Below are 144,179 nucleotides of genomic sequence, written 5' to 3'. Positions count from 1 at the left end.
CAGGTTCCGTCCCTGCCCTTGCTCAGTGGGTTGACGATCGGGCGTTGCTGTGAGCTGTGGTGTAGGTCGCAGACGCGGCTCGGATCCCGCGTTGCTGTGGCCCTGGCGTAGACTGGTGGCTATGGCTCCGATTGGACCCCTAGCCTGGGAACCTCCATATGCTGCGGGAGCGGCCCAAGAAATGGCAAAAAGACCAAAAAAAAAAAAAAATACCTTTAGCTTACATTTATGGCTGACGTTATATTTCTATTGATCAGTGTTGCACTAGATATTTACTGCAGTTACCTGAATTCTTATTCTTTCGCCTCATTCCAACCTGCACAGGAATAATGGTAAACTTGTCCTTACTGCTTGCTATGGCTTTAGCAGTATAAGACCAATGCATGTCAATGCTGTCTGTGTTCATCTTCCGTTCTCCAGAAATCTGATTAACAAGAGGAGTCCTGTGCTACCCACACTGAAAAGTGCACACAGACAGAGGGGCACATGATGCGTGAGCCCGGGCAGCAACAAAAGCCCGCGGTAAGTTATCCTGTCCGGGTGTGGTAATAGTCCAGCGTGTCTTTTTGTTGACCGATTCTGTGGAAGCCAACCATCTTGCTGTGCATTCAGCTGAGATCCTGCGGCTGTGTACCACTGTGTACCGCCGCATCACTCGGCTGGGTTGGGTTTATGGTGCAGGAGGACGAATCCAGCGGCAGAAGCGGCATCAGGAGGAACCAGGCACCGGGATCCCGGCGGGGGGAGGGCGGAGGAAGAGGGGGAAGGCGGAGGAAGAGGGGGAGGGGGAGAGGGAGGCCGCGACAAAGGAGGAGGAGATAGCATCTGGGGCGGCGACGCCCGGAAAATGGGCCTCGCCGAGACTTCCCCAAACCCGGAAAAGCCTAATTCCGGCCCTCAGAGTTACCGCCTCTTCTTGGCGGGGCTGAGTCCACCCAGCCGCTCTCGCCTCCCCCTTTCCTCCGATCCGAGTGACCCCCGACCTCGGGCTCTGCGCCCGCCCTACTCTCGCCTGACCCCCAAAGCCGGGTTTATTTTGAAAGAACCAATAAAATTAACTCCCCGGAGTTCCGGAGTTCCGTTGTGGTTCAGCGAGTTAAGAACCCGGCTCTTAGCCATCAGGATGCGGGTTAGATCCCTGGCCTCGCTCGGAAGGTTAAAGGATCCCCGTTTGCTGCAAGATGTTGGGGAGTTGCCTTGAGCTGCAGCGTAGGTCGCAGATGTGGCTGAGGTCCTGCTTGTGGCCCTGGCTGTGGCTTAGGCCGGCTCCAACTGATCCCTAGCCCGGGCGCTTCCATAGGTCGCAGGTGCGGCCCTAAAAAAAAAAAAAAAAAAAAAAGGGAAAAAGAGAAAAAACAAAAAAATCCCTCCTGGCTGGCCAGACTAAGGTATGAAGAAAGAGAGAAAGGAAGGGAGGAAGGGGGTAAAAATTAGTAATGATAAAGTAGACAAAAAATCCACACAGATATATAGGACAGTAAAACACTTTTAAGAGAATATTGAACGTGAATATATGGAGGAAATGGTTGATTTCCTGGCAAACTATAAACTACCAAAATTGACACAAGAAATAGAAACTTCAAAGAGAGCAATAGTTATAGAAGCGAATAGAAAGAAAGCAGGTCCAGTTGGTTTTACAACTAAGTTCTAGCTAACCTTTAAAAAACAAATAATTTAATGTTATTTTGTCTATTCTAGATGAGTGTTTTTCAAAAATCTGAATGAAGAGCCAGTTTTTTAAAATTAAAATTACTGTGGATATATACTTATGTAAAATTCAATAAAAATAATTAGAAAAACAAAATAATAAACAAAGCAAGCCCAATTTTCAAATTTTAAGGTTCATCAAAACTAAATTACATTTTACATTTCAACAAATATAATCAAAACGAACTTAACATAGGGACAAAAAATAATTACAAAAACTGCATGAATTATTCATTGATAGGTCCACTGATCACTGCTTGGATGTCATATCGATATCAAATTTCTATAATGCTTTTTTTTTGTCTTTTTAGGACTACACCCACAGCATATGTTGTGAACCACATGTGAAGTCCTACACCCACAGCATATGGAGGTTTCCAGGCTAGGGGTCGAATTGGAGCTGTAGCTGCCAGCCTACACCAGAGCCACTGCAACACCAGATCTGAGCCACGTCTGTGACCTACACCACAGCTTGCCACAATGCCAAATCCTTAACCCACTCAGCAGGCCAGGGATCGAACCTGCACCCTTATGGATGCTAGTCAGATTCATTTCTGCTGAGCGACGACAAATAGAAATAATGCTTTTTAAACCCTCTTAGTTTCTGTGCTTGTATTGGTAACAAACAGCTCAGGGACTGGCACCGGACCTCAGACCACAGAAAAGATGGAAAAATCTGAAATTCATTTTGTAAAGCTAGCTTAGCCTTACGTATGGTAATGTAATATTAAATATGATAATATTTGCACAAACTATACACGTAGAAAATCCAAAATAATTAATGGAATCTAGCAGTGTGTTAAAAGAATAGCACATCATGACCAAGTAGAGTTTATTTCATAAATGCAAAAGTGGGAGTTCCCACTGTGGCACAGTGGGTTAAGAATCTGACTGCAGCAGCTCCAGTTGCTGTGGAGGTGCGGGTTCAACCCGGTGCAGTAGGTTAAAGGATCCAGTAATGTTGCATCTGGAGCTGGGATTCAATCCCTGGCCCAGGAACTTCTATGTGCCCTGGGCACAGCCATATAAAGAAAAAAAAATGCAAAAATAATTCAACATTAGGAAGTCTATCAACATAATTCATGACATGAAACAATTAAAACACAGTATTGTGTCAATAGAAACTGAAAAGCCATTTAAAAATTCAGCAGCCCTTCTTAATAAATATTCAAAGTAAAATAGAAATAAAAAATAAACTACTGGAGTTCCCGTCGTGGCGCAGCGGTTAACGAATCCGACTAGGAACCATGAGGTTGCGGGTTCGGTCCCTGCCCTTGCTCGGTGGGTTAACGATCCGGCGTTGCCGTGAGCTGTGGTGTAGGTTGCAGACGCGGCTCGGATCCCGCATTGCTGTGGCTCTGGCGTAGGCCGGTGGCTACAGCTCCGATTCAACCCCTAGCCTGGGAACCTCCATATGCCGCGGGAGCGGCCCAAGAAATAGCAACAACAACAACAAAAGACAAAAATAAATAAATAAATAAATAAACTACTTAAATATGATAAAGATTGCTTACCAAAACTTAACAGCAACCATTATACTAAATGACGAAGAAATGCTGAATAAAATCAGTTTTACTTAAATCACGAATGAGAGAAGAATATAGCATCACTATCATTCCACATTGTTTTGAATGTTCTAACTACTCCAATAAAATAAGAAAGTAAAGTAATATGTGTAGCAGACTTGTCAGTTATTTTCAAAAAATCTATTCTTCCTTATAAATTCAGTTTTAGCTAAGGACATGGCTGAGAGAGTACATTTCCCACTGTTTTTTGAAGCTAAGTGCAGTCACATGATTGTTTGCACCAGTGGAACACGCACAGATGTGATGCGGTCAATGTACCCCTCATTTGCTTAAAAAGAACTTGCTTACCCTAAACTTTTCTTCTACCTTGTTCCCCACAGACTGGAATGTAGAAATAACTGTAACTCTGCTTCAACCATGCAGATGAGTACAACACCCCAGAGGCAATAAGATGAAAGGAACATGGGTTGCTAATAACCTGGAGGAGCAAGGGTGTTTACCTAGCCTGGACTGGTCGACGACATGTAAGAAAAAAATTAACCTCAATCTTGTGTATGCCACTCTCTCTCTCTTCCTTTTTCTTCCTCTTACAGGTGTGCTTAGCTTTTACCGCAACTAAAACAATAGAAATTCACATTAGGAAAAACATAGTGGGAGTTCCTGTTGTGGCTCAGTAGTAGCAAACCTGACTAGTATCCATGAGGATGTGGATTTGATCACAGGCCTTGCTCAGTGGGTTAAGGATCTGGTGTTGCCGTGAGCTGCAGTATAGGTTGCAGATGTGGCTTGTATCCTGAATTGTATAGGCTGGCAGCTGCAGCTCCGATTCAACCCCTAGCCTAGGAACTTCCATAGGCTGAGGGTGTGCCCCTAAAAAGAAAACCAAAAGAATAACAACATTGTATGCTACATATGCCATCTAGGACTAGGGAAACAGTAGCTCTCAACTTTCCTAGTGGAGCCTATGTTACTAATACCCTGTTAGAAATCTGGAGGTAGATTTTAGAAGCAAAAATACACATATACCTTTTGGGCTAGCAATGCTTGATTTTGGAGTCTCTTATATGTAAATAGCAGTACTGGTTCATTGGTGTTATATGCCTAAGAATGCTTATGGAAGCATTGTTTGTGGAGGCAAATCTGGAAACTACTTGAATGTTTAGCTATAGGAGAATGGTATATCTATACTGTGGAATATGACACGGCTATTAAAATTAGAGGAAGTTCCCATTGTGGGTCAGCGGAAATGAACTCAACTAGAATCCATGAGGATGCGGGTTCTATCCCTGGCCTTGCTCAGTGGGTTAAGTATCCAGTGTTGCCATGAGCTGTGGTGTAGGTCAGATGCGGCTCGGATCTGGTGTTGCTGTGGCTGTGGTGTAGTCTGGTGGCTACAGCTCTGATTCGACCCCTAGCCTGGGAACTTCCATATGCCGCAGGTGCAGCCCTAAAAAGACAAAAAAAAATTTTAATTAGATATACAATTCATGGGCCTGGAAGAATTCCCATAAAGCACAATAAAACGAAAAAAGATTATTGCAGGATAGTATGCCTGGTACAATCTTTTCTGGGGTAACAATCAGCAACAATGACAACAACAAAACCCCTCTATATGTGTGTTTTTTAGCAAAACCTGAGGCCAGAGAGGTGATGCATTAAGTTGGGTTTTTCCAGAATTAGACCCTGAGGTAATGATTTGAGTTCAAATGGTCTCTTGGGGAGGTGATCCTAGGAAGCCCTGGTAGGGAAGTAGAAAAGTGGGGCAGGGAAGGATGGAAGCCAGTGCAGGGTGTATTAGTGAGCAGGTATAGCTGTGGGCAACTGGGGGTCAGCATGACGGGGAATTTCTAGCTGGCTGTGGTGTACACCTCAAAGTTATCTCACCTGGACAGGAATTGAGGAAGCTGGCACTACACACTACCAGTCTGGCCAGGGTGTGGCATCACTTCTTATTTTGGCTGCGGGGGGGTGGGGGGGTAGTTTCTGAAGCTTCCATTTAGCCATTTCTATCTTGAGGGCTTGTACTTGTTGTGTGAGGTAATAATTTGACGGTTCTTCTAACTGCTGGATATGTCTCTTCCAATAATATACTCAGTGACCAGAAAAATGATCACAGAATAGGTGTGGATACATTGGATTGTCTGTGAGACTTGGGCCAGGATTCCATTTCCTACCGGGCCTCCATACCTCCTGCTCTAACTGGGGGCAGGGGCCATGATGGCACTTTGGGTTCCCCAATATCAGAACCCAAATATGGGATTCCTCCTTCCCTACTATAGAGTGACACTAATAAATGGCCTAGGTCCTATTGAGACAGAATTGCTGGAAGCATAACTGTATATATTTGCAGAGTCCTTCCTCAAGGGGACCTGGCCTTTACTTGATCAGCTCTGGGTCTGAGAACCTGCTTAGGGATGGAAACTAGGCTTATGATTTTTCCATTGTGGTAACTTACATTAGTTTACTGCTCAACAGTTCTTGGTTTATTTTTATTTTTATTTGCAGATTTATAAGCAACACCCTTGTCGAATTCAGTTAAGGGCTGAACTGCATCCCCACAAAATTCATATGTTGAAGTCCTAGCCCCCAGAACTTCAGAGTGTGACATATTTGGAGACAGTGCCTTTTAAGAGGTAAGTGAGATAAGATGAGGTCATGTACCATTTGGGTAGGCTCAAATCCAGTATGACTAGTATCCTTATAAGAAGAAGAAATTAGGACATCAACAATACACAATCTGAGGGGCAACTGTGTGAGGACACAGTGAGAAGGCAGCCATTTGCAAGCCAAGGAGAGAGGCCTCAGAAGAAACTGACCCTGCCAACTTTTTTTTTTTTTTTTTTTTTTTTGCTTTTTTTTTAGGGCCACACATGCGGCAAGTGGAAGTTCCCAGGCTAGGGGTTAAATTGGAGCTACAGCTGCCAGCCTACGCCACGGCCACAGCAACACGGGATCTGAACTGCCTCTGACCTATACCACAGCTCACCGCAATGACAGATCCTCAACCCACTGAGCTAGGCCAGGGATCGAACCCCCATCCTGATGGATCCTAGTCGGATTCGTTAACTGCTGAGCCATGAAGGGCACTTCCTTGCCAACAAGTAGATTTTGGACTCCTAGCCTCTAAAACTGTGAGAAAATATATGACCATTGTTTAAGCTGCTATGGCTGTGGCATTTTGTTATGGTAGCCCTAGTTAATTAGTACAGCTCTCCATCTATGTTCTTTGGGATGCCACAGTTTATTAGCCATCTCTACAGACCCTCTCAGGTCACAGCCCCACCTTTGCCATTCCAGACCTGCTGTCTGTTATGGTTATTACACTCATCTTGACTCTGACAGTTAACTGCTGCCACCTGGTTTCTGCTTGTCTAGACTCCCATCATCCCCATTGACACCAGGGAGCCAAATTACATAGCAGTCTACCCTCTTGTGAACTCTGAGCCACAGAAGACAGCTGCCCACGGAGCTTTCCAACAATGTCAGTAACACATTTCTCATTGCCTTCTCAAAAAATTGTCCTCTGGTCTCTCCCAGGGGACATTTCTTTTCTTTTCTTTTTTTTAGGGCCACACCCGTGGCATATGGAAGTTCCCAGGCTATGGGTCAAATTGGAGCTACAGCTGCAGGCCTACACCACAGCTCATGGCAATGCAGGATCCTTAACCCACTCAGCAAGGCCAGGGATTGAACTCTCATCCTCATGGATCCTAGTAGGGTTTGTTACCACTTAGCCACAATGGGAACTCATCGGGGGACATTTTCAAGTGGTACGTCTTCTGGCCTTACATAATAAAGGCATACTGGTTTGCTCACCTCTATGAGCTTTTGGCCCTCCTCTCAGTTCCCTGTCAAGGCAGTTCCAACAACTCCACTTCATTTACTATATAGGCTTTGTTGCTTCCAAGTTTCAAGAAGCCATTCCAATAGCATACTAGGATTGGCTCCAGTTGTCCTTGCCAGGATGTTAATCCTGAGTCATGGGAGAGTGTACCAATACCAATATACTTTCCCATGTGCAGCTTTATAGTTCTCCTTGGCCCAGTACTTTCAAGACCCATCCCCCTCTTTTTGTTTTTTTAGGGCCAAGGTGTGGCATCTAGAAGTTTCCAAGTTAGGGGTCAAATCAGAGCTGCAGCTGCTGGCCGACGCCACAGCCACAGCAATGTGGGATTTGGGCCACGTCTGCAACCCACAGCACAGCTTGCAGCAAGGCCAGCTCCTTAACCCAGTGAGCGAGGCCAGGGATTAAACCTGCATCCTCGTGGATACTAGTTGGGTTTGTTACTGGTGAGCCACAATGGGAACTCCCTTCCTCGGGTTTATTCTCCTGATTCCTACAAATACATATCTACCAAGTGAATAGTATCTTTTCTCTCATATCAGAAACAGTATTTCCCTGCCTCAGCCATGCTAAGAATTGTCCCTAACTATTTGTAGAAGAAATGTGCAAAAGTGGGAGCCAATCTTGAGGAAGACAAGCATCATTCTCCCGTGTAATCCTACCACCCTCACAATCAAATCTGGGCGTGATTTTTATCTGACACTGCCCTTTTCTGGAAGAGATGGAACAAGATAAAAATTCCCATGAAGGCCTTCTGCTTCTATGCTGTTCCTCGATTTATTAGTTGGCTGATCAAACCTATCATTTGCTTCTTTGAGGGTTTCTATGGCTATTAATAACTGCAAACCAACTCCCTGATTTTTAAAAAGTTTCCGTATTTCAAGTGCTAGAGCTATTGCACAAAGCAGTGGGATTTCCTTCCATCTGTATCCTATCTCAATCCAACATAGGGGAGAGTCTTACCAATTGTGATTCTACATCCTGCTGGAGGTGACCAGCGCGATACTTACCACATCTAACGAGGTCTTTGTGTTCATATGCTCTACAAATGATCCAATTCCAGAATCCTATCCTGAAAGTCTACTTCAAAGGACCATGTCTTACTGTCTTACTTTGGATGAAACAGAGCCCAAGATAAGTATTTGAGAGCAAGCGGCTTCTTTGGAAGATAATTCCAGGAAGCTATGCAAGGAGGTGGGGAAGTGAGATAGGGAAGATGTGAAAAACAGTACAAGGTCTGTTAATGAGCAAGTTAGTGCTGTGGGCAGCTGGGACTGGACTCCACTGGGACCTCAGGAAGACTAAATAGAACATGCCTCAGAATTTTTCCATCCAGGGAATAAGGAAGCTGAGATATTTTCCCTCCACTCCTATCCATCATGGATTGAGAATTGCTCCTATGGGCTTTAACTCCCTGCTACTTCTGGCCCACGATGTCTACCGGTGAAGCACACTCCTGTGGCCAGAAAAGCCTCAGGCAATGAGTCGCAGGTGTTTGCAATAAGAAGTCATTGGCCTACACAGAAACAATGGGTGCCTAGGGGATATTGGGAAGGGCATTAACAGTTTTCTTTATATACACGTGTATCCTTTTTCTGGTTGTGGTAAGCATGTGCCTCTGTGCACTGGCTGCCAAGGGGCAGAAAGATGGAAGATTTCCTCTTTTAGACTTTGAAGTGGGAGGCTTGGTACTACAGTCTACCAAGGCTATACACACTGGGGAGTTCCCCCACAATAGGAAGAGGAATTGGATGTTGAACAGAAAATGAAAAAGAAATCCAGGAGTTCCCATTGTGGCTCATCAGGTTAAGAACCCGACATAGTATTTGTGAGTATTTGGGTTTGATCCCTGGCCTCACTCAGTGGGTTAAGGATCCATCATTGCTGCAAGCTGTGGCGTAGGTCACAGTTGCAGCTCTGATTCGACACCTAGGCCAAGAATTTCCATATGCCACAGGTGCAGTGGTAAAAAGAAAAAAAAAAGAAAAGAAAGAAATCCATTGTATATACACCTTTCATGCTCAGGTGATGTCTCTGTGACATTCTCTCATAGCCTCTTCTATTTTTACCTGCTTGTCACTCAGGGATGCTTTTGTCTACATGTAACATAATATCTAACTTCATTTTTCTCACAGAACTAGAAGGCTAGAGGTCAGGGGCTGTTGGGTTTATTCAGCAGCTCAACAATGTCAGGGCTGATGGCTTTGCAGTTCTCTTGGTCTTTCCCTCAGTGACGCTAGATGACTTTTACAGCTCCACATTCAAGGAAAGTGTAAGGAAGAAGAAGAAGGGACAACATCTGTCTCGGAAAAAAGCCTGCATTCATTTTCTATGACTGCTGTAACAAGTCTCTGAAAATTCAGAGGCTTAATACAACACATGTTTATGATCTTACAGTTCTAGATGTTCGAAGTCTGGAATGGGTCTCACTGGGCTAAACATCAGTATCAGCAAGGTTACATTCCTTCTGGAGGCTCTAGGGGAAGTGTCCATTTTCGTGCCTTTTCCATCTTCTAGAAGATATTCCTTGGTTTGTGGCCTTCTGCCATAGATCACAGGGATCACAGTACTCTAATTTCTGCTTTTGTCTTCACATCTCCTTCTCCGACTTGTGCCCTCAGTCTGCCACGTTTAAGAATTCTTGTGATTACATTGGGCCTGCCTGGATAACCCAGACTAGGCTCTCTATTTTTAGAAATCATTATTATTTTTTCTTTTTATTTCTTTTTTCTATTTTTTTTTTTTTTGCCACCCCCTGGCATATAGAGTTCCCCAGCCAGGGATCAGATCAGAGCTCCAGTTGTGACCTGTGCAACAGCTGTGGTAATGCCAAATCCCTTACCCACCGTGCCAGGCCTGGGTTTGAACCTGTGTCCCAGCACTGCAGAGATGCTGCTGATTCCATTGTGCCACAGTGGGAACTCTGGATATCTATTTTATTTAATTATTTATTTAGTCATGATCATGGCATGTAGAAGTCCCTGGGCCAGGGATCAAACCCACACCAGAGTAGTGACCTGAGCCACAGCAGTGACAATGCTGGATCCTTAACCTGCTGAGCCACAAGGGAACTCCCATAGGCTTCCTATTTTAAGGTCAACTGATTAGCAAGCTTAATTCCGTCTGCAACTTTAATTCCCCTTTGCCATGTAACCTAACATATTCCTGGGTTCTGGGGATCAGGATGTTACACAATGTGCATGGGGGGAGGGCCATCATTTGCTTAATACATTCCACCTTGGCTCATTGGCCAAAATTCTGAGCCCCATTTGCAACCTATACCTCAGCTCCCATTAACGCCCGATCCTTAACCCAATGAGCACGACCAAGGATTAAACCTGCATCCTCATGGATACTAGTCAGGTTTGTTACCACTTTACCACCACGGGAACTCCTACATATTTATCATATAGTATTTTTCCCTAGTGGAGCGTATAGTCCAAGAGAGCAAGAACCCTGTCTGTTTTGTTCATCACTGTGTTTTCAGGATATAACACAATACCTAATACATAGTACGAGCTCTGTAAATTTTTAGTGTATAAAGAAATGTACAAACGAGTACACAGACATGTAGACACACACACATATGAAATAGCATACTCCTGCCTTTTCCGGGTCATAGCCAAGAACTAGACTACAGTAAAAAGTAGTTATACTACAAATCATTGATTTTTAAAAAGTAAATCCCAGGTACATTTCTACACTAAAATATTCAGCTTTTTTAAGCAACGTGGCTGATCTTTAGTGACATGAAAGAATGTTCATGATTTATCATTATGGGAAAATGCAAGTTGAAGAACAGCATGTATCATGTGACCCTATCTGTGTGATAGAGAATAAACTGAAGCTTATTGCCCTGGGAAAGGAAGAACAAAAAGAACCAGAAAGAACAGAGTCAAATTCTTGGCTTTGAATTGCTCCAGGAACACATACCAAGCACATTCCTGTCTCAAGTTCAGAAAGATCACTGACTGTTCTTTCTGCCTGGAATAATCTTCATTCACATATTAATATGAATTAACATTAATATTCACATATTAATAACTTGCTCTATCCTTTCACTAAGTTCTCTGTTGGAATTCCCTGGTGGCTCAGTGGGTTAAGGATCTAGTGTTGTCTACTACTGTGGCTCTGGTCACTGCTGTGATGTATGTTTGATCTCTGGCCCAGGAACTTCCCATGCCATGGGTGCGGCCAAAAAAAAAAAAAAAAAAAATCTCTGTTCCATGTTATGTTCTTAAAGAGGCTGGAGTTAACCACCCTGTCTTAAATAATATGCCGCATCACTCTCCATGTCCTTGCTCTGCTTTATTTTATATGGCATTATTTGTTTATTATATCATTTATCCACTTGAACGTAAGCCCTACGAGGCCAGGGATCTAGGTGATTCTGATGGGGGTTGCGGAAGTACCTCAGCTTAGTAACCACTTCTCACTCTTCAGGTAGTGGTTCTCAAAGTGTGGCCTCCAGACCAGCAACATCACTATCACCTGGGAACTTGCTAGAAATGCAGATTCTCAAGCCTTATCTCAGGCTTACTGAATCAGAAACCCTGGGGTAGGGCGCAGCAGAATGTGGTTTTTTTTTTTTTTTTTTTTTTTTGCCATCCATGGCACATGGAGTTCCCAGGCCAGAGATCAGAGCTGAGCCACAGCTGCAGCAACTTGGGATCCTTTAACCCACTGTGCCAGGCTGGGGATCGAACCTGTGTCCTCGCTGCTGCCAATTCCTTTGCGCCATAGCGGGAACCCCCAGTTGGAATTTTTAACAAGCCCTCCAGGGGATTCTGATGCATACTAAAGTTTGAGAACCACTGACCTTGGTTTTCTTTTTTAGTCAGCACCCCAACCAGCTCTCTTCCTAGATATCTTTCCAGGTAGAAAGATGCCAATTCTTTCCCTATTGTTTCCTGAATGCTGCATCTAAGAATGTTCTAAATGAGAAAGGAATGTTTGAAATTCTGTTTAACTTACCTTAAATTTAACATAAAATTTCCTCTTTCTTTTTTCTTTTCTTTTTTTTTAGGTCCACACCTGCAGGATATGGAAGTTTCCGAGCCTATGCCATAGCCATAGCAACACTGGTTCTGAGCTGCATCTGGGATCTACACTGCAGCTTGCAGCAACACTGGATCCTTAACCCACTGATTGAGGCCAGGGATGGAAACCTCATCCTCATAGGTACCAGTCAGGTTCTTAACCTACTGAGCCACAAGGGGAACTCTAACTTAAAATTTGCTTGAACTTTACTGTCTAGAAAAGGAGCTGGCAGCAAATATTATTAGCTATGTAGGCCATAAATACTGAGGCAGCTACACAACTCTGCCATTGTAGTGTGAAATCAGCCATAGACAATACATAAATGAATGAGCATGGCTGTATCTCAATATGGACAGTGAAATTTGAATTGCTGGTAATCTGGTAGCATAATGTATATATAATATGATGTTATTTTGCATTTCTCTGATTACATTCATCTTGCCTGCTCTGTGAGATGCTTGCCCATTTCTCTTTCCCTTTCTCCTATCTGCTAAAGGGAAATCATTCACTGGGCAATACCCTTGGTTATTGACTTTGGATGGAGAAAGGTGAAGCCTCACACATGGACATACAGTGACCCCTTGGAAGTGGCAAGTATCTTGGTGCACTGGAGGCATACAAAGAACAATCCTGGAATACCAACGGCAAAGGAGTCTGTGAAAGAGATGTGTAGATGGACCCCGGGAGTGGGCCCAAAATGCGCAGGTCTTTGTGTCTCACTTTAATATCTGCCGAAGGGCATTTGCTGCAAAGGATATTAAAAAACAGCCAGGTGGATACATCACCTATACTTCAATTAAAAAAACTAAACAGAATTCCCTGGTGGCCTAGCAGGTTAAAGATCTGGTGTTGTCACTGCTGTGGCACGGGTTTGATCCCTGGCCCAAGAACTTCTGCATACCATGGGTGTGATCCCCCAAAGTACCCCAAAACCCCCAGCCCAGTAGATAAGCCAACCTTTCTCCTTAGTCAGTCAGTACTCGTGCAATTGTCCATGAGTAGTAGGTGGTTCCACCACCAGGAAGGGAGGCTATGCCTGGGCCCAGTGGCATGGGCTTCACCTCTCCAAGGCTTATTTAACTACTCCCACTGCTGAGTGCCCAGAAGCCAATGGCAGAGACCAGCAGTGAGCCGTTTATATAGTACCAGTGTCTGAGGGGGACACTAACCAGCCACCTCATGGCAAGTTAATTACATCGGACCCCTTCCACCTTGTAGGGGACCCTGAGTTGTCCTCAGTGGAATTAATACACACTCTGCACTTGGGTTGGCCTTGCCTGCCTGTACTGCCTCTGCCTATTTCTACCGCCTCCTTATTCCCTTTACAGGTTTCATTCTCCAGTAAACCGTTTGCACACCTAACTCAGCTTAGCTTCTGTCTCCTAAAGAATGCAATCTATGACGATCTCTTTTCTAGAGGGAAATAGGACACTTGTAATGCGTGGCATGCACTGAATGATGATTACTCAAATTATCACCCACGGTGGCCTGAAATGAAATACAAGTGGAGGGCAAAGCTTTCGGAAATCAAGTGGCTGGAGCACTTAGTCCCTATGGTGACAATGATGATTGCGATGGATGTGGCTAGGGCTAACTGCTTCTAATGCTTGCAGAGAGCTTACACAGAAAAAAGGACAAATGGAAAGCCTTGAATGCACAACTCAGATCCTAGTGCAAAGTCAAAGAGCCTCAATGCCACCATTAAAGTAGTCTTTGTGTGTGTGTGTGTTTTTAGGGCTGCACCCATGGCATATGGAGGTTCCCAGGCTAGGGGTCCTATCAGAGCTGAAGCTAATGGCCTACTCCACAACAGTGCAGCTGTGTAGGATCTGAGCCGCATCTGTGACCTACACTACAGCTCACAACAGCGCCAGGTCCTTTACCCACTGAGCAAGGCCAGGGATTGAACCTGTGTCCTCATGGATGCGTTAGGTTCACTAACTGCTGAGCCATGACAGGATCTCCTAAAGCAGTCTTTATTCTCCTGTAGCTGCAGGAAGGCTATGAAGATCACGCTGAGGAACTGATTATAAATGATGCAGAGGTACGACGGTATCGATTAAAGTTACTGTCTTGCCAGGACTCCTAGGCTAAGTTAGGGCACTCCTGGAGAAAGAACAATGGGAAAGACCCTAACATGTTGGATGGAAACATTTGGGGGCATAAACTGATGAAGCTGAGAAAAATGTAGACTCCAGGTCCCTGTGAACCTTCCTTGCCAGTAGAAGAAGTCCTATATCGCTTGTCTGACGGTACCAGCCTTCCTCTGCTTAAAGAACGTTTAGTGACAGCCCCTGGGGTATTTGCCTCCCAAGGAATACTGATTCTTCTTAGGACCAACTTTCACAACACGTCATTGCCTGCACTGCCATAGAATCATTAGATTTCCGTATAGCCTGTATATAAAAGGGAAGGTTGAAGTGGATGTATTATGTGTGACCTGCGCAGTGTCTACCTCCAACTAAACTCACAGGAGGACTGTGCAGTAGAGTCTTATGGGTTGTAGGATTTTCAGTTTTAAAACCTTGACAGTCCTGGGAAAACTGGAACAAGTTGGTTACCTTACTAGGAGGACACTCTACCCTGAGGCATCAAGAAATAGAGGAGCATCAATAGAGAGGAGCACTAGCATTGTTGAAAAGCTCTGCGGAATATCCTCTGTAGGCCAGAGATTATCTTGAGAGATGCTTCAGTGGACCTGGGCTTCCTGATTTCAGTAGGAATAATAGGGTCTAAATGGTAGAGTGCAAGTGATGGCACTTAACCATCAGAACTAAGGTGGGTGCAATTAACATAATAAAGTACAAGGACTGAGTGGTGTCAGAGTGTTTTGACCTCCATCTGTTGGAGTGGATGCTTGTTTATAGAATTCCCTAGGGGTGAAATAGAAGTGACATGTAGAAGCAGAAAAATTATAGGTCTGGTGGGCAGAAACTTTGCAGACTCCTGAACTCTTACTTTGTTCCTGGATCTCCAGTTCAGAGAGCTGGAGCCCCTTGATTAAGGGAGAGGCCAGATCTTTTTGAGAAAGAACTCTGCTGCAGTGCTATCATGGATGTACTTTGCAAATCTTCCAAGTCCTTCCTCCGACTGGGACTTGTCATATACTAGGGGACCATGACCAGGGAAAAGGAAATATCCAGAAACTTCTGAGGATTATCAGATGCTGGCTCCAAATTCATGCTAATTCTTGGAGGCCCAGTGTGCCATATGGTCCATCTCCAGGGTGGGGATATATGGAGTCAGGTAATAAATCTCTTTTTTTCTGACCCACTGATTCAGGGGAGAGGGCTCTTATTATAGGAAGGGTCAAATAGCATCCCCTGGAACTGTACTTCCCCTTTCTTTCCCCCTACTGCCAAAAAGGTAAACCAAAGCCATACTGAATTCCTGTCACAATTGACAAGACTAGAGCCACCACCATCAACTTGAAAATTGGAAGTGTAATGATTCTAATCACATGTCCCTGTATATCTTGCCTGTTTGGCATGTGGGAAAAAGCCATGTAAGTTTTTTATGATGCTTCTGGGTTACTGTTGATTCAATCAGGTAGTGACACCAGTCACAATTGTGGTTCCCACTTTGGTATTTTTACTGGAGCACATCACCACAGCTTCTTGACCTATTGCCTTAGCAAATATTATCAGTAGAGATAATCAGAAATAGTTTGCTTTCGCTCTGGCCTCAGGGCTATCTTAAACTATGCTGTTTTCTGCCAGAATCTACTGCAGTGGAAAGTTGATTGTCCTTTTATCCCATAGACATAATTCTGCTCCATTACATTGATGGTGTTATGCTAAGGAATCTGAAGGGCAGGAAGAATCGAACACCCTAGATGTCTTATGGCCAGAGGCTAGGGGATAAACCCTGTGAAATTTTGGGGTCCTGCTACATGGATGACATTTTTAGGGATCCAGTGATCCAGGCAATGTCAGCATCTCTGGTCTAAAGAGATAAGTTGTTTTTTCTTTGCACAATCTACCACAAGGGAAGAAACCAATACTTGGTAGATCTCTCTGGATTTAGGAGGCAACATACACCATATTTGGGTATGCTGCTCTGACCCATTTACTGAGCAACCTGTAAGACTGCCAGTTTTGAGTGGGATCTGAAGCAAGAAAAGCTTCTGCAGCAAATCTTGGTTGCAGTGCATGCTGTCCTGTTATTTGGGCTTTAGGACTCTGCAGACTCAATGGTTTTGGAAGAGTTTGTGGCAGAGATGTTCTATGAAGCCCCAATAGAAGTAGCACCGCAAGGACCCTTAGGGGTGTTCAATTAGGGCCGTGCTTTCCTTACTTGACAGTTACTCTCCATTTGAAAGGTAATGCCTAGATTGCTCCTGGGCCCTAGTAGGTACTGAATTCCTGACCGTAGGACACCAAGACACTATGTGATTTGACTGCCCATTATGAGCCGTGTGTTTTCTAATTTGCTCAGTCATCAAATAGCCATGTTCAATGGCATTCCATTGTTAGATGGAAATTGTCTATGAAATCAGATCCCAGCAGGGGAAAGTAAAGTGAATGAGGTAGTAGCTCAGACTCTCACGGTGCTTGCTCCTACTGCTTCATTGCCTCTCCATCAGCCCATGTGTATGGCCTCAAGGAGAGTTCTTTAAGGATCACTTAGTAGAGCAAGAAAATGTGGGCCTGTGGGTTAATAGATGGGTCTACACGGTAGGCTGGCATCTGGTAGAGGTGGGATTCAGTTGTTTGATAGCCCTACTCAGAGACGGCCCCTAAAGACAGAGGTAAAGGGGAGTTCCAGTTGTGGCTCAGTAGTAACAAACCTGACTAGTAACCCTGAGGATGTGGGCTTGATCCCTGGCCTCGATCAGTGGATTAAGCATCTAGTGTTGCTGTGAGCTGTGGTGTAGGCTGGCAGCTACAGCTCCGATTAGACGCAGCCTGGGAACTTCCATAATCAGCGGGTGTGACCCTAAAAAGAAAAAAAAAAAAAAAGGCAGAGGTAAAGGAAAATCATCCCATGCATCACTTGTGATTGTGTATTTGGTGGAGGGAGAAATGACCTATTAAACTGACACAGACTAATTCAAAGGCAGAGGCTAACAAGTTGGCTGGATGGTGAAGAGAATGGAAAGAAAAAGCAATTTTCTTGATAAGGAGGCCCAGTAAAGAGGTGGGTGGGAGAAAATGAACTGTTGATGTTAGCCTCTTTCTTCAGTTGCCCTAGTGCTTGGTCAGTAGGCCCAGGTACAAAATGGCCATGGCAGCTGGGATGGGCATATAGAGAGGGTCTTCCTCACCAAAGCTGATGTACCTACTACCACTTTGAACTGGCAACCTGCTTATCAGCAGACCAAACATTGAGGCACCAACATGGCACCATTCCCCGGGAGGATCAGATAGTCATCTGGTGGCAGATTGGTTACACTGAACCCCTTTTATCACTGAGGAAGCACCTACTGTCTTCACAGGGATAGATGTAGATTCTGAATATGGACTCACCACATGGATTCACAGAATGCCTGATTCATCACCAAGGTATCCCACCTAAAGTTCCTTCCAACAAAGGATCTCAGTTTTAGCATAAAGGAAGTGTGACGATAGGCTCATCCCTGTGGAATTCATTGTTCTTATCACGTGTCCCATCACCCAGCAACAACTGGCTTGATAGAATGGTGCAGTTTCCTCTTGAAGTCTCAGTTATGGCACCAAGCCTTGGGGTGCCATAACTGAGTTCGGGATACTGTCCTATAGAACCAAGTATATGCTTCAAACCAGTGGCCAGAATCTTACTTCGTCTTCTTTGTAGCCAGAAGGTGTGAGTCTAGAATTCAAGCGATAGGAGTGGGAATGACCCCTCTCACAGGAGAAATATTTGCCTCCTATCCGTACATCTTGGACTCAGTGGGTTAAGAGTTCTAATGCCCAGGGGAGAAATGCTCCCAAACATGTCAGGATTCTGATGTTTTAGAAGCTGATATAGACCTCTGGCCATTTTGTGCTCTTCATGTTGTTGAACAGGCAGACAAGGGGTCTCTGTGGAGACCAGGGTGGTCTCTTCCGATTACTAAAGGCAAATAGGTGGCTGCTACACAGTGGAGGCAAGGAGGACCCAGGAGATTCACTGCAGTGCCTCTTATCACTCACTTGCTCAATAATTCTGGTCAATGAAAACTCAGTAACTCAGTCAAGGTAAGATTATAAGAATTCAGATCATGCGGGGATAGAGTTTTAGGTCCCTCCACCAGGTAATGTATCCTCTCCTACCCAGATGCTGACAGAGGACAAGGGAAACATGGAGTGGGTTGCAGAAAAAGGAAACTATGATTATCAACTTAGAGCTTGCTTCCAGTGACAGAAGCAGGCACCATAACTGCTATGTTTTCTCTTCAATTCTGTATGAAAAGCACTGGTGGTGGCTAATATTTTAGATTTCATGTAAGAGTATGAGTGAATTGACATCTCTCTACACTGATACAGTAGCTGATGGGACTTCGTACATTCCGTTTGAGGGCATGGTTTTATCTGAACAAAGGGCAAGAGTGGTGTGGGGGGGCAAAAGGAATGGTCACTGCTGGAAATTCTGTTTTTCCTTTCGAGATCTCCTTCTCGTCCTTCTCCACCCTGCTCCATCCCTGACCCATACTAGCTGCATTTTCCAGGCTCCTTTGCATTATGGCTTCCAGTAGCCATCAGCTAATGGGAGGTATCAGCAGGAGATAAAATGGTGGAAGGAGGGAAAGATCAAGGTATTTATTCCCCAGACTCCCTTCCTGCTGGAATGTGAGTTGACAATTGAAAGTCCCTTTCCTTATTATTTAATTTTTCCTTATTTCCTTAGTTTTTGGTAACCATTCCCTCCCCTTGGCCCTTCAGGTTTAGGCGTGCTAATGTTTCTGAGTATTGCTAGTCATGAGGTGCTTCACAATCCATTTTTGGTTTTCCTTAATCCTACCCACACTCTTGTGCATGGTTCTTTTATTTATTTATTTATTTATTTTAGGGACCCCCCCAGAACAAAGGTGGAGCCACTCTTTTTATTTATTTATTTTTAATTGTTGATTATTTATTTCTTTATTTATTGTCTTCTTGCTTTTTCCTTTTTTTTTTTTTTTTTTGTCTTTTTAGCTATTTCTTGGGCCGCTCCCGCGGCATATGGAGGTTCCCAGGCTAGGGGTCCAATCGGAGCTGTAGCCACCTGGCCTATGCCAGAGCCACAGCAACGCGGGATCCGAGCCGCGTCTGCAACCTACACCACAGCTCATGGCAACGCCGGATCATTAACCCACCGAGCAAGGGCAGGGAACGAACCTGCAACCTCATGGTTCCTAGTCAGATTCGTTAACCACTGCGCCACAACGGGAACTCCGACTCTTTTTATTTTTATTATTTTTTTGGGGGGGCCACACCTGCAGCCTATGGAAGTTCCCAGGCTAGGAGTCGAATCAGAGCTGCAGTTGCCAGCCTGTGCCACAGCCACAGCAACGTGGGATCTGAGCTGTGTCTGCGACCTACACTACAGGCCATGGCAATGCTGGATCCCTGATCCCTGACCCAGGGATCAAACCCGCACCCTCAAGGATATAGTCGGATTTGGTACCACTGAGCCACAAGGGAACTCCCACGGTTCCTTTGTTAAACTCTCTTTAATTATCTCAAGTATGCCATTTGTTTCCTGTCATGAACCCAACTGATACAATTCCTAATATTTGTTTATATGTTCCTTCTCTCTTCTTCTTTTTTTTTTCTCTTTTTGCCATTTCTTGGGCTGCTCCTGCAGCATATGGAGGTTCCCAGGCTAGGGGTCCAATCGGAGCTGTAGCCACCGGCCTACGCCAGAGCCACAGCAACGCGGGATCTGAGCTGCGTCTGCAACCTACACCACAGCTCACGGCAACGCCAGATCGTTAACCCACTGAGCAAGGCCAGGGATCGAACCCGAAACCTCATGGTTCCTAGTCGGATTCGTTAACCACTGAGCCACGATGGGAACTCCATTCCCTCTTCTTTTTTAAATCAGTTTTGCCAGAGGTTTGTCAGTTTTATTAGACTTTTCAACCAACCAATATCGGGTTTTATTGATCTTTTTAATTGGATAGTTTCTTGTTATTAATATTTTCTATTTTAAAAATGTCCTTATTTCTGCTTTCTTTCATTTATTCTGCATTATTTTTTGTAACTTAAATTAGATGCTTATCTTTTGAACTTCTAGCCTTGTTTCTTTAATAATACAAAGGTTTAAGAACATAAATTTCTTTCTCAATACCACTTTAGCTGCAGTGCATCAATTTTTTCATTAGTTCTGGTATGCAATATTTTTATTATTGCTCTAAGTATTTTCTAATTTTTAGTATGACTTTTTTCCTTGACCTGCGATTTATTTTTACAGTATGTTTATACATTTTCAAACATAGTTGTTTTCTTTATCTTTTTGTTATTGATTTCCAATTTAACTGCATTGTGTTCATATAGTTCACACTATATGAAACTGATTCTTTGAAATTTGTTACCATTTGCCTTTTTTTTTTTTTTTTTTTTTTTTTGCTTTTTAGGGCCACACCCACTGATTATGGAAGTTCCCAGGCTAAGGAGTCGAATTGGAGCTGTAGCCACAGCCACAGCAATGCCAGATCCAAGTCATGTCTGCAAACTACACCACAGCTCATGGCAACGCTGGATACTTAACCCGCTGAGTGAGGCCAGGGATTGAACCCGAAACTTCATGGTTCTTAGTCGGATTCATTTCCGCTGCGCCACAGTAGGAACTCCATTTGCTTTTTAATGTCTAGTATATGATTAACTTTCATAAATGTTCCATGTGCTGGACCACCCCTAGACGATTCATCACTTTTATGTGAATTAGGAATGTGTGCCCTTTCTTCCAGATGGCTGTAGCAGCACACCTGAGCATGTGGTTTGGAAGTAGAACGTGAGATGGATTTTTGACCCCCATTTGTCCCTTTGGCTAGGTGCTTTTGATCAGTGAACAATTTGTACATGGTGGTCCATTCATGTGTTCTTATAAAGGATGTTTATTTTCTACTTGCTAGGTCCAGCATTCTATGTATATCTACTAGATCAAATCTGTTCATTTGATGTTCAGATTTCCTACATCTATCAATATCTGAGAGATGAGTTAAAGACACTCTAGGGTTGGATTTTTCTATTTCTCTTTGTAGTTATATTATAGGATTCACATACTTCAAAGTGGTTGATTACATTCAAGATTTGGAAGTTTATATTTTCTTGGTGAATTGAAATTTTTATCAACATATAGTAATCTTAAATTTGGTAATTATTTTCCCCTTAAAGTCTATTTTGTCTGATATTAATCCAGCTGTAATAGCTTGTTTTTTGTTGATCTTAGTATTTACCTGGTGTATTTTCCCCATTGTTTTTTCTTTCTGTGTCCCTGTGTTTTAGGGATGTCTGCTAAAAATAGCTAGACTTATTTAAACCCAGACTGATAATCTTACCTTTTAACTGGAGCATTTAGTTCATTTACAGTTGATGAAATTATTGGCATGTTTAAGTTTAAACTGGTAGATTTAAACTTCCTCCTCTCTTCTTTCTGTTTCACTTTTCAAAAGAATTTCCCCTCCCTTCTTGCCTTTTGGGATTGATTGATTTTTTTTCTCTGTCTTTCCTTTTAATTTTTTTCCCTGTCAGGTAGTGTGAAATATATATAATACCCTTATATGTTTGTAGTGGTTATCCTGGAAATTTACTATGTATATTAAACATAGCTAAGTCTTTAGTTAATAAAAATCCATTAACAATACTCAGCATTCATGGGACAGTCCCACAAATGGTATAGCTTTTGCACTCATTCTTTGATTATTTATTTTGTCTTTGCTTTGCTTTTATGTGCTTCCTTCTTGGTCCCCTTATCTGTTGTCACTGAGATAGTAAAAAAGGTTGCTTGATCTTACAATTTCTTAAAATTAACCAGTCACTCCATGCATCAGACTGTCAATATTGAAACTACCCAATCCCTAGCCTTCATCACAGACTGTAGTCCCTGCCTAGTCCATTGGTTCCCACGAGCCACTGAGATCACCAGGGTACAGTACTCTCAGCTGCTGAGACAATACCAGATGCTGATAGTGAAGAACAGGCAAGCAAACAACAAAGATGCGAAAGATATGATAGCTTTGCAATCTTATGGAGCAAAAAGCCAATTAGCTGTGAGCAATTCCTAAAGGAGTCATCATACCATGTAAAAATAGGTCTGAAAGCTCTGGGAGAGGGGAAAACCAAGGCCTCAGAGGGCATCACTGCAGTCAGGTCACACCACACTTGTGGCATACTGAGTAGTATGCATACGGCACACAGTTCAGTGTTGGACAGAGAAGTCATTGTGATACAGTTGCAAGGTAAGCCACAATACAGCAGGATGTTATAGGTCAGTGGCTCTCAACAGAGGGCTATTTTACACTCCAGGAGACATTTAGCAATGTCTAGAGATACTGTTTTAACAACTGGTATGGGAGGTGCTACTGACATCTAGTGGGTCAAGGCTGGGGATGTTGCTAAACATCCTATAATGTACAAGATCTCCCCTGACTTCCTCAAAGAATTATCTGATCCCAAATGTGGATAGTGCCCACTGCTATAGATTATACAGTGAGGTATACACAAGTATCAGGATAGTCCTTGTATCACAGAAACCATCCTGTAAAAATGATTTCAAACTGGAGTTCCCATTGTGGCTCAGTGGTTAACGAATCTGACTAGGAACCATGAGGTTGTGGGTTCGATCCCTGGCCTCGCTCAGTGGGTTAAGGATCCGGCATTGCCTGAGCTGTGGTGTAGGTTGCAGCCGAGGCTCGGATCCCGCGTTGCTGTGGCTCTGGCGTAGGCTGGTGGCTACAGCTCCGATTCACCCCTAGCCTAGAAACCTCCATATGCTGCAGGAGCGGCCCAAGAAATGGCAAAAAGACAAAAAAAAAAAAATTGATTTCAAACTTTTTAGGGAGGGTGATGATACAGTAAAGATTCACTATACAATTTTGTTCACTGTTGAAATGGTCCATAATGATGGACAATGAAAAGATCAGAGGGAACTCCTATCTCTGAACCTCCTTGAAGTAGCAAATTTTTTTTTTGAGATATCATTGAAACTAAATGGTGTATATTTTCCAGTGAACGGCTTTAAAATTTCAAAATCAGACAGGACATTAAGAGAATAGATATAGCTGACGAAAAACAATCATAAACAATGCAGTATTTCCCCAGAACTTATTCTGAATACAGCCTATCCCCTGAACAATTTTTCAGTGCAAATCAACCCGGTCCATTCAGTAAAACCTGACAAATTTAGAAGACACTAGTGCTAAAGTTCATACATTAACATATATGTGGTAGGATTTCATTTGGTTTGTCTGTATTTTCTAAATTTTCAGCAAAACATGTATTTTTAAAACTTTTATTTTGAAAAGTTGCACAGACAGAACAGAGAATCTCTGTATATCCTTTACCCAGATTCCTAAAATGTTAATATTTTACATTTGTCTAATCATTCTATCGTTTTTTTTCTGCAACATTTTAGAGTAAGTTGCAACACACTGCCCCATTACCTCTAAATACTTCATATTTTCTTAAACAAGGACTTTCACATAACCACATACAAGTATTAAACTCAAGAAATTAACACCGACACAATATTATTACTTAAACTACAGATATTCAAATTTGGTCAGTTGTCCCAGGAATGCCGTTTTTAGAGTAAAATATATATATATATTTTTTCCGGCCGGGAAGCTGTTATTCTGTTGTTTTCATTAATCTGGAAGAGTTCCTCAACCTGTCTTTATCTTTAGTAACCTTGATGATTTTGAAGAGTGCAAGCCAGTAATTTTGCAGACCATCCCTTAATATGGGCTTGTCTGATGTTCCCTCATGATTAAATTCAGGTTATGCGAATTTTGGCATGATTACTACAAAATTGGTTAGTGTTTTTCTCAGCATCTCATCAAGAGGCATAAGACGCCCATTTATCTAATATCGAGGGATGCTTATTTTCATCAGTTAGGAGGGTGTCCACCATGTTTCCCGACCGTAAAGATTCTATTTCGCTCATTGAAATAATAAGTATCTTGTCGGGAGACACTTGGAGAGTATGTGATATAAACAAGTTGTTTCTCTTGGTGCTTGCGCCCCCTAGTTTTGCCTAAGGTTACAATGACAGCGGCCGACAGTAGGGTGTCAGCGCTGGTGGCTGCAAGTGTTTCCCAGGGCCGATTTCTCACTTCCTCATTAGATTATACCCCCCGTATTAGCAAAATGCCTGGCTCACAGCAATCGGCTGCTTCTTCCCTGATTAATTTCTTTGATATTAGCTGTTAGCAGAATGTATTGTAGTTGATGCCCTTATGTTTGTCTTCCCGACAGACTGTGAGCTCGTTGAGGGTAGGCATCGTGGCTTTTTCTCTATCCCCAGTGTCTAGCACATACTAGGTGCTTTAAAAACACGAGTTTGAATTAGTGGCCTGGAGTAGACACTACGGAAGAAGATAAGGGGTACGAGTTGGCCTGGGGATGGCATTTTTCCTGTTCTAAAGGGAAGAGGGGCATGGGTTGAAGAGGGCGCGGCCAGCGTAGTCATTCTGCGACGGGACCCATGGGTCCGGCCACCTGGTTGGCGGCAGGGCCTCGGGCTTCCGCAGGGTGGGGTGGAAAGCAGGGCGGGAAATCGAAAACCGAACTCGCGGCTCCCGGCATTCCCCGTGGGCGGTGCTCCCCTTTGACCCCTCGCTCGCGTGCTACACATCCGGGCCTCTGCTACTAGTGAGGGGAAGATGGCGGCCGCAACTGTGGTGGTTCCTGTAGAGTGGATAAAGAACTGGGAGAAATCAGGGAGAGGCGAATTGTGAGTGTCCGGGCTGGAGGCGGGCACACGGCCGGGCCGGGCTCGGGCGTCAACCGTGCTCTCACATTTGGGGGGACGTTGCGGGGGGGGGGGGAGATGTGTCCCCTCCCCCATCCGGGCGGCGGGTGTGGATGGTTGGCTAGGAGTTTCGAACTCGGGGAGGAGAAGTGCTGGTAACCGCCACCGACCTCCTGCTTTCCCCGGCTTCCGCGAAAGCCTCGCTGCCCGCCGTAGCTTGTCTTTCTTTAGCCTCTTAGCAGAACTCCCGTTTTGTCCCTACGGGTCCCCGCGCTCTCGCTCCGTCTCTTTTTGTCCCCCCTCTACGCTTGAGCTCACTTGGCTTCTTTCTCTTTACGGCACCGCGCCGTGGGATGTGTGTGTGGGGTGGGTTCGGACTTTATATCTCTCTGTGTCCCATTTCTTTACTCTGCACCCGTTCGACTCCGCAGTTTGGAGCCCGGCTCCGCCTCTGCCCGAAGTCCGAACCGTCCCGGACTCCCTCCCCTCCTCGCCGCCCGCCGCCGCGAAGCCCGGGGCGTCGGGAAGAGCCCCACTTGGGACCTCTCGTCCTCCCGGGGAGCGGTCTCTTGGACTGTCCCGGCCTCGCGCGGCGCGCCGCTGGCCGTGGGAGAAGTGTAGCAGGATTGCCGCTTCCCCCGAAGACCTACCGGCATTTCTTTGCTCCTTCTTTTCACCTTAGACCCATTTCGGGTTGGAATCAACTTTCGTCATTAAATGTTTCCTAAACCCCATTTAGTCCCGGGACTGCAACTAATTTTGGCAACTCTCCAAGGTTCCCGTTTACCTAGAATAACGCGTTTCCTTTAGTCATAAAACTTGGGTGGTTTTTTTTTTTTTTTCCTTTCAGTAATACAGAAAACAGTAATTTGCCATACCCGCGGTTTCCTCGCCCCAAATGTCAGCTCTGTCTCGAAGAGAAAATTCGTTTAAGCGGCGAAACAAACCCCGGATTTAAATAACTTATTTAAATAAATAACTTATTGCGAATTTCTTTCTCCGAATAGCTCTATTAGGTAAAGCTCAGCCCTGTATGAGATTAACTGTCGTTAGCCATTTTTACCGTCGTCGCGGGGCCCTCCGCCCCCTCCTAGTCAGTTTACGGTTGCTGGTTCGAAAGATACGGATCTTGGGAACTTCGTTACTTGGAACGAAACGCGGGGAACGCGTTGCCAGAACTCGCGCCTGTAGTAGCGCCAGCCTATATGGCCCTCCCCACCCCGCTTCTGCACTCGCGCTGCTTCGCGTAGTCTTAGTGTGAGCGCTAGACTGGGATTGCCAGGCTAAGCGGCAGTCTTAGCCACTTAACTAGCTGAGTGACCTTGGGTAAGTTCCTTAACCACTTTGACGTTTCCCCTTGAGTAAATTGGGAATAATAAGTACTCAGAGGATTGTTGTGAAGACTAAATGATGCCTGTGAAGCACTTGGCTTATAGTAAGTGCTCAAGTGATCGCTGTTAAAAGTAATATTATTCGAATCTTTAGATATTTAAACTTCTCTGGACAGCTCTTGCACTTAAAATCTGTTAACACTCAGGTTAGCAATTAATTAGTCTCTGACTCTTTCATGTATACTCTTGTACTCTAACGCATTGAGAGACCCTTGAAGAGTGAGGACCGTGTCTCACATTTCTTTTGGTTCAACCCTCCTGTCCCCGATCTCCCCCCACCCCTCGCAGCTTTCTAGCATATGCTTAGAGAGTTTATTGGTTTATTAACTGATAGAGAAGTGTGCAGGGAAGGCAGGATGGGAAGTTACCAAACTAAACCATCATTTTCATATACCCAACAGGATAAATCAGTTCATTGTTATTTTGTTTACTTTTAAAGCCAACTTAATTATTTAGGGACTGTCATCTTTGTGGGTTGCTCAGCTTCCTCCTTCCAACTGTTTTGGACAGTTTTACTATTACTCCCACCTTAGAATGAGTGGTATTAGGGCTAGAAGGTGAAATTCTGCTTGGCTTCTGCCTGGCACTGGTTGGAGAAAGTGATGTAGGAGGTCGAAGTGCCTAGTCAAAATGGAATTTTGGATTCACTTTATGTACATTTACATGACACATGCTTCCTACCATAATTGTGTTTGAAGAGCTGCTTTAAAACTTATTAGGACTTACATATATGTAGTTCTTGCATGGCTTGTGGAATGTAGTTTCAATTATAGTAGATCCAGATCAGTATAGTCAGTTCTATAACCATATTGTGTTACATGAAGAGAGTTTAAAATTGTTAGTTGTGTGACATAATGAAATATTTTAAACACTTCACCATCCAGTACTTAGTTTTCCTTTATATCTCCTCTTTTCTAAACTCTTTCAAAACTTAGTTGCATGTTGTCTAACTTTGGAGTTTTTGTATATTGCTAAAGATAAGAACATTTTCATAAGAACAAATGGCGTAAATATAATACAAAAAATACTTTGAAAAACAGCTTCTTAAAATATAAAGTAGCAACTAGAACTGTTAAAAACAAAGGTAATGTGCCACAAAATTATTAGTGAATCCATTTATAGATTTTTGCTTTTAAGGTGTGACCAATATTTATGTCTTGGATGGATTTTTCTTTTTTAATGAGATAAATTAGCAGATGAGCTTTAACTTGGCTGAAAGTTACCTTTTTTAAAAAATGCATGATATATTTCATGAGGTCATTAGTTCACTCTTCTGTCACTTATCAGTATAAGAATACACTTGGAGTTACAGTCAACTTGAACATAGTGTTAAAGCCACATATGAGATGTATAGAACATTTTATAACTATCAGAAAAGGCAAATTCTTAATTGTGCCTCATGAAAGCAACTGTCTATTAAGATGGAAAGTTTTGGCTTTGAAGACTAAATTTTGTTAGGTAATTACGGAGAAAAGAAAAACTATATTTTGTCTGTCTGGATGGTCCATCGCATACCTAGCTAACCTGTTGTTTCCAAAGATACTGATTATGTTTTTAATGACAAATTATAGAACTCTTAAAATGATCTTTTCTGAGAGATAGCAAAAGGACAAAGGAGGACTACCAAAACATAATTAAGTATCCTTTCCAGTAACTCTTAGATCTACTCTTCAGAACTTCACATCTTCATGCATACTCTTTGAAATTCTTTGACATATGCAAGATAGGGATTTGATCACTTTAATTTTGGAATTAGAACCTTAGTTTCTTCATGACTTCATATTAGCATAGGACTTGCCATGATTAAGCTCATAAACTTGCATGCATTGGTAGATCCAGGGGAGAATTTTGGACTTAGTAGAAATTATGAACACAGTGAGCTCAGCATTTCTTTGTGTCACAAGCAACCTTAATGGAAGATTTATATTTCAAGCTTCTTCTTTTTTTTTTTTTTTTTTTTTTTTTTTGCCTTTTCTAGGGCTGCACCTGCGGCATATGGAGGTTCCCAGGCTAGGGATCTAATCGGAGCTGTAGCCGGGGGCATACACCAGAGCCACAGCAATGCGGGATCCGAGCCGCGTCTGTGACTTACACCACAGTTCACCGCAATACCAGATCCTTAACCCACTAAGAGAGGCCAGGGATTGAACCCACAACCTCGTGGTTCCTAGTCAGATTGTTAACCACTGAGCCAGGACGGGAACTCCCTGTTTCAAGCTCTTAATCTGAAGATGTTAGCCTTATGTCAGTACTTAGTTGAATTTTGAAATAGTTTGTTGAATATTATTTATTTATCTCTTTGAAGAACTTAATTCTTTTTCTTTTTAAAATTTATATGTTGATTAGAAATTTTAACTTGGTTTTATCTTATTAATTTTAGTTATAATAAAGTTTTAAAATTTAGTTGCCAAGTGTTTTGGTTGCCCTTTTTTCTTCTGCTGATACTAGCCGATTTGACATATTCCAGAATTTAGGGAAGTACATCTGGATGTTCATTAAATGTTATCTGACATGAATTTTTTGGAGGGAAGTAGGAGGGAGTTTATGGCAAATAATCATTCTAACAAGTTTTAGTTTTGGTAGTTAAGTCTTTTTTTTTTTCCTTCAAAAGCTGCTCTAAGTTCAGCTGAAGCTTTATCTGAAACTGTTTCTTCATGTTTTAGTTTTCATTTGGTGTTTGTTTTCTCATTTTGACCTGTGCTGACAAGTTCAGTTAAGTCTTCGTCTGTTTCCCTGGTAAGAGAAATGCATTTTTTCAGAAAATGTAACAATATCAGGAGATTTTTCAGGCTACTGCTTTCTTTGTTAGAAAAATTAAATTATTCTTTAAGGTAGAATGCTATTAATGTACTTGTGTGCAGGAACTTCTTTTTTTAACATTTCCTGTTTGCTTTCCTTTTCATAAGTGCATATTGCCGTTTTCATAAATACATGTTTTCAAGGTAAAACTATGTGTCCCAATATTCATTTTTGTGGGTTGTATCTCTCTTCCATCAATGATGTTGGTGGTAGCCCTAAGACATTTTAAGTTTAAGTTCACAGATCTTTGACAGAAAATAGATTCCTTGTTCTCAGGGATCTAATAGCATCTCCACAATAGCACTAAACTGTTATAAAAGTGGGAAAAAAATGGTAAACTCAATTATTTGGAGGTTATTAAGGGACTAAAATAATCATACAGATTTGTATTGAGGCAGAATATTTGATTATTTTTAAAGCCACATTAAAATGGGCAACTGTTGGAGGTAGTTTTGTTTTTATCCCTTTATGATTTAGGATAGAGAACGAAAACTATTAACAGGTGTAGTAAGATATGCAGCATTCAGAAACAGAATTGTTTCTTTTCTTTTTTTGTCTTTTTGTTCTTTTTAGGGCCTCACTGGCGGCACATGGAGGTTCCCAGGGGTTTAATCAGAGCTGTTGCTGCTGGCCTATGCCAGAGCCACAGCAATGCCAGATCTGAGCCGTGTCTGCGACCTACACCACAGCTCACGGCAATGTCAGATCCTTAACCCACTGAGCGAAGTCAGGGATCGAACCTGCAACCTCATGGTTCTTAGTCGGATTCGTTTCCGCTGTGCCATGATGGGAACTCCTAAGAATTGTTTCTTTAAGAATGCTTATTACTTAGAAGAGCTCAGACAAATCTGACTGGGGGAATATTCTTACTGATTGCCTTTAGTTTCCACCTACAACTAAGGAAAAAGTGTTTTTATACTAGGGAAATAAAGGTATCTGTTATACCAGTAAGTTACCTTATTGTAATAACCCATCAGTGATTTCTTACACAGTTTGAACAAATCTTTGATATGCTAATTAGTAGTTCATGATGACATTATCATCTGCATCCTAATGAATGTTTGTGGTCTTTTGACTGACATCATGGAATTATGTTTCAATTATTTCTTAAAATTATGTAACAATGACTCTACCATTAGATTAAGTGGGATTTGGAACACTGACATCCCCTCTCCCCACTGGAAGGATTAAAGCAAAAGACATCTGCATTAAGCTTATTAAAACAAATAGAAAATGAAGCTGTTGAAAATGTGAATAAGCAAACAAATTCACCATAAGAAGGAATATTTGACCTTGCTTTTAGTAACCTGGGTACAAAGGGACTTGATTCCCTTGCATTCTTTCAAAAATGGAATATTTCCTGCTACTACATTCTAAAGGGAAATGCACCTTTGGGGACAATGAGAACCACAAGGGGGAATTGTTTAGTGCTTTATACCTAATATTGAAGCAGTCTTAAGGCACCTTTATATATATATATATATAAATTTTTTTTTTCTTTTTCCTTTTATGGTCACACCTGCAGCATATGGAGGTTCCTGGGCTAGGGGTTGAATTGGAGCTGCAGCTACCGGCCTACGCCACAGCCATAGCAACACCAGATCCAAGGTGCATATATGACCTACCACACACCTTAGGGCAACACCAGATCCTTAACCACTGAACCACAACGGGAACTCCCACCTTATATATTTACTATTAACAAAAAAGGAGCTAGATGTCAGACATTTTAAGGTTATATTCTCTCTCTTTTTTTTTTTTAATGTCTTTTTAGGGCCGCACCCATAGCGTATGGAAGTTCTTGGGGTAGGGGTGGAATCAGAATTGCAGCTGCTGGCTTGTGTCACAGTCACAGCAACAGGGGATCTACGGCAGCTCATAGCAATACCAGATCCTTAACCCATTGAGCGAGGCCAGGGATTGAACCTGCATCTTCATGGATATTATTCGGGTTTATTTTGTTTTGTTGTGTTTGTCTTTTTAGGGCTGCACCTGTGGCATATGGAAGTTCCCAGGCTAGGGGTCAAATTGGAGCTGTAGCTCCTGGCCTGTACCACAGGCATAGCAACATGGGGTCTAAGCCAGGTTTGTTACCTACACCACAGCTCACGGCAATGCTGAATCTCCGACTCACTGAATGAGGCCAAGGATCAAAGCCGCATCCTCGTGGATACTAGTTGGGTTCATTTCTGCCACGCCCCAATGGGAACTCCTAAGTTAACCATTTTACTTACTTATTTGGCTGCACCTGAAGCATGCGGAAGTTCCCAGACCAGGAATTAAACTTTCACCACAGCAGTGACAACACTGGATCCTTAACCACTAGGCTACCAGGGAACTCCCTCTTTTTCGTTCTTGTAATAGGAGTTAGTTAAAAACTATAACTAAATGTGGAGTTCCTGCTGTGGCACAGTGGGTTAAGAATCTGTGTTGCTGCAGCTGTGGCTTGAATTCATTCCCTGCCCCAGGAACTTCCATATGCTGCAGGTGTGGCCATAAACAAACAAAAACTAATAACTAAATGAGATTTTCAAGCTATGAAGTTTAATTTAGTAATTGATCTCCATTGGCAAGGCATTTTTATTCTTTCTTGAAAATAATATTTTTTTTTTCTTGCTCTTTAGAGCCACACTTGAGGCATATGGAAGTTCCCAGGCTAGGGGTCGAATTGGAGCTACAGTTGCCGCCTACGCTGTAGCCACAGCAATGCAGGATCCGAGCCATGTCTTCGACCTACACCACAGCTCATGGCAATGCTGGATCTCCAACCCATTGAACGAGATCAGGGATCAAACCCGCATTCTCATGGATACTAGTTGGATTTGTTTCTGCTGCACCACAGCAGGAATTCTTAAAATAATATTTCTTCTTTCTTTCTTTCTTTCTTTTTTTTTTTTTTTTTTTTTTTTTTGCTTTTTAGGGCCGCACCTGCAGCATATGGAGGTTCCCAGGCTAGGGGTCTAATCAGAGCCTAGCTGCTGGCCTATGCCACAGCCACAGCAATGCCAGATCCGAGCTGTGTCTGTGACCTACACCACAGCTCACGGCAATGCTGGGTCCATAACCCACTGATTGAGGCCAGAGATCGAACCTGCAACCTCATAGTTTCTAGTCAGATTGTTTCCGCTACACCATGACAGGAACTCCTAAAATATTATTTCTAATCTTTCCTTTTAAAATTTTTTATTCATATTTTTGTCTGTGCCTGGAGCATGCCAAAGTTCCCAGACTAGGGATTGAACTTGTGCCACAGCAATAACCAGAGCTGCAGTAGTGAAAGTGCTGAATCCTTAACCCACTGAGCTACCAGGGGACGCCAAGGCATTTTTGTCTTTTGGTTTTGAAAATAATCTTGCAAGACCTACAAGTGAATTGTTGATAAGGAAAAGTTTATTGACCCTTACTCTGTTCATCCTGATGATGGAGTCTTGAAATAATCAAAAGGCAGAGGTGAACTGCAAGGACATGCATAATCTGCAAAGTAGATAATTTCTCTTATGGATGATTGTAGTATGGCATCATATTTCACTTTAGGTGTGATTATGTAAGCATATTCTATAAGTCTTAAAGTTATTTGTTTTATTGACTTTGGAAAGAGGATTGCTAGACATAAAAAGAGTAAGAAATATTGGTTCTCTTTTGTTAGTTTTGTGCAACTTTAAGAATTTTTTTTCTAAATTGTGAAATTAAAATAATACAGAAAAGTATGAAAAATCTAAATGTAGAATTTAAAGAATCAATGTAAGATGCACACCGATGTCACTTTATACCCAGGTCAGGACAACATAATCCCCCTTCCTGATTGCATCCTGTTTACCTCCCCCATGGTAACTGACATTTATGGCTTTCTCTTCCTTATTATTTACAGTTTTGCTATCCAAACAAGTTGAAGTTTGTTCTTCTTGAGCTTCATATGCACGGAATCATAGAGGATGTATTGTATATGGCTGCTTTTGCTCAATGTTATGTCTTTAGGATTCATTCATGCTTTTGCAAGTATTTGCAGTTCTTTGATTTTTCATACTTAAAAGATGCTCCATTGTATGACTATTCCACAATTAATTTCTTATGCTACCGATAAACAATTTTGTTGTTTTGAGTTTTTGGCTATTACTAACAGTGTCAATGGAAACATTCTTAGACAAGTATCCGGTGTGCACAAGTATAGGATATATACTGAACTGTAGAGTTGCTGGGTTCTAGATTGTGATTAACTTCAGCTCTACTAGATACTGCCAAACTATTTCAAAATATACTCCCACCAACAGTGTATGAGAATTCACCTTCATATCCTGGCTAACATTTAATATTGTCAGACTATAACTTTTTTGTCAATGTGATATGTGTCTAATGATAGTTTTTATTGGGGCTTGTATTTTTATAGGCACTTTGCCAATTAAAAAAATTGAAGAATAGTTGATTTACAGTATTATATTAGTTTCATGTGTACAGCATAGTGATTTAGTATTTTTGCAGCTTATACTCCATTATAGGATATTACAAGATAATTGCTATTATTCCCTCCACTATACAGCATATCCTTGTTGCTTATCTATTTTATACATATTATTTTGTATCTGTTAATCCCATACCTGTAATTTGTCCCTCTCCTTATGGTAACCACAAGTTCGTTTTCTATATCTGTGAGTCCGTTTCTGTTTTGCATATGTGTTCATTTGTAGCATAGGCGTCTTTTTATGTATTAATTGGTCATTTGGATTTCTGGTTTATTTTGAAAGGCCTCTTTATATCTTTTCCCCATTTTTCTATTAGATTGTTTACATTTCTTTCATTGATTTGTAGGAGTTCTTTCTGAAGTCTGTATTTGTGCCCTTTGTGGGTTACACTGTATGTGTGGTAAATATCTTTTGTTATTTTTAGGCTTGCGTTTCCACTCTTAGAATGGTGACTTGTAATGAGTAGAAGTTATTCATTTTAATGTAGTCAAATTTATCAGTCTTTTAGTTTCTGATTAGTACTTTTTTGTGATTACTACTTTTTCTCCATTCTAAGGTTAATGAACTTATCCTGTGATTTCCTGGAAACATTATTTTGCTTTTCATTTTTAAGTCTTACCTAACTAGAGTTGAGTTTTATGTATGCTGTGAAGGAGGGGTTGCAGTATATTGTGGTTGGTGTGTGGGAAGGAAGTCCAGTCTCATATAGGTGAGTCGTTGGCAAATGGAGAATTTTAATAGTCTTTTCAGATAATTGTAGATATTCTTCTTTGATATCATGTCAGAATTTGTGAAGTGGTAGTTTCTTAATGGTTTGTTGTAATGCCAAATCCAAAACCACATCAGTGAACTTTTTGTACTTTGTTCAATTGAAATCCATTTGTCTCTCTTTTACTTGGAATCTATCTTTTTATCCATGCATTATTTTGCAACATCATGCATTGGTCCTTTGGAAAATATTGGTTCACTGAGTGATGTAGCACTTCCAAATATTGACACACATTGTATAATATCAAGAAACACATTCTTTAGTGTCAGCACTGAACCAATCAGGAAAATTTTTATGAATTGGGAACTAACCAAGTCCATGGTGGCAGATAAAAATTTTCCACAATTTTAATTTTCGTTTGAGACCTTACATTTTATCATTGGCAACAAATACCCGTTGTTTTCCTTGAAGTAACTGGCTTCTTTGGTCCATTTTTGAGAAAATGCCTGCCAAAGACCCAAATCTGAATAACCATAGTTTGTCAGTTCTTTCAAGTAAAAATGTTGTTCTGTGAAAAAGCAGCTAGTTCAGCTTATAGTTCAAATAATTGCATAATGATTTTCCTGGAGACAACCATGTTATTTTGGAGTGTAACAGAAATGCTTTATGTATGCTTTTCAATTTGTCATATAGAATATTAAAATTTACACATTCCAAAAAAAGGCATGTTCTCAGGGCTTGGGAATTTAATAAAATTAATAATTTTTACTGCTTCATTAAGGACATTTTCTTTATTGTAGGTAAAACATGCAACATTGTATAAATCTTAAAATTTTTTTTTTCTCTTTTTGCCGCCCCTGCGGCATATGGAACTTTCTGGGCCAGGAATCAAACCTGAGCTGCAGCTGCTGCCCATGCCACAGCTGCAGCAATGTTGGATCCTTAACCTACTGCACCAGGCCAGGGGTTGAACTGGTGCCTCCACGGAGACAAAGTGGGATCATTAATTAACCCACTATGCCAGGTGGTAACTCACCTTAACAAAATTTTAGGTGGACATACAGTATTGTTAACGAAAAGCACCATGTAGTACAACAGGTTTCTAGATTTGTTTTTTTGTCCTTTTTTTTTTTTTTTAAAGGGCATATGGAAGTTTGTAGCTAAGGGTTAAATTGGAGCTGCAGCTGCTGGTCTACACCACAGCCACAGCAACACGAGATCTGAGCCTCATCTGCAACGTATACCACAGTTCACATCAATGCTGGATCCTTAACCCACTGAGCAAGGGCAGAGATAGAAACTGCATCCTCATGGATACTAGTTGGATTTGTTAACTGCTGAGCCACGATGGGAACTCCTGAAGTTTTATCTTTATTTTTATTTCTTCTAGGGCTGCACTCGTGGCATATGGAGGTTTCCAGGCTAGGGGTCGAATTCGAGCTGTAGCTGCTGGCCTACACCACAGCCACAGCAACGCCAGATCTGAACTGTGTCTGTGACCTACACCCCAGCTCATGGCAGCATCAGATCCTTAACCCACTGAACAAGGCCAGGGATCAAACCCGAATCCTCATGGATACTAGTCAGTTTGTTAATTGCTGAGCCACAGCGGACACTCTTATTTCTAGATTTTTTTCATCTTGCATGACTGAAGTTTTATACCCATTGAACAGCAAGTTCCCATTTCTCTTTCCCCCAGTCCCTGGAAACCACCAAAATTCTGCTTTTTGCTTCTATGAGTTTGACTACTTTAGATACATCATATAAGTGGAATTGTGCTGTATTTATTGTTCTGCGACTGACTTATTTCATATGGCGTACTGTCTTCAGGGCTTAGCCATTTTGAGCTGAAATCTTCAGGATTTCTTTGTGACTGAGTAATGTTCCATTGTATGTATACACCATGTTACGTCTGTCAACGGCCTTTTAGGTTGTTTCTATCTCTTGGCTAGAATATGGGAGTGCAAATAACCACTTTGATATCCTGATTTTAACTCTTATGAGTAAATACCTGGAAGTGGGAGTGCTAGATTGTATGGCAGTTCTATTTTTGGTCTTTTTTTTTTCTTTTTTTTTTTTTTTGCTGTTTTTTGGGCCGCTCCCGCGGCATATGGAGGTTCCCAGGCTAGGGGTCGAATTGAAGCTGTAGCCACTGGCCTACGCCAGAGCCACAGCAATGTGGGATCCGAGCCGCGTCTGTGACCTACACCACAGCTCACGGCAACGCCGGATCGTTAACCCACTGAGCAAGGGCAGGGACGGAACCTGCAACCTCATGGTTCCTAGTCGGATTCGTTAACCATCTATTTTTAATATTTTGAAGAACTTACATACTGTTTGCTGTTTTATGTTCCCACCAACAGTGCATGAGGCTTCCAGTTTCTTTACATCGTCCCCATCACTTTTTTTTTTTTTTTTTTTTTTTGGTCTTTTTGCCTTTTTCTAGGGCCACTTCCTCGGCATATGGAGATTCCCAGGCTAGGGGTCTAATCGGAGCTGTAGCCACTGGCCTACACCACAGCCACAGCAATGTGGGATCCGAGCTGCGTCTGCGGGTGGCCTACACCACAGCTCATGACACCGCCGTATCCTTAACCCTCTGAGCAAGGCCAGGAATCGAACCTGCAACCTCATGGTTCCTAGTCGGATTCGTTAACCACTGAGCCACAACAGGAACTCTTATCACTTATTTTCTGTTATTTTTTTTTAAGAATTTCTTTTTTTTTTTTTTACAGGTATTTTAGGTTTACAGAAAGATTGACAGGAAGGTACAGAAATTTCCCCTTTATCCCCTGCCCCCACACACGCATAGCTTCTCCCATTATCATCATTCCCCACTAGAGTGGTAATTTGTGACAATTAATGATCCTACATTGACACATCATCATCCCCTCAAATCCACAGTTTATTTTCAGCTTCACTCTTGGTATTGTACATTCTTTGGTTTTGGACAAATGTATAATGACATGCATCCATCATTATAGTATCAAACAGTTTTTTCACTGCCCTAAAAATCCTCTGTGCTCTGCCTATTCATCCCTCCTACCCCTACCCCTTGGCAACCGTTGAACATTTTACTGTTTTCATGCTTTTGCCGTTTCCAGAATGTCATATAGTTGGAATCATACAGTACACAGTGTTTTCAGATTGGCTTCTTTTACTTAGTAATATGCATTTAAGGTTTCTCCGTGTCTTTTCATGGCTTGATAGCTCATTTCTGTTCACACAATATTCTCTTGTGTGAATATACCAGCTTGTTTATCCATTTACCTATTAAAGGACATCCTGGTTTCTTCCAAGTTTTGACAATTATGAATAAAGTTGCTATAAACATCCATGTGCAGGTTTTTGTGTGGACATAAGTTTTCACCTCCTTTGGGTAAATATCAAGGAGTGAGATTGCTGGATTATAAGATAATAGTATCTTATAATACTTTAATACAGTTTGGTGTAAGAAACCACCAAACTGTTCTAAGGTGGCTGTACCATTTTTCATTTCCACCAGTGACGGACAGTTCTATTGCACTACATCCTCACCAGCGTTTGGTGTTGGCCATGTTCCAGATTTTGGCCATTTTAATAGGTGTGTATTGGTATCTCGTTGTTTTAATTTCTTATGTTTATTTGTTATCTGTATATCCTCTTTGATGAGGTGCCATGATGAAGTCTTTGCTCTTTTGAGTTGGGTTGTTTGTTTTATTGAGTTTTAAGAGATATTCATGTATTTTGGATAATAGTCCTTTATCATATGTCATTTCTGTTTTTTAGGATTTTTTCAATAATGCCCATCCTTACAAGTTTGTGTTTTTGATTTGCATCTCTCTGATGATAAGTGATATTTTAGCATCTTCTCATACACTTATTGGCCATTTGTATGTCTTTGGAAAAATGTTCAAAGCCTTTGCTCATTTTTTAATCAAATTGCTTTTTTGCTATTCAGTTGTAGATATTGCTTATATATTTTGGATATTAATATCTTATATGCATGCTTTGCAAGCATTTTCTACCGTTCTGTAGGTTGTCTTTTCATTCTGTTCATTGTTTCTTTGCGGTATATATTATTTTTAGTTTGATGTCCCACTTGTCTGTTTTTGCTTTTGGTGTCATCCAAGAAATCATTGCTAAGACCAATGTTATGAAGCTTTCCCCCATCTAAGTCTTTATTCTTTCTTTTTTTAATTCTTTTTTTTTTTTTTGTCTGCCCCTATGGCATGCAGTAGTTCCCAGGCCACAGCAGTAACCAGGGCACAGCAGTGACAACACTGGGTCCTTAACCTGCTGAGCCACCAAGGAACCCCTCATATACCTCTAATTCTTTGTTGTTGTCATTGTTATTAATGCTTACAATATAATGTTTAGTAGTAAATTTGAAAGTTCTTTGATACAAAACATACCAAATGTAGTAATTTTACATTACCCCTTACATTGCTGCACTCACCTGAAGCTAAAGAAAGTACTTAACATTTTTCAAAATTTGAATAAATTGATCTTCGATGTGCTTAGAAAGTGATATGAATTTACATATATTTAGAAAGATTGTATATTCTGTAACTAATTGGTGGCTTCAGTGAGGATCTTTAATGTAAAATATCCTTATTATTTTTTATTTTATATTTATAATTTTTTATTTCATGAGTTTCTAACAAAATTTCCATAACTGAAAAAAATCATTACTTGCACTTTCTTTTTTATTATTTTTTCAAGAATTCACGGTACTTTAAAGCTTGCCAAACCCTCTAATTCTTTAGGATCAGTTTCTAGAGACTCATTTTGTTCCTTTATTGGGCCATTTTACCTATTTCTTTATGTTCCTTGTAATTTTGTGTTGGTATCCTTGCATGTGAAAAAACACTTTTTTCCCAGTCTTTATGGACTGCTCTAGCACTGGGAAAGCACTTGGCTGTAGATTCTGGAAGTCTCTCAAATCTTTTCTCTGGTGTAGATTCCATATTAGAGGGATTCTCTAGTTTCTTTCCTTTTTTTTTCTTGGATTGCTCCCGTGGCATATGGAGGTTCCCAGGCTAGGGGTCCAATTGGAGCTGTAGCTGCCAGCCTATGCCAGAGCCACAACAACACGCGATCCGAGCCGTGTCTGCAACCTACACCACAGCGAGATCATCAGCCCACGGAGCAAGGGCAGGGATCGAACCCGCAACCTCATGGTTCCTAGTCAGATTCGTTAACCACTGTGCCATGACGGGAACTACTAGTTTCTTTTTTTTTCTAGAAGCTTGCAGTATCTTGCATCCTCTGGTGTCCATCCCTTGTACCGGATACCATCAGGCTAGACAGAAATGAGTCCCTTAGGCAGCCCCCATGCCTCCCAAGCTGGAGTATTGGACATGTGCTTTAGTCTTTTCTTTCTCCCCTAAGGGAAAGATTGCCAAGCTGCTTATCTCCCTCCATCTCCTCCTCAGCTCCCAGTCAGAATGTTAGATGTATAGTCCAGTCTTCTCTTTGCCTCCTCAGGGAGAATTTGGGAACTGAGAATTTTCTTCCAATTGTGTGGTGCTGTGCCAGGAGGAGGGACTATGGTGAGAGTGTCATGAATTTTCTCGGAGCTTTGATGCAGCTGGTTTTAGTGCATTCCTGTGGTGCAAGAGCCTTTTAACTGGTTTCCGAATTTCTCATAAAGAGAATTGGTATGTGTATTGTTGAATTGTGTTTCTATGGGAGGAAGGAAGCCCTGGGGGTTCCTCATTTGCCATCTTGCTGGTGTCACTCCCATCAAGGACATTCTTAAGTGAAACTAGCTTTTGTGAATGGTCATGAAAAATATAACTGAAGCAGTTTGGTAACATTTTACATGAGGCTGGGTTTATTCTCTTTCTCTCTTTCTTTTTAGACCCACCCATGTGGCATTTGGAAGTTCCCAGGCTAGGGGTTGAATTGGAGCTGCAGCTGCCAACCTACACCACAGCCACAGCAGTGCAGGATCTGAGCCATATCTGCAACCTACACTGCAGCTCATGGCAACTTCAGATCCTTAACCCACTGAGCGAGGCCAGGGATCGAGCCCACATCCTCATAGATACTAGTTGGGTTCGTTACTGCTGAGCCACAACCGGAACTCCATTTTCTTTGATTTCTTGATTGTGAAGAAGGAGCATGACAGTTTGGTGCTACTACTTTGATATATGTTAAGGCGCCAGCAGTCTTACCTTCCTTTGTTTTTGAACTATTAGTGTAAATGTTGATATACCAGAAGGGAAATGAAGTCTTAGTATTATTACAAATATAGTTTTGACCTTGCAGAACTCTAGAAAGTGTCTTGAGGGGTCAGGGGTTTGTGACCCACACTATCAAAATTGTTACTGTATCAAATTTAACACTTTTTTTCTTATTCCTAATTTTTAAAAGTCTTTTTAAAATTGTTAGAGTTCCTGTCACGGCTCAGTGGAAATGATTCTGACTAGTATCTATGAGGATGCAGGTTCGATCCCTGGCCTCGCTCAGTGGGTTAAGGATCCCACTGTGAGCTGTGGTGTAGGTCGAAGATTTGGCTCAGATCTGGTGTCTCTGTGGCTTAGGCCGGCAGCTGCAGCTCCAGTTTGGCCCCTAGCCTGGGAACTTCTGTATGCTTAGAGTGCGGCCCTAAAAAGACAAAAAAAATTTCTTTAATTTAAAAAGTAGTAATAATAATGTCTTGTGGTATTTAAACGTGTATAGTAGTAAATACAGATAGATATATAAATGGAAAAATACCAAAATACATCAAGACAAACATGGGTTTATCCCAAATACACAAAATTGGTTCAAATTAACTTACATTAAACCGCTTTTAAAAATCACACCATAGTTCAATAGATGCATAAAAGGCATTTGACGAAATTCAACACTTATTCACTATTTTATTTTATTTGTCTTTTTAGGACCGCACCCATGGCATATGGAAGTTCTCAGGCTAGAGGTAGAATCCACTAGCCACAGAACTCTAAGACATTATTATTTTTATTTAGTTAATATTAAATTAGAATTACCTATGTACTTAGCAGTTTTCCCCCTCATCTTTTCTTGCTGCAACTCTGTCTGGAATCTTTTTTAATCTCACTTAAATAATGCCCTTAAGCATTTCTTTTAGTGTGTTAATTCACTTTTTATTTGTCTGAAGTTCAGTCCTTGTTTTGTCTTTTCTTGGAACTTTGTTTTTGGGGTATAGAATTTTAGGTTGGCAGATACTTTGTTTTAACACCTTGAATGTATCTGTCAGCTATCAACTGTTCTTGTTGAGGAGTCAGGAATATAATACTGCCTTTCTCCCCTCAGGTGCTTAAATGATTTTGTCTTTGGTTTTCTGTGGCTTTACTATGATGTGCCCAGATAATGGATTTCACTTCAGTTCTGGAAAACTGAATTCTTGGCTATTATTTATTTCTTCAGATACTGTTTTTGACCATGTTCTCAGTCTTCTTTCTGGAATTCGAATTAAGCATACCTCTATTCATTGTATCCTATATAGGTAGCTATCTTTTGCTGTATTTAAGTTAATGAAGAATTGAACATACAAGTATTTTAAAAATTTTTAAAAAATATTTCAAATTTTTGTTTTTAAACTTTATTATTGGAACAAATTCAGATGAGAAATTAGATACAATACCCCCCGTGAAATCACCAACCAGTTTCAATATTTATCAACTGCTGGCCAATCTTGTTTCATCTATAACCCTACCCATTTTTCCATTCTGTTGAAGTAAATACAATTTAATCTGTAAATATCTCAGCATCTCTCTTTTAAAGAGTTTTAAAATATTCTAATTGACTCATAAATGTTGATTTAAAAAATTTTTTTTGAAATAGATTCCAAGTAAGGATCTGTGCATTGTGGTCAGTATACCGCTTAAGCCTTTTTTACCTTGAGGATCCCCCACCATCTTTTATTTTTCCTTGTGAAATATTTGTAGAGACTGGGGTATTGTCCTGTAGGGTTTCCCACAGTTTGAATTTAAGTGTCCGTTACTGTCTCCATAGTGCTATCCACTGTCCACACACCCCCCACCCCTGCCCCATAAAGACAGCTTCGTATGTGGTGGTGTATTCTTTCTTCAGGATCAGGGAGCACATATATGATTGTCTCTTGTGTCGTGAACAGCCAGTGATGGATGCCTAGATCCCTTAATTTATTAAAAGGGATCTTAAAATGGTGATGTTCTAATTCTGTCATTCCTTCCTTTGTTAGCTGAAATACTTAAAGAGGCATTGCTTGGCGTTCCCGTTGTGGCGCAGTGGTTAATGAATCTGACTAGGAACCATGAGGTTGTGGGTTCGGTCCCTGCCCTTGCTCAGTGGGTTAAATATCCGGTGTTGCTGTGAGCTCTGGTGTAGGTTGCAGACGCGGCTTGGATCCCGCGTTGCTGTGGCTCTGGCACAGCTCTGATTTGACCCCTAGCCTGGGAACCTCCATATGCCACAGAAGCGGCCCAAAGAAATAGCAAAAAGACAAAAAAAAAAAAAAAAAAAAAAAAAAAAAAAAAAAAAAAAAGAAAAGAAAGAAAGAGGCATTGCTGCTACTTTTTTTTTTTTTGTCTGCTCCGTGCCATATGGAGTTCCCAGGCCAGGGATCAGATCTGAGCCACAGTTGAAGCAATGCCAGATCCTTTAATGCACTGTTCCAGGCCAGGGATTGAACCTGCGTCTTGGCCCTGCAGAGGCACTGCTGGTCCTGAGGCACCACAGCAGGGAGTCCCAGAGGCATTTCTTATCAACTATTGGTTCATATACAGAAGGCACAATAAATGCTTGATTTTCATTCTTTTATTTACTAGTTTTCAAAATAATGAATTGATTCACTAGACTCCTCCAGTTCTGACCAATTTTAGGTTTTTAGGTTTGTTTTATTTAAATTATAAATAAATGGATTTAAAAATAGCCAATACATTTCCAAATATTTTTAGTTGATATAATTTTCTCTATAGGGATTATCTTTGTTAGGATTAGAAATTAATACAGATTATTTGTTTTATTCTAGTTTGCATTTATGCCGGATCCTCAGTGAAAATAAAAGCCATGATAGTTCCACTTATAGAGGTAAGACCTTTAAAAGTATAATAGCTATTATTTTTGGCTTGGTTAAAATTAGTAAATGCCCAATTTTCCATTAAACTTTATGAATAAAAAGGTATAAGATATTCACATTATATAAAGCTTTTTATATGAATATATTACAGTTGGATTAAAACTATAGTTATAGTAAGACTATACATGTCCATATATGGGTGTTTTTTGACCTGCATACTAGTCATATGATATTGCTTGGCTTTTATAATTGTAACATGGTATATTTACCTAAATTTCAGCAGTTGCTAGCTGTAGTAAAACTTACACAGACTAGGTATCAATCACAAACAGGAGAGAAGAAAAACTCTTCTGATCTTGTTTGCACTAGGTAATTTCCAGAAACTAAAGTTCAGTGTTTTCACTAAAGCTGGTTATGTTTAGGTGGTGCCTGGGATCTTGTTAAGGGCAGTTGTCATGGAAAACATTAAAAGCAAAGGAATTGTTTACTACTGCATATCACAAATATGATTTATTAAGTATTATATAATTAAATAGGACATAAATTCTAGTTTTAAAAGGTTTTACTATTTAATGTTCATTAATTTAGAATTAGGTATATGGATATAGAAAAGGAAGGGCAAAAACAAAAGCAATACTCTCCAGAAAGTTTAAAGCATTTTCATATGTGGCTTTTATTGGGGGTAGAGCCTGTAACATTTTTTTCAATCTGGAAAAATAATTTGTAATCAATATTCTATTTTAAATAAAAAATTATTACATGAGATTTATAATATTTAAACCATGCCTTTGTGACTAGATTAAGAACAGAATGTTTTTCTGTAGGTAAGTTTACTTTTATCGAAAATTAAATATTATCTTAATATGAGAATATATACTTTTAAAAGATTATTTGGATTTCTGAGTAGAATGCATTTTTAAGCAAATGAGTGAGCCATTTTTCTTTCTGTTGTTTGGGTAAGACTTGTTAACATCCCTAACCCAACCTCCAAAGTTATTTTCCAGTTCATCCTGCTTATAAAATTGCATGATCATTTATAAAGATTTCTGAGGTTGACAATAATGCCTTCTTTTTTGAATAAGTCAGTTGACTGTCAGAAGTGTAAGAAAGTAAAAAAGATTCCTTTCTAAAAGCATTCGGATAGCTATTTTTTTTTGCCCCTCATGTTTAAAACAAATTTGAACTTCTCAGTTAACTTTGATCTTGTTTGCGATTGAAACCTTAAGTGGATAAAATAAGAAAAGGAATTCTCAGAAAAACTTGAATAGAGAAACAGAGTGATTACTCTTCCAGTTTAAATGATCTTTAATAACTATCAGACTATTGTTAATTTACATGGTTCTGATTTATGTATGAAACCCCAAATAGTGGGAGTGTGGCCTTATTGGCCGAATTGTGGATGCTCTCTTGCTTCCCCCTTGCCTGCTTTCTCAACACATACACTCTTTAGCTGATATCTGCCAGCCATCAAGCTTTGGTCTGAGGGCCCTAGTTTGTAGTCCATGCAGGAAACTGAATGTCCTTTCTTCAGAATTTCCTTTATCTTGGGGGGGGGGGGGTGTTTGCTTTTTAGGGCCACGCATGGCATATGGAAGTTCCCAGGCTAGGGATCGAATTGGAGCTGCAGCTGCCAGCCTACACCACAGCCACAGACAGCAACACGGGATCTGAGCTGCGTCTTCGACCTACACCACAGCTCATGGAAATGCTGGATCCTTAACCCACTGAGCAAGGCCAGGGATCAAATCCTTATCCTCATGGTTACTGGTTGAGTTCATTACCACTGAGCCACAACGGGAACTCCTCCTTGTTTTCATAAATCCCTTCCCCCCAGTAAAATAACATTGGATGGCTGATAAACATGAGTAGTCCCAGTGATATTTGACATAACCAAGAACTAGTATCTAAAATGTTCAAATCCCACAAAGAGTATCTAGGATCTCTAAAAAGTACCCCCCCCCTTTTTTGGCTCTTTAGGGCTGCACCTGCAGCATATGGAGGTTCCCAGGCTAGGGGTTGAATTGGAGCTGAAGTTGCTGGCCTGTGCTACAGCCACAGCAACACGGGATCTGTGACCTATACCATGGCTCACAGCAAGGTTCAGATCTACTGATCGAGGCCATGGGTCAAAACTGCACATCCTCATGGATACTAGTCAGATTCTTTTCCACTGAGCCATGACGGGAACTCCTAAAAGTCCCTTTTACTTGTGGCTTTTTTTTTCTTTCTTTTTATGGCTGCACCTGTAAGCATATGGAGGTTCCTGGGCTAGAGGTCAAATCGGAGCTGTAGCTGCAGGCCTACACCACAGCTGTGGCAGCACTAGATCCGAGCTGAATTTGTAACCTATTCCACAGCTTGCAGCAAAGCCAGATTCTTAACCCACTGAGCGAGGCGAGGGATCGAACCTGTATCCTCACCTGCTGAGGTGCCCTGGGAACTCCTACTTGTGGCTATTTTTAACACTTTTTTCCCCCCTGAAATGTTGGCATTAAGATAAAATCTTTTATTCTTTTCTGTGTAATTTTAAGGGTTGTAAATTTTCTTTCCCATTGTAAACATGAAGTTTTTCAACTCAAGTATAGATTTTGCAGGATTTTGTGGGGCTAGCCTTGGTAGTCTTTAAGACATCACTTACTGTTTCTATGGATAAAACAACAGGAGTTCTTAACCACTTAAATGGGCGTTTAAATAACTTGTGAATTGGGAACTCTTTTTGCTCCTGTGAGGATATATTGTTTTTATGTTACTTAGTGCCAGCAAAATGACCTGGACCATTTGTTCTCTATTTTAATCTCCTTTGATTAAGATTAGAAGTCCCTTAGCCCCTATGAGCCCATATTCTTTTTGTGTGTGTGTGTGTGCTTTTTAGGGCCGCACTTGCAGCACATGGAGGTTCCCAGGCTAGGGGTCAACTCAGAGCTACAGCCGCTGGCCTATGCCACAGCCCCAGCAGTGCGGGATCTGAGCCACATCTGTGACCTACATACACTACAGCTTATGGCCACTCTGGATCCTTAACCCACTGAGCGAGGCCAGGGATTGAACCTGCATCCTCATGGATGCTAGTCAGATTTGTTTCTGCTGAGCCACAACGGGAACTCCTGGACTGCTGTTTTATATGTGTATGTACATAGAGTAATTATGGTCATGCCTGGAGTTCCCGTCGTGGCGCAGTGGTTAATGAATCCGACTAGGAACCATGAGGTTGCGGGTTCGGTCCCTGCCCTTGCTCAGTGGGTTAACGATCTGGCGTTGCCGTGAGCTGTGGTGTAGGTTGCAGACACGGCTCGGATCCCGCGTTGCTGTGGCTCTGGCGTAGGCTGGTGGCTACAGCTCCGATTCAACCCCTAGCCTGGGAACCTCCATATGCCGCGGGAGCGGCCCAAGAAATAGCAACAACAACAACAATAACAACAACAACAAAAAAGACAAAAGACCAAAAAAAAAAAATTATGGTCATGCCTCAGTATCCACGGAGGATTGATTCGTGGAGCCCCCTCAGATACTAAAACCTGAAGATCCTTAAGTCCCTTCTATAACATGGCATAGTATAGGGAATAAAATCAGCCCTCCGTATCTGTGGATGCAAAACCTGGGGAATACAGAGGGCTGAATGTAGTTTGAATTCTGATGGAAATAGAGGATAAAATGAGATTTAGGTTTTGGGAGAAATTTCTCTAACAGTAGGATATAGATAAAACTTAGATTTTATATTTGCTGCTATTCCTTACCTGTTGTTAATGTCTCCCAGAGATTGAATTGCCTGTAATCTGAATATAGTTAGAAAACTGTGAAATCTCCTGGTGAGAGGAATAGTTAGTTTGTAGTCACTTGCTGAAGTTTTATGCAGTCATTAAATAAAAATAATTTCCTAGACTTTGGTAGCATGAGAAAATGCTTTTATTGTTTATTTATTTATTTTTGCTTTTTAAGGCCATACCCGGGGCAGGCATCTGGAAGTTCCCAGTCCAGGAGTCGCATCAGAGCTACAGCTGTTGGCCTACACCACAGTCAGGTGTAATGCAGGTTCTGAGCTGCAGGTTCTGAGCTGCATCTGCCATCTACATCACAGCTCATGGCAACGCCAGATCCTTAACCCATTGAGTGAAGCCAGGGATCGAACTCGCATCCTCATGGATACTAGTTGGGTTCATTGCTACTGAGCCACAACGGGAACTCCAGTATTGTGTTTTTTTGTGAAAATAAAAGGAAAAATTTGCTGAAGAAAGTATTAGAAGTATGTTTTTCTTACCATTATTGATGTTTATGATAATTCTTAAAAGTTGGAAACACATAGGTCTTTCCCTAGAGGGTTTACTTTTCACGTTTGAGAGATTGTATCTTACACTCTTTCTTTTATGTTCAACAGATTTCCAGCAAGCTCTTTATGAGTTATCATACCATGTCATTAAAGGAAATCTAAAGCATGAACAGGCATTTAATGTTCTTAGTGACATTAGTGTAAGTATATATATATGTTTTTTAAATTTAATAATTGTTACGTATTTCTTTTTGCCTTTGATACAGGGATCCCTGAAGTGTGTAACTTGCATTTTCTTTTATTATTTAGAATTGGAGAATTACAGCCATTGTTGCTAGACAGGAATAAAGATATTTTAACTTTGTCTGGTTGTGAGTAAAGCAGAAAGTATTAGCTCATATGGGAAAGCAAAAAAAAAAGCATACCTATAAAAAATAATTTGGTTAGTATATTATTCTGCCAATATAGCATATCAAGGCATTTTCTTTTTATGGTTATGCTTAGATTTAAATTAGATTTAAAAATTTGAGTATTAAATTATTTATTTTTCATCTTTTTTTTTTTTTTTTTGATTTCTAGGGCCGCTCCTGTGGCATATGGAAGTTCCCAGGCTAGGGGTCTAATCAGAGTAGCCGCTGGCCTACTCCAGAACCACAGCAACACCAGATCCGAGCTGCGTCTGCAACCTACACCACAGCTCACAGCAATGCCGGATCCTTAACCCACTGAGCAAGGCCAGGGATTGAACCCGAAACCTCATGGTTCCTAGTCGGATTCATTAACCACTGAGCCAGGACAGGAATTCCTATTAAATTATTTTAAATTGAGGTTGCATGACTCTACTTATTCTCTTGATGCTAATTCTCATGTGTTTGCTGTTTCTTTTAGAAAATAAATAGATTTTTTCCTAGCCTTTAAGTAGTTATTCTGTTTCACTATTTTATTAGAGAATATAATTTAGATTCAGACCAGATACTATCCATGGTTTTTTGGTATTTGAATTGAAAGATGAACTCTCAAATTGTAAGGGTATTTATTATAGAGCAGGAGTTGAGTTTTATTTATTTATTTTTTTACAAGTGGTATATTATTCCATTATTATTAGGTTTGGTTTTACACTTGTTTAAATAAAATTTTCTGCCCAGTTGAGAACAGCTTTCATTTAAAAAATTATTGACAAAAACAAACAAACAAAAAATAAAAAAATAAGAATAAAAATTATCGAGGTAGTACCTTGGAGTTTCTTGGTATCTCTATCATTTTCCCCTGTGCTGCTTTAAGCTTCTGTAGCCTTATTCTGTTAGGGTAGGTAATCTCCTTTGAATGATTTTTGTGCTTTTTGGAGGGTAGTCTTAAGGAATTTCTATATTTAGTTGTGATTTCTCCCCCTCGTTTTAAGGTGTATTTGAGCAGCAGAGCTTCAGTATGAGTTTCTCTTTTATCCCTGAACTATCTGATTAGTTCTTGCTGGAGTACCTATTTCTTGAACAACTAATATTCCATGTTTGAAAACTCTTGTCTTGCTCTATTATTTCAGAGCACTTGGATTCAAGTAGATGCAGCCTAAGTTCATAGCCCTTAGAAAACTTGAGACTAAGGTCTGATCGACAATTAAGGGTATTTTATTCTGTAAATTGGGCATCAGTTTACTGTGTTATTGGAATTTGATCCTAATACTTTTCCCATTTATTAAAAATGAATAATCCAAATGAATTTAATGTGTGTTTGGTTCTTACTTAGCTTCCCTTTTCTTTGAGTCCTTAGTGATATATACACTTTTGCCACTGGATTCTTTGTCATGGCTAGATTTTCATAGTTCCATATTGCACTGTCCCATATCTTAGCCACAGAAACATATATTATGGGTCTCTTATAGTTGCCAGTTTTTTTTCTGTAGAATTTTGTTTCTTTATTTTGGTCTCTGAAAATAGACTAATTTTAGGGTTGCTATAGTGCCAGCAAACTAATTGCAATAATTGAACTATGATCCTTACTAATGGAAAATGGCTCTAAAATTGGGTGTGGGAGTGGAAAGTCAGGAGATAGATCTATAAATGCTGAAATTTTTGTCCAGAAATAAGATGAGGATTTTGGGTCAGTTTCTCCAAAGGCTGCAAACCTCGGTGAAAAGAGGAAAAAAAGATTTAGGTAAATTTTTCCCTTCCTTCCTTCCTTCCTTCCTTCCTTCCTTCCTTCCTCTCTCTCCCTCCGTCTGTATTTCTGTCTATCTGTCTGTCTGTCTTTCTTTTGCTTTTTAGGGCTGCATCTGTGGCATATGGAAGTTCCTAGGCTAGGGGTCAAATCGGAGCTACAGCTGCTGGCCACAGCAGCACAGAATCTGAGCCTCGTCTGTGATCTACATCACAGCTCATGGCAACGCCAAATCCCTGACCCACTGAGCAAGGCCAGGGATTGAACCCGCATCCTCATAGATACTAGTTGCATTCACTTCCGCTGTGCCACAACGGGGACTCCCTAATTGTTTTCATCTTCAGAAACTTGAGTTGTGAGACAACAGCATGCAATTATTATTGTGTTTTTTAGATTTCTGTTCTTCTAATAGCACTGTGATTTTTGCATAGCTCATTGTCGACTTAGGCATGTGCACATCTTTTAAAGATAAAAAGTGTACCGTTTTTAACAGTCTTGCTTTAGGTAGGTGTGAAGTACTCCAAATTCCAGGGCTTCTGACATGAAATGTCATTGGAAAAATGTTACTCATTTGTGTTATTATTACCTGAGGTGCTTGTTTAAGTTTCTTTTTAAATTTATTTTTTATTTATTTTTTTTTTGCTTTTTAGGGCCACACCCAAGGTATATGGAGGTTCCCAGGCTAGGGGTCGAATCTGAGCGTAGCTGCCGGCCTACACCACAGCCACAGCAACACAGGATCCGAGCTGTGTCTGTGACCTACACCACAGCTCATGACAATGCTGGATCCTTAACTCACTGAGCGAGGCCAGGGATTGAACCCACAACCTCATGATTCCTAGTCAGATTCATTTCTGCTGCAACATGACAGGAACTCCCTGTTTCTCTTTCTTTCTTTCTTCCTTCCTTCCTTCCTTCCTTCCTTCCTTCCTTCCTCCCTCCTTCCTCCTTTCCTTTCCTGCCTTTCTTTCCTTTCTTTTCTTTCTTTTGCCTTTTCTAGGGCCGCACCTGCAGCATATGGAGGTTGCCAGGCTAGGGGTCTAATCGGAGCTGTAGCCGCCGGCCTACACCAGAGCCACAGCAATGCGGGATCCGAGCCGCGTCTGCGACCTACACCACAGCTCAAGGCAATGCCGGATCCTTAACCCACTGAGCGATGCCAGGGATCGAACCCACAACCTCATGGTTCCTAGTTGGATTTGTTAACCACTGCGCCACGACGGGATCTCCTGTTTCTTTTTTTAAAATCAAGTTTATTGATGGTAGACATTTCCTATCATTATTTCCCTCTTTTTATTTTATCTGTATTATGAAACTTGAATAATTTCCTTTTTTTTCCTTTTTTTTTTTTTTATGGACACACCTGCAGCATATGGAAGTTCCCAGGTCCCAGATCAGGGGTTGAACTGGAGTTGCAGCTGAGGCCTACCCCATAGCCATACCAACATGGGATCCAGACCTATGCTGCAGCTTGTGGCAATGCCAGATCCTTAACCCACTGAGCAAGGCCAGGGATCGAACCCACATCCTCATGGGTCCTAGTTGGATTTGTTTTTGCTGCACCATGATGGGAACTCCACTATGTTGTGTTCTTAACCCTTTGAGCCACAATGGGAACTCCTTGAATAATTGTATTTTTTTATTTTATTTTATTTAAAAAATTTTTTTTTTTTTTTTGCTTTTTAGGACCGCACCGTGGCATTGGGAGGTTTCCAGGCTAGGGAGTGAGTTGGAGCTACAGCTGCCGGCCTACACCACAGCCACAGCAATGCAGGATCCAAGTTGCACCTGCAACCTACACCATAGCTCACAACAATGCCAGGTCCTTAACCCACTGAGTGAGGCCAGGGATCAAACCCTGCAACCTCATGGTTCCTAGTCGGATTTGTTTCCACTGTGCCATGATGGGAACTCCAAATAATTTTATTATTTGTCAACATAGTTTTGTTAGTTTTTTTTCCATTTTTTTATTTTACAATTTTAATTTTTTCCATTATAGTTGGTTTAATTTTGTTATTTTTAAAGTTTTACTGAAGAGTGTTATTCTGAAACCATAATACCTGCTAGTGTGCTATTCTAATATTTACTGTAAATAATTGTATTTTTTTAAATTAGGAATTTCGTGAGGATATGCCCTCTATTCTTGCTGACGTATTCTGCATATTAGGTAGGTATTATTAAGCCTTTTTTTTACCCGTAGAAAGTGTTGTTTCGTAGATTAATGTAGTCTGTTAAGTATTTTCTTTCAAACAAAGGATTTTACAAATGTTTCTACAAATCTAGAATATAGTTTTTATTTTATAAAGAATCTAGTATTGTAAGTCAAATGTGAATATAATCACTGTTTATAAAGTAGCTTTGAATAGTTTTAGTTTATAATTCAAATAGTTTTTTTCAGAATGTATCTTTATATAAAATTGAGCTAAATTAAGTCATTTCAAGTAAAAAAGCCAAGTTTTCTGAAGTTAAGTTAGTCTGAATTATTCAGATTTTGGTAACCACATAATTCATATTATTCAATGCAGGTTATCAATAAATGTCAGAATCTCAAACTCAGGACACTCAAGAGATATTTACTTTGCTATTGTACTCTTTTGATTCTTCTTAATTTTAGAAAGAGCAAGAAGAGCCAAAGTAATCAAAAGTACTTTTGTTTTGAGGATGAGAAACCAGCTTTGGAAATAGCAACTTCTCTATTTGTCCAGAATAAATAAGAATTCATGCAAGATAAGAAAAGAATGTTTCTTTGACTTAGAACAAAAGGTAGTGTCCCTCCATGGGAAGCATGGATTTAAAAAATAATATATATTACAAATTTATTTCTCTGATTTTAAATCTGAATTAAAGTATCTTTGAACACAGTTTTCCTCATCAATCTTATGCTTTCTATAACTTTGATCTAGTAGAAAACATTACCAGACATAATGTTCACTTTAAACTAAGACTTATCCTCTGAGAGTTTATCAAGCTGGAATGAATTATTTTAGCTCATTAATCTTAATTCCTAGAATTAGATAGGTTACTTAACTGCCTTACTGAGAGTCCAGAATTTGATTGCAACAAATCTAGATGCCTGGTCCTAGATCCTTAAGGATGTTTAAGATTTTATAACAGCAATAATGGTAGGGACAGGTCAAAATGTATGTGGACTGTGAATGATGAATGAAAAGAGCAGACCATTGGTGGGGTGACCATATGTCCCTATTTTGTTTTCCTTGGCACAATTATTGATTGTGCCTTCTTTCAGTCTTAAAACTTTGCTTGTCTAGGGAGTTCCCTGGTGGTCTAGTAGTTAGGATTTGGCATTTTCACCACAGTGGCCCCAGTTCAGTCTTTGGTCTGGGAACCAAGATCAAACATCAAACCACTGTACATTGGATAAAACTGTCTTGATTTAGATGATAAAGTATTTATTCATGCTGTCTATTGGACTGATTAATTTATGCCAACAACAAACCTTTTAAGCTTAGTTTTTAGAGCAGGCACTAAAGATACTTCATTATATTACAAATAAATATAACATGAGACAAGTTTCAATTTAAATTGTTATTGCTATTAATTTATAAGACTGAAAGAGTGATTTGTAGGTGTCATTTTGTGGAAGCTGTTATTCCTTGATAGTGTCAGAAGGACATTTTATGTCTTTGGGTAATCATCAATTATCAGCTTACTAGTAAGTTCTAGTGATGTCTTTTTATTGATTTATTTTATTAGTATATATTTTTCCCTTCATAGTTATTTAGTAATATGAATTATTGTTACAAGTCATTGCTTTTTACTAGTAACACGAATTCATGAAGATGATGTTTGGTTGCTCTTGGGAAATTTCTTTTAGCTTATCCAGTCCATTTTTACAAGCAAGATTAGGACGGCCAACTTGGAAAGAGAATTTCCCTCACCTGCCCCCTCACTCACCCACCCCCACCCTTGGCAGAAAATAAAAATGATCCAAGGGTGACCCCAGACCAAGGTAGGGGAATAGGTGTAAGAATGTGAGCTATCTCTAATAATAATAATGATAATTATAATTATGATAACAGTAATAATAATGTAGGTGTCATTTAGGAGCACCTTCTATATGTTAAGCATTTAATTTCATTTTAATTCTCATAGCAATTTCTGTAAGATAGGTGTATGGATCAGAAAATCGAAGCTCAGAAAAGTGGTTTTTCAAGGTCACACAACTAGTAAGGCAGAGTTTCAACCTGGGTCTTTTTGGTTCTAGAGTCCATGATCTTCTTACTGAATCATATTATCATTCTAATATTTTAACAGTTATAAGAGAAATCAGTGTCATACTTTTTTGGTTAAAAGATAGCAATTTCCTTCAAAAGATTAATCATGTATGGGTACAGGGGCCTGAGAGCTATGTTGCCCTGAAAGGAGAGTCTGATGTAACATGATGCACTGATGGGACCTCTGAGCTTGGTTAGGTGGTTGGTGAGACTGGGCCTAGAGTTGGGAATGGCTGAGGGCTTTTTAAAATGAGAGGGAAATTAAAGAGAACTTAATAGGTGCTGATTTAGGCTTGAGTCAGGAATAGTGAATGAATTTATTAGAATGGTTTCATGAGTTAGAACAAAATTTAAAAAATATAGGGGTAATAAAGTCCTATATTGGTTATTAAGGTTGTTCAGCTGAGAAACTTACTGAGATCCTGTTAAGCATTTCCTAACATGGTTGGCACCTAGAGAGTGGTATCTTATCAGGTCTGATGGCTAAGAGGAGAGTAGACTTGACTTGAAGAGGATGAACCTGCTACTCCAAAGCTCTGATCTTAGGGATCTTGGCAGTAGATCTTAGAGATTGTAGAGCCTTGGAGGCAGATAGAGATTGGTTAAAAGAATAGGTCAGTATCCTCGAAGTTCTAGGCCAAAGGGGGACCAGAAGACCACATAATGGTGGAGAAAACTAGGAGTCCCTAGAAGGGATTGATGAGATACACATGGATTAAAAGTCTTATTGAGAGATTGAGATTGTACTGCACTTTACATTGCATAGATTACACCCTGAAATTCCTTTATTATGCTTGATCTGACTGTGTGCTTAGCTATAGTGGCCAGGATATTGGGAAATGGCACTGCCCAAGAACAGAAAGTGGAGAGGGGCCAGGAAAATGTGGATGTATTTAGTAAATCCTCTTCTCTTTTGATTCTTAGTGATGGCAATAGAAAGTAAACTGAAGCAAAGCAGTGGCAGGATGTCTGTTTTGGGGGAGGGGGATCCCTAGACCTCTTAAAGGACAATTTTTATTACATTGCTAAAATCAATGTCTTTCTCTCTAGCACATCCCGAATATGAGTTGACTTTAAAAATAGAATAATGGCATATAATCAGTTAAAGCAACAATCCTGAGATCAATGAAGTTTTTGATACTTGGCATTTAGAGCTAATTGTTTATTTTTTCCATACTTTAGATGAGAAAATTGACAAATATTTTTTAATAATTTACTGAAACTCAAAGAGGTCTCATTTTTTTCGTGTGTGTGTTTTTAGGGCCGTACCCTCGGCATATGGAAGTTCCCAGGCTAGGGGTCGAATCGGAGCTGTAGCTGCTGGCCTATGCCACAGCCACAGCAATGCCAGATCCCAGCTGCATCTGCAGCCTACATCACAGGTCACAGCAATGTTGGATCCTTAACCTACTGAGCAAGGACAGGGATCAAACCTATGTTCTCATGGATATTAGTCAGATTCGTTTCCGCTAAGCCATGATGGGAGCTCCAGGTCTCAGTTTTTTTTTTCCTCTTTTTGCTCTTTTTAGGGCCTCACTTGTGGCATATGGAGGTTCCCAGGCTAGAGGTCAGATTGGAGCTACAGTTGCTGGCCTACGCCATAGCCACAGCAATGCGGGTTCTGAGCTGCGTCTGTGAGCTACACCACAGCTCACGGTAACACCAGATCCTTAACCCACTGAGCCAGGCCAGGGATCGAACCCACAACCTCATGGTTCCTAGTTGGATTTGTTTCTGCTGTGCCATGACGGGAACTCCACTCCAGGTCTCAGTTTAAAAAGAAAAAATTTCAGGAGAAAGAAAATGAAAATCTTGACTGAATTTTTCTTTGCTGACTAGAATTGTAATTCAAAATAGGATGTTAAAAATAGCCTTTAATGCTGTCTTCCTACATAGAGTTGGTGACCAAGTAGCTTGGTTAAAATATGGTACATGTTACCAAAGTGGCCAAAATCAGAGGTTTGATCTTCATGAATAATAGAGTGTTAGAAGAGATCTTTGTTGTCACCCAGTTCAGCTTTTCACCTTAGCATCTCTGACATATGGTCATTAAAACTTGCTTGAATGTTTCCATTTTTGAAAACAGTACTTTTTGGAAGCTTTGTTGCTTCCAGTACCAGAGCATATAGCTCCTGTATAATTGACTAACCATTTAATGGTCATATGGTCCGTTTCCAGGATCAGGAGAAATTAATTCTAAGTATTCATATGCATACGAAAGACAGCTCATGCTTAACCATAGTTAAATTTTTCCCCTAATTCAGAACGAGTCATTTTAAAATTAGCTAGTTTTAAAGAAAATAAGTATCTTGTTATAGTTCTGGAATCTAGAAAAATCAATCAAATTTTTTATCTTTTTTTTTTCTTCGTCATTGTAGATATTGAGACAAATTGTTTAGAAGAAAAAAGCAAGAGAGACTATTTTACACAATTGGTATTAGCATGTTTGGTAAGTTTTAAAAAATACTTTGTTTCTAAATTTTACATGGAATGATTGTAATCACAGCTAATCATATTAATGGAGGAGGATATTGACTTATAGTTGACTTCATTATAAGGTGAGATTTGGGTTGTGAAATGGAATGCTATGTAAATTAGATGCTCATTATTTCTATGAGATAGGCATGCTACCATGTAACTTAAACTGTCTATACATATAAAACTTTTGGTGATATTCCTGACCTAGAAAGTTCCTAATAAAGGAAAAGGTAAGCATCTAGTGGAAATGACGTGAACAGTTTTTAAACTGAACAATTTTTCATAAACTCTTTATTAGGCAAGGAGAAAGAGAATGGAGGTAGTTTAAAAATAATAAATTCTAGAACTTGTCATAATAATTATTGTCTAGTAAACCATTTTATGTTCATAAATTTAGAACCAAGGAGGAATGCCATTCTTTAGACCTAGAAGAATGTCCTTGTCTTTGCTGCACTAGAATTTGACTTAATCATTAGAAACCAAAGAAGGCTGTAGTGCTGCATTATCTTAAAGAAAATTCAGTTGACAGGCTCAATTTTAGTCAGAATTTTATCTGTAGTTCTTGTCATTTGTAGGCTGTGTACCATATGCATATACTTTTTAGTGAATTTTTTAAAAGAGCGCTATGTTATATTTTCAGTACTTGGAATGTCACCATTTTTGTTAAATTGAAGTTCCAAGCTTTTTTGTAAATTATAAGTTATTGATGTGTGTGAGATATATGTATATATATATACCCCCCCACACAATGCGATTTTAATATTCCTATTTGGGAAAATTATTTTGACTCTGTTTAAGATTGTGGATGCATGATTGGAATGCTGAGGAATAAATGGCCTTTAATATTTTTTAATACAGTATTTAGTTTCAGACACAGTTCTAAAGGAACGCTTGGATCCAGAAACATTGGAATCATTAGGGCTTATCAAACAATCACAGCAATTCAATCAAAAGTCAGTTAAAATCAAGACAAAACTCTTGTAAGTACATGTATTTTTATGTTGCAGATCGAGTACCTGAGTATGTTGTGTTTTCATATTGAATACTAGAAGTTTCTAAAGGCATTTTGAGGAGTTTTGTTGTTGCTGTTAGCATGTGTCTTGTTTTTACCTTTTAAGAGTAGCCTGTGATTATTGAGTCAGCAGTGAACTTTACCTGTGTGAAGCCAATATTATTTTTTTCCATATTAGAAGTTAAAATAATATTTAATGCTTTTATTACTACCAGTACAATAATTTACAACTATGGCTTTACTCTAGGGTATATTCTTGTTAATGATGGAAATAGCGGTAGGTTGTTAGTGATATCCTTTCCTTGTGTAGTTTCCCCTGTTTAATTAACATTGGGGTGTCTCTTACGAAGCATTGTCATTTTCTTTCTTAAGGGATAGAAAGGAGGTAAATTTGCAATAACTTTTCTTATGATTGTTTTATATAAGAGAGTAAGAAAATTCAGTGAGAAGATTACTCTTATGCAAGCTTGTTAATTGAAATTAATGTTATCTGCTTTACAATGTTTATCTAATTTCAGTTATAAACAGCAAAAATTCAATTTGTTAAGAGAAGAGAATGAAGGTTATGCCAAGCTGATTGCTGAATTGGGGCAAGATTTATCTGGAAATATTACTAGTGATCTAATCTTAGAAAATATCAAATCTTTAATAGGTAAGATGTATACCTGTATATAGTATGTTACTAAGATAAATTTTTAACTGTTGAAGAATATCCATATTAACAAAATTAGTGCATTCCCTATAGGTTTTTGTTTTTAAATTAAGAAATGACAGAAGTGTCCAGCTTGTACTTTTAAGATTGTTAATCAGTAATAATAAATTTAGGGATGATATTTACAAGAAATCTTTTTGTAACTGTTACCTTTATACTTGTATTAGTTTCTCCTCTCTAGTATTTCTATCTTTAATTTTTAAGTTATTTCTCAATTTTCTGGAGGGCAGAAAATAAGTAAACGAATATGAAAATTTAATAAAAATCCTCAGTGAACTCTTGAAATGTGGAGATGTTTAGTTCCTTTGACCTTGATTTTAAAAATACCAAGCAACTTTGATATACATTTTAATTTATCTTTACAACAGTCTGTTAAAGTAAGTGCAGCAGATGTTGTAAAAGTGCAACAAATACGAAAATGTTACTCTTTACCTTTTACATAGAATTTCTTTAGCATTATTCTTTTTATTTGCATTGAGCATTTGGAGGAAATAGTTGATTTCTATGGAAAGGAGGAATGAATGATAGAAAAGTAGGGTACTCCTGGTTTTTTTTTAAAACGGAAAGAATTTTTGCTGTTTGTTAGATGTTGTGCTATCTCAGGGAAGATTTTACAACTCCTAGGTGTCTTAGGTTTTGAGACCTGTTAGAGAAATTGTATTTCTTGCTTCACTGCTTATATTTTAGAGGATGCTTATGTTCAACTTCTCGGTTCTTTCTCTGTTTTTGAAATTTATGATGAAGAAAGGGAGAGGAGGTGTTCAGTCCCTATCCCCTTTCCCCAGTGGGGACCTAGGTAAAACTAGTTTTACTACATTTGTCTTTGTTTTTAGTTTAGGCTTTTGATGACCAATAGGTATAGAGGTATGGATTTATCATTTTTTTTTTGAGGTCAGTCTAGTTCTGGCAATGATTACTCTCTTTGCTACTTTCTCCCATTGTCAATTTAATACCAAGACTGATAGCCCCCTAGAGCTGCAGGGCTCTTGCTTACCTGTGTGGAAGTGACCCATTTTAAGAAAATCCTCCTGTAGGGTTTCCTTTGTATCCTTTCCAGGCTTGGCTCTACATTTTTCCTGCAGCATTTTGATCTAGTTCGAGATGCTTGTCAATAGTGCCTTTGCTACAGGTTTGTCTTTTCTTAATATCCTACCTTGTACTCTCTTAAGATGATATTCCCCACATAAAAATTCTGTGCTGTGTAAGGTCCTCAATTTTTTTTAGCTGCTTATTTGTTGACATCTCTTGTCCATCCTTTTTTCTTCTATTTTTTTGTCCTTGCGAGTTTATACTTTTTTAGTCCTTTATTATTTTGGGAGCATTTTTTTCAGAGTGGGATTTTCTTGAAAGTATGCTTTTATCTAACTGGGAAAAATGTACACTGTGTACTTTCTCTTCTTGAATTGTGCTCCCATAGAGAACAGGTTATGTTACTGTCTGAAGAACAGTGTGGCAGTCACAACTGCAAGCTCGTGACTTACACAGATATTCCATGAGTATAAATAATTTGATTTCTTGGCCTAAACCTTTATTCTGGTCCATTAGGTATACTACAAAGCATGCTAGCCCAGAAACACTCAAATGCCACCTCTGCAGTGTAGCCTTCTCTGGCCACTCCCTTCAGCACTCACTGTTGTTCACTGTTTTTCTTCTGAGCACTTATCACCATATGATATGCAATGTATTTTGTGCCACACCCACACTGGAATGTAAGTAAGCTCCATGAGGACAGGGGTTTTTGTCTTTTGTTTAGTACCTCTAATCTCAGTGTCTGGTATGAAGGTGCTGAATAAATATTTGTTGAAAAATGAATGAATATTTCCCCTTTTCTTGTAGAGTTTATAGTGATTCTTAGCCTCTTTTCCTTGACATGGAGGATTTTAGATAGTTCATTTCCTTGGCTCGGTGTTTGTTTCTCTTTGGTTAGCTGACTCTGTCCTCTCCCCCATTGTTTGAGAAAGGGATTTCTCATTGACATTAAAGTTGAGGTTAAGACTTCATTTCTAGGAGTACCTGTCATGGCGTAGTGGAAACGAATCCGACTGGGAACCATGAGGTTGCGGGTTCGATCCCTGGCCTTGCTCAGTGAGAAACGGATCCGGCACTGCTGTGAGCTGTGGTGTAGGTTGTAGACACGGCTCGGATCCTGTGTTGCTGTGGCTGTGATGTAGGCCAGCAGATGTAGCTCTGATTCGATCCCTAGCCTGGGAACCTCCGCATGCCACAGGTGCAGCTCTCAAAAGCAAAAAAAAAAAAAAAAAAAAAAAAAAAAAAAAAAAAAAGGCAAAAAGACTTCAATTCCAATGAGTACTCACTCTTTCAGTGTTAGAATTTATTGGATTCTTCTTCAGTGCAGACTCCATGCAGGCCTTGTCTCATTTGGCCAGAGCAGTTCACTAAGTTGGCATCCTGTTTTTCATGGCATTTTGGATGAGTTTCCTCTTGTTCATTCCCATTTTTATCTCTTTAGGAGCAGTCAGATAATTCTTCATACAATACTATCTCAGGTCTGATCTCCCTCACCAGCCATTGGCAGAACTGATTTCTGGTTTGGGAGGCATGCATTTTAGGTACACTTGTGTTTCAGGGTACTTGGTCTGATTAGGAGAAATTCTTATTTATCATTCTATAATTAAAAAGTAGTCATTTGTTCCCTAAAAGATTCTGGTACATCAAAATCTTTATATCCTAAGTATAAAAAAATATTTATATCCTCTCAGATAGCCTGGGACTGTTGACTGCAAGCAGGCAAGCAAGGAAGAAGAACCATTAGGAGTCTGCCAGATGGTTGTGATCTCAAGTCTGACACCAAGTTTGAATAGGAATGGATGTGATTATTAGGCTCTTGAGCTGCTAGGTCACAGGTGCCTCACAAATGATCCCTGCATTAAGGTGGCAAAAAGCATCTTTTAGAAATTAAATGGAAAGATACCAGAGATGGACTCCTTTGATTGCCAAATTAAACTATAAGCACTCTTCTCTTCTGAATGCCCTTCCACAAAGTCATAGTTAGGTAGTCTTTCCTTTCCTTTCTTCTAAAATAGTGGTTAGCAAACTTTTTCTGTAAAGGGTGAGATAGTAAATATTTTTTTCCTTTGTGGGCCATATGGTTTTTTTGGAAACTATTCCCTTTTGCCATTGTAGTGTGAAAGCAGCAATGAAGAATATGTAAATAAATGAGTGTGTCTGTGTTCTAGTACAACTTTATTTACAAAAATTGAATGGATTTGATCCACAGGCTGTAGTATATGGATCCCTGCTCTAAATCAAAAGTTCTCACTTACTTGAGTTTAGTTCTGGAGATTGAAAGTAGTTCTTCCTGGATTTGGGTATAGTGGTCTGGGATCTTTTTGGCCTTGGCTTTCTAACCCTTTCCTTCTCACCCAGAATAAGAGCCCTCTTCACCAAACCTCAGGACCTTCATTTGTCACCTGATGTCCAAGGTTGTAGATTTGGCTGGAGATGGGGAAGAGTGGGCGAGAGTCTCTCCTCCTTCAGTGTCACAAGTCCTCTCAGTTGCTTGTTAGCTAACCAAAGAAACATTAAAAACAATATAAAACACTAAGTCAAATGATTTTATTGTTTGGCAGATTATGGGACATTTAACCCCTTTTACTACATTATCTTGAGTGTATGTAGTATTTTATCTTTGGATCAGTCTGGATATAAGAGCCAGTAAGCCTTGAAACATTTTATCATTACATCAGTTCTCTCTTATCCTTTGGAAAAGGAAACCAGTTGACTGTTGCCTTTATCTAAGATTTTGCTTTATTGGTTTCTTGTCTAAATAACTAGAGTATAGCAATCATGTAGCTTTATTTTTTTAAAAAAAGAGACAGTAGTTGGTGTTCTCAAGCATAGATTTTTTTTTTTTTTTTTACAATTAAAGCTTTTATTTTGTTAAGTACATTTCTCTGCATCTTGGTACTCTGGTTCTTGCCTTGAGATGTGCAGATTTTTGCAAATTCTATTTCTTAGTAATAGTCTAGCAGAAGTTTTGATTAGCTTGTTTTAGTCCATTTGGGCTTCTATAATGAAGTACGACAGACTGGAGGGGCTTATAAACAACAGAAATGTACTTTTCATAGTTCTGGGGACTGGAAGTCCAAGATCAGGGTGCCAGTATGGTTGGGTTCTCATGAAGGCCCTCTTCAAGGTTGCAGACTGCTAACTTTTTATTGATTGGTTGATCGATTGCTTTTTAGGGCTCACTCAAGGCATATGGAAGTTCCCAGGCTAGTGGTCGAATCAGAGCTGAGCCTGCCAGCTTCCACCACAGCCACAGCCACAGCAACGCAAGATCCAAGCTGAGTTCTGAGCCATGTCTGCGACCTATATCACAGCTCATGGCAATGCTGGATCCTTAACCCACTGAGTGAGGCCAGGGATTGAACCTGTGTCCTCATGGATTCTAGTTGGGTTTGTTACCACTGAGCCGCAATGGGAACTCCAGACTGCTAGCTTCTTGCTATATCCTCACATGTTAGAAGGTGCTGGAGCAAGGGAACTCTCTTTTAAGAGCATTAATCTGATCCATGAGAGCTCTGCTCATGACCTGTTCACCTCCCAAAGGCCCCTACCTTCTGATACCATCACATTGGGCATTAGAATTTCAACATATGAATTTTGGGGATGCAGAAAACATTCAGACCGTAGCATAGCTTGTTTCTAAAGTAATTCCTCATACCGGATCATGTCCTTTTGTTCAAAATATGGTTTTTCTCTGTCTTTTAAGGTTCATTCTGTCAGGAACATGATGATTGAAGCTATAACTCTGGTTTTTTGTCTGAAATGTACAGTCATATTTAGAGTATTACCTTTGTCTTTTTGTTTCTGTTAAGAATCTCAGTTTGACCTATTTCTAAAACAACCATTGTCACTTTAGTCATATTTTTGACCTCTAATTGCAATCACTTGCTCTAATATATGCACTATTTTGTCCATCTTTGGGGAAACCTCAGTTACTTTTCAGTGCATTTCTTCAAAGATGTATCACCCAAAAGGTGTGAACTCTCCTCAAGGGTAGGGAAGGTATTTTATTAATCTCTGTATTACAAGCACCTGGTGCATTGTGGGTAGTTATTATTGTTTATTTAAATGAAGGACTGAATCCATGGCCATCACAAGTCCACCATTGACCCTTAACCTGGGAACTTACATTTGTCATGGGTTTGGCCCTAAAAAAAAAAGTTTCCACTTCCAATATGGTTCCCTGTTTGCTACTCTAAAGGCATATATATGTCTGTATTCCTTATCCTAGAGGTAGGGAGCTGCTAGGCATATGATCTATCTCAAGAGCACATGACCGTTGATGCCTTCTTAAGGTGTTTGAGCACAATACTGCCTATTCTACCAGAGCTGCCATTATAAAAAAAAATTTTGGGCATTTCACCCTTATCGTTATTAGAATCTCATTGTATGTGAAGTAGCTTAACGGTTATTTAGCAGGTCTCTAAGATTTTAAAAATGATTTTCTAAATCCCTTGTTTGTTTACATTTTCCATGTTGTGTGGCCAAGGTCATTTCAATTGATTGGACTAACTTAATGGCATGTGATATTTAATAGAAAATTCATAAGCCAGTTTTTCTTTTGTGAAAGGTACAAAAGTTGTTCATGCTGTAGCACATTGAGAATATAAATTTAAAAGCAGTGTGAATAAAATCAAGCATTTCCATGTAACATGTTATAAATACTGTGTTTTATTCACACTCTTATTCACGAGTTTTGTGTATGTAGCTTAATGGGTAATTATAAGCCAGCCATTTTTTTCAAAATTATTTTCAGTGTGTCTTTTCTTCTCTCTACTAGAATAGAGCATTATTCATTTTTATTTAGTGATTGAAATTTTTTATTTATTAAATGTAGGAGCAGTTATAAAGTTGGAGAATTTGCTAGATCTTATTTCCATAATCCATTTTCAGTGTTATACCAGTTTGGAGGCATTTTTTCCTAGCTTTATCCAGGCATAATTGACATACAATGAAATGTGCAGTTAAAGTATACAATTTGAGTTTTAATGTATGTATTCACCTGTGAAAATATCACCAGTCTGGATAATTCACATTTCTATTACCCCCACCACACACACACACACACACACACACACACACACACACACACACACACACACACTTCCTCTTATCTCTTGCCCTTTTTTGTTTTTTTTTGGCTGTGCCTGCAACATGTGGAAGTTCTTGGGCCAGGGATTGAACCCATACCACAACAGTGACCAAAGCCACTGCAGTGACATCTGCCGGATCCTTAACTCGCTGTACCACAAGGAAACTCCTCCTCTTGCCCCTTTGTATTTCATCCCCCCTCCACTTACTCCCTCTTTTCTTCTCCTCAGGTAATCCGCGATCTGCTTCCTAAGCCATAGATTAATTTGCATTTTCTATAAATCTTTTATAAATAGAATCATATAGTGAGTATTCCTTTTTGTCTGGCTTATTTCATCAGCATATTTATTTTGTAATTCATCCGTGTTGTCGCTTGTGTTAGTTTTTTCCTTGTTATTGCTGAGTAGTATTCCATTGTATATTCTACAGTTATACTGTACTGCAATTTGTTTATCCATTCATATGTTGATGGATATTTGATAGTGTCCTGTTATAAATAAAGCTGCCATGAATATTAGTGTTAAAGTCTTTGTAAGGACGTAGACATTATTTCTCTTGACGTAAATACCCAGGAATGAAATGGCTGGTTCATATGGGTAGGTGTTAAGTTTAACTTTTAAGGAAATTGCCAACTTTACAAAGTAGTTGTATTGTTTTATATTTTCACCAGCAGCATTTAAAAATTCCAGTTGCTGTTTTCAAGTCACCTCTTCATTCATAGGCCATACTTTTGGGGGGGTGCAAAGAAAGGCAAAAATATTCAGAAGTTTTCTTCCCAAAACTTTTAGTAATATCTCTTTGGAAAATTTATGAATGTCTGGAGCTCTTTTCTGTAACAGGTGATCACCATGTTTGGTTCTTTTTTTCCTTAGTGTGAGAAATATGAGAAAATGTGTTCTTAACTTTGGATTTCATTAAAAAGGAAAGAAATACTTCTTACATTTGGGAGAGTTTGGTTTTCTAAGTTATTGCTAAGATACTGCAAATTAGATATTAGTTTTATAGCATTTAATAAACTTAAGAGTAGAGATAAAAGAAGTAATCCAGAAATCATTACTAGGTTATATAAAAATTTTCTTTCAAAAATCCCCTAAGTTACCCATAAGATACAATGATTACACCTAACATCTTTCCTTAAGTTCAATACAATTGTTCTTTTTTCCTCCAGCATGCAAAGAAATCAGTGTTTATTTGCTTGCTTCAGATGATTAGTTAGCTTGTGTATAGGGGCTATTCCTAATGAAAAATGTAAAATACTAGAGTTCCGTTTAGTTTGATCCACAAGTTATGAGGGAACTGATGTAAACTGAGGAAACAAAAGATTGATAAGCTCACTCTAGGTCATAGTCTACATTATATTGAGAGGAATGGTGGGTGGAATTGACTATGTCATTTAAATTATTTGTCTCTCTTATTTTGCTGTGTGTAAATGGTTGCGTTCTCATAAATTAAATGCCCATATGATGTGACTGCACTATAATATAATTATGGTAACAGCTGAAGCTGACTACAAATAGAGGTAATAATGTACTACTAAGAGTAGGGTGACTGTTAGGAATGTTTATTAAATTCCTGTCCATTGGCCCTTTTAATTTATCTGAGGAGATTAGCAAGGATAAGTAGTCTTCAGCACCTATTCAGTGGTTCTTTTCCTTCCTTTTCCTGCTCTACCTGGATTGTTTTCTTTCTTCTCTCTTTGCTTGTGTTTTGTTCCCAGCTTCTTGGTATTCTCTTATCTCTTTAGTTGGAGTATTATATCTGTTTTCCTTTAGAATGCCGCCAAAAACTATAAATATAAATTTGTGGTACAATTATATTTTGTAGCTCTATTGTATATGTAAGATAAACTAAGTGATTCTAAAAATGGTGATCTACTTTCATGAACCCGAACTTTTAACTTGTTTATCAACATTCCAAATACTTCTGCATAAACATCAAAAAACCATTTAGTTACCTAACTTGTAAAATGCATTGTTTGGTTTTCATATTTTGCTAAGAATTAAAAATGTGAATTTCAGAGTTCCCTGGTGGCTCAGGGTTTAAGGATCTGGCGTTGTCACTGCTGTGGCTCTGGTTACAGCTGTGGCACGGGTTTGATCCCTGGCTCTGGAACTTCCCCATGCCACAGGTGTGGCCAAAATAAAAAACAGGTGAATCTCTTTCACTAGCCTGAGTAAGAACTGATGAGATAGTGTGGCATAGAAAATTCACTTAGTGTCACAGGTCCTGGGTTCTAGCCCCAGCCTTGTCATTAATCTACTTTGTAATCCTGGGCAAGTCACATTTCTCATCTGTAAAATATGGGGCGTGGGCTTGGTGACCTTGAAAATTATGAAGATTTCCCTTGGGGGCAGGGGAAATAAACTTGTAAAAGAAGTTGTTTTTAAATACATTTTTATTTTGTTATGTAACTTGTCCCTGAAAGTTAATGGCTTTACTAGAAATGATGTATAATCAGTTTTGAATTTGTGTATATCTCATCTGTTGCAGGATGCTTTAATCTGGATCCCAATAGAGTTCTGGATGTCATTTTAGAAGTGTTTGAATGCAGGCCAGAACACGATGACTTCTTTATATCTTTATTAGAATCTTACATGAGTATGTGTGAACCGCAAACACTGTGTCATATTCTTGGGTTCAAATTCAAGTTTTACCAGGTAAAAAAAATATATGTGTATATATATGTGTATATATATATATATATATATGTGTAGAGGTTAATTTCATGGTTTTATATGTACAATTTAATTTGAATTTTATTTGTAAATGATTGGTTTCAGCTATATTCTAGCAGAGGGGATAGATAAAAACTATATTAGTGGTGTGAATGATGTGATGTGAAAGCCTGGAAGAAAGTATAATAATACATTTTTGCCTTGGGAGAGGTGGAGTCAGGGAAGACTTTACAGATATAACCTTTTTTTTAAACCTGGTCTTTGAAGGATGAGTAGGAGTTTGTTGAGAGTTGTCTGTGTAGAAGTAACAAATAGTCTGTGAGTGAAGAATGAATGTGCATAACCAGGGGAAGAAATGGTACATAGTCTGATGTAGCTGGATTGTGGCATGGGGAAAAGAAGGGACAGGAAGTGAAGTTGGAAAGGTAGGCACACTTTAGATTGTCAAGGGCCTTGAATACTGTGTTGAGTTAGAATTTTATTGTATAGATAGTTACCATTGGAATTTTTTATGGATGTGAATACATTCTTGAGGCATATCTTCCATCATTTTTTCATTTAAACCCTTGGAAATCTATGCCTCTGATTATTTCTCTTTCAATCCACCTTTTCTGTTATTACTACTGTTCTAAAAGATCTAATTGATACTCTGCTTAAAAACTTTGCCTACAGGATAAAATTCAAACTTCTAAATGTGGCAGAAAAGGCTCTTCACAATCTAGCCTCATTCTTCCTTTCCAGCCTTATCTTTAGTGATTTTCTCCCCTCAAATCTAATATTCTAGTTGTATTAAATTACTAGCCATTTCCTGAACTTAGGTATGGGCATTGGTGTGTATAGACCTGTGTTTATATGTAGTTTCTTATAATTAGAAAACTGTTCTTAATCATTCCCCCTCCTGTCTTTTCTTCATCTTGTGGATGAAGTCTTATTTATTCTTTAAGATCAAGTGCTACTTGCTCTGTAAAGTCTTGGCTGACGTTTCAACCATGCAGAATTAGTCACTTCCTAAACTCTGTTCTCATAAAACTTGACATAGACTTCTAGTGCTTATCAGTAGTATTAGAATAAACTATGTCTGTCTCCTTTGCCAGATTGTGAGCCATTTAGGACAGGGTCTATACTTTACTAATTTCTCTGGATTAATTTATTGCTTAGCCTATAATAAATGTTCACTAATTATTACAAATGAGTGATCTACCTTTTATGAAGATAACTCTCTTGATAACATAGAGGATTTTGATATAATAAGGCCTCCATTGTCCTTTTGGTATAGCTTTCTTAATTTGTATACCTGCCCAGTATGTTGTTGCTTTGTTAGGTACTGAGGATTTTCTGGTAAAGAGTGTCTATTCCTGTCCTCTGGAGCTCAAGTTCAGGGTAGTAAGACAGTTTCTTCTCAGATTCTCAAATATATACCACCTCCTGCCTCTGCTTATCTTCGATTTTCCATTTCTCCGGAATGCTTCAGAAGAGAAATTAGATTGTAACTAAAAGCATATAGTCTTTTGAGGAGTTCCCATTGTGGTGCGGCGGAAACTAATCTGACTAGGAACCATGAGGTTGTGGGTTAGATTCCTGGCCTGGGTTAAGGATCCATCGTTGCCATGAGTTGTGGTGTAGGTTGCAGACATGGCTCAGATCTGGCATTGCTATGGCTGTGGTGTAGGCCAGCGGCTACAGCTCTGATTTGACTTCTAGCCTGGGAACCTCCGTATGCTGGGGTGAGGCCCTAAAAAGCAAAAAAGAAAAAAAGCATAAAGCCTTTTGATACCAAACAAGATGAATAGCAAGAACTATTTTGGGAGGCAAGAGCAATTCACCTTTGTTCAGAAATTAGTAATGTTAGCTGTTCCCATTCCTACCAGCAGGTGAAGAGTCTACTCTAGCACAGAGAAAGAGAAGTTCAGGTGTTTCATCACATTTTAAGATTGCTTTGAGTTTGAGAACATGAAACCAGCTCCTGAAGTGACACGATAGCTGAAATTTAGCTTGGGCATGAGTAATTAATAGGTTAGGGCTTAGGAGACTCAGGGTTTCCAAGCATATTGCAGTGAATAATGATGACCTGTATAATGTCAAAAGTATTGTTAGTTGAATGTGGATTTTAGAATTAAAAAATTTATATGACATGGACTTGGAGAAGAGACTTGTGGTTGCCTGATGGGAGGGGGAGGGAGTGGGAGGGATTGGGAGCTTGGGCTTATCAGACACAACCTAGAATAGGTTTACAAGGAGATCCCGCTGAATAGCATTGAGAACTATGTCTAGATACTCATGTTGCAACAGAAGAACGGGTGGGGGAAAAACTGGAATTGTAATGTATACATGTAAGGATAACCTGACCCCCTTGCTGTACAGTGGGAAAAAAAAATTTTATATGAAAATATTCTTCGTAATGATAATACTTTTTGAGCTGAATTAAAATATTCCTGGGGAGTTGACCAATGTTGGAATAATCCTTTTTTTTTTTAAAATAGAGAATGGGCTTTTGTCTTCTACTAGTAATCCCAACCAAGAAACATTTTATTTTGAAATAACCAGTTACTGGAAAGAATAACCCTCATACACCATTACCTTTTTTCTGTTGCCTGAGCTATTTTGTTACCAAAGTCTACAGTTTTAAGGACCACTGAGGGCAGGAAAGAAATATCAGAGATTTTAGATAATTTGTGGTCTGGGGAGATAAAATAAGGAAAGCCATGAGCATCAAGAACTACTTAGAGCATTTAACCTGGGGAATTGGCTCCTAGGCATGTATGGTCACCCAGTGTATTGGTCCCTTGCCTAACCCCACCCTCCCCTCTTCCCATCACTACCTGAAAATGTTTACTTCTCCTGACCACAATCCATATTTTCACCAGTTGGGAATTATTTGGATTAACAGGCTTCTTTTATTTCTTTTCCTTAATGCTAGAACTTCTAGGCAAAACTATTTCTGCTCTGAAGTCAGAGTGATTTTCTTCTGGTTTCAAGCTGTGACTGGCTATATTGATTGTAGCTGACTTGTAGGGTGGTAGGGATATAAGCAGTTTAATAATATATGACCACTTTGGAAAATTGGACATGCACATCTGTTTGATTCCCCTAACAAGGATTTCTACAGTAGATGCTTTAGGGATAGCATGAAGGTCAGCACAAAGGGCAGGAAGAAAGGAGTACTAGAAAGTGTGAGGGTACCTAAAGACAAACTTGGCTGGAGTTGTCTTGCCATAGGAAAGAGGCAGGAGATGATGACTCTCACCCATATCATAGCCTCTTGATTTCTGGATTCAAAAAAACAGTAATAGTAATAGTGGTACCATGGTTAGGCACTATTAAAAACCAAATTTATTCATTTAAGGAATATAAACTGAGTACCTCTTATATGTCAGGTAATGTTCTAGGTGGTGGGGCTATATCTGTAAACAAATAGAAATTCTTGCCTTCGTGATGCTTAATTACATTCTACATAAATTATATGGTACATTAGAAGGTAATCAACAAGAAGGGGCAAAGGAGAGAAACAGAGCATGAGCAAGCGGGATAAAGAAGATTGAGAATGCTAGCGTGGTTAAGTGGCAGTTTTAAATAGAGTAGTGAGAATAGACCTCATTGAAAAGATGAGATTATTTAAGCAAAGAAACAAAGGATGTGAGAATGTAAACTGCAGATAATCTGGAAGAGCCTCCAGGCAAAGAGAACAGCCAATCCAAAGGTCTTAAGGTATGAGTATGCCTGTGGAAGAATAGCATGATGACCAGTGTGGCTGGATCAGAGTGATTGAGTGGGAGAGTAATAGGGGATGAGGTCAGAGATGAAGGACAGGATCACACAAAGCTAGTGCAAGGTTTTTGACTTCCACGCTGGGTGAAGCCAGTGGAAAATTTGAGTAGGAAAGTGATGTGATCTGACTTAATTTTTTCATTTTGTTTCTCTGGTACTTTTTCATTTTTTTATGAACATTTTTAAACATAGGAAACAGTGAATAGTGTGAATACCTGTAACCCCATCACCTAGAAGTATGTTTATTAACATGTTAGTATGCTTTTTTGTTTTCTTTGGAAATACTAATTTATATTACAGATATCATGAATGGTTACTAGTAAATACATTAGTTTTTTTCTTTTTTCTTTTTTTTCTTTTTTTTTCTGTGGCATATGGAAGTTCCCAGGCTAAGGGTCAAATCGGAGCTACAGCTGCCGGCCTATGCCACTGCCACAGCCACAGCAACATGGGATCCATGCCGTGTCTGTGACCTACACCACAGCTCATGGCAATGCTGGATCCCTGACCCACTGAATTGAACCCCCATCTTCATGGATACTAGTCAGATTTGTTTCCACTGCACCACAATAGGAACACCCTGTATTTTTAAAAGTAAGGACATTTTTGTCTCTCTCTTTTTTTTTTTAATGGCCACATATGCAGCATGTGGAAGTTCCTGAGTCAGGGATTGAATCCAAGGCGCAGCTGTGACCTATACCACAGCTGTGGCAGGGCTGGATCCTTTAATCCTCTATGCCGGGCCAGGGATGGAACCAGTGCCTCCAAAGTGACCAGAGCCATTGCGGTTGGATTCTTAACCCACAGTGCCACAGCGGGAACTCCAGGACATTTCTCTATACAACCATGATACTAATTTCAAATCTAACTAGATTGCTATCATATCTCAGACCATATTCAAATTTTCCAAATTATCTCCCAAAGGTTTTGAACTGGTTTGTTCAAATGATGATCTGGCCAAAGACTACATGTTTATTCGATTGTTAGGCTTTTTCAGACTCTTTTAATTTATAATAATGTCCCCCACCCCTTCCTTTAATAGCATTGACTTGTTGAAGAGACCATTCCCATAGAAGACTTCACCTTTTGGATTTATCTAATTCCTTTTTTTATTTTTTGGTTGGTTGAATTTATTCTTTGTCCTCTGTCTTTCTTGTTTGCTTGGAGTTAGGGCTAAAGGCTTGACTATATTCAGGCAAAATATTGAACAGCAAAAATACTTTATAGGTTATATGTTTCATATTGCATAACATCTAATATCTGTGTAACTTCTAATGTTTTGGTAATTCCTCCATTACACAATGGCATTTCTTGCCTTGTCAATAGCAAGTTATCTGCAGGTTGATATTTTGGCACCTTGTGAATATCCGTTTTTTTTTTTATTAACTTTACATTAAGTGGTTTAGAATACATGATGATCCTTTCTTGAGTCAGTTATTTCTTTCAGGATTCCAAATTGTCGATTCACTAATTATAGCATGCCTTAACATTTATGAGCCATCAGTTGTCCCTTATCAACTTGAGTTTTTTTGGGTGCCTTGAAGTACAGTTCCTATTGGAAAGGCAAACAAATGCTCAGTTTTTTCCCCATTACTAACCATCAGAGTAAGGAGCTTCTTTAATAGCCACATCTAATGGTGACATGAGCGATGTGTGTGTGTGAGAAGAGACAAAGAGTGTGTGGGCATGCATGTTTTGACTTAGGTTTTCAAAGAATCTATGGTTATGGTAGTAGTGGGAGTTGATGAGATTCTGAATATATTTTGAAGGTAGAGCCAATAGTATTTGCTGATGGAGTAGATTTGGAATGTGAGAAAGTTGAGTTAAAGACTATCCTAAAATTTTTTTGTGTTGGCTTTAGCAGCCTGGGGTAAGAGATGACAGTTGGGCAAGCAATAAAGAGAGCTGAAAGCCTAGGAAGGAACAAGTTGGATAAGTAGATACATAGGGGAATAGGGACTTTAAAAAAGTTCCTGCATGTATCACAGAATCAGAAAAAAAAAAAAAGCCAAGCACATTGCGCAAAGACAGGAAGAGTATTTTTTTTTGCTTCTTCCATTTTCTCTTCAGGCCTTTAAGAAGTTCAGAACACTAGCTGACTACTAAGCTAAAAGAACACGGATTTCAGTGGCCACACACAACAATAATATAAACTTTAAAAATGAGATTTTTTAGTTAATATAAACTAAAAAAATGTTAAGGATCCGGTGTTGTCATTGCAGTGGCTTGAGTTGCTGTGGTGACTCAAGTTCGATCCCTGGCCTAGGAACTCCCACATGCTGTGGGTGCAGCCCCCCCAAAAAAATGAGTTTAGAGAAGTCACTAAAAAAGAGTACAACAGTAAAACCACAATAAGCAGCATCAACAAATCTCAGAGGGGGGCAGAATCTGACTTTCAATATTGTCTAATTGCCAGACAATATACACAATGTTCAGTTTTCTATAAGAAATAATGTGTTATGCAAAGAAACAAAGTAAGGCTCATTCATAAGAAAAAGGAGGAGTTCCCTTTGTGGCTCAGCAGTTAATGAATCCAGCTGGGATCCGTGAGGATGTGGGTTTGATCCCTGGCCTTGCTCAGTTGGTTAAGGGTCTGGTATTATGATGAGCTATGGTGTAGGCCACAGATGTGGCTCAGATCCCACGTTGCTGTGGCTGTGGCGTAGGCCGGCAGCTGTAGGTCTGACCTGACCCCTAGCCTCAGAACTTCCGTATGCCTCAGGTATGGCCCTAAAAAGCAAAAAAAGAGAAATTAATAGAAACTATCCTTGAGGAAGCCCAGGGAATGGAATTACCAGATAAAAAATTTATTTTTTAATAAATAAATCCATGTATTGTTTAGGGGGTATGCACCTCTGCCAATAGACAGATAGATGATAGTTAGATATGGTCTAGATTTAAAATAACTGACACACACATCTCCCAAACTCTGTGAAAATACAAAGCTTATTATAGTATCAGTCTTCACTAGATTATAAGTTTTAGAAGCTGCATTCAATTTAAAAATAGTTTTTGGAAAAATATATCCCAAATACTACCACTATTCTGGAGTTAAGAAAAACTGTAAAATAGGGTGATAAATTCAGGTACCAGAGGTGGGATGGGTCTTTTAGTCTGAGAGGCTACTTTGTGAAGTCAGAGTAGAGTCTGGTTTAAGAGACCTTCAGAAAAGTGGCTGCTCCAACCACCAAATCAGCATGTTGAGACACTGAAATACTCAAATCTGAATAAGGACCATCCGTAAAGATTAAATATTTATTTGGATGAGCATCTTTCAGTAGGAGTGGGTGAAGAGGGGAGAGGATATGTCCAGAAAGGGGTTGCCGAATCTCCTGCATTCTCCTAACAGAATCCTCAGATAAATAATTTAAACCAACAGTCTCGAATATACTTATGATATGTAGGAAGCCATGGGAAAAGAACTAAAGAAAACCAGGAAAACACTGTCTCACTAGACAGAGAATATGAGTTAAAAAGTAGAAATTATAAGAAAGGGAACCAAACAGAATCTGGAGTCAAAAAGTATCATAATTGAAATGAAAAATTCATTGGATAGGTACCTCAGCACATCTGAGAGGGCTGAATAAACAATTAGACAACTTGATAAGTCAGTTGAGGATATTCAGTTTGAGGAGCAGAAACAGAAAAGAACAGAGCCTAAAGGACCACAGGAAACCATCAGGTGTACCAATATATACATTGTCGAACCCCAGAGGCAGAGGAGAGAGAAAAGGGTAGAAAGCATATTTGAAAAAATAATGGTCAAGAATGTCCCAAATTTGATGAAAGATATGAATCTACACATCTGAGAAACTACTTGAACATCAAGCAGGATAAACTTAGATCGACTGAGACACGTTATAGTCACATTGTGAAAAGACAAGAGAATCTTGAAAACAGCAAAACAGATGTGTGACCTATTGCATACAAGAGATCCTCAATATGATTGACAGCTGATTTCTCTTCAGAAGGCAGTGGGATGGCGTATATAAAGTGCTGATTAAATGAAACTGTTGATCGAGAATTCTATATCTAGGAAATATATCCCTCAAAGATGAGAGATTATGACATTCCAAGATAAACAAGGGCTGAGGGAGTTTGTGGCTAGTAGACTTGCCCTACAGGAAATGCTAAAAGTAGTCCTTTGGGCTGAGACGAAAGGACACTAGACAGTAACGAAGCCAAATGAAGAAATAAAAAACACTGTGCATAAAGGTAGATACATGAGTAAATATAAAAGCCAGTATCACTCTATGTTTTGGCTTGTAGCTCCCCTTTTTTTCCGATAAGATTTAAAAGACAGCACAGGGAACTGTGTGTGATTGGGTCACTTTGCTGTACAACAGGAATTGAAGAAACATTGTAAATAAACTTTAATTTAAAAATAAAAGACAAAGGAATAAAATAACGATAAATCTAATTGGCATACAATGTGTAACAATATAAAAGTGGAAGGGTAGAGGTTTATAGGTGCAGAGTTTAATATTTATAGGTGCAGGTGTATAATATTGAAGCTAAGTTGGTATTAATTCAGAGTAGGTTAGTATATGTTTAAAACATTAATTGTAACACTCAAGGTAACCACTAAGAAAATACCTAAAACATAAATAGAAAAGGAAAGGAGAAGGGAATCAAAATGGTACCCTACCAAAAAAAAAAAAATCAAACATCAAAGGCAGTAATGGAGGAAATAAGAAAACAAAAAAATAAGACATTTAGAAAATAAATAACAAAATGGCACAAGTCCTTCCTTATCAGTAATTTAAATGTAAATGGGTTAAACTTTGTAGTTAAAAGAGTTTGGCAGAATGCGTAAAAAAAGCATGATCCAACTGTATATTAATCTGTAAGAAACTTAAAGATCCAAAGATACAAATATGTTGAAAGCAAAAGTATGGAAATAGAGACCCCATGCAAATAGTATCCAGAAGAGAGCTGGGGTGGCTATATGGAATATAAGACAAAAATTTTTAATAACAGGTAACAGAAGATATTATATATTTATATTAAATGATTGACCTATCAAGAACATACAACAGTTATAAACATATACCAAATGGAGCCTCACAATACATGAAGCAACATTAACAGAATCGAAGGGAGAAATAGTTCTACAATAACTGTTGGATGATATTTCCATACCCTGCTCTCATTAATGGATAGAACAACTAGACAAAAGATCTGTGAGGAAATAGAGGACTTGAACAACACTGTAAACCAATTAGACTTAACAGGTATATATGGAACATTCTACCCAACAATGATAGGTTATATACTCTTCTAAAAAGTGTACATGGAACATTCTCCAAGATAGACCTAATATTAGAGGACAAAACAAGTCATAATACATTCATAATGTTGAAATCATACAAAGGATGTTCTTTGACCACAGTGGAAAGAATAGTCTGAAAACAACTAGTGGTCTGGGGAAAATAGCCACCACTTGACTGGGTTATAGTGGGAGTGGTGTCCCTAGTGAGTGCTAGGCTCTGTTCAAGCATGAAGGTGAAAGGAACATTTAGAAGAGAGGTTTAGGGTTTTGCTGAGGATGGATCATAAATTCCAGAGGATTCCATGGAAGTTTTTCAAGAATGTGGAAAGGTCAGATAGGACAAAACAGGGATTATGCAGAGCAGTGTGAAGATCAGAGTATGGGAGGTGACATTTGTTCTGAGAGTTGGGGGCTTCTTGTGGGACTCACTTAAATAGAGATAATGGGAATGATGAGAGTATTCCTGGTGGATTCAAGTCAGGTAGTGAGCTTTTGTGGGTTTGCACTTAAACCCTAACCACCATTTGTTTTTATGAGGAAATGTTTTGATACTAAATAACCATTTAAAAACATTTAAAATCAGACTCTTGTTAAGTTGGAGAGTTACCTGTCTTAAAAATTATAGTGAAACAATCCCTTTTTTTATATGATATCTTTTAGTTTCATTAGCTTCATATGTTATGGGCATAATACCTACCATAATTGTGGAGGGAGCCTTACTTACAAAGATCTTATTTTCAGTGTTGAATAGAAACAGAACATAATGTATTGCCATTGTTTGCTTTTTACTTGCATTTTACCATTTAGCAATTGACAGTTGTCCTCCCTTAATTCTTCTATTCATCTGACACCATGCATTTTAAAATTTAAGGAAAAGTCTTGTTAATAGCATTCAAAGATCTTCCGTTTCTCTGTTGGGTCTGTAGGCCTGGGCTATAATTGGCTATTCTTTGTTTTAAAATGTTGATTTATCCATGTGTAATAAGTATAGATACCTGTTTTTGGGGGAAATCAACTGACAAGCAGATATGCTTAGCACAAAACCCCAAAAAATAATAGGCAGAAAAGTATAAAGCAGGCACAGATGGTTCTGCACTTCCAGATTTGTCAGTCTTGTCTGTCTGCATCTCCACTGAGAAGTACTTGAAAAAGCAAGTTAAGAAAACACATATAAACAGAAACCCAAACTAAATATTATGCAGTATAAAATCTCATTCTTTTCAAGTTTCAGATTTTATTCAAATATTTGCATGTATTGTAAAATGTGACCATTTTTGAAACTGCTTTCCCTGTGTTCTTTGGAAGATGTTCCAGTGTGAAAAAGGATGTTCACATAATTATCTTTGGCCTGTTCTTCATGATCAGGAAGAGCAGTGAAGCTTATTGTTCACATAGAGTTACTCGATCCAATCGTTCTTGATTATTGGTAGATAAAGGATATGATTTTAGTTGTACTTTATGCACTAAATAAAGACTTTTCTTTTGTTTTTCAAGGAACCAAATGGAGAGACTCCTTCATCTTTATACAGAGTTGCAGCAGTACTTCTACAATTTAATCTTATTGATTTAGATGATCTTTATGTACATGTAAGTTAAGTGGGCTGCTAAGAATATTTGCTTGTCCATCCCAGGGGTGGGGAAGAGGAGTAGACAGCCATATAGCACTCCACGATTCGTTCTAGGCTCTCAAGTCTTAATTTTTGAAGCCCTAATGCATTATTGCTTTGTTTAGTTTATAAAGTGAATGAATTTAGTTCATTGGAATTATGGAAATGAAATACCTTTTGTCACTGTTACAGAATTCAAGATTGGCTATGAAATTAAAGTTCTTAACTGTCATCAAGGCATATCTCATGGAGAGAGAGGCCAAGTTCTAATCAGTTTGGCTTTACTTAGACTTGTGTATTGTACACAATTTATGGGAAATATGGGATTACCTAGATAGTTCGTTCTTTTCCTCCAAATGTTAATTTTTAAATTCATCCTCATTCAGGATGAGTGGGGAACTTTAAAACAATGACTTCTCTGGTATTTTTACTGGATAATAAATGACTAGTATTGTGCTTTTATTGCTGGATCTAGGATCTAGAGGGGGGTATGTGTCATTGTGATTGATGACCTCTAGTTTAGCAACTGTTTAGCCTGTCAGTTTGAAAATACTAGGTTTGTAGCATAGAAATTCCTGTTTTATTAGTTTGTGCATTAGGATATCTATGAACTTAAACCTGTCCAAAGCTGACATCATCCTCACTGCCTCTGAAATCACTTTCTAACTTCCTTGTCTATCATTACATGTTGTGGTTGCAGAGTTGAATGAAATTTGGTCACTACCTTGGAAGCAGTCATAGTCTAGCAAGGGAGAAAACATTTTATGTTATGTAATAAGTACTTAATTGGAAGTATTTATAAAGTGCTGTGAGGGTTCAGAATAGATAGGACTATCTGTCTTGGGGGGTATTCTGGAAGACCTTTCCAAAATACTAATTTTTTTTTGGTCTTTTTAGGGCCACAGGTGTGGCATATGGGAGTTCCCAGGCTAGGGGTCTAATTGGAGCGACAGCCACAGCAACACCACATCCAAGCTGTGTCTGCAACCTATACCACAGCTCATAGGAATGGTGGATCCTTAACTCACTGAGTGAGGCCAGGGATTGAACCTGGGTCCTCATGGATACTAGTCCAGTTTGTTAATGCTGAGCCACAACAGGAACTCCATCAAGATACTGTTGAACTGGGAACCTCATAGATGAGCTGGCCAGGTTTAAAAGGTGGGAAACTCTGTAGGTAGAGTTAACTGAATATAAAGACAGGAGATTGAAAAGGATAATAATTACCTTATGGGAATACCAGGAAGCTCAGAGTGGTTGGAGCCTAGGGTGTAATGTAGAGGAAAGGAGGATGGAAAAGTCAGTTGGGGCTAAACTGTGAAAGGCAGTTAAGTGACATGGTAAGAAGTTTGGATTTTTCTTGTTGGGTGTAGAGACCCATTCAAGATCTAGAGTAGAGAAGGCATGTGAAAAATTGGTCAGATAAAGAATTTGAAAACATAGGTATGAGTTTTTAGGCAAATGTAGATTGACAGGACAAGTTGAAAATACAAAAATGATGATAGATTTATTACTGATATTTTTTAGTTTAACAGTAAAAGTAAGCAAAAATATCTGAATTAACTCTGTCAGGTTGTGAGAAAATGATGGAGAGAGAGACCCATTTAAAAGGGAAATTAATGGTCATGAATAGGCCAGGCTTCTTACTTACAGTTTTATCAATTGAAAGTAGATAGTGTTTGCTTTTTTTATGTGCAAGTAGTTAATATTAGCTGTTTTATGAAATTTTAATGAACCATTTTTAGCTTCTTCCAGCTGATAGTTGCATTATGGATGAACACAAACGAGAAATTGTAGAAGCTAAGCAAATTGTTAGAAAACTTACAATGGTTGTATTGTCTTCTGATAAAATTGATGAGCGAGAGAAAGAAAAGGAAAAAGAAGAGGAGAAAGTGGAAAAGGTATATAGTTTATTCTGATAAAATTAATGTTGTCTTCTGGATTTAGAATTAATGAAATTTAACTTGTGATGGTCAGTCAGCTTATGGAAGAATAATTTCTTAATTTTGATTTTGGTGAAACCTGGTTTTTTTGAATACTAATTTGCAAAGGTAGTTTTCTTTTTGATCTGATTGATGCCTTCCCAAAAGAGGCTGTCATGTTTTTTTCTTACATAAATTTCAAAATGTGTTCTAAATAAAATCACAAATATATTGACTATATTTGTGCTCTTCATGTTAATGTCTCTCAAGTCCTAAAGGGATTCTCAAAGATGAATGAATTCTAGGTCCCTGTGGCACAATAAAACTCTTAAGTAGAACCTAATTTAATCCCAAGTCTATAAACTGTCATGTTGTGTCTGCTAAATGAAAAAGATCCTGTTTTTATATTGTTTTATTTTTTTTCCAATAGTTAAAAACCTTGATTATATTTTCAGGAAAATACTATTGCATTTCCTATGAATGGCAGCTGTTGACATACATTGTTGTGTTATTTAGCTTATTTTTTTAAATGAAAAAAAATTAAAGATTTGTTGGTGTCTGTATTCTGAGTATTTTTGCTGTGATTGTTCTGTTTTAGCCACCTGACAACCAAAAGCTTGGATTGTTGGAAGCCTTGTTAAAGATTGGTGATTGGCAGCATGCACAGAACATTATGGATCAGATGCCTCCATACTATGCAGCTTCACATAAGCTAATAGCCCTTGCTATTTGCAAGCTTATTCATATAACTATTGAGCCTCTCTACCGACGGTATGTTACTATATGCTTTACTAATTGAGGTAGAAATAGTTTAGGACTACAAAAAATATCTGCATATTTATCTTGTCTTCTCAAACTAAGCATATATTTTAGTATGTTTTATCACAAGATAAGAACTATTCACAGAGCATATCAGTGTGGCAGTTATTAATCAGTGATTTGTCTTCTATCATCTAGACTAGGTGTTGCAGAATGTGTGCTGCAGTGTAGTCTAAAAACTATAGGTTAGACTTCTAGGTTGAGTTTGCTCTATTGAGAGTGAAGACTTCATTCTTTTATTTTTGACTTTTCTTCATCTTTTGGGGAGCAGAGAAATCCTAAGAGTTTTATTCGATGTAATTTTCCTCTATCCCAGGTTGAGTGGCTCTGAGTGAGGCCTTTGCCTCTCTGCTTGCCTTATATCTCCTGGCATATAGGCTGCTGTTGGGAGAATTGCTAGTACAGCCTCTCTCATCATCCCTAGTTACTGTGTGGACCAGTCAGTCCTGTAGCCCTCAGCCTACTTGCAGAATACTTAGGAGCAGTATTGGCATGAGCTCTGGCTTCAGCCCCACAGATCAGAGCCTGCCTCAAAAAGCCCCATCCTTGTGACTTGTGCATAGCTGCTGGCTGCTGCCTTCAGTGCCACCTGGGCTGTGGACCATGAAGGCTTCTTCTCAAAGAGTGACCCCTGTGACTCCACAGCGGGACATTTGCTCAGCAGGTGAGAACTCTGGACATGCTGTCCTTTTTAGTGTAACACCCTCTTTCGTTACTGCTGCTCACCTTCCCTGCTACTACCTACCTCATCCTTAGTCTAGGTAGTGGAACCTAGATTGAGAAGTGTTTATTGATTTGAATCAGTGTTGTTATATCTACATTTTTCTGTTTCATCTTTCAGTGTCTCTTAGGTCCATCCTTTGTTCCACATTCCCATATCCAAATTACTGATACTGGCCAAATTTACCTAAGAAGAAATTCATATGATATATGTTAAATGTTCCTTGGGATCTGCATTTCTCTGATTTCCTTTTCTTAGTGGTTTTGAAACAGTTTCCAAACCTCTGATTTTTTTTTTAACCAGTTAAATTATTTTTTTTGTCTTTTTTTTTTTTTCCCTTTTCTAGGGCCGCTTCCCATGGCATATGGAGGTTCCCAGGCTAGGGGTCAAATCAGTGCTGTAGCCATTGGCCTATGCCAGAGCCATAGCAACGCAGGATCTGAGCCGTGTCTGCGACCTACACTACAGCTCATGGCAACTCCAGATCCTTAACCTACTGAGCAAGGCCAGGGATCAAACCCGCAACCTCATGGTTCCTAGTCGGGTTCGTTAACCACTGCGCCACAACAGGAACTTAACCAGTTAAATTATCTGGTATACTGGTTGGCATAATTGAAATCTAGAAAGCAGATACAAGCAAGAAAAGTTTTACTTACTAATTCATGTGACTATTAACTTAAAATGGGGTATTGTATAGTATACATATAAACTTTCCCTTTTTTTTTTTTTTTGTAGAGTTGGCGTTCCTAAAGGTGCTAAAGGCTCACCTGTTAATGCTTTGCAAAATAAGAGAGCACCAAAACAAGCAGAGAGCTTTGAAGATTTGAGGAGAGACGTCTTCAATATGTTCTGCTACCTTGGTCCCCACCTTTCTCATGATCCCATTTTATTTGCAAAAGTGGTGCGCATAGGCAAGTCATTTATGAAGGAGGTTAGTAAGATTTTTTTCTTCCAAGCAGAAAACTAAGTTATGGAATGAAAATATTCTGAGTATATTTTTGTTATGTGTATCTCTAGAAATAAACTTAATTTAAGAAAAGGTATGTTGAGTAAGGTTTGGGGAAAGTCAGTTGTGTCAACTATTTATATGTAAAAACTTAAGTCCAGCCAGATTATTAGTCCAGTCCTCCAGATGTGAAAATATGCTTTGGATAAGTGATTATTTTTTGAATCCCCTTATAACCAGTGGTTAATTCAACATTCTCTCATCTTGCTTTTCTTCTGCTCAGTTATTTTCTTGCCTGTAGTGTTGAATCACTGTCATTATATATATGAAGTTCCTTCAACCTCAGACTGTTGAGAATCCATTCTTTAATTTTTTTTTTTGTTAAACTTTTTATTTAATGAAAACAATACAGAAAGTACACAAACCATAATTATACAGCTCAGTGACTTTTTCCAAACTAAACACTCATGTGTCCACCACTCAGGTCAAGAAATGGAACAGTACTAGCACCCCAGAGTTTTCCTTATATGCCCTTTCTATCACTACCCCAGGGTAATTGTTTATGTTAATATTATTATTTTTTTATTGAAGTATAGTTGATTTATAATATTGTTACTTTCAGGTATATAGCAAAATGATTCAGTTATATGTATATATTTATATTTGATTTTTGATTCTTTTCCATTACAGTTTATTACAACATATTGAATATAATCCCTTGTGTTATGTAGTAAATCCTTGTTGTTTATATATTTTATACATGGTAGTGTGCATCTGTTAATCCTATCTTCCCAATTTGTCCGTCCACCCTTCCCCTTTGGTAACCATAAGTTTGTTTTCTATGTCTGTGAGTCTGTTTTGTTTTTTAAATAAGTTCATTTGTACTTTTTGAAGAGTCCACATATAAGTGATATCATATAATACTTGTCTTTTTCTGTCTGACTTAATATGATAAACTCTATGTTGCTGCAAATGGCATTATTATTTTTATGCAGAGTAATATTTCTGTGTGTGTGAATACACTACATCATCTTTACCCATCTATTGATGGCCACTTGGGTTGCTTCCATGTCTTGGCTTGTTATTATTTTTTAAAATTGGCTTTGAGTTGAAATTTACATACAGTAAACCTCACCCATTTTAAGTGTACAATTTGATGAGTTTTGACAAATGTATACAGTGTGTGTCTACCATCACAATCATGATATGGAATATTTTCATCATCCCAGCAAGTTCCCTCTTGCCCCTTTGCCATCAGTTCCCTCCCTTCATTGCTGGTTCCTGACAACCACTGGTAGGCTTTCTGTCCCTGTTGTTTTGCTTTTTTCAGAACTTCACATACATGGAGTTGTATGGAATATACTCTTTTCTGTCTGGTTTCTTCCACTTAATGCTTTTGAGATTCAGTTGTTGCAAGTGTCAGCAGTTCCTTTATTGATGTGTAATATTTCATTGTATAGACAAAACAGTGTTTATCCATTTGCCAGTTGATAGGCATTTGGGTTGTTTCTAGTTGGGGGCTAGTATAAATAAAGCTGCTATGCATATTCTTGTACAAGTCTTTTTTTGGGGGGGGCATATGTTTTTGTTTCCCCAGGAATGGGATTGCTGGGCCATATGGGTAAGTGTATGTTTAACTTTTTGTCAAACTTTTCCAACATGTGTGTACCATCTTGCATTCCTGAGAGCAATGTACATGACTTCCAATTGCTCCACATCCTCATCAACACTTGGTGTTGTCAGTCTTTTAAATTTTAGTCATTCTAAAGGGTGTGTAGTGCTATCTTTTGTGCTTTTAATTTGCATTTTCCTGATGATCAGTGATGTTGAGCATCTTTTCATGCCCTTGTTTGCCATTTGTAATCATCTTAATCAAGAATGTCTATTCAAATCTCTTGCCCATTTTTAATTCAGTTATTTGTCTTTTATTTTCAGTCTGATTTGCCTTGTCATTTTGTTTACTGTCTTTTGAAAAGCAAAAATTTTGAATTTTGATTAATTCCAATACAACAGTACTTGTATAGTTTGCTCTTTGTATTCTAAGAGATCTTTGCCTAACCAAGGTCTTAAAGCTGAAAAGAACACATAATTTCTTTTCAGTTGAAGGTAACCAAAAGAACCTAGAAATTGTTACAAGCACAAATGCAGTTTTCTCCAGTGTTTGGTGATTGCATCCAATTTTAGTTTTTGACAGTAACTGCATAGAAAATTTAACAACCGTTGTATATTAATCCCTTGACACCTGAAATATTTGATTTGGCTTTAATACTTTGCTGGTAGATATTTTTTAATACTCACAAATTTATATTGTATAATGATATGCTAAAGAAGTCTGCTAAGTAGTTCATTACTATACATAACATTTATTGTATAGCATATATTCATAAAAAGGAAGTATAGCAGTGTTTGATTATCTTGATTGTTGTAATCTGAAAGGAATGAGTCCTGTTAACTAGTGCCTATTCAAAGAACAAAAGGTTATTGGGTCTTTCCCAGTACATCATTTTGGAAAGCAAATGAAGTCAGCTTGTCCCGTTACTGGTGATCTTGATCACTGGATTAAGGTGATGGCTGCAGGCTTTCTCCAGTGTACAATTATTCTTTTTTTCCCTTTGTTGTTAATGTGTATCCTTTGGGGAGATGCTTTGAGACAATTTAAACAGCCTCTTTCTCATCTTACTTTCACCCACTAATGTTACTCTTTTTCATCAGAAATTTTAATATTCAAATCTCTTATTCTGAAATTCTTTCTTTGGCTACAAGTATCATAAACTTGTAAGCAGGAGACCAAACATTCAACTTGTGGAAGTCCCATATATAGACATCTGTATATATATATGGATATAGTATTGTTATCAAGATACACAGGTGTTAATGCTGTTACTCTTCCACTCCACCATCTCCCTCCTTTATCTCTCTTCTATCACAGTTGTGCCTGGTGCCTGCTCCTGACTCCAGTCTCTATTTTTGCAGAGGTAGAAGGGCAGAAGGGAAGCAGAAAATGTTTATTTTGATCCCAGTGTGGGAAGAAATCTGTCTTCTCTCATTTCTAAGGTGGTGGTAGGAAAAGTCAGTCTTCCCAGTGATCTGACTAAGAATTTTCTTACCCTAAAATATTTCAGCATAACATATAGTTGGTTATGTGTTTAAAGGTTTAAAAGGCTTTTGTTGCATAGCTAGGAATTTAATCAGGATTTATAACATTGCTTCTAAAGAGGGAAGGAATGTGACCTGAGTTCTAAATAACAGTTTTACAATGAACAAATCTTTAACACATCTCTCATTTTTAAGCTTGAGGTTGCTTGTATATATAAATTATGTGTATTTTAAAAAGAGCTTATAGGAATTCCTGTTGTGGCTCAGTGGAAACGAACCTGACTAATATCCATGAGGATGTGGGTTCGATCCCTGGCCTCGATCAGTGGGTTAAGGATCCAGCGTTGCCATGAGCTGCAGGTCGCAGACATGCTCAGACCTAGCGTTGCTGTGGCTGTGGTGTAGGTTGGCAGCTGCAGCCCTGATTCAACCCCTAGCTCCGGGAACTTCCATATGCTGCAGGTGCGGCCCTAAAATAAGTAAATAAACAAACAAATAAATAAAGCTTATATACTTATACCAGATATCACTTAATAGCATAATCTTCTAGTCTGTAGTTATTTGTAATCATTTATCTCTCTCTCTGTGTGTGTGTGTGTGTGTGTGTGTATGTATTAGATTTGAGGTATGTAGTATAGGACTGTCAATGATTCTAAAACTTCACATGCAATCAATCACCTAGGAGACTTCTTAAAACAGATTGTTTGGCTCCATCTTCAGTTTCTGATCCATTAGGTCTGGGGTGGGACCTGAGAATTTGTATTTCTAACAAGTTTCCAGGTGCTGCTGATCCAAAGGCCAAACTTTGAGAATTGTTGTTCTAGTACATTAACCAATTTTGATTTTTTTTTTTTTTTTTTTTGGGCCGCCCAAGGCATATGGAGTTCCTGGGCCAGGGATCATATCTGAGCTGCAGCTGCCGGATCCTTAACCCACTGTGCTGGGTCAGGGATTGAACCTGCCTTCCAGCACTTCCAAGATGCTGCCGATCCTGGTGTGTCACAGCTGGAACTCCTAACCATTTTCATCTTTATTTCAGGCTTAAAAGAGGGAGGTGGCTCTGCAGAATATTTCTGTATGAATGGGCACATTTTGCTATCTTGAAAAATTTCTTTAATTACAGAACACAGCTTTAACATGTTTACCTGACATACTTAAATGTTTTTGATAGCACCCGTACACTTAAAGATGAATTCCTTGCTGCTTTTTCTTTTTTTGCATCCAGCTGATGTTAGTGAATTAAGTTGTTTATGATAGTGATGACTAAAATTGAGCTCTTACTCTGTGTCAGGTCCTATTCTGAGTAGTACTTTACATGCATCAGCTCATTTAATCTTTACCAAGCTCTTAGTGCTATAAGTTAAGTAACTTGTCCCAGGTCACTGGGTGACCTGACTTGTCCCAGGTCATCCAGGTCACCTCACAACTTCAGAGGCCAAGTTCAAAGTCACCATGCCACACTGTCTATGCAAATATAGTATGTCTGAAATTGAAGAAATGATTGGTTTTCTAAATTTTGCAGTTCTTAAAATTCCTTGCTTTTTTAAATTGTTATCTGTGTCAGTGGTGTTTTATTTTATCTCTGCAGTCTCTGTTTTCATCTCATTCTATGTATCTCATCTCCAAGCATTTCTTGTTTTATTTTCATTCTTAATACTCTTTACTATGACAGTATGCAGATATGTGTGGAGAATCTTGTGTTTGTTCTTTGTGTTCTACTTTTTCCAGACTAAGTTCATTGTCTTTTATATGCTTTTATTGGTCTATTTCTGTTCCATAGTAGCTACAGCATGGCATCTTAATATAGACTGCTGTGTTCCATTTTCTTTCTGGTATAGTGTGAATGAATCCTCATAGCCTTCCCACCTTATTTATGGCCAGTTCTTCTCCCCTCAAGCTACAGTTTGAGTATTGTGTTCTCTTTTCAATCTTTTCTGTAATCTAAAGTAGGAGAGTGAATGAGCTTGGTGAGGCTGAGTATAGCCTCTATTTAGGGGACCTCTGCTTTCTCTTCTGAGATGTGTGACCTATTCTTTACTAGGCATGCCTAGCCAAGTGAGTATCTCCCTTGAGCTTTGACACCCTCATCCATCTGAGCACATTTCTTTGAGAGGCAGCAGACCCTGGCAGCCAGAGTCATCCTGGGCTTCTGTTCACAGGGGTTTTTCCTCAGGCTATTTAATTTACCTTAGACTATGTTACATAAAGGATTTTGTTAATTTACCTTCCTTGCTCTTCTTCTGGGGATTGGGTTAAGGGCAGGTACCATACCATACAGTAGAACAGTATCTTGTGTGAGTTTGTGTGTGTGCATCCCCTTGAAGTTATAGTATAGTTTCCTCTTTTCTTGTTTGGTTGCTGGTAAATTTGGGACATTAAAAAAAGGAAGACATACTTTGTTTATTGCATTAGGGATTGGGAGAGAAATTCTGTGTTTATGCTTCACTCTGTTATCTTAATTCAATTGTCTGGCTATTCTTTCTATGGCTGTTTTATGTTGGCCTTTGGTAAAAAGGCAAAGTGCTCTAAACTAATTCACAGATAAAGCTCAGAGAAATTTAGATTCAGAAGGTCAGAGTATACCTTAGATTGAATGTTAGATGATGTTAGGAATACGTGATAATGATAATTGTGGTAATGTGGATGAATGACCTTATTCTTAGGAGATACGCACTGAATTATTTTGAGATGAAGTGTCATGTCTGCAATTTTTTTGGTCAAGGAAAAAAGGCAGAATGTTAATTGTTGACTCTACAAGGCAGGTGTATAGTTGTTTATGGATAGCATACTATCCATTCAGCTTTTATGTAAACTTGAAATTTTTTATAATAAAAATTTGGGTTGTTAGGGAGAATGTACCTTACACCATTGATTCTGAAACTCTAGTTTATGAACCAGCTACTTTAGAATTTTGGCTTGATGTTTACTATTTTTTGTTTTTGTTGTTAGCTGTTAGTGGAGGGAGAGTCTGATCCTGTTTCACTCCATTTATTTCATTTGAAAATTGAAGATTTAGCCTGGTTCTGTGGGTTAGAGCTCACAATATTTCCTTTGGATGAAGGTGTGGTGTTCAATCAAGTACAGTGAAATTATATCTATGTTTAGTTTATGCGAATGTGACCAGACTAGTTCCATCAAAATACTCAGTGTGTATGGCTAGGAGTAAGGGTGAAATTGGAAACATTTTTCCCTTTCATTTTGGTTCAGTTTCTCAGGTCTCTTAGAGTATTTTACCACATTCAGTTGGTCTAGTTTTTAAAAGGTGCTTTTATGTGACATAGCCCCTAAATGCAAGCCAGTCACTTTATTTCATGTTCACATCTCATGGTCATTTTATAGTGATTTCTGTAATGGGAAAAAAAGACAGTCTTGAGTTGGACTTAAAATGAAAGATAATGTGTCTCTATACTTCATAGACTTTTTGGGAATTGTAAGTAAATGCAATTTTTATGTGTTGACTTTGGAGCCTACCTTGCCCAAAGAGTTTTCATTTAAGGCTGTCCCCCCAGACAGAGTAATTAAAGGATTAAAGTTGATCATTAGGGTAACAAGTTTCTTCAAGATGAGCTGCTAGTGGAGTTCCCACTGTGGTGCATTAGGATCGGCTGTGTCTCTGCAGTACTGGGACTTAGGTTTGATCCCCAGCCCAGCACAATGGGTTAAGGATCGAGTGTTGCCATAGCTGTGGTGTAGGTGGCAACTGTGGCTTAGATCTGGCCTGGAAACTCCATATGCCATGGGGCAGCCCCCCCCCCCAAAAAAAGGAAAAAAAGATTAGCTGCTAACTACTTGCTGGTTATGTGACCTTAACTGGTCACTTTTTTTTTTTTTTTTATTTTCCCACTGTACAGCAAGGGGGTCAGGTTATCCTTACATGTATACATTACAATCACAGTTTTTCCCCCACCCTTTCTTCTGTTGCAACATGAGTATCTAGACATAGTTCTCAATGCTATTCAGCAGGATCTCCTTGTAAATCTATTCTAAGTTGTGTCTGATAAGCCCAAGCTCCCGATCCCTCCCACTCCCTCCCCCTCCCATCAGGCAACCACAAGTCTCTTCTCCAAGTCCATGATTTTCTTTTTTGAGGAGATGTTCATTTGTGCTGGATATTAGATTCCAGTTATAAGTGATATCATATGGTATTTGTCTTTGTCTTTCTGGCTCTTTTCACTCAGTATGAGATTCTCTAGTTCCATCCATGTTGCTGCAAATGGCATTATGTCATTCTTTTTTATGGCTGAGTAGTATTCCATTGTGTATATATACCACCTCTTCTGAATCCAATCATCTGTTGATGGACATTTGGATTGTTTCCATGTCCTGGCTATTGTGAATAGTGCTGCAATGAACGTGCGGGTGCATGTGTCTCTTTTAAGTAGAGTTTTGTCCAGATAGATGCCCAAGAGTGGGATTGCAGGGTCATATGGAAGTTCTATGTATAGATTTCTAAGGTATCTCCAAACTGTTCTCCATAGTGGCTGTACCAGTTTACATTCCCACCAGCAGTGCAGGAGGGTTCCCTTTTCTCCACAGCCCCTCCAGCACTTGTTATTTGTGGACTTATTAATGATGGCCATTCTGACTGGTGTGAGGTGGTATCTCATGGTAGTTTTGATTTGCATTTCTCTTATAATCAGCGATGTTGAGCATTTTTTCATGTGTTTGTTGGCCATTTGTATATCTTCTTTGGAGAAATGTCTGTTCAGGTCTTTTGCCCATTTTTCCATTGGTTGATTGGTTTTTTTGCTGTTGAGTTGTATAAGTTGCTTATATATTCTAGAGATTAAGCCCTTGTCAGTTGCATCATTTGAAACTATTTTCTCCCATTCTGTAAGTTGTCTTTTTGTTTTCTTTTTGGTTTCCTTTGCTGTGCAAAAGCTTTTCAGTTTGATGAGGTCCCATGGGTTTATTTTTGCTCTAGTTTCTATTGCTTTGGGAGACTGACCTGAGAAAATATTCATAATGTTGATGTCAGAGAATGTTTTGCCTATGTTTTCTTCTAGAAGTTTGATGGTGTCCTGTCGTATATTTAAGTCTTTCAGCCATTTGGAGTTTATTTTTGTGCATGGTGTGAGGGTGTGTTCTAGTTTCATTGCTTTGCATGCAGCTGTCCAGGTTTCCCAGCAATGCTTGCTGAATAGGCTTTCTTTTTCCCATTTGATGTTCTTGCCTCCCTTGTCAAAGATTAATTGACCATAGGTGTCAGGGTTTATTTCCGGGTTCTCTATTCTGTTCCATTGGTCTGTCTGTCTGTTTTGGTTTAACTGGTCACTTTTATAATCCATAAATGGGTGGTAATACTTGCCTTATCTAGCTTCTGGGGTTGGAATGAGGATCAAATGAGATATGTCTAAACATTAATTAGATGCTAATAATTAGGTATGCAACTTTAGAGAGTTAACTCTAATTGTCATGAATTCTTCAGATCATAATAAGTTATCACTTATATATGTTATCACTACACTAGTTTTTTGGTGATTTGTTTTAAAGTATTAGATTAAAGTCTTTAAATGTAGGATGCCACTTTATTTTATGTTTTTGGTCTTTTTAGGTCTGCACCCGTGGCGTATGGAGGTTCTCAGGTTAGGGGTTGAATTGGAGCCACAGCCACTGGCCTACACCACAGCCACGGCTATGCAGGATCTGAGCTGCATCTGAAGCTTACACCGCAAGGCCGGATCTTTAACTCACTGAGCAGGGCCAGAGATCAAACCCGCATCCTCAGGGATACTACTAGTTGGGTTCTTAACACACTGAGCCACAACAGGAACTCCTAAGAGGCCACTTTAAAGTAGCAGCTTCATTTCTCTCAAGAGCAGATTCGATTTATAGAATGCCTTTAGCTTCTTTATGTTGTAGTGGTAGATGTCCCCCCCCCCGTGGAAATTTGTTATAAATTAGTAACAAATAAATCAAAGAATTGTTGTCAAAGGAAAGTTTTGTTGCTGAGGTTTTGTGACTGATGAACTAGTCAAGGGTAGTTGTAAGTACGTCTCTATAAGTAGAAACAAATTTTGAAAAATACTTTAGACAGAACCTTGCATTATAATTCTTATTGTCCAAATAGAGACAGAGGCTACTACCACTGGCACCATTTGTTAAGTTCTCCTATGTACTTTTGTTATTATAAGTTTTATACAATGCAAACAAGGAACTCTAGAGTTGGAGATTAAGCTTAATCTATAACACCCTTGCTGTTTAATGAGCCTAAGCAAGGGAGAACTGTTAGGATGTTTATATTTGCATTCGCATTATCCTTTGCAATAATTGATTTGAACTCAGGTCACTTTAGCTATTACTGAATATCCCTTGTGACAGTTCTAATCAAAGTGTAGAATCATAGTTAAGGTAATAAATTACAAATAGGATCTTACTTTTTCCCATTAGCTATGCTTTTTACCTGAGAGGTATATAAACCTACAAGGATAGGCAGATATTGGAGTTCCTGTCGTGGCGCAGTGGTTAACGAATCTGACTAGGAACCATGAGGTTGCGGGTTCAATCCCTGGCCTTGCTTAGTGGGTTAAGGATCTGGTGTTGCCGTGAGCTGTGGTGTAGGTCGCAGACTAGGCTTGGATCCCATGTTGCTGTGGCTCTGGCATAGGCCGGTGGCTACAAATCTGATTAGACCCCTAGCCTGGGAACCTCCATGTGCCCCAGGAGCAGCCCTAGGAAAGGCAAAAAGACAAAAAAAAAAAGGCAGATATTAAATCAATTAATAGGAATATGTAGACTCTTTGTAGTACAAATTGTAATGTAAAAAAATACACTTTTATGTAAGAAGTAGAATTTTTATTTGGACCACATGCATGCTTTAACAATTGATTTAACCCCTGTACCTCCTCTCAGTGTTCAGTTTCAGAAAAAAAATTCTAAGTGTGTAAAAGAAAGGTAACATTTAAAATCTACCCTGGGGTAAAAACAGAAAACCAGCACATATGGTTATCCTGTGTGTAGGTGACCATATTATTTGGGGTTTTTTTTGCATCTTAGTACATGTTTGTATAGATTAAAAAAGAAATGTGGTGGAAGGTAGTACTTTTCATTTAATACCTCTTCCTGTGTTTTCATAAATGATATATCAAAGTTAAGGGGTATTTCTAAGTGTTTTATAAAGTCTTTAAGACATTCTTATTGAAAGATGAAAAGACTTGAACCAAAAATTAAAAGGCAGTTCATTCTTGGCAAACTCAGGTTCCCGTAACTTTTAACTTATATAGGTTATAATTTTCCATTTCTAAGTTTTTTTTTGGTCATCTTTTTCTCTTTTGAGGGCCACACCTGCGGCATATGGAGGTTCCCAGGCTAGGGGTCTAATCGGAGTTGTTGCTGCCGGCCTACGCCAGAGCCACAGCAGTGCCAGATCTGAGCCTTGTCTGTGACCTACACTACAGCTCAGGGCAACACCAGATCCTTAACCCACTGAGCAAGGCCAGGGATCGAACCCGCAGCCACATGGTTCCTAGTTGGATTCTTTTCCACTGTGCCACGACGGGAACTTCTCTAAGTTAGTTTTGATGGGTCTTTTTTAGATCCTTTCTAACAAAAAGATTTTTCTCATAGTTTTAAGATATAAATGTGAAGTTCTTAGCTTATTACATAGCATATAATGCGTACTCAACAAATCATAGTTAATAAGAACAAGAAAAATAATGTTGTAATCTACTTAGCTATAGCTTTCATTCCAGTCTAATCACAAATATTAAGTATGTTTCATTTTTTCTTTTTTTTGTTTTATAATGATTTTTATTTTTTCCATTATAGCTGGTTTACGGTGTTCTGTCAATTTTCTGCTGTTCAGCAAGGTGACCCCAGTTAACACATACATTTATACATTCTTTTTTCTTACATTATCATGCTCCATCGTAAGTGACTAGATATAGTTCCCAGTGCTATACAGCAGTATCTCATTGCTTATCCATTCCCAAGGCAATAATTTGCATCTGTTAACCCCAAGTTCCCAATCCATCCCACGCCTTCCCTCTCCCTCTTGGTAACCACAAGTCTGTTCTCCATGTCCATAATATTCTTTTCTGTGGAAACGTTCCTTTGTGTCATATATTAGATTCCAGATATAAGTGATATCATATGGTATTTGTCTTTCTGACTTACTTCACTCAGGATGAGAGTCTCTAGTTCCATCCATGTTGCTGCAAATGGCATGATTTTGTTCTTTTTTATGGCTGAGTAGTATTCCATTGTGCATATATACCACATTGTCTCAATCCAGTCATCTGTCGATGGACATTTAGGTTGTTTCCATGTCTTGGCTATTGTAAATAGTGCTGCAGTGAACATGCGGGTGCATGTGTCTTTTTCAAGGAAAGTTTTGTCCAGATGTATGCCCATTTTTTTCTTTTTTTGTCTTTTTAGGGCTGTACCTGCGGCATATGGATGTTCCCAGGCTAGGTAGGGATTGAATGGGAGCTGTAGCTGCCAGCCCACACCACAGCAATGTGGGATCTGAGCCGTGTCTGTGACCTACACCACAGCTCATGGCAATGCTGGATCCTTAACCCACTGAGAGAGGCCAGGGATCGAACCAACAACCTCATGGTTTACTAGTCAGGTTCATTAACCACTGAGCCACGATGGGAACTCCTTTTTCATTTTTTTTCCCTTTTCTGACATAAAGTATACTTTAGCATTTGAAACATTGATGGGTTAGAAGTGCTAAAAAATAGGACATGAATAATAAAAAAATAATTTATCTAGTTATATCTACAACTTTACCCAGCCTTTATTTCTCAACTCTCCAAGAGCCCCTTCTTGATGAACATACCTTTTTTGTCGGGGGAGGAGGTGGTTGCTCAGTACTGTTGCCTCATCAGCTGCTCTGTCTTCATAAGGCAAGACTGGAACCTGCTTGGGGTCATTTATAACTGATGGTATGTCTAGACATGATTGCAGGTGCTCAATTTTATTCAGACTTAAAAAATTCAGTTCCTAACAGTACATTGGTAAGTGTAGTCTTGATCTCAAAGAAATCCTCAAAGATAGGAACCAACTTTGTCAGTTCCTCAAAGATAGCAACTCTCTCTGGTTCAACTCCGAATTCCCAGTGCCTGACACATAGTAAATGAATGAATGTATGTCTTTTATCCCTTCCTTTCTTCCTCCCATTTCTGCATGGCCATTCACTAAAACTTGTAGTATTCTATTGTGGGAATGGAGAGTCTTATATGTGCTCTCAAATAAAAAGCAAATTAAATTAAACTAAAAGAAAAAGAAAGCATCAAGGGAGTGGAATGCATCTTTATATCTTGTTACCAAGGAAGGTTACTTTTACCTGCATGTACCTCTCTTATTTATTTTTTTGTTCATCTTTGGTAAAAACCTTTTTTTGTTTTTTTTTGTTTTTTTTTTTTTAGTACTTTTCTAGATAGTTTCATTGTGCTTTTTTCCGTATTTTTCTTTTTTCAAATTTCCCTACTTGTGAAATCTAGAGAATTGACATATAGACATGAGAAACAAATAAAAGTATATAGTAAGGGAATTAAGATAGTTTAGTAACTAAGAAAATGTTTTACTTCTATGGGTAAAACTATGTGTGGCTTTATTAGGTATGTTTGAATCATAGTATACCAGGAAAGGAGTAGCTTAATTGCAATACAATATAATACACTATAAACCCAGTTTTCTAGTTATGACTTACCCTTATTTCTATCTCCCAGTACATATCCAGGATGCTACCAGAATCCTCACCCCATCCCCCATTCCCAATAAAAGCAGCTATCCTTCATAACCTGACTCTTTATTTGCTGACTGGGATATATGTTGACTTAATCCTTTCTGTGGAAGGGAACTGTATTTTTTTAACCTACTAATGGAAGAAAATGTGATTATATGTATTTTCCCATCAAGGTAAAATGGCAGTCCCAGAGTTAGTCTTATGTGAAAATGTTGCACAGAAGTTAGACTTCCCTGTAGTAGCACCCATTAAATTATGCAAGCATGAAAACATAATGCACAAAATATCCTTATTTACCAATGAAATCAGAAGCCTGTTAGCTGCATGTTAGCTTTTCTGTTTCCCACACTTGGTATTGAGCTAAATCCTTTCCAGAAATCTTGATTGTCCTTGAGTATCAGTGCTTAGCCACCCTTTTGGTCTTTGCACACTCCCCCAACACTCCACCTGCCTACACACACAAATGTTACTCATGATTTCATTTTGAACGAATAGACAGCATTGTCATATATGGTACTTCAGCAGCTCACCTGCAAATCACTGGTAAAATAATGACCGAGGCCTTTTTGAAAAATTCAGTTTGCCCGAGTTTTGGTTTGGTTTTTGTTAGCAATGTTATTAATATTTTGGGCTTATTTCCTAATGAGGGCTTAAGTAATGGTGAATTAAAACATAGTTTTAGATTTCTTTGGGTTTTATTTGTGCTGTTGCTTTAATGTTAGACATTATTAATTCTGTAGGGGGAAAACTAGAATGTCTGAATAGAGAAATGCAAATTCATTAAAGCTAAATTGTACTGGCTACAATTTTATAGTAAATACTCAATTTTAGGATGCTTTGGTTTGTGATAATGAGGTTGAGAAAAGAATTGGCTTATAATTCTGACATTTAAGATTCATAAATGTCACAAATTATTCGTAGGTTAGAAATGTAGATGAGAATTTTAAATGCTAATCAGTAATACTGGCTAAATTTAAAATCTACATGTGTGTAAAAGTAAGGAACTGAATCATAGCCACATGCAAGTTAAATGTTTTTTTCAAATTAGAAACTAAATTGAGGCAGCATAATCTTAACCTTTTTGCATTTTATTTATAGTTTTTTTTAATTTTAGTTTCAGTCTGATGGAAGCAAGCAGGAAGATAAAGAGAAAACGGTAAGAAACCAGAAAAATCCAGTGTGTCTAATGTTTGTCTAGTTACAGCATACTGTAAATTTTATTGTGAAGAAGCTTTAATCACCTATGTGTGTAATTACTTTATACTGTACATGTTGAATATAGCTTTGGGCGTATCATGCAAAGTATCTTATTGACAACCTTCTGTTTTTGAGGATTACCATGTTGAAAAAGGCAAAGGGATAAAGGTCCCTCATTCTTGCTACCCCTTTCCTTCACTCACTTCATTTGCTTTCTTGGATGGAGAAACACAAATAACCATTGTGAAAAGTATAGTGATACTGTAAGGGTAGTGTAGACCATTAATAGATATGGTCTCTTATGAAATAAAGGAATGGCAATTTTATGAGGCTTACATAAATTTATTTGGGGGGTATTAATATGGACCTCTTACTGAAATAATTTTTCTCCCTTCTTCTTAGGAAGTTATCCTTAGCTGTTTGCTTAGCATTACTGACCAGGTATTACTTCCATCTCTTTCTTTGATGGACTGCAATGCTTGTATGTCTGAGGAACTGTGGGGAATGTTTAAGACATTTCCATATCAGCATAGGTAAATACATAATATCTTACTATTTTTAACTACTATTCTAGTGATTAACCTCTAAGTGTTTAACTCTAATTCTTCATCTCATCATTTTCAAAGATATCGTCTGTATGGCCAGTGGAAGAACGAAACTTACAACAGTCACCCACTTTTAGTAAAAGTTAAAGCTCAAACAATAGACAGAGCCAAATATATCATGAAGTAAGTTTTAATTATTTTTCTTCTCGTTAATCTTAAGTATATCTGGATCTAACTTACTTTCTTTTGGCCAGTTTATGTCTGAGCCTCAATTTTGAGGAAGCCCGAGAGTATTTGCTAATGGTATATCTGATTATATACTGCAGATAGAGTGACTATCAATTTTTGTGATTTTTAGCTCATTTTGACTACCAGTTAGTTTTTGTAGCCATCATGTTTATGTAGCTATAAAATCTAATAAAAATCCTGTTTAATGCATCTTTATGGTTTTTTTTTTTTTTAAAGGAGAGTTTACTCTGTGGCCTTTGCTCAGTTTGCATTATACATTCAGTGTCAAAGTTCTAAGAATTTCTTCTGCTGAAGTTATAATAATAAATGTTTTTTTTCTTTTTGGACCATCTAGTGAAATCATGCAGAACTATCTCTTTAGGGAGTCAACTTTTGAAAAATTTCCATTTTTTTCATTTGTGTGCTTTATTTCATGTCATTAAAACATAAGAGTGATATTATTTTACTTCCTGGCAAACTGTTTGAAATTTAATTATGAGAATTGTATACTTCAGATATCAGTTTATCTAAATACACTGCTCTATTGCAAGGCTGTTTATTGTCATTTCTTTTATATCCATGCAGTGGTATGGTTATTCTAATTAGAAGTAGTACATTCTCTAGTTGAAATAGATTTAACAGTATGCAGTGATTTACTTTCTTTGCCCAATGATCTTGTCCCAGGTTATAATCTACCAGGGAAACAAGTGTGTACACCGTCACAATCTAGTTTAATGGGTGCTGTTATACAGTATCCATAAGTTCTGTAGGATAGTAGAGAAGAGAATGAATTCAATTTCACCCCATGGAAGTTGGGGAAAGCATGGAAAGAGATGGTATTAGAACTGGTCCTTCCTAAAAAGAGTTCCTGTCTTAAGAATTCCCTAAGTAGAGTTTCTAGCTTAATAATAGCTAATATTTATGGAGCCATTACTGTGTGGCCAGGCACTGACCTAAGTGCTTTAGCTTTATTTGGATTATTTAATATTATTGAATCTGTCTCTTCCACTGTCTACCACCACTTACTCCTTTTATCTCGAGTATTACAGTGCCTTGCATTACTCTTTTTCTTCAAAATCTTTTGGTGACTAACCATTGCCTGCAGATTAAATATCAGACTTTATGGCATGATGATACAAGAGAACTTCCATGATCTGTCTCTCCCTATTTCCATTCTCATTTCCTGCCAAGTCTATACCTGTAGCTAAAATGGGCCCACCTAGGTTTCCCTGAATGTGCTATGGTCTCCTTTTCCTTTACATCTATTTTTTATTTCTTTTGTTTGCACAAGTTTTCCCATCACCTCTTTTTCCTCTCTCCATCTGGTGCCTTCATTGTTGTAAGGCAGATTGCAGTGTCACCTCTGTGAAGCATTCCGTAGCACATATTGCCAAACACACTTGATTGTTTCTTTATTTGGGCCACCACTGTCTCATATGCATATAACACTATCATACTGCTTAGATACATTGCTAATTTAAAATAATCTAATTTTTTGAATAGTTTATACATTCACATGGTGTAAATTTCAGTAGATATAAAAAGTCTCTCGCCTTGTTCACTCAGTTCTCCCAAGGGAAAGAAAAAGTGGCCACTGCTTAGTTTCTAATTTATCCTTCCAGGTATTTTTATGTATATGCAAGTGAGTACAAATATATTATTCCCTCCCTTTTTATACTATTGATAGCATATAATAAGTACTGTTCTATAATTTGCTCTGTTTATTTAAGAGTATAAGCATTTTAAAAATGGTTTTGAATCTGTCTCTCCAGCTGTGCCAAGCTTGAGAGCCGGAGCTGGTTATTCTTCCTTGTATTCCTAGTGCTTAGCACTTTGCCTGTCATAGAAGACATTAATATGAGTTAATGAATAAGTAAATTAATAAAAATGTTTATTACAGAAGATTGTGTGCAGAATTTTTTTTTTTGGTCTTTTTTTAGGGCTTTACCCATGGCATATGGAAGTTCTTGGGCTAGGGGTCGAGTTGGAATTGCAATTGCTGTCCTGCGCCACAGCCACAGCAACACAGGATCTGAGCCACATCTGCAACCTACACCACAGCTCACGGCAATGCCAGATCCTTAACCCACAGAGCAAGGCCAAGGATGGAACCTGCATCCTCATGGATGCTAGTCAGATTCGTTAACCACTGAGCCATGTCAGTAACTCTGGGGTCCCTCTTTTTCATGGGAAAAATCAAAACTGGGCCATGGAGAGTGGGAAGAGAAGCAGTTTTTTGATGAAATAATTTTGACTGATAGATCAGTTTTGTCATAAGAAATTTCTTAAGATAATTATATCAAGTTTGTCATTTCCAGAATGGTCACATTCCTTGAACTATCAACTGAATTCATTATTTACTTCATTATGTTTTCATTCTAGAAAACTTCCTATACTTGTAAGATTTTTTTTGGATTTATTATGTAATTTCATCAGAAGGGTTTAAGATCCTGTATAATAATTATTTTGTAGTAATTTATAAGCATTTCATAGACATAAATTTCCATAATGTTAGTAAAAGAATACTGAGTAGAGGGAGAATTATAGAGGAAGAAAAGGAGTAGAATTAATTTTTCAAGAATTGTTTACTTTGAATATGAAAAGCAAAGAACTTCCTGTATCAAGGAGTACAGCATCAGCTATTACTCTGTTAGGGTCATTGAAATAGATGTCATGAACTATTTCAGTGTATTACACCAAATTTGATATCCTAATCCTTAAACTGATAATGAGCCCTTCTAGATCTAAACCAGTTATTCTCTGTAAGAAGAGTTTTATGTACTTGTAGAGTACATTAAGAGTTTTAATGCTTTTTAGACTATTACTATAAAATGGAAATGTGTATATTGTAAATGTTAAGCATTAATACAAAATTTTATACCTTCTTGGATAATGCCTATTCAGAATATCCCAAGACCTGCAGTAAAGTATAAAAATATAAAGGGTCATTGTTTACATGGATTCATTTTGGATATTTGGGAAATATTTTTTTTCATGCTGTAACAAAGCTACCAACATTAAGAGGGAAATTACTTAAGATGATCCCTGCCACCTTTTTCTCCCCTTGTAGGCGTCTAACCAAGGAAAATGTGAAGCCTTCTGGAAGACAAATTGGGAAGTTGAGCCACAGCAATCCAACCATTTTGTTTGATTATGTATGTTTTGAGGTTAATATTATTTTCAGGGATTTTTCTTTTTGTTGTCTTTAAATCAGCATGAGTGGAGATAGAATGATATAATTGAAACTGTATGGTAGTTTTAGGGGGAACAGACCTTTAGCAAATGAAATATTATATGGTTATTCTTAAAAAACTAGTATACAATATGTTTAATATAGATACACATTGATCTACTCTTCTAGTGATATGTAACAGTGCTACTATTGTAAACAGACTAACATTGTCTTTCTTATGTACCACATTTTGAGTTCTAGAAACATTAATAAAAAGATGCATTATTTGTTGATTTTAGTTTTAGAAACATTTGAACACCATTTCATTGTGATTCAAATGGAACACTGTAATGTTTAGAAAAAGATTTCTAAATCACATTTAACGTAAGACTAGCCTCTATAATTCTAAAATTCAAGTTTGGATGCCCTGGAATTATCTCCTAATTGGAAAACATAGCCTAAGATAATATTTTCTAAGGAAAAGAAAGATAAAAGAATAGGTTTTATATAAATATACAATGGAAGGAAACTAATTTTAAGCATTAATTCTTTTGAAAAATAAAAAGATTAGCCATTATTTAGTTAACACAGAAGTTCTTTTGATTAGTTAATACCTTTTATTCTTTGTTGCTGTCTTCCAGATTTTGTCACAAATACAGAAGTATGATAACTTAATAACACCTGTAGTAGATTCATTGAAATACCTCACTTCATTGAATTATGATGTCTTGGCCTGTATCCTTTCAAGTGAAGTAATACATAGATTTCACATTTCATAGATCTTAATAGTGAATGTTTTATTTTCATTCTAAGTTCTTTAGTAACCATTTGAGGTTAATTCACTTGGCTGATCTGAAGGTTGGTCAGTCAAGGAGCTTGTGTGTGCTTGTCTGTGTTTGTAGTGTTAAGTTTACTCAATATCTTTGGTATAGATTCTATCTAGCTTGCTGAAAGATGGAAAAGAGGCTAAAAGAGAACTATAACGAATGTATTTTTCAATAATTTGGAATAACTTGAAGCTAACAATTTACTTTTTTCCGAAGGGGTAGAATTTTTAAAGGGGTCTTTTTTAGAGATGTTAGTGACTTAAAATTTTTTTCTTAATGTATGAAAGATTGTATCATTGAAGCTTTAGCTAATCCAGAAAAGGAGAGAATGAAACATGATGACACAACAATCTCAAGCTGGCTTCAGAGTAAGTATTTTTATTTTTCCAAAGATGAAATTTCTTTCTGTTGTAACCGCCATGCTATGTATTTTATTACCCATGCCAAGAGCCTTGTTTGTCAAGATTTCTTGAGAATATCTAGCCACTCAGATTTTTCTATAGAGGGTCCAAGTCCTTGACTGAGTAAGGAGGTTTGTATGGTAATCATTCATCTTCCAACTCAAGAGGCTGTGATAGAATTTGGGCAAGCATTACTGGGAAGATGAAGGTTCCATCCATTCCATTATTTTAGAGGAATTAATCTTAAGGGAACTGTCCTCTCTTCTCTACTTTTTATCCTGAGGTTCCAGTCATCTTAAAAGAACAAAAACTTGGTTGTTTAACAGAAAACCCCTAGCCTTGTTTTTTTTTTCCCTTGTACTTTTGATTTCTAGCAACCAGTTCCATTTTCTTTCAATGTATTTTGTCTTTGATAGTGGAATCTTGTAGTAGTTCCCTATTGCCCTTTGAAGTCTGCAATCTGTAATAAATCATACAAATAAATTCTTTTGGAATCAGGTCCTTACTATACTAGCCTCATCTGTTGCCCTTCCCTAATATTCTAGGTTGCATTAATTAATGCTAACTTCCTGTACTTTCTATGGCCCTTTAGCATGTATTATTCCCTCTACTCAATATACTCTTCCACACCTACTCATCTCCTCACACACATTTCCTACTTATTAATTAGATTTCAGGTTAGGGGTCACTTTCTTTGAAAAGCTTTTCCTAGTGACACTCCCACCCAAAAGTCAGAATAAGGTGCCCCTCTTCTGTACTTTTGTTGAAGCTTTTAGTCAGGTTTACTTTAATTGTTTTAGTTATTTTAATTTACTTTTCTGTGTCCCTCACTGGACTGTAAACTCCTTGAGGGCAGGACCTGTGTTTTGTCCATTATCCTTTAGGTGCTCAGCAGATAATTTTTGAAAAGGCTGAAGATCACTTAACTTTACTAGGCTCTCCTCTTGTCTTAACTGGGATTTTTTTCCTATTCATGATGTGATACGTAAGAACTATTGGCTAAAATTGGTCTTTTGTTTGCTTCTTGGTCTAGCAATGTCTTCTTGCCCCCCTCCCCACAACTAGTGGCATTCACCGTTCTACTCTATACCAACTCTGTGACCATGAGCAAGTTACATGATATATCTGTTCTGAATTTTCCTCATCATTAGGTTTATACCAAGCTGAGATAGATATTGCAAAGATTATATGAGATAATTATATATATTCAATAATAGTGGCTATTATTATAAATTTCCATTCAGTAGCATCAGCAATACAGTTTTTCCCACCTCATTTTGTTTTGGAAATTTAGTTGAAAAAAATGACACTTAATATTGTGCTTTTTATTCTATGAACTGTTTTTAAAAAGCCCTTTTTTTATTTCATATAGGTCTGGCTAGTTTCTGTGGTGCAGTTTTTCGTAAATATCCAATTGATCTTGCTGGTCTTCTTCAATATGTGGCTAATCAGCTAAAGGCAGGCAAAAGGTATTCTGGGCAAATTATATGTAAATGAAATTCAATAATTAGAGTACTTCTGGTGGAATTGGGATATTGAGCTTGGTATTATCTTAAAAAACTATTTGCTGGGTGTAGTCTTAAGAGCAATAGTTGCTCATTTATATGTAATTCTTTAATTAAAAGAAAATAAGAATATAGGGAGTTCCCGTCATGGCTCAGCCAAAACGAATCTGAGTAGCATCCATGAGGATCAGGTTCAATCGCTGGCCTCGTTCAGTGTACTAAGGATCCGTCATTGCCGTGAGCTGTGGTGTAATTCGTGGACCACGGCTCAGATCCCAAGTTGCTGTGGCTGTGGTGTAGGCTGGCAGCTACAGCTCTGATTGGACCCGTAGCATGGGAACCTCCATATGCTGTGGATGTGGCCCTAAAAATAGAAGAAAGGAAAGAAAAATATAAACAGAAAGAAATGTAATATTTGGCCATATATGTAACTCATTTAAAAAAACTTTTTTGGGGCTGGAGCATGGCACATGCGTGGCATATGGAAGTTCCCAGGCCAGGGATTGAATCTGAGCCGCAGTTGTGACCTGTGCCACAGCTGTGACAATGCTGAATCCATAACCCACTGCACCAGGTTGGGGATCGAACTCAAGCTGCTGCAGGGATAATGTCAGATCCTTAATTAACCTGCTGTGACTCAACAGGAACTCCAAAACTAGCTCATTTTGACTACCTGTTAGGCTTTTGAATAAATGGTTAATAGTAGTATATTGTAAATCCTTTTATGGCAAAACATATTGCACTATTGATTATGCTGCTGGGCATTAATTGGCTGTAAAATTGAGCATTTGGTAGGAATGTGTCTGTTTTGAGGGAGTATGTAGTATCTTTGAAGCACACTATTTTTTTTTTTTTTTTTTTTGTCTTTTTGCCTTTTCTAGGGCCGCTCCTGTGGCATATGGAGTTCCCAGGCTAGGGGTCTAATTGGAGCTGTAGCCACCAGTCTACGCCAGGGCCACAGCAACGTGGGATCCGAGCCGCGTTTGCGACCTACACCACAGCTCACGACAACACCAGATCCTTAACCCACTGATCAAGGCCAGGGATCGAACCTGCAACCTCATGATTCCTAGTTGGATTTGTTAACCACTGAACCACGACGGGAACTCCTTTTTTTTTTTTTTTAATTTAAACTTTAGTGATAGGTAGAGCTAATCTTCCTTTTGGACATTGTCCTCTTTTTTTCTTTAAAAAAATTTTTTTTTATCTAATGATTTTAATTTTTTTCCATTATAACTGGTTTACAGTGTTCTGTCAATTTTCTACTGTACAGCATGGTGACCCAGTTACACATACATGTATACATTCTTTTTTCTTACATTATCAGGTTCTATCATAATTGACTAGACATAGTTCCCAGTGCTACACAGCTGGATCCCATTGCTAATCCATCCCGAAGGCAATAGCCTGCATCTATTAACCCCAAGCTCCCAGTCCCTCCCACTCCCTTCCCTTACCCCTTGGCAACCACAAGTCTTTTCTCCAAGTCCATGGTTTTCTTTTCTGTGGAAAGGTTCATTTGTGCCTTATATTAGATTCCAGATATAAGTGATATCATATGGTATTTGCCTTTCTCTTTCTGACTGACTTCACTCAGGATGAGAGTCTCTAGTTCCATCCATGTTGCTGCAAATGGCATTTTCTTTATAAATACTGAGTTTTATTATTTTATTCTGGACCAATATAGAGTTTGAATTAGAATGTATATTAAACTCCATCAGCAATAGAGTGACTAGAATCAAAAAACTGGAATTGTTTTCAAAAACTTACTGTTAAGAAAGCAGACAAAAATTTGTAAAGCTATCTGATGCTCCAAACAAGTATTACCCAAGTAATTCTGTTTTTTTGGTGTATTTTTTGGTCTTTTTTAGGACCGCATCCGAGGTACATGGAAGTTCCCAGGCTAGGGGTAGAATCGGAGCTACAGCTGCTGGCCTGTGCCACAGCCACAGCAACACCAGATCTGAGCTATGTCTGTGACCTGTACCATAGCTCATGGCAGTGCCAGGTCCTTAATCCACTGAGTGGGGCCAGGGATCAAACCTGCATCCTCATGGATACTAGTCGGGTTTGTTACCACTGGGCCATGACAGAAACTCCATACCCAAGTAATTCTTGACAGATTATTTTGGTTTCGGAAAAACTTTACAAAAATAATAATTAGGTTCAAGATTTTATGTATGACTGGATCACTTTGCTGTACAGCAGAAATTGGCACAACATTGTAAATCAACTGTACTTTAATAAAAATGTAAGACTTCTATTAGCATATATTACTTGTTTATACTCATATTGGCCATTCCCATACATTTTACTCTTCTGTGTCTGTATAGGCTGAGAAAACATCGCATTATTTTCACATCTCTAGCTCAGTTTTCTGTATTGTGATAAAGTTTTTGTGATCATCTAATTAAAAGATAGTTTAAAGGAAAAACAAAATCTTTCACTGGCACTTTTTTTAAAATCTTTTTTTATTATTTCTTTTTTTAATTATTCAATGAATTTTATTACATTTATTTCATTGGCACTTGTTGCATACTAATTTGCCTGAGGGCCCTGTTTTCAAAAACTATGTTTAGGGAAGCAAGGCAAGTTGAGAGAGTAAACATTTAACGAGAACCTTATAAAACTGTTCCTTTGTCCACTAACTTGTGCTTTGGGTATACTTAGCTTTACCTTTGGGAAAACATCTGTAACTTGTTTTGTAGGAAAGAATGTTTTCACTTTACCTTTATTACTTAACTAATTAAGGAAGATCTTGGAAGTTTATTTCCATTGACAGTCCTAAACATTGATAATTCAAATACATAACTGGTAGCATAGTAATAAATATGCTTAAGGCAGGCCATTAAACTGTCAGGCTCAAATACCACAACTTGAAACTTGTGTTCCTTTTTTCCTTTTTCCTTCATTCCTTCCAAGTATGTGTGATTGTTTAGAGAGATGATTCTATATCATCAAAAATATATTGGAGTTCGCTTGTGGTGCAGTGGGTTAAGGATCTGGCATTGTCACTGCAGTGGCGTGGGTTCAATCCATGGCCCAAGAACTTCCACATGCCATGGGCACAAACAAATACACACACACACACCCCATCATGTACTGAAGGAGAAAAAAATGCCATGAAAGACATTGGGTTGACTGATAAAAATGAAGTATGACCTGTAGATCAGTAAAAACGCATTGTATCAGTATTTCCTAACATTGGTAACTATGCTGTGGTTATGTAAGAGAATAGCTATATTATTAGGTAATACATTAGGAATTTTAGGTACCTCTAAAATGATGTTCCTCACTAGATAAGTTACTCTCAAATAGTTCAAAAAATCGTGTGTGTGTATGTGTATGAAGATAGGGAGAGAGAGAAAACAAATGATATATTGAACAGGAGTAAAAATGTTAATAGGTGAAGTAGAGGTAAAGGCTATATGAGAGTGCTTTATACTGTTTTTATCTTTGTAGCCTATCTGTAAGTTTGAAATTATTTCTAAGTTAAAATTTGAACATATTACATCCCCCAAATACTTTTCAGTATAGTTCTAGGAATGCAGTTTTTCCTTAAAAATTACTTCAGATATTTCTCCCCAATAATTATATATACAAATAATTTAGAGATTCTGAGTATATTAATTACAATTCATTTTTACTTTTATGTTTGAGATTTCAACTATAGACTGTTTCTTATTTTTCCTAAATAGTTTTGACCTGCTTATATTGAAAGAAGTGGTACAAAAAATGGCAGGAATAGAAATTACGGAAGAAATGACAATGGAGCAGCTAGAGGCCATGACTGGTGGAGAGCAACTAAAAGCTGAGGTGAGAGTTGCTACTTTTGTTCATTGACTTAAAATTCAAAATGTATGCATGCTCATAATAAAGAATTTAAACAGCACATAAGTACATAAAGCTAAATGTCAAAGCCATACATGCCCTCCTCTTACAATCGCCCCCACCTCCCTTTAAAAAATTGTGATATACTAATTTAAGCTTTAAAAAAAACTGAAAGTATGAAAGAGAGTAAGACTCTGTAAGGGAAATAAATATCAAATCTTCTGTGATCCTCAGAACTCTTAACTGGCATAAATCTCTGTTAAATCTGCTCCACATTAACTAAAAAGGGGCTGCACGGTAGAAAATGGAAAATACATAAAAGTTTAAAGACACTTGACAGTTATCTTTAATTCAGTGACTAAAGTAAGTGGCAGTAAAATGAATTTGAAAAAGAGGTAAGGAATATAGAGTGTCTGAGTTTTTTTTATCTTCAGGATTGTATCTGAATGTTTTCTTTTCTTTTTTTTTTTTTCAGATCAGATAGCATGCATTATGTACTGGGACACTGGTAAATTTATGTCTTCTCTTTTTGCAGGGTGGTTATTTTGGCCAGATAAGAAACACTAAAAAATCTTCCCAGAGATTAAAGGATGCACTATTAGACCATGATCTTGCTCTTCCTCTCTGTTTGCTTATGGCTCAGCAGAGGAATGGGGTAATCTTTCAGGAAGGTGGAGAGAAACATTTGAAACTTGTGGGAAAACTCTATGATCAGGCAAGTTAAAGCCACCTTATGTTTCTGTGGATTTTTTTTTTTGGCTGCGCCCACAGTGTGTGGAAGTTCCTGGGATAGGGATCGAACCCAAGGCACAACAGTGACAACGCCAGATCTTTAACCCACTGAGATACTGGGGAACTCCCTGTGGATTTTTTTAATTATGATAATTGAAAATATAGAATGTGATATAATCTGAAAAATGTTGCTTTGCACATCATATATATGTGTGTATACATCTATATCATATATATAAAATAGACATTCTGGAAATAGGGACTATTTCTGTGGGAATTAATGAATTATGATATTTAAGAAATGGCTATAGGAATGTAGGAATATGTAGAAGGTATTCAGTTAAGTAGAGAACTTCAAGTTGTTTGCTTTCATATATTTTTTGATCTCTGAAAATTTGGAATTTCAATTACAAGGTAGATAAGAACTTTATAAAGCATATTTTAAAATGTATTTTAAATATTAAGCACCAAAACCTATGATTAGCCTAAAAAAATGTGTTTAACCATCACTCACTATATTACAAAAAAATAAAAAAATCATGTATATCTTACAAAGTTTTCATCTTTTAAGGGCCAGAGAATTGGCTTGTATGTACATAAAGCTGTTCTATGTGATAGATAAATATATTCTACTGCTAAAAGTGATCAACAATAATAGCCTGGAACTTGAGACTTTGATTGGCTATTAAAGTCTTAGGTTAGTCAACTCTTTAGGACTTGGGGGTCTTTTTTGTAATATGGTTATATGATTAAGTTTGTAGATTGTCTCCAAAGTTCTTTCAAGTAGTAAAATTTGAATTCTTATTGGTTAAACAAAATATTATTAAAATAACATATCTTAGTTATTTTAGAAAATGTTATGTTGGTTCTGTAAAATGTGTTTTTTGTCTTATTTTTAAAATTTAGTGTCATGATACCCTGGTACAATTTGGTGGGTTTTTAGCATCTAATCTAAGCACAGAAGATTATATAAAGCGAGTGCCTTCAATTGATGTGCTCTGTAATGAATTTCACACACCCCATGATGCAGCATTTTTCCTGTCTAGACCAATGTATGCACACCATATTTCGGTAAGTATAAGTATCTTTGCTGCCATTCAAGGATGATTCCACATTGCCTGTTACTTTTTTATTTGTAAATGCATTTTAAGTTGACATTAATATAGATTATGTCTCTTAGAGTTACTCTTGTGTTAATACTTAGCTGTGAGCAGTGGACAATGAAAATACCCCTTTAAAAAGCAAGTTTTACTAGTTCTATAATTTTACGGTTACTACACCGATTGTCCAAGTTGATGTCTTATGGGTCCTCTAGAACTGTAATTCTCAAACATTAGTGTAGATCACCAGGGAATTAGAGAATAATCACCATTGAAGCATCTTGGAAACTCAACCTGATATCTACAAATTCTAATTTAGTAACTTGAATGATACCTGGGGATTTTTATTTGTTTATTTATTAAGAAGCACTAGATGATTCTGATGTAGGCAAATATAGTACATCATTCTGAGAAACACTCCTGTTTCTCTGAATACAGAGAATCCTGTTTCCTCAGTGACAGTATCCTTGTCAGATAGTTGACTTGCTATCACGCATACTGCCTTGAAAGAATTAAAGACAAATTGATAGACCTAATGATCCCTAAACATTTTGGAAACCCTTGCACTCTCTGTTGTGTAACTTCTAGGAAAGGTATATTCATGGTTCTTGTTTTATTTCTCTCCACCTAAATTATACAACTGAAAACAAACAACAAAAAGCAAATTGAAAATCCTCCCAAGCAATAGTATCCCATTAATGACTACTGACATTTAAGTAAGAATGTGGGGAAAGAGGAGACAGCCCTCCCTTCTCTTCTTTACCTGCCACTTGGATTCTGTCCTTTCAAAGCTCTTACCTCTTTTTTTGCTTTTTAGGGCTGCATGTGTGGCGTATGAAATTCTCAGGCTAAGGGTTGGATTGGAGCTACAGCTGCTGGTGTACGCCACAGCAATGCAGGATCTGAGCTGCGTCTGTGACCTACACCACAGCTCATGGCAACTCTGGATCTTCGACCCACTGAGCAAGGCCAGGGATGGAACTGAAATCTTCGTGGGTACTAGTTGGATTTGTTTCCGCTGTGCCACAACAGGAATTCCAAAGCTCTTACCTCTAATAGGAATTACTTTTCCTTTTCCCTCAGGGCCATTGTCAGTCCTCTATTTGGAAAGTTGTGGTACTTCTCCACTCTTACTGGAGCCCCAGCATGTTCTTCATTTTTTTTGTAGCCTTGGATTCTGGCCCTGTTGTTATTTTTCAGTCTGTATTGTGCAGGGCTTTTACTTCATATTTTGGGGAAGATCTTTGTCATTTCTCCTAAACTAGGATCCCTTCTTTATTCCCAGTAGGAATATACAAGGCTGTGCTGTAGAGGTATGGAAAAGGGTGCTGAGAAATTTGGAGTCTAATTGACCATTTAATCAGCCATCAGCTTTTAGCATTTATATATCAACTGCTATAGTCTCACATTTGCCTCTAACAACTAACCATATTAATTGATTCAGTTATCACTTATAATACTGTGCTATACTCTCTAGAGGGAAAAAGGGAATAAGGGAGTAGGATTGGGTCCTACTCCTTTAGACTCTCTCAATCCAAAAAAAATTGTCATGCTCTCTTTGTATAGTTATGTCTTGTGTTGTTGCCCCACCCCACAGTAGATTAGTGTCAGCTATACAGCAGGGGACCTGATTTCTTCAAGGATTGAGGCGGGAGAATTGCTTCATCTAAGAAATTCTGACCTGCCCTGTGCTATACTGAGAAGTAAACACAAATTAGTGATGTTGAACCCTAGCAAACAGGAACACCTGGTTGCTCAAGATTTCTAGATCAGAAAATCAACCAGGTCATTCATACCAAGCTACCTTTTCTGTAGCCTGTGTAAAATATTGTGTCTTTTGTCATTTAAGAGAGACAAATATCTGAACAAACAAATTTCTCTCTCAGGTTGAAGAAGAAAACAGAACTGTACAGAGGTGGCTATACAAACAAGTCAGAGATAGGTCACATGCCACCCTCTGGAAAGGGAGTTCCTTGGGAACCTTGGTTACATTGGATTGAGCATCCAAGCTTCCCTAGGGATCTTTGCTTTTGCCTCTTGGGTGAAAACTTTTGATGAGATAGTATGAGTATTAGTGGGCTGCTGGTTTCCTTCCATAAATTGACTACTGGCAGGCTTTCATGGGAATAATTTAGCCATCCAAACACTGCTCAGATTATTAGGCCAACAGGAACTTTTGAACAGCAATTAGAAGTACAGCAGTAGCAGTGGATATCAGCTCTGTCACATAGGTCTAGTTTCCTAGGTGACTTAAGATGTGGAGCTGTTACACTTCTCCATTTTACTGAAGATGTGAGCTTAAAGAGTGGTTAAACAGACTTTAGACAAGGAAATATTCATGAAGTATAGCTGTCTTTTCTGATCAAGCTTATTTTTTTCCCAACTAGATAGGAGCTAGGGGGTACCTAGCAATAGAAGTCACAGATTCGGAACCAAAGGATTGGGGAGAGGGCTATCATGTAACAAACACTCTCATTCCTGTAACCTAATTTTCACTTTTAATTGTTGATACCTACCTTGCAACACTGGTTTGAAAGAGCGGCTTTTCTCCCAGTTCATATTCTAAATATTGCCCAAATTAGGTAAATAAGCTATCTTATGCAGGTAATTTGAGCACTGTTTTATTCTACATTTTGTTAGAAGTTCAACAGATGTTACTCTGCATACATAGATTCATATTAGTTGCCGTCAGTAGGGCCCGCCCTCAAAAATTTAAAAGTCTTTCTTATCCCAGCTCCTATTCTGTCTCTGTCATAAGTAATAGTCTTTATAGCTTTGTCACCTGTGTGGCTTCAGTAGTTATCAGCATGCTCTCTAACATGGGAATAATAGGACATAAATTTTCCCACTCATAAATTAATTACATGATTCTCAAAGCCTGCTTGGGGTACCCTGTGGAACAAAGAGTACTTGTTATACCTTCAATCCACTGAGCCTGGGGTATGGCGGCATCAGGAGGGACGGCAGCTGGGCTGTAAGGAGCCAAGACTCTTTGCCTATCATGATGCAGAAGTGGAAGCAGAACCTTTGACTTCTGACCTTCTAGTTCTGAGTTCCATGTTTAGCACAGACTGAATGATTTAAGTGCTTTTCTAACATATAGAAGAAGCTAGTTTTAGATTTCCTTTTAGGTTCATCTTCAGGGATGATGCCTAACCCAGATGGTTTTCTGGGTGACAGCTCTTTCATCTTTTTTTTTTTTTTTTTGTCTTTTGTCTTTTGTCTTTTTGTTGTTGTTGTTGTTGCTATTTCTTGGGCCGCTCCCACGGCATATGGAGGTTCCCAGGCTAGGGGTTGAATTGGAGCTGTAGCCACCAGCCTACGCCAGAGCCACAGCAACTTGGGATCCGAGCCGCGTCTGCAACCTACACCACAGCTCACGGCAACGCCGGATCGTTAACCCACTGAGCAAGGGCAGGGACCGAACCCGCAACCTCATGGTTCCTAGTCGGATTCATTAACCACTGCGCCACGACGGGAACTCCAGCTCTTTCATCTTAAAGAGACTGAAGAATGTGAGACAATAGTAACAACTCACTCCACGTTGTATTACTTTCTTTTTTACATTTGGCATATATTCTGTGAACTAATACGTAGACCCTCCCATTGTACTAACATTTTCTTTTTCTCATACAATTAGTTATGGCCTTCCTCTGACTCTTCCCCCAAATTAGGATAAACCAATCAGGAAAAAAAAAAAAGCTGTAGTAAGTCACTTGCCATATGCTTTAAATTCCAGTATACCATAGCCATTTATAGAAAATCTTATTTAGCTTAGCAGTAGAGTGACCAGTTTGTCCTGGTTTGCCTGGTTATTTTCCAGTTTTAGCATTACAGTCTTGCATCCTGAGAAACCTCTCAATCACTGGCAAACCTAGACAGTTGGTCACCCTACTTAGCGGTCTTATGGTAATGTTCTGATAACCTTTCTTCGTGTCGATCCACCATTTTTTGGGGGTGTGCTTGTGGCATGTGGAAGTTCCTGGGCCAGGGATTGAACCTGAGACACAGCAGTGTCAACACCAAATCCTTTAACTGCTAGACCACCAGGGAACTCCTGATCCAGCTTTTTATTATTTTTTTGCTTTTTAGGGCTGCTCCAGTGGCATATGGGAGTTCCCAGGCTAGGGGTCAAATCGGAGCTGCAGCCTAAGCCACAGCCACGGCAATGCCGGATCCTTAACCCACTGAGCAAGGCCAGAGATCAAACCCACGTTCTCATGGATACTAGTCAGGTTCTTAACCTGGTGATCTGCAGTGGGAACTCCCTGATCCAGCTTCTTAATTGACAAATTGTAACAGCTGATAAGGGCTACATGCAGTGATAAAACATTCTGTCTTGGCTGTTACTAGTTCCATTCTGCCTCTTTACTAGTGTTAAGACCCTCTGCTTGGTTCTTTTATTTATTTATTTATTTATTTTATCTTTTTGCCATTTCTTGGGCTGCTCTCACGGCATATGGAGGTTCCCAGGCTAGGGGTCGAATCAGGGCCATAGCCTCTGGCCTATACTAGAGCCACAGCAACGTGGGATCTGAGCCATGTCTGCAACCTACACCAAAGCTCACAGCAGCACCGGATCCTTAACCCACTGAGCAAGGCCAGGGATCAAACCTGTAACCTCATGGTTCCTAGTCAGATTCGTTAACCACTGAGCCACGATGGGAACTCCTGCTTGGTTCCTTTAAAAAGCAGGAGTTCCTCTCAAAAGTTAGTTCCTCTCAAAAGCGGGGGTGGAAACCCTACATGTTCAATCCTTGAGAGGGGGAAAAGGACAGGGGCCCCACATAGTCTCTTCAGTTACTCAACAGGTCAGATGCAATAAAAATATTCTGAAAAGCTCTTACCTAGTGAGCACACAGGACTATATTGAAACAGCTTCCAGGGATGATTCATCTTAAAAGAAATGTTCTTGGTAAGAAATTAGAATCCCTACAACAGTTTTGTTTGCTCATCTTTTGATTCTTGAAAAGGGAACCTATGTTTTTACATTATGAAAATCAGTGCTATGAATTATGTTGTATGTGTGTGTTTTTACTTTTTATCTCCAGTCAAAGTATGATGAACTTAAAAAATCAGAGAAGGGAAGTAAACAGCAACATAAAGTTCATAAGTACATTACATCATGTGAAATGGTGATGGCTCCTGTCCATGAAGCAGTGGTTTCCTTACATGTTTCCAAGGTCTGGGATGACATCAGCCCTCAATTCTATGCTACATTCTGGTCGTTGACAATGTATGACCTTGCAGTTCCACATACCAGCTATGAACGGGAAGTCAATAAACTTAAAGTCCAGATGAAAGCAATTGATGACAATCAGGAAATGGTAGGTTTTTGTTCTAGTAGCACAAATACAGTAACTTCATGGTCTTAACTCAACATTAGCCATACTTTGGAATTGTGCTAGCTCAGGTTCCTATCTTCTTATGCAATATTTTTTGAGTGGGATTAGAGGTGAGCTCTCAATTGGTGAGGGCAAGGGCATGGTGAGGGCATGGAGGTTATGATCAATCAAAAGATATTTGTGTTTGCTTTTCTACTGAAGGCTATGTTAGCAACTTAAAATGATCCATGTAACTCCAATTGCAAGGGCAATAGATGTTTGCAGAATGAGAATTCTTTAGGGGAAAGCTTTATTAAAGAGGTGAGTCTTGAACTGGGTAGATTGTGGAAATGTGGTGGCAAATTGGCCACTCTAGAGCTTTCCCAAAGGTATGAAGTAGTCTAAAGAGACCACTTTTACTTTACTCAATGGGCTTAATGATAAATTTGAATGGTTAAAATGTGGTCAGATGATGTAGAGTGGTTAAAGTTAGAAAAGAAAGCTTGATAAAATTGACAGCTATTTTAGATTCTTGAACAGGGAAGTGATAATGGTAAAAAAAAATGGTACTTTAGAAAGATTATTTGTGACAGTGGTATGAGGGATACGAAGAAGAGACTGGCATTAGGCTGGAGACCAGCTAGGTGGCTTTTTGGGTAATTCATTATGAAGTACTGAGAGCATAGGCTATGGTGGAAGTAGTGGGAATGCAAAAGATTAGCAAGCAATTGGAATATTGGAATGGAGAAGGAAGGATCAAAGATGACTCCATGCCTCAGACTAAAAGTACCAGTGTTGAGAAGGTAGCATGTTTTGATAGTGTACAAAGACTGATTTTGTCTTGGATTTGTTGAATGGAGGTGAAAGCACATCCGTGTGGACTCCTGAACATCCCTGTTGAATTAGTTAGTATAAAATACCAGCATCTATCTCTGAATTTTTTAATTAAAAGAAGAGGAAGTAATGTGCCTGTAGTTAGAAAAGTATCTAACTTATACTTTGTAGCCTCCAAATAAAAAGAAAAAAGAGAAGGAGCGATGTACTGCCCTTCAGGACAAACTTCTTGAAGAAGAAAAGAAACAGATGGAACATGTACAGCGAGTTCTACAGAGACTGAAACTGGAAAAGGACAACTGGCTTTTAGCAAGTATGTTGCTGAAATTGTTAAATTCTTGCTACTGCTACATTACAGAAGCAAACCTTTGTAACTTTGGAGGTGTTGAAGTGTATTGTGTTTGTATTTCAATTCAGTGTTTACTATCCCATTCTATTCATTAATGCAGAGTTGACTTCACAAGTTCACTGAAGGAACTGATTTAATTTGCTGGTAAAATTAACTTTAACTACAATATTGGCAGCTTATCATTATAAAATCATATTTCTGGAGAAATTATAGGTAGAAAAATGTCCACAGAGTGAAAATGAAAGTCTTATCCCAGGCATGACCTTTTGGTTACAAACTATAAATAGTTTGGTTTTATAGCATTCTCTACACTAAAGTTTATGTTGTCATGTTTAGTGACCTTGAGGCACTTGAGGAAGAAGTTTACCACTTAATATATTCTTCCCTTATTTTTAGAATCTACCAAAAATGAGACCATCACAAAATTTCTACAGCTGTGTATATTTCCTCGATGTATTTTTTCAGCAATTGATGCTGTTTACTGTGCTCGTTTTGTTGAATTGGTACATCAACAGAAAACTCCAAATTTTTCCACACTTCTTTGCTATGATCGAGTAAGTTCTTTTTTTTGCAACCTTTAAAAACAAAGTCTCACACAAAGATAGCTAAAGATTTTAGTCTATAGAGGTATTATTGTGTGTGTGGTTAAAAGCATGAACTCGAGAGCCAAGTGCCTGAACTTGAATCCTAACTCTGCTACTTTCTAGCTATATGATCTTTGGCAAGTTTTTTTTAACCTCTCTGTGCCTCAGTTTTCTATCTGTAAAATGGGATAATAGTATCTGCTTCATAAGATTGTTGTGAGGATTACGTGAGTCAATACACATAAAAGCACTTTGAATAGTGCCTGATACATAATAAGCACCCCTAGTTAATCTGTTAACTCAGCATTCTGGTTTATATGTTTGTCATAATAGGCAGAACTCTTTTCCATTCTTAACTTTCACCCCCTCAAAAAAACAACGAAAAACCCTTAACACTTTTGCACATATATAAAAGCAGGGATGCTTTTCAAGATGGCCACATTGACAGATTTTTATATCTGGCTTTTTTTCTTAATAATAAATTACTGCATTTGTGGTTTAAAAGTGTCATATATGTTACAGCCTGTCAGCTGCCTATTTCTAGTTTCTGTCATCTTCGCCTCTGCTTACTATCACCTTAACCCCAGTAATATTTATGGCTAAGTCTTTCTTAAAAGAAGTTATAATGTAATAATCATGATAGTTTTTTCTTCTGTCATTGTAGATGAGCTTTCTTTTTTTTTATAAAAGTGCTTTTTTTTTGTTATTGTTGCTTTATGAATGGACTATTTCCTCACAAAAGCCAAACATTTTAAAGGTCTCTGGAATTGTGAATATAAAAGGGGAAGATGTGCTTTGACTAAACTTACCTGTTTATTATGATTTGCTGTTGCATAATCTTTTAATATTTTGAACTAATTTTGACCTTGATTTGTTTTTATTTTTCACACATTGTTTTCTGTAGGTTTTCTCTGATATAATTTACACAGTTGCAAGCTGTACTGAAAATGAAGCTAGTCGATATGGGAGATTCCTATGCTGCATGTTAGAGACTGTGACCAGGTGGCACAGTGATAGAGCCACATATGAAAAGGTATGACTAACAAATAGTCTTATATTTTACCCATCTATACAATGACCACTTCCGGTAATCTTTGGGTTGTTCAGTTTTAAAAGGGAAGCTGAGTTTAAGGCTCAATTATAAAACAGTGTTTAAAATTTAAGCATAATTCATTCGTTATTTTTAAAATGCTCTATTTTTTTTAAAATCCTGTCTCAAACTGACATTCCAAATTAATACCATCGAGTAAGCTGAATATTTCTGTGAAAACTACCTATCATTCAAATATACATGTTTTCACATGGAATCATTAATGTAGTCTACTTAGGTTTCAGCTTTTGCTATTTTGGAGGACAGAATTTTTCTTTAAAAGTGACAGACTTTTTTTTTTCCCCCTGTAGGAATGTGGGAATTATCCAGGATTTCTTACTATATTACGGGCAACTGGATTTGATGGTGGAAATAAAGCTGATCAGTTAGATTATGAAAATTTTCGACATGTTGTACATAAATGGCATTACAAACTAACCAAGGTAAGAAAAAAATTGTATTTCTTAAAGGTGTTTTTTTCTCTTCATAATTATCCTTTTATAGTAACAGATCTTAAAATGTTTGTTGTAGGCATCGGTACATTGCCTTGAAACAGGCGAATATACTCACATCAGGAATATCTTGATTGTGCTAACAAAAATACTTCCTTGGTACCCAAAAGTTTTGAATCTTGGTCAGGCTTTGGAAAGAAGAGTGCATAAAATCTGCCAAGAGGAAAAAGAGAAGAGGCCAGATCTATATGCATTGGCTATGGGGTAACACAAATTATACTTTAATGTGATTTATGAGACTAGATTACAGAAGGATTCTGAAGACTTTAAAATGTTTTACAGTGTTGAAGTTTATCTTCTGCTTTACTTCAGGAGATTATGGGAGATTATGCGATCATGTTCCCACAGGCTGGTGAGAGTTGTCACTTCTGATTATCAGCTTCCGGTCTATACTGGATGATAGTTACAAAAGTCATATAATATGTCTAGATTTGGAGGAAATGTAATTTTATCATCAGTTAGCAGATCTTCAGTAGTGAAAAAAAGGCACTTTAGTTGAAGGATTAGTATACATTGAAATTTTCGTTTTTAAGAAATGATCTAGGGCTCTTAGTAAAGACCTTCAGGAATTTTCTGAAAATTAATACTTTTCATTCTCTGAAACCAAGTAGCAGAGTGAATAACTTGCTAATTTTATTCTTTTAAACCCCATGTTTGTGCTTTTTGATTTGTATTTGTATATTTAAACACTTTGTGCGACTTTCAGCTACTCTGGGCAGTTGAAAAGTAGAAAGTCATACATGATACCTGAAAATGAGTTTCATCACAAAGACCCCCCTCCGAGGAATGCAGTTGCCAGTGTACAAAATGGGCCTGGTGGTGGGCCTTCTTCTTCATCGATAGGAAGTGCATCTAAATCAGACGAAAGCAGTACTGAGGAGACTGGTATGCTTATTTGTAGAAATTTATAAATAATACATTTTATTTCAAAAGTGTTTAAAATATTCTGTATCACATGACAAGTAAAATGCTTGATTAGTAATCCTTTTTAATTCCCTAAGTAGGAGTATATAACTTAAGACATAATCAGCCTTTTCTTGCTTTTGTCTCTAATGATTTTGCTATAAAATTGTAGTTTATTTATATCTAGGGGCTTGTCAAATAAAACCTTACCTTTATTTCAGATAAATCAAGGGAGAGATCTCAGTGTGGTGTGAAAGCTGTTAATAAAGCTTCTAATGCCACACCGAAAGGGAATTCAAGCAATGGAAATAGTGGCTCTAACAGGTAGGAACACTGTGCTGTATGTCAAAATCCTGATTTCTAATGTGATTAGCCTCAGTAGACGTGAATGAAAGAGTGATAGTTGACTACTATGAAAGTCATTTATTTTGGACTTAGAAATTTTGTATATACCACTATTTTGATAATGTGTTTGCCATCCTCATGTTTTTTATAATACTGAGGCTGACTTTATTTCCTTTGTTGGAATATGCAGGGGAGTGAAGTTAAAATTTTTTTTAGTACTGAGTGTTTGCTGTGGAAAGTCTGTGTAAGGATAATTAATATAAGAAAAGCCTATACTGAGTTAGACCAGTGATCCATCCAGCCAAGTAATCCAGTTCCTGATAGTAACACCCTTAGTTGGCTTAAGGGAAAGTTTTTGGTTGTTACTTTGTAATCGAAAGGTTATGAACATATACAAAAAGGTCTGATATCACTCTAATCACTCTTCATAATCTACTCTTTGTGAATGTGGTTATTATTTACTGGATAAGGAAGTGCTTCCTTTTTACTGGTCTTAAAGTTGTCCTTTAGTTTTCAAAGGGCTCCTCTTAGTTCTGGAATTTTGAAGCCAGTAAGAAACTGTTTATGATTTATAATATATTGAATATATTTTATGACCATTTGTCTTAAAATCTGATGTTTTTATTCTTAAGCAGCAAAACTGTTAAAGAAAATGACAAAGAAAAAGGGAAAGAGAAAGAAAAAGAGAAAAAAGAAAAGACTCCAGCTACTACTCCAGAGGCCAGAGTACTTGGTAAAGATGGTAAAGAAAAACCGAAGGAAGAACGACCAAATAAAGATGAAAAAGCAAGAGAAACGAAGGAAAGAACACCTAAGTCTGACAAAGAGAAAGAAAAATTCAAGAAGGAAGAAAAGGCTAAAGATGAGAAATTCAAGACCACTGTACCCAACGTAGAATCAAAGTCGACACAAGAAAAGGAAAGGGAGAAGGAACCATCCAGAGAAAGAGATATAGCAAAGGAAATGAAATCAAAGGAAAATGTTAAAGGAGGAGAGAAAACACCAGTTTCTGGGTCCTTGAAGTCACCTGTTCCCCGATCAGATATTGCAGAGCCTGAAAGGGGCAAGTTTGTCTTCCTTTGTATTTGTTTTTGATTGTTGTAATATAAAGTTGCTTTTTGTCTTATTGTTTTTGCAAGTTATCTAGGGACTTTTCTAGGGAGAGCTAAGACTTGGTAACCTTAGAAGTTGGTGATTTTTTAAAAGTGTTTGGAAAAAGTGAAAATATACCATATCGTGACTATTTCTTTTTGTCCCAACAGAACAGAAACGTCGTAAAATTGATACCCACCCTTCTCCATCACATTCCTCAACAGTAAAGGTTAGTATAGCCTGAGGAAGGCAGCGTCCATGTTAGGCTCACCTGTTTGGAATACGTGTCCTGACTTCCTTCAAGTCTTGTGCCAAGTATTCACTGGAGCCACTGGAGGTTTTATATTGCTTTAGAAAATGAAATTTTTACATATTGGTTGACTGATATTTTTTCCTATTGAGTATTTTTATTATAAAAATATTACAACTTCAAGGACCTAGCACTAATTTTGTAGCATTTCAAAGTGCAAGAGAAATTTTACCCAGAAGTGCCTCACTGCTTTAAGCAGTCTTTTTTGGAGTGCAATGGTAGCTACAAGCAAATGAATCTTTTCAGCAGAATGAAGCCTATTTTTCAGCATAAATATTGAAGAATATATAGCACTGAAGACTTCCTGGATGATACAGGATAAACAAGATACCTCTGAATTCATCATGCTTCTTGATGAGCATCATACCGATGTGTGCCTTCTAAGAAGGAGTCTTGAAAGGAGTTCCATTTTAAAGTCTCCTTGGTGATCAGTTCTCCTGTAGTTGTGTATATTCAGTGAGCGTGCAGCTTCTGTTGTATCTTCCCTTGGAGGTTTGTTTATACCCATTGGGTTCCCAACAAGTTGAACCTTGCGTTACGATAAAAGCAGATGTGGCATCCAATCCTACCACCCAGCAAAGAGAAACCCCAGGCATTCAACTGCAGCACAAAATCGTGGGTGTAGCCTTCTTGAAGACTCAGGGTAGCCATTCCTTGCTCCATATTTAATTTTAATTCTAAAGTCATCTAATTTCATGGAATCTTTGAATTTGCAGTACGTTGAACTTTTAAACCTGTAAGTTAACTAATTCTTCGTTAAGAGCACTGTGGTGGAATACTGTAATTGATTTCCTTTTCTTTCTTTTTTTTAAGTGCTTTTTTTTGTGGGAGGTATGAGATTCACCATTAGAGGCACTTTGCAAAAAAGTAATTACTCTTTTATAGAATACTTTCTGTTATCTTGTTTATGTAATGCCACTGAGTTTTCTGGCTAGGTTAAAATATGTGTATATTTGTGTTAGAGTCACAAGTAAAGTAAATTTGAAGCCTCCCTATTAAAAAAAACTATGAAAATATATGACAATGTTGTTCTTCCACAGTGATCTCCACTATTTTAAACTTTTTGTGGAGAAAAAATGTTTTGCTTTCCTAAGCTTCTTAATATTACCTAACGCTTAAATACAGTGTTAATTTTTTTTAAAATTCTAATCAGAGAATTTTTGTTACATTGAGTACATATAATTTTTTTAACATTACAATTCCATTACATAGTTTTGCTTTTGTTTTTTTATTGTTGATATTCATATAATAATGACATCATGAGATTTATCCTCACAAGAAGTAGCTGGTTTATTTCCAGGTTACAGCCATACTTCCCAAAGTTCCTCTGGGTTCTGAGAACTATGCCAGCTCACCTGTCATCTCCATTCATTTTCTACAGGACAATCTCATCGAACTCAAGGAGTCTTCAGCAAAGGTTTGAGTCTTTTAAAATCATCATGCCTAAGTAAAACAAAGAAAAATTCTTTACTTCATTTATTTAGTAGATACCTTCACCCTAGTAAATTTAGTAAACTAGTGGAATAACCTTTAAAAATACCTATCACAAACTGAAACAGTGGATGACAATGGTCCTTTTCAATGAAATTGTTATAAAATGTGTGTAATGTGGCAACATTTCTATAATCTTCCTTGCTTGCTGTTATGCATTATCCTTTTATGCTTCAAAATCTGGAAATAAGGTTAAGGTTTGGGGAAGGAGTTGTTGGTTTGTTAGGGGGAGTAGGCTTATTTAATTTTTCAAAACAATCTATCAGGCTGTTTTCTAACTTTTTTAGATAACCCAAAAGGCCAAAAAAGTAATATGATGAATTCACATAACTGTTCTAAAAACTGAGCCCATCTCAATCCATAGAAGTCTTTATATTGCCTCTGCTGAGCTACCTTTTTGATAGTTGTAGCATAATATCAAGAAATATGGTTAACGTGAAGTAATCATTCTCCTGGAGGGGAATGCTCAACTTGATGGTTGTGCTTACATGTCAGTATTAATTCTTGCCTATTACTCTACTTTCTTGAGTATTCTGCTACTAAAAATAATGTGTAGTTTGTGTATCTTATTACAGAGTTCATTCATTTCATTATTATAGTTGAATTGTCCAATGTTCATGTTATTTTGTCGTTATTATTATAAAATTTGTACACTATTTCGCTTTGATTTTCTACTTTGCCTCCTCTTATATCTGCTAAATATGACTCTTACTGGTGGACCAGTACAAAATGAAATTTGAAACAAAGCCAGTTGACAGTACTAACTGCTTTTAGAACTACAGCTTTATAATGAAATGTCTGTGGATATTGGGCAAGTAAAGCACTAATTTTTAACAGTTTAGATTAGCCAATGTGCCTTTGTCCTGAAATTGTAGCATTGTTTTTAGAATATACTGTATTAATCAAAAGAGAATCAGCTGTGCTGTGAATGCTTTATTTTAAAGTAAAACTTTTCATTGGCTACATTAAATATGTATTCCAGTATAGTAGGTTTTCATAACCAGTTTGGGATTGTATATGTCAGTCTTAACCATCAATGGCTTGTGTGGGCTATTTTGAATTCATGGGCTAACAATGTTACCTTGTGAATATTTATTTCCTGAAACATATTTTGAAGCAGTTTGAAACCTACCGTTATAGTTAACTTGATTTTCTATAATCATTGATGAAGATTATGGTTCCTTACGTTTGTGAAAGCCTTTTGAAAATAAAACATATGAGATAAACATATGTTATTTCATACTTATCACATACACAGCACTGTGGTGTAGGTAGGGCAGGTTGGCAGTGTCTTTTTAACAAATTAGAGACTGAAAACTTGTTAGTATCAAAACTTGGACTTAAAATAAGGTTCCTCAAGTGTTCTTACTACAATGGGAAAAAACTTGGAAAAAAATTTATGGTTCCTTCATTCTTAGCACCCATTTTAACAGTAGTTGAAAGGGTTATTAACTCTTTTTGTGTATTTGTCTTATTTTTTAAATTATAGTGATTCAAGGTCAGTCTTCACACCTCCCTTAAAGAAACATGGTGATTTTTGTGGGCATTTAAAATTCAATAGATTTATTCCACATTCAATCAGAAAATTTTGAAAACAGCATGTGAATACATGTGTAAAAATTGTGACTCATACCACTTTTCAGATCCTTAGTGCTTAGTATGGCACCTGGCAATATGACTAGTTATTCAGTAAATATATGAAATGAACTCATGCCTTTGGACTTGGTAAAGCATCCAGAGTTTACTGGTCTGTGTAGTAGTTGATGTTGATTTTTTGTGTGTCTCAGAAAGTTTAATAGCATACGAATGTCTTAGAAAAAAATTTACTGGAGTTTGAGTGATCTCTAAAATTAATGGTCTGTATATAAACTCACTGTTTCTGGGGGTAGCTTTTACTTTTTAGAGGATTTGAAAGATATGTGTCTATTTTTTTAAGTTATCTTGTCACTCATACATAAAAAATTATTTATCTTTTAGTTATACTTTGTCCCTGGGATCCTCTTCTTTATTTAGTTACTATTTTCACTTTATAATCAATCTGTGGTTAAAGTAATATATGAACTTGGCAATTCAGGTGGGATTCATTAAAAGGAGAAAAATCTAGCTCAATATCCAAATCTTTTCTATCAGTTCACCTTTTTGGTTGGCATATTTCTAGTTTTGGTCACTTGTGTTTTCACCTAGCAGTCCTAGCAGCTACATTTGATAAAGTGTGAAGAGCATGCTCTTTTAAACCAAGCTTCATGGTAATTTAGGAGGGCAGCAGCAACCACCTCAAAATAAAATTCAGCTTTTAATTCTGTTTATCATCTCATCTTAAAACAAGGATTTACAACCAAACTCAAGCCTACATGTAAGGCCATCTTTATATATTGTAGCCTTAATAAAGTCAGTGTGGCCATGGTCTTTTAAATAGATTTTGAAAATCAGTCAAATTGGTTTTTTTGGGTCTAATGATCTCAATGGCAAGAATAAGAGCAAATAAAACCCAAAATCTAATAATGCCAAGAGCAAAATCAAATTTTAAAAAGAAGAACCAACAATGCTACGTGCAGATCAGTTTAATTTTATTTGCCAAACATGTATTGAGTACTCACTATGTGTACAAGGCACTGGGAAATGTATAAAAGTAGAAACGGCACAGTAGCTCCCCTGCCATCCTGGAAACTATGTTATGGATAAAAGTAAATGACATGAAATTGATTGGAAATACCTGCTACAGAAAAAGGTTAATATAAAATAATACAAGGGTTCACCAGAAAGTGATTTGCAGAGTTGAGGAACTGTTGAAGTGTTGATGGCTTTTGAGCTGTCTTTGAAAGCTAAGTAGGCCTTTTAAGAGATTAAGATAAAAGTGAGCAGTGTTCTGGTGAAGAGAACTGCTGGGAAGTGCAGAGTGTTAGGGAGCAGTGGTAGCCCCTACCTGGAGTACATTGATTGGGTTACTACATAATAGGATAGAATTGTGCAAAGATTGTGAGGAGCTTAAAATACCCAAGCTAAAGAATATGCATTTTATTCCATAGGCAATGGGAGATTATATGTTTCTGTGGAGAAGAGTATTCTGATCAGAACTGTTCTTTGAAGGGTAGGAAAAAAGGAATAGAATTGGGTACATTTCTAAACTAAAAATGTCTTGGTTTCCCAATTCCTTGTAATACAGAATTCAAGTTAGGTACACTTAAAAACTTCATTCTTATGGAGAGGTGTGTGTATGTGTGTGTGTACATGTTTATTTGTAGTCACAAACTTAAAATTTATTGGAAGAATTAAGCAATACTTCCCTAAGATAAGTCTTGAGTATTGCAAAAAATATATTACTTCCTTTGTCTCATCAGTTTCATAAGTAACATTGGCATAGATGTGAATAAATCTCATAATAATCTTAAAGGGTCATTTAGGGCATTATACCCAGCAAGAGTACCTTTTGGACAAGCACTTTTATGATTGTTTCCCATTCTCTTGCTCTTTGTTATTAATAAACATTTTGTCTATTTCAGTTGATCATCAACTTTTAAACATTGAAATTTTAAAGAATCTACTTCTGCATTGTTATGGCAGTAATTCTGAGTCAACTGAATTGAAAATATTTGGTGGTGTTAAAAAATAAGTGTTAATTTTCAAACCAATGGTCATCTTTTTTCATGTATTCCTTTGAATACCAAGGGATTTTCTTGTACAAAAATATTTGACTTTTGACTCACTATTCTTTTTATTTCTAAGGTGTATCTAGAATTGTGTAGTTATATAATGAGTTATATTTCAGTATTCCGCTGCCTGATGCTTTTAATGTTTTAAACATAAGCTTGTAGCACAGTTATAAAAGCCTTAAGATTGGGTATCTGATTATTTAGTATTTTCTTTTATAATGGATTTTCATATTTACAACTTGCATAAGTAATTTTACCTCTTAATTATTTAGAATTAGCATATCCTTAATATTTGACTATTTTATTGCCTGTAGACCTTTCATTGGAGAAAGAACAGGCAAAAGAAAACTTGGGTTCATTATTTTAGTCTTCGAGTTGTTTCATCATCCTTAACTGACTATATGGCTTTCTTTCTGAGCTATTTAGAACCATTAAGAGAGGTTTCAGTCAGTCTTGATTATTTTAGAAATTGGAATGCTTTTAGAAGTAGCAAATATGCAGCCTTTACATTTATAAAAATATTTAGGATAGTGGTGTCCATGGTATACACTGAAGCAGAAAAGACTTAGTAGTAAATTCATGGCTAGGTTTTATTTTATACTTTTGCTCACTGTCATCGATTGCTTATCAGTGGATGGTAAAACTATTTAAAAGTTCCATGATCGTGTAGAGGTTTGTATTTTTTTTTACAGTAGAGAAAGTCCAGTCACTATTTTTCATATATGGACTCTTGTAATAATGGTGGTTATAAGTCTTCACAATAGAGCTACACAAGGAACTGTAGCTTGTGAATTTACTGATAAAAATCTTAGTTAAGGCAGGAATGAACTGATCAAGTTTAAATGATAATTTTTATAAGGTCAAGAATTGAAGTCTTTGCATAATATGTGCGATGCTCTTTTATTTTACCTCTCATAATCCAGACAGCTGACCAGTTTTGACTTTGGGTCTACTACCAATTGTCTTTCATTAATAAACAATCAAGCAAGTGATGCCAATACTGGAAAACTAATAATCTTTAGTAATATTGCCTTAATTTAACAGCTCTACATTAATCATACTCCTCCACCACTGTCCAAGAGTAAGGAGAGAGAAATGGACAAGAAAGATTTGGACAAGTCGAGGGAAAGATCCAGAGAAAGAGAAAAAAAAGATGAAAAGGACAGGAAGGAACGGAAAAGGGTTTGTAATTTTTTAAAAACTAGTTTGGAAAGCTCATTATAATGTACAGTAGTGTGTTTGTTGCCCTTTTAGAAAGTACTAGTTTGTTGCATGGCAATCTGTTATGTAGTGTTTTAACTGTTATTTTCACCCTAAAGTGTGTTTGAATCTTCTACACTAGTAAGGATCCAACCTAATAATCTCTACCAGCTCTGCTTATCTTTCATGTCATTTTACCAAGTATGTGAAACCACTACAGATAATTCTCCAATGCTAGCTGTGCACTTCTTCTATAAAAGTAATACTTTAAAACAAAAACAAAAACTCTTGATCAATGTAGTTCACAATTCTTGATTCTAGGATCACTCAAACAATGACCGAGAAGTGCCACCGGACTTAACCAAGAGGCGGAAAGAGGAAAATGGAACAAGTAGGTAGACTTATTAATACTTTCCAAGCAATCATCAAAGAGAATTGGAAAAAGGTGTTCATGATTCTCTTTTATAATTTTAGTGGGGGTTTCAAAACACAAAAGTGAAAGCCCATGTGAGTCTCCATATCCAAATGAGAAAGACAAGGAAAAAAATAAGTCAAAATCTTCAGGCAAAGAAAAAAGCGGCGACTCATTTAAATCTGAAAAAATGGATAAAATCTCCTCCGGTGGCAAAAAGGTAAATTAGGAAAACTAAAGGAACAATACACTTTTTCTTAAAACACTTGCTAGAAAATTTAGCAAATATTGAGGGTTTTTTTGGTAGTCAGATAGTCTTTTGTTAATTATTTGGGGGTGGGAAGAAGAGGCATTGGGGAAGAGCAGGTTATCTGGGTAATTTGAGCCCGTTCAGTCCCAAATTACTGGGAGGATAGAATTAGTTTCTCTCTGAAATTCCTTTCCGCTCCAGTCCACTCCTCCCTACTTCTTTTCATTGAGTTTCAGCCTCTATTTTGGGTTTTCTTTTTCTCCACCAATAGTTCTTTTAGTTTCACTTTATTCCTGAGATTACATTTATTCTCCCTGATCATTACACTGTTATAAGTCTTTATTGTGATTTTTTAAACATGTTTTTATAACATTTTCTCCTAATAAACTTACATATTCACACTTATATTTGATTTTAAAATATAGTGTGCATTCTTTTAGATACTAATGGATGATACTCAGAATACATCTCATGTATCTGCCATAAAGCAGCAAGTCATTACTAACGTGTAAAGTGTTAACAAAGCATGATTATGGCATATATTCAAGATATATGCCATATATTCATAGTTCTTAAAAGCAGTTTTGATTAGGTGATAGTTTTAAAAATTCTGTATGCTTTAAAAATGGAAGGCTACTCCTTTTAAATAAGCATTTTAAAAATTGAGGTAAAACTTACATAACATAAAATTAACCATTTAAAGTGTATTATTCATTGACATTTACTATATTTACAGTGTTTTACAATCATCTCTGTCTAGTGCCAGAACATTTTCATTACCTCAAAGAGAAACCACATACTCATTAAGCAGTCATTCCCCATTTCCCCCTTCCCTTTAGCCCCTGGCAACTACAAATCTGCTTTCTGTCTCTATGAACTTATAAAAAACTGGCTATTTCATGTAAATGGAACTGTATAATAATGTGGCCTTTTGTGTTTGACTTCTTTCACTTAGTGTTATGTTTGTGAGATTCTTCATGGTGTTATATGTATCAACTTCATTTCTTTCATGGCTGAATAATATTCCATTATAAGAATATACCACATTTGTTTATCATTTGTTAGTTGATGGACTTTTGTGTTGTTTTCCACCTTTTGTCTATTGTGAATTGTGCTGCTATGAACATTTGTGTGCTGCTACGAAGTATTTGTTTGAATACCTGTTTTCAATTCTCTTGTGTATATGCCCAGGAGTGGAATATCTGGGTTATATGCTAATGCTATGTTTAGCTTTTTGAGGAACCACCAAACTGTTTTCCACAGTAGCTGCACAGTTTACATTTCTACCAGCAATGTATGAGGGTGCCAATTTTCCTACATCCTTGCTAGCACTTGTTATTTTCTGTTTTCGTTTTGTTATTTTTATTTATTTATTTTTTATTGTAGCCATCCTAATGGCTGTGAAGTGGTATTTCACTGTTGTTTTGATTTTCCATTTTCTTAATACTACTGACGTTGAGCATCTTTTCGTGTGCTTGTTGGCCATTTGTATATCTTCTTTGAAGAAATCTACTCAGATGATTTGGCCATTTTTTAATCGGATTGTTTGTCTTTTTTGTTGCCTAGTTGTAAGAATCCTAGTCTTGATACTAGACCCTTATGAGATATATGATATGCAAATATTTTCTCCTATTCTGTGGATTGTCTTTTCACTTTCTTGATAGTGTTCTTTGATGCATGAAAGTTTTTACTTTTGATGAAGTCCAGTTTTTTCTTTTGTTGCTTTTGGTGTCATATTAAATAAGTCTTTGAAGAAAAATTTATGACTGGTGGGTGATGAAAAGGGATTTTGAGCTGATTTTTATATATGGTTTTCCCTTCCCCAACTAATTCCACCATTCGTTATAGGAGTCCAGGCATGATAAAGAAAAGATAGAAAAGAAAGAGAAACGGGACAGTTCAGGAGGAAAGGAAGAGAAGAAACAATATCCTTTTCATCTTATTGATGTTTTTAATCAGTGTAATGGAAAGCTTTGATATTGGTCTTACTTAGAATTGTATCCTTATAGTATGTGGTCTCAATGCTTAAGGGCTTATTACTTTTTTAAATGGTCTTTCTAGTTAACCCTTTCAAATGTACAAAATGTGGAAATGGGAGACTTGATTATTTTTTAAACTTCTTTGGTGACTCAGTTTGTTTATGCCACGAAGGGATTTAGAGTCCCTCTGGCTCTGCCACCATGAGAAAGGGAACAGAGAGTCCCTTGGGCTGGGGGCAAGGGGAATAGCAGGGCGAGATGATGCAGCAGATTAGCAGAGCTGATAGAGTTTGAGGCTGCCAGGCTGATAAGAGCCAGTTAGGCTTGCAAGCTGAGGGATTATACCAAGATGAGTGAGACCCTATTCCCCCCCGCCCAAAGTTGTTTTCCCTTAATTTGTCATCTACTCATAAGTCCTCGGACAAGCACAGATAATGAAGACTTTCAATCAAGGTGAGTGTTCTCTCACCTCCTTTTCATTTAAAGATAGAAATATAAAGTGAGATCTAATAATGTTGAAGGAACTAGATCCATTTTGCAAGGTACAACTAGAATTTTTCACCTAAATATAATGATCAAGACTTTGGGTAAAGATGTGAAACAAGATTCATGGTTATTTTTAGGCTGTTTTCATTTTAAGCTTGCTGATTAGCCATGCTTTTTTTAAAAAAAAAAAAAAAACTCCAAGATGTGTTTAAGAACATCTGGCTTTCTCTTCACCATTCATTCCCATCTTCTCTGGATAATTAATTACTTTTTTTAAAGTACCTGTTTCTCCTTGTAGTGGGTGGTGATGAATCTGCATTTTACAGGTGAAAAAACTGAGACTCTGAGAGGTTAAGTTGAAGAGGGCGACAGGGATTAGCTGACGTAGCCAATACTCAGAACATAGGTCTTCTTGCCCTTTAGTTTTCTTTGATCATTTTTTTTCGGCTTTTCATGCGGACATGTTTGTTATCCAGAGATTTTTAAGTTTTGTCCCTCTCTTCCTACTGCTGCCTATGTTTTGCAAAGCCAAAAATATGGTCTGGGCTTTTAGTTCTGCAATTTAAAACATGCAACTTTGTTTTTAAAGTAGTTATGCCTTATGAGAGATTTAAAAAGTGTTTTATCTACCTAAATAAATTGTATCTGGACAGTGTTCAGAACCTTAACATAGTCTTTTTTCAGACTCAGATCATCATTTAAATAGTTATTGTTTGGTGATGCCTTAGGATTATTTGCTCTCTACATTTAATGGTTTGAGATGGCTATATTTGAAGTTGTTGACTTTTATAGCCAATTTTCTTGTTTCTGTATTAGCTGTCACTTTTTAATGAAATCAAGTACAATTGCTTTCTCTACCTTCCTCTTTATATTATTTGCTGCTTCTAATCTTTTGTGAAACTAGATAGATAGCCAAGCTGTTTGCAGTTGTTTAAGAGCAAGAAATGTCTGAGAGCCTGTTTTGTATAAGGGTATGAGCTTTAGAGTATGGATTTTTGCCCTGTTTGACTGCAAAGCAGGGATTGGAGGTTGCCAGGTAGGTAAGTTCTGGACAAATAGTGTGCTTTTTCTGCTTTGTTATTCTGTGCTTGTTATCTAAGTATTAGAGTAGGGTAGATGAGAGTGATGACACTAAATTTAGAACTTAATAGATTTTTTAAATTTTGAAAGATTATAAAAGGAATATCATTACCTATCCTTAAATTCTAGCCATCCCTCCACCCCAACAACTAGCTATCTTTCCTTGTGAGCTATAAACTCTTAATCATTTTTATTCTTCACCATAGTCTTCCTTTTAGTCTGGCATTTTACTTTTTACTTGTTTTTACCTGGTCCCCTTATTAAGGGGCAGGGGGGGATGTACCTCTTCTGTTTTTAGTAGGAATGGGCCAGTCATCACTGACAACTTTCCCTGCAGTTTTATACATGTATCTTTACTTAGTACCTAAATATTATTCTTTGGTTTGTGAAGGTTATGCTTCAGACATCTTTGAATTCTCATTCACATAGGCCATGGATTTGTACCTTACCTTTGTATAATCTCTCAGGTCCAAAGACCAGAAAAGACTGGACGGGGTGTTAGATATTAGGTTGGTAGTCTTTGAGGCAAAGTGTCTCTATTCAGATCTCCTTTTAAGATATATTTAGCTCGATGTTCATCCTGTTCAATTTCTTGTTAACAACTATGTACTATACTCTCTTCTTGGGTAGACTAAGTTTTGTGGGGCACTGGTTGATTTTTCCTTTTTCTGGCTATTCTGGCTGCCTCCTTCTATTGGATACATTCTAGAGTTGTCAGATCTTTCTGTTCTTCCTTTTCATCTAGAGGTCTCATCATTTCTGATTGGCACCATTTACCTTCAGGCTACTTCAAATCTGCTACTCACTGCTCCCTTTTTTATTTATTTTAGATTCTACAGAAAGGAGAGCTACTACACATGTTACATTTCCATGATTCAAAGATGTCATTAATTGTAAGATTCATTGTTGGTTGCTAGAACTGTTTTTTTTTAGAAAGGTGGATAGAGAAATGACATTGATTTGTATGTATCACCCTGATTTCAGAAACTTCAAAATGATCATGTTAGAGATAAGAAAATATAATATTTAAATGTAACCCAGATTAAATTCCGTCCAAAGTCTTCTGTCTTCTTTTCCTGTCTCATAATTTTTAGTTGCAAAAGCCTTTCTGCTTGTTCTCTGTATCTTCTGTTACTTGTTATTGCTAAAGTCTTTGTCCAAATTCATCTTATCTTTCCTTGATTTAGTCTCTTGAACACTACTAGCTGCTTTGCCTTTAACCTTTCCCCCTAGTTTAATCTTTAAAAATTCCTGTCTGTGAAAAATTTCCACTTAGAACCATTCTGTAGCTTCTCAATTTTAGTTTGATATGCGTGGTCCTCAATTCATTAATGTTAGGTTCGGCTAAATTTTGAGAATCACACATTGCGCTAAACTGAGACTTACTCTTAGATTTTGAGCAGCTCAGTCTTCTTGCACTTTGATCCTGGATTCCTGATTTTTAATTTCAAAGAACATTAGCAATTGGCTCTATCTTATCCATCTGTATTTGTAGTATACTATATTCCTATTCTAATCCTCTACTCCAGTGAAACCTAATGTATTTTACAGATCCATGTCTCACCTCCAGGCTCTTATGCGTGTAACCAGACTCTTACTGTTTAAATCCAAGGTTGCAAATTCTAAGCCCTTAGGTAGAATTTGGCTTGTTGGACATACCTTCTTTTTTTGGCCATATTTGTGGCATATAGAAGTTCCCAGGCCAGGGATCAAACCTGTATCACAGCAGCAACCCAAGCTACTGTAGTAACAATACTGGATCCTTAACCTGATGCACCACCAGAGAACTACAGACATATGTTCTTGGTTTCACACAGTATTTAAAATGAAAAACACTGGTTGTCTTTAAAAATCAGAAGAGGAATTCCCATCGTGGCTCAGTGGTTAATGAATCTGACTAGGAACCATGAGGATGCGGGTTCGATCCCTGGCCTCGCTCAGTGGGTTAAGGATCCGGCATTGCTGTGAGCTGTGCTGTAGGTTGCAGGTGTGGCTCAGATCCCAAGTTGCTGTGGCTCTGGCGTAGGCCGGCAGCTACAGCTCTGATTAGACCCCTAGCATGGGAACCTCCACATGCTGAGGGTGCGGCCCTAGAAAAGGCAAAAAAAAAAAAAAGACAAAAAAAAAAGAGTTAACAAAATCCAAAATTCATTTTCTTTTGAAGAATTGAAATATCTGGCAACATTGTATCCTGACTTCTGATGGCAGCAATCATCTTGACCTTGGTTACCCTTAAGTAAAGAGTGGGTCTTTTTATAGTTTACTAATTTCCCACTTAGCTCACTTCATTAGTTTCCATTTATTTACTCATCCCTGTAAACAATTGATTTTGTAATTCCTGTTCTGAGCCCTTTGCCTTCGGTACATACTTGGAAACTGATCTCCTAAGTGCTCAAAGATTGCTTATTTTAGGAATGTGTTAAGCCATGTTATGGCACAGTCCTAGATGCTGGCAAACATGTGTTGGAGAAGAAAGTGTTCAGTTAAGTTTGTTTTTCAGTAGTTTCCTGTTGCTTATGCACATGTGTGTCAAGTTGACTACAGAGTCCTAATCACTGATTCCTAGGTATTTATGAGTGTGTTACATATCCCTCTGATAGCAATCTTCTGGGGTTTTTGTTTTTGTTCTTGTTTTGCTTTTTAGAGCCACACTTGTGGCATATGGAGGTTCCCAGGCTGGGGGTTGAATTGGAGCCACAGCTGCCAGCCTACGCCTTAGCTATAGCCACACAGGATCCGAGCCACATCTGTGGGCTATACCACAGCTCACGGCAATGCCGGATCTTAAACCCACTGAGCAAGGCTAGGGATAGAACCTTGGCCCTCATGGATACTAGTTTGTTACGACTGAGCCATGATGGGAACTCTCGATTGCAGTCTTGTTGAAGGCAGTAACTTCATCCCTTTCATCTATCTAATCAAACATTCTTTATTACCTGCTACTTTTTTTTTTTTTGTCTTTTTCTTGGGCCGCACCCGTGGCATATGGAGGTTCCCAGGCAGGCTAGGGGTCTAATTGGAGCTGTAGCCACTGGCCTACGGCAGAGCCATAGCAACTCGGGATCCGAGCCACGTCTGCAACCTACAGCACAGCTCACGGCAATGCCGGATCCTTAACCCACTGAGCGAGGCCAGGGATCGAACCCGCATCCTCATGGTTCCTAGTCGGATTCGTTAACCACTGAGCCACAATGGGAACTTCTACTTGCTATGTTTTAAATACTTTTAACTTTACACGGAGAGTCATGTACAGAAATATTATTTATTTTTTTTTTTAATTTTTTTTTTTTTTTTGCTTTTTAGGGCTGTACCCTCAGCATATGGAGGTTCTCAGGCTAGGGGTCAAATTGGAGCTACAGCTGCTGGCCTACGCCACAGCCACACAGGATCTGAGCCATATCTGTGACCTACAGCACAGCTCATGGCAATGCCAGATCCTTAACCCACTGAGCAAGGACAGGGATCGAACCTGCAACCTCATGGTTACTAGTCGGATTTGTTTCCACCACACCACAATGGGAACTCCCAGAAATATTAACTATATATTTTTGGGATTGAGGAGAAACGTCATTGGCTTTTTTTTTTTTTTCTCTCAAAAGAAGGATCAATTTATTTTCAGAGTTTAAGTAGTATACTGTTCAAGAAGTTGCTTTGTGTGCTGCAACATATTTTTCGAGGGCAGGTTTATTATGCTTTTCATCTGGGTCTGTATGTAGCAATCATTAAATGTGTACAAAAATTTTGTGTGGAGACTGAAATGATAGGCTCAAACTATTTTATTATCGTCCTTTGAAGTACTGGGTATAATTTCTGTGCACTGATATTCATAGGCACCAAACAGTTGGAGAGAACAGGAGAGAGATTTTCTATTTTCCTTTCTTCCACTTAAGGCAAACCAAATATTCACTCAGGTGTTATACTGTTATTTATCTGGATGTGGGCATGAACACATCCAAAAGGCTCCCATGCCACATTTACCTTTGACTATGACTATTCCTCACACACATTTATCCTGAGAGGCACCCCTGGGTGTTCTAAGATTCAGTTCAGCTAGAATCCAGTTTATCCACTTGGAATACTTTGGAAAGTGTGTTTGCTATGATAATTCCTAGGCAGCAGTATAAGGGTAAATGAAGGAGTAAAGTGAAATTAGGATGGGTATATATAACTTCTTATATATAACTTATATAAGAAGTATAACTTCTTTCTTCCTTGTAAATGTTCAGTGGACTTCTTAACTGTCAGCTTCATCCATGTGTGCCATTCTGTTTGGGTGTGTGTGTATGTACAAGTAGTAGGATTAACCAAGGATAATATATTACTTCAGTGGGCCTGTATTTCATAGTTTCTCTAAATAAATTTTATTGCCATCTAGAGGGCTCTTTTATGAGGAATTTATAATCTATTGAAATATTTCTTAGGACCTTTTTGGTGAATTTGATCATAAAATTAGAAAATGTGTTTGTGTTTGTGTGTGAGATAATAAGGCTGATTTTCTGTTTACCTTTCTTCTCTACATTGGTCACAAGTCTAGCTGCTCTTTCACCCAGATCTACATTTTGAACTTGCTTCTTGCTGTCACAGCTCTCTGTAAAGTAATATCATTTAAAATCAACTGCCTCAACTCTGAAAGGGTGCTCTGTAAGGGCATTTCATGCATAGTTTTCTGATGCCCTGACAAACGAGGTCATGGTAGAACATAGGGAAGTGACAGCCTTCATAACGCAGGGCCTATTTTGGCAAAAAGAAGGAAAAAACCCTCAGGATGTCCAAATAATTCCCAATAAAAAGTGATGTTTACACATGTAATCTTATCTTACCATAGTAGAATGTGTCCTGCAAACACGGTTATTTACCGAAAGAGTAGAGGTGTCTAGATGACAGCTGACTCTGAACTGAGCTTGAGAAACATCACCAGTCCTAGTGTGAAAAGAGATCTGTGGGATCTCTTGCATTTAGAGCCTCTGGTTTCTTATTTACAGTGGTTAAAGTTGCACGTATTTTTTAAAAATACTTAATAAAAAATAACCTTAGAAGAATATTCCGGATAATGTGGTATACACTTACTGTTAATGAGAAGAAAGTATTACTCTGCTGGAAGATAGAGTCCTGAAGTTTGAGTTTGGCACTGTTTCATCACTGTGTGACTTTCTTCTTGATGGCAGTTCTTTCTGAAGTTCACTGAACTTGGGGTGGTTTTCAAGTTTATAATCCCAAGACTTCAACATTATTTTATAAATACATTCTGGACACTGCTGAGAGACTGACATCCAGTATCTTCTTTCCACTTGCTCTTGTGCTTGCTGATTTGTCATTCCAGGGTATGGACAGACCCCTAAGCTGAAAGTCTCCCAGAGGAGGATGCCAAAGCTCCATGCGTCACTCTCAGAACGATATCTCCCATAATTAAGAGCTTCTGGTGCTGTCCATTTAATGGAAATCTGCTTTAAATCAGAAGATGAATACACACCACCATCCTCTTGACGAGACATTCCAAAGTCACTGATTTTCAGAACATTACTTTCACCTCCAGGCAGTTTCTTGCAGCAAGGTCCCTGTGTATACAATTTTTACTCGAGATTCGCCATCCAGAAGCAGCATCTAATGAAAATTTCACTGTTTTAGTTCATCCTTCTTTCTCAGAAAGGAGAGGAAAACGCCTCCTGGAACCAGTACCTTAATTATGTAGATAGGCTGTATTTGTGTGCAAACTATAAGTTTGACGATATTGGGATGATTATATTGTTTGAGGATTTTGGCTTCTTGTAAAAATTTTAATTTCAGTTCCTGTGAAAGATCATCTTCACATGTTTTAACAGCAATAGCAGTTTTATCCTTCAGTGTGCCCTTAAATACGTCATCAAAATTTCCCTTGCCCAGTAATTGTGACATCTTCATGATTCTGAACCCATTTTTTTATTCTAGTTATGGCCATACTGATAATACCATGATACTCTTTATTGGAACATTGACTTTTTTGCAGTTAAAAAATTGAGATAAAATCCATGACATAAAATTTGCCATTTTGAAGTGTTTTTTAGTATATTCACAATGTTGTAACCATCACCACTAATTCCAGAACATTTCCATCAGCCTGGAAACAGACTCCACGCCTGTTAGCAGTCACTCCCAATTCTCTTTCCCCCAGCCCCTGGAAACGACTAATGTATTTTCTGTCTCTATGGATTTGCCTGTTTGGGACATTTCATAAAAATGGAATCATGCAATACGTGGCCTTTTGTGTCTGGCTTCTTTCACTTACCATCATGTTTTCAAGGTTCATCCATGTAGCATGTATCCGAACTTCATTTCTTTTTATAACTGAATAAGATTCCATTGTATGAATGTGTGTACCACATTTTGTTTATCCATTCATCAGTGATGAACAGGAACAATGATTTCTAAGTATTAAAATTGTAAGTTCAACATTAGTGTATCTATAATTGGTAATGTCAAGAGTGAACAGAATGCTGTATAGAAACGATATGTAAATTATTTGTCAGCATTTCATGCAAGTGTGATTATTTTCTAAGGCCCTTCTAGCTCTGGTTTTATGAAATATGTGAATGTAGTATTTTCATCAATAAAGTTTAATGCATTGAGCATTAGTTTAAAATTTGAGAACAATGTTAGGCAGATATGAAATTATTTGCCACATGTTGTAATGATCATGTTTTGAATTTATTTCAGTATACAGTATTTGAAAAATGTCAATACATAAAGGAAAAGAAATGAGTATAATTAAGTCAATATATTTTTAAAGCAATTTTTATAATTTAGCAGACATTGCATCTTAATATAAGTCATTATTAAAATCGTGTCCTTGTGAAAAATATGATGTCATTTTTCTCTTTTTTGTTGATCATGTAAAATTGGTTCCTTTTCATTGCTGTGTATTCTATTTACTTTTGACAAGCTATTGCTTGTCCTTGTGGAATGTTTTACATGTTTCTATTTAATTTCTCCCTCTCTCCCCTCCCCCCTACTCCCTACCTCACCCTCTCACAGACAGAATGTTCAGTGGTTTTTTTTTTTCTTTAAGTCATCATAGCGTGCCTATCTTTATTGGTTTCTAAGAGTGGGCGATAAGAAAAATGCAAATATTTCACCCTTATCTAGGGACTTAATTCAAGCCTTTGTTATTGAGAGAACACACTGATTTTTTTCCTTCTTTCTTAAATCTTCCTTCCTCTTTCCAATTCCTTCTTTCTTCCCTCCTCCCTTTTCTCCTTCTTGCCTCCTCCCTCCCTTTCTTCCTCTTCCTTTCATCTGTTCCTTCTTCCCCTTTCCATCCATCCCCTTTCCCTTCTCCCCTCCCCCACTTTCTTCTTTTCTTCCTTCCTTTCTTATCTGTCAATAAAATCACTTTGTTTCTTTCAGGTGAGATTGGAATGAAATTGTTCAGCTGTGACCAGAAATTTATTTTCCTGAGTAGATTGCCGAGAATTATGAATGAAGAGGGCCCATTTGCATCTCCTTAAATTATTCAGTTATCTGCTTTATTGCTCCATGCCGAAAACTTAAAATTGTTTTGTGCATTACTGTATTTAACTTGTTGCTTAGTTTCTACATGTTTATTTTCAGTAAATGGCTGAAAGTGTTAAACTGTTCCATATTTTTAGCACAATGTGCTGCATACAGTTTCCAACAAGCAAATAAGGTTACATATGTACAGAATTTCACTTCAGGTTAACTAAATATTGCCTGGGTTTAGTTTTTTTGGGGGGGTTGTTTTTTTTTCAATCTGAAATGCTTTTTATTGTTTGAAATGGAAAATAAACGATTATTGAACCATTTTGAATTTACCTCATTTTAAAACTCAGTTTTAATTTATTATTTGGCCTCTTTTTAATATTAGTAAAAACAAAATGGGAGCAGTGTCTTATGCAGTGTTTAGGAATCATTTTATATAGTACATGTACGACATTAAAACCTGTTTAAAAAGAAAACGGTACCAGCACTCACTTGTCCCTTGCCAATTTTTCTTGTAATTACTGTTAGAAAAATATGGGGGGGGGATATCCAGAGTTAATTGTGTTTTAATTCTACAGCTATAGGAGCTTTGTATTGCTGAACTTTCGTCTGGAAAAATTTCACAGTGACATTTTTAAAAGAAAATTTTTTTATCTACTGAATTCTACCAGTGTAACCTTTTTTCTAAATAAACAATAGTTTTCTCAAATGATTGTATATCATTGTGGTTTTTTTTTTTTTTTTTGCTTTTTAGGGCTGTACCCACAGCATATGGAGGTTTCCAGGCTACCAGTCCAGTTGGAGCTTCAGCTGCCAGCCTACGCCACAGCCACAGCAAAGCAGGATCCGAGCCACACCTGCAACCTACACCACAGCTCACGGCAATGTCAGATCTTTAACCCACTGACGAGGCCAGGGATCAGAACCTGCAACCTCATCGTTCCTAGTCAGATTGTTTCCACTGTGCCGTGACGGGAACTCTTATGTGATTGTGTATATTGTATATACTCCATTGTGTATGTTGTTGTTTATTCAAAATAATTTAGCAAAGAGAATTCAGTGAGATTCCTAATCCTTTCTTATTTGTGTCTTAGTCCATGGACTACAGTGTTTCCAAATGACAGACATCTCATCCAATAACATGAGAAAATCCTGTTTGCTTACCTCTGTACCTGGGGTAAACAGTGAGCTGAAATCATGCCTAGAATTATCCATTTATTCTTGGATTCCTTGGAACCAATGATACCTATGCAAATGAGTTTTTTAAAGAAAATGATGGTAAAGGCTTTAATTTTTTTTTTTTGTCTTGTGTCTTTTTAGGTCCGCACCTGCGGTATATGGAGGTTCCCAGACTAGGCCTATGACACAGCCACAGCAACATGGGATCCGAGCTGCATCTGTGACCTACACCATAGCTCATGGCAATGCTGGATCCTTAACCCACTGAGCAAGGCCAGGGATTGAACCTGCAACCTCATGGTTCCTAGTCGGATTCTTTTCCACTGTGCCGCAATGGGAACTCCTTGAGGCTTTAATTTTTTAAAGGGTTGAGAAATGCTGAGCATATTTTAGAATTGGCAAAGGGATATAAATCTTGATACTCCTTTTCAGGTAATTCTAAATTTGTATAAATTGATGAGTGCAGTGATTATTTATAGGAGAGTGAACCATTCAGTGACTGTTGAACACCCATAATGTCTCTGGCATAAAGAGAGATGATACATTATTAGAATGATTTTGACATTGAGACAGTAACAATGGTTCACCTTAAGATCATTTGAAACATACCTGGTAAGAGCTTTCCAGTTACATTGCATTCAACATTTTAAAGATTACATGATTTTGTGAAAATTTGCCACTACTTAGCATCAGAATCTCTTTTCTCTGTCCCTCAAATTATTGAACACAGGGAGGTAACCTTTGCTTTTGGCCTTCCTAGACATACATTGAGGATGGAAAATACTATGAATTTAATTGTGCAGAAATAATTTATGTTGGAAGAAGGAAATCTGTATTTGTGTAGCCATAGCTATTTTAAAGCATCTTTGTTTTACATACGAAGGAGTATTAAGACCTAACTCCTGTGCCTGGGATGCTTCTAATCTACTTGAGAAAAAAAGGCCAAATGAGTGCCATTGGAGGTCAGCAAACTTTTTCTGTAAAGTGAGACTTTGTGGGCTTACATGGATACTTTTGGAACTCCTCATCTCTGCATTGTGGTGTGAAAGCAGCCATAGATGATGTGTGAATGAGCATGACAATTCTAGTAAAATTTTGTTCACAAAATTCTGCTTTAGAGAATCCTATAGAAGACTTAGAAAAAAAATTTGAGTGCCTCATATGCACCAGAAGTAAAGCCTTGAGCAAAACAATGTTTCTGCCCTCATGGAACATCTAGTCAGTGGAGGCAAACAAGCATTGGAAGGAGGTCCTCTGAGGAAAAATAAACCCAGGTAAGGAGGTTGGCTGAGGCAGGACTTAACTCCTTTGCGTAAGAGTGATATGTTGAGTGAAGATGTACAAAGCAGGGTATTTTGAGGTGGTTATCACAGTATGAATATTTTATTACTATGTAATGTGAGCAGGAGCTATCCCCATCCCCTGCCCATCTTTGAACTTTTTACATAAAAGTCATATGCAGGTTTTCTCAGGACCTAGGCTTTGTCTAATGGCTATTGTCTAAGCTTGCCATTTTCTAGGAAGGAGTTCTTAATTTCAGGCTCACAAATGGACTTGAGGGATATCTATGGACCTCTCAGAAATTGAACACATTTTCCTGGGTCTCTAGTGTTTACCTGAATCTCTAAAAGGTGGATCTAAGATGGCAAGTTTGTTTTTCTGGGTCTTGTTCTAAAGAACTCCAAAATCTTTATAACTAATCCTGTACTGGTCTCTCCAGCTGGTGATAAGTTGGAAGACAGTCATCCACCCTCCTGTGTTAAATGGTAGGGGCAAAAGTTAAAAGGCCTTGGTTTGTCAAATTATCTACGAGTGATTTGCAATTTATTATGGGGAAGTGACTGCTCCATGATATAGGGCCCTTTTCTATTTTGGGGAAGCACGTTAGCCAAGTATGGGTGGAAATATTAGAAGCCTTATTTTTTTCCAATAATTAATGTAATTGTTTTATTTTCTACCCTACCATATTCCAAAAAGGATTTTTGAAACAAAAATAGTATGGAGTACACTATTTTGAAAGTAAATGAGAAAATTTGCTTTCTGGATGAAACTAATACCCCAAATGATGTCAATACCCCCAAAACGTTGTGTTACACTTGGGTCATGAATTGGTTTTGAAAAACCTGGCAGGCCACACAGAAGGTAATGTGGTCAGTTACAGGAATTACTGTGCCTATCAAATAAAAAGCCAATCGTGGTGGAGAATAACACTTTCTGGAAGTGAAACCTAAAGAAACTTCTTTGCATTCTTATAAAGAAGTGGCTCTGTCTTTTCAGTAAATAAAGGGATGTGTCTTGTAATGACCCTGAATGTTAGCTGATGGCCAGCACCTGAGCTTATTCAAGTTAAGGCCATTTCTACAATGACACCAAAATATGTGATCCAGGCCCCCAGGTCTTTGATTTGGTTCAGTCCAGGAAAATCATTTTTGAATATTTTGTGTGAGTTTTTTTTTTTTTTTTTTTGTCATTTTGTCTTTTTGCCATTTCTTGGGCCGCTCCCACAGCATGTGGAGGTTCCCAGGCTGGGGGTCCAACTGGAGCTGTAGATGCCGGCCTATGCCAGAGCCAGAGCAACGCAGGATCTGAGCCGTGTCTGCAACCTACACCACAGCTCATGGCAACACTGGATCCTTAACCCACTGTGCAAGGCCAGGGATCGAACCTGCAACCTCATGGTTCCTAGTTGGATTCGTTAACCACTGAGCCACGACGGGAACTCCCTGGTATGAGATTCTTAAACTAGGATTTATGATGGCCTTTTTATAAGCATATTTGTAAAGATTAGAAAACTCAAGAGCATTGTTTGGTTCCCATGATCCAAGTAACATAAAATCCATTAGTTTAAAAGGTGTGCCTGGCCTTTGAGTTTGTGGGTTTTTTGGTTTTGTTTTGTTTTTCTTCATTTTTATAGATACTGATCTCTAAAGGCTGCCTTTTAGGTAGAATGAGGCTTATTATGGCCGTTTAATATGCTATCTTATCACTTACCAGAAAGAGGTTTAAATGTTTAATTTTTTAATTGAAAAATTTAATAACATTTCTAGAGATACTGTCAGGGACAAAGATTTTACTGGGTCTAGAGTTGAGAATAAAAGGAGGACTTCTTTGAAAGATGCTAATGCCTTGAATACAGACTTTTTTGTAGTCATAAACAAATTGAAATGATAACTGAGAATAACAATAGGAGGGATATTGGAAATAGTGACTAAAGGAAGTGTGTGGCAACCTGAGCAGATATACATTATTATAAGAAGAATTACTTTTTGTTTCTAGTTCTTAAATTCTGTTTAAGCTCTACTGACCATTTCTACATGGCTCAGGCTAACCTTAGTTCCTTTGATGTGTTGTTAAATGGAGGTGTTTAATGGAGAAAGAAAGAAAAGAGATTTGATCGAGCACAGAGCACACAAACTTCAGAAATGCATCATTCCAAGTCAAATAGCATTCCTTTCAGAGATAGGCGGCTAGAAAATGACCTGGTACTTAAGCTCTAGGTTAGACAATCTCTGGTTTTTGTCAAATGATAGATGTCTTTGGACTTGAGTATCAGACTGATAAAGAGCTATTTTTAACTCTGCCTTCACAAAATTTTAACAAGAATATTATTGTACTATATTCAAGGCCTTCATGATCCTTATTTCAATGCAGTATGTAGTGGTACTTATCTCCTAGGGTTACATATATCATCACTATCAAAGAACACTTATGAATTATAATTAGATGTACCACTGCTAGGTACTGTTATGCAGGAACCTTTTGTGCTTTCCAGGATAATTGGTCTCAGAATCAATAATACAGACAAAAGATAATGCTTACTAGATATAAGCAGGAAATGAAATGTAAAGTGAGTAAAGTATTCATACCACACACCATCTGGGGTCCAGTTAACATTTTAAGATGATGGTGAGTACTCAGGGTAAGAATGACCTTAGACTGTGCTTTGGGAACTCTTGTTCTCAACAGGTTGTTCTCGGAAAACTTCATGAAGGATTTGGATGGGGTCTTGTGTGTGTCTTTGGGATCTGGGTTTAACCCGAAGTTGGAACTGGAGGAGAGAGAGTGTTGAATGGATTGAGAACTCAGACCTATTTTGGTATAGTACAGAATCCTTGAAGCCAACCTGTTAATCAGACTAGCCCAAGATTGGATCATACCACTTTGTATACTGTTCCATGCTGCCCCAAGACTTTCTCCTTTTTTGCTTTTTTTTTTAATGACTACGCCTCACATCACTAATGTTTTTATTGCCTTAGCCAGTGTTAATCACATTTTTCCTATCTTTACAGGTCATTGAAAAGTTATTGCCTTTATGTTAAGGTGACTTTCCTTGTCTGTTTCCTCTGAGTGGGGATGAGCTCCACCTGTACTTCCTCACTTGGTCTTCATAGTGCTCTTTTGTGCATGAATTAAATCTCACAATGCATGTAAATCATGTAAAGAGGACCCTAGTACATGACAGGTACTCAGTAACTGTTAGTAGTTATTAATAGTGGTAATAGGAGTTCCCGTCGTGGCGCAGTGGTTAACGAATCCGACTAGGAACCATGAGGTTGCGGGTTCGGTCCCTGCCCTTGCTCAGTGGGTTAACGATCCGGCGTTGCTGTGAGCTGTGGTGTAGGTTGCAGACACGGCTCGGATCCCGCGTTGCTGTGGCTCTGGCGTAGGCCGGAGGCTGCAGCTCCGATTCGACCCCTAGCCTGGGAACCTCCATATGCCGCGGGAGCAGCCCTAGAAATGGCAAAAAGACCAAAAAAAAAAAAAATAGTGGTAATATGTATACCCATATGCAGAGTGGGAGTCATCAGAATCAGAGTTAATTGAAAACATTAGACCTCCCTACTCCAAATATATAGAATCAGATTTTCTTGTAGTGCAGGCCTAGAGTATGTTTAAAAACAGTTTCTCAGGTGGTTCTAATATGGGGACAGTATTTGGAAATTAACAGAGATTAACCAAGCTACAATCCCAGCATCTCTGTTCTCAATTAGGGATAGAACCCATCCACGGGCTTCTTATTTCTGGGGGCGATATTAGGCCCCAGGGAAATCCTATCCTTAGCAAGAAATATTTTAAAATCAAAAGCAACAGCTTTTGTCCTGGGATCAGACTTCATCAACTCTGCCAACGCACGCTATTCATGTTCACTCTGACCACCCCATGCCTTCTCCAGAAGTGAAACTGACCTCTGTTCCTTACTTTTCCTTGCATGATATGCTGATATTGGTGAGTAGGGGGTTTTATACGTGTTCAATAATTCAATACTAT

At 38.1% G+C, this 144,179-nt stretch overlaps 1 protein-coding gene, 1 long non-coding RNA gene and 1 pseudogene across 30 annotated transcripts; 2 read left to right on the top strand and 1 right to left on the bottom strand.

The window, feature by feature from the left end:
* Nucleotides 182-5,946, top strand: LOC110257776. The gene is made up of 3 exons (XR_002340750.1): nucleotides 182-522; nucleotides 3,657-3,757; nucleotides 5,739-5,946. It is a non-coding gene; the product is annotated as an uncharacterized LOC110257776 (long non-coding RNA).
* THOC2 (THO complex 2) lies at nucleotides 24,787-138,441 on the top strand. Of its 29 annotated transcripts, none has more exons than XR_001302709.2 (39): nucleotides 24,787-24,954; nucleotides 43,294-43,352; nucleotides 47,714-47,805; nucleotides 51,872-51,923; nucleotides 56,370-56,440; nucleotides 57,328-57,449; nucleotides 58,000-58,133; nucleotides 66,804-66,970; nucleotides 77,520-77,612; nucleotides 79,378-79,533; nucleotides 80,153-80,325; nucleotides 81,830-82,025; nucleotides 95,945-95,986; nucleotides 96,430-96,560; nucleotides 96,654-96,755; nucleotides 99,871-99,955; nucleotides 100,614-100,707; nucleotides 101,087-101,167; nucleotides 102,573-102,669; nucleotides 106,404-106,521; nucleotides 107,072-107,251; nucleotides 108,175-108,339; nucleotides 113,420-113,695; nucleotides 114,698-114,839; nucleotides 115,272-115,429; nucleotides 116,364-116,492; nucleotides 116,861-116,992; nucleotides 117,081-117,265; nucleotides 117,768-117,946; nucleotides 118,186-118,288; nucleotides 118,942-119,372; nucleotides 119,572-119,630; nucleotides 121,093-121,128; nucleotides 125,897-126,034; nucleotides 126,374-126,443; nucleotides 126,527-126,684; nucleotides 128,563-128,711; nucleotides 129,108-129,146; nucleotides 135,580-138,436. XR_001302709.2 is itself a non-coding variant. In XM_021080469.1 (39 exons), exons 1-38 carry the CDS (start codon nucleotides 24,884-24,886, stop codon nucleotides 129,126-129,128), a joined length of 4,782 nt encoding a protein of 1,593 aa, XP_020936128.1. In that variant the 5' UTR covers nucleotides 24,787-24,883; the 3' UTR covers nucleotides 129,129-129,146; nucleotides 137,640-138,441. The 29 variants fall into 29 exon arrangements, 15 of the variants coding, with proteins under 15 accessions (XP_020936128.1, XP_013841851.1, XP_020936124.1 ...); XR_001302706.2 differs by having other exon boundaries at nucleotides 120,997-121,128; XM_021080469.1 differs by having other exon boundaries at nucleotides 128,563-128,639; nucleotides 129,101-129,146; nucleotides 137,640-138,441.
* On the bottom strand, nucleotides 135,329-136,194 carry LOC106507030 (annotated as a pseudogene).

This window comes from Sus scrofa, chromosome X, assembly GCF_000003025.6.
Source record: "Sus scrofa isolate TJ Tabasco breed Duroc chromosome X, Sscrofa11.1, whole genome shotgun sequence".
Classification (NCBI taxonomy): Eukaryota; Metazoa; Chordata; class Mammalia; order Artiodactyla; family Suidae; genus Sus; species Sus scrofa.
This window is presented reverse-complemented; position numbering and strand designations above follow the sequence as displayed.

Excerpts from the sequence above, each read along its gene's own strand:
- THOC2 (XM_013986395.2), top strand. The coding sequence starts at position 24,884 with ATGGCGGCCGCAACTGTGGTGGTTCCTGTAGAGTGGATAAAGAACTGG. Across the intron at positions 102,670-106,403 it reads CAGCTAAAGGCAGGCAAAAG|TTTTGACCTGCTTATATTGA; the intron begins GTATTCTGGGCA and ends TTTCCTAAATAG. Across the intron at positions 119,631-120,996 it reads CACATTCCTCAACAGTAAAG|CTGGTTTATTTCCAGGTTAC; the intron begins GTTAGTATAGCC and ends CACAAGAAGTAG.